Below are 144,179 nucleotides of genomic sequence, written 5' to 3'. Positions count from 1 at the left end.
TGCTATGGATGAGATAAGAGAATAAGTTGAAGACTGACGTCTGATGAAAATCTGATAAAAGCTACACCAAGGAAAAGTATGTAAAAGAATAATTAAGCAACATATGATAACAACAAATTAATAAAGGTGGGAAATATAAAATCATGAACCCCAAAAACCCAATGTTTAAATATTTCCTTATATGCAGACATTTATATTTACAGCAATAAATGTAATTATTGTAAGTAAACAAATGTTATTCTATGTTCCATATTTTCGGTTATACTACCAATTTAATGTTTGTTAAATGGACCTAACATTAGCTAAGAGATAAATTGTTGAGTACGTTTAAAACAGAATAAGTTACAAAGTAGTATTTAAATGTAGGAACATCTCCCACATAGTAATCATCCATGAGTTTGAAATGTAAATAGCATTGCACAGTTACACACCTAGAAAGACAGCACTCGTCAATACCCTAAACACAGAATTCCCCCAGTGAAACATGGTTGTCACACCATGATGTTTATCTAAAGCAGGGACATAGAAGATGTTTAGTTGATGAAAAGACGCATTTAGCTAAACACAGGGCAACCCTTTAAGGAGCTTAACTAGAGATTAGTGTAAAGGTCTCCCCCTCAACTGAAAAAATAGAAAAAGAAAACAACGCCAGCCAAATACAATACCGGTAGTTTGGTTCAAAGGTCTGCAAAGAGGTAGGTAATGTATTAGGGCCGTATGTTTCATTCATTAGATGTTTATCTGTATACAATTTTAAATACCATGTACAGGTTTTCCTCCACTTCAGAATCATGTGTTACTTTTATCAGTCTATTAAATAACATCCCTTTAAAATATATAATAAAATTACATCTTCAGATAAATGGAAATTATTTCTAATGCGTTCATCCAAATAATATTTATTTCTCGACAGAAATAATTCTACAACTTTACTGAAGCACATATTTGTATGTTAGTAACATAAAAACTAGTTGTGCAAACAGGTTTTATTAGTTGTTTTTATCACTTTCTAATCTCTCGCTAATATTAAAGCTTAGTAAATGGCTTCAAAAGTTGATAGGATTCTGGGACAAGTAGCATTTGTAATCATGGCCATGAGCTGACAATAATTTGTGTATATCCTTGTGAGACATGGCTGAACACAGTTCTCTGTCTTGAGCTAATGAGGTCCCTCCAGAGTCGGTGAGATCAGCATTAAGACATTAAGCAGTTGCATTACAATTCTCTCTGAGTTAGCAAACACTGTCTTCTGTCCTCGCGTTTACTTCAAGCACTCCAGTGGTAACTCTCCTCCCTCCCTCTTTTCCTTTTGTCCTTGTTTTTGTACTTTCTCTTCTTTCTTCATTTTTTTCTTTTTTTTAAAGCTCTGTTTAGCCACTTTTGTCACTCCTGTGCCCAGTATTTCTCTCTGAGTTCATTTTATGTCATAAGAGCTAAAAAGGTTTTCCACATTAGGGTCTATTTTCACTCTGAGGATTAATTATACATGAACCTATTTCTAGAGCTTCCCAAAACACCTATCAACCGACTCAGAAACTGAACACGCACCTATTCTGCATGCAACCAATGTTGCTATCTCAAGGCAAACACATATAAAGAGGACATCCTTGTTTTCCTGTTTTCCATGCAAGCAAACAGACCAAAGGCATGATGGTTATGATCCTCCAGGAGCAGAATAATTTGCTGAGAAGGGGAAAGTGGACAATTTGGATGTGTAGATAATTAAATCCTGGCCTGTGAGAGGACTAATGATGAGATTCCTCAGAGCTCCTCGACCTTATAGTTTTTATCTGAGCTATAAAAGCAACACTGACTGAGAATCATGCTGGCAATTTTATTTATCAGTCAGCACTTCACTCCCTGAGAGAACTACTTCTGAGACCAGAAATTCAACTTACAATCTATTACGGCCTAATGCTTGTCCCATAAACCAAGAATTAGAATTATATTTTGTCCTCAAAAAAAAAGATTATGTAATTTCAACTAGTAAAATTAGCTGTAATTCTCATTTGCTTTACCATTGAATGATATGCTCTGGAATATTTATTTATTTTGTTATATTTATTTTTCAAGGCTTCCCAGTGTATTGTTGTAGGCTAAGGTCGCCGACGGTTGAAAAAGCTGTGCAAATGCATGAATTTGCAGCAAACTAAAAAGACTTGCAAGCACAAAAGGGAGAATTGCAATCACAAAAATAAGACTAAAACACATTATAAACTCAAAAAAATCTGCAAACACATACATTACTAATGCGTGGTAAGAAAAGCTGCAAAATAGTGGGTGCTTGTGTCCCACAAGCACCCACTTGTGGGAGACAAGCGCCAACAGATGGGACCTGGTGATGTATGTCTGTAGACCAAACTATTTGCAAAAATATAAGCAGGATGCACTCCAGTGGATGGAAAGAAAAGGTAAGATTAGCGATGATTTAAGGAAAAAATACTTTATCTCTCTGAGCATCCTGGTTATGCCTATAATAAGGGTCGGCCCCTATATTAGTTGATCATTTTCTCCTCCTTGTGGTCTAGAGCAATTCACTATGCAGAGCTAGTTTATAGTTTTTCCTTTTAACTCATTGTTTTTGTTATTTTCAGTGATCTTGCCTTTGCACATGCTTTTGTGTGTTAATTTATGCGTTGCTGCAGGTTTTGTGTTTCCATCTCACGACTTTCTGTGATTACGGAATTTGTCCAGTGCAGCATTTTTCTTTTGCGTGTGTTTTATATGTTAGTCTCTTATTTGTGTCTGTAAATAAACTTTGATTTTTTTGGGCCAAGAATGTAGGATGTTTAAACTTATATACAAACTCTAATAAATACAATCCTACTTCATTTAGAAAAGGTTTTGTGTTTCTTCTTTGCATTCAACTAGGCAGCTTTGAGCCAACCAGGTGATGTTCTCTTCCTCTCCTGAGAAAGGCCCTTGATTCCCAGCTCACCACCTTGAACCTCCTGCTGGGTTAAACTACTGGATTTCAATGTATCACTCCTTCAATAACTCTTTAACATGTTTTGACCCAGTGATAAGGTTAGATATACTCAAATATCATCTTGATTTAGTAAGATTCCTCTTAATTTATAAAAGTGGTTCACATTTTGCAGCACCAGCTTGCATCTGCAGCAGTCTTTCCTTGCTGAGAACACAGAACCAACCACTGGGTTAGACGGTTTGGTGTAAGTTAAACACATAACCCGTTCAGATAATACTAAAATGCTTGTATGTCACAATTTGATCTGTTATTGGTTTTTCTCATCCTACCCTTAACCTGACATCTACACTCTGTCTGATAGTCTCAGGTGCTCACACCTGTTCTGCTGCCCATTTAGCTTTCAGGTTCTCTTTGATCCTCTGCCAGACTGTCTGCAGCCCTAACTCAGAGTTTGAGCCACCTGTTTTCACAGCCCTTCTCATGCCTGTTTGTAATGAAATCTGGACTGCCCCTGACGCCATGGGCGTAGGTTTGCATAGGGACCATAGGGACATGTCCCTACCAAAGTTTTGAACCGTCCTAATTGTCCCGACCAATAATTGGATGTGAGCAACATGTTTATAATTTACAGCAGTGGCTCTTTTCCTCTCGCAGCTCCTCTGCCTGGTCTCTCCTGTCCCTTTCACCTAGCAGCGCATTGAACTGTGCTGCGCTGTTTAACTCCACTCTCATTGGCTGTTCTGCCTTAGGTCCCGCCTTCTCTCTTTCTGATTGGCTGTTTTCTAGTCCGCTGTGCTTGGAGCACAACATTGAAAATTTATTCACACTAGAATGCAGCGGTTACTACAATTAATATTAGACTATGAAACTAGTCCCAATAAAAAAAATGAATATCATGTACACTAAAAAACAAAAACCTTTTTTTTTCTTTTATAAAACGAAATATTCTGAGTCAGCCAGGAGTTCTGAAGACACAAAATGGGCAAATAAAGGCTGTAAGCCATCAACATTTCTGATTCTTAGCCACAGCCACCTAAAAAAGAAAATGTGACGGTTTCCTTTTTACCAATATTTAGTTGCTGTTACTGGTTTCATTTTTTGATGACTCTGAGGAAGTTCAGGTATAATTATTAGCAGGTGTTATTTCTCTTATAGAGGAAAACAACAAGAAATGGCGGCTAAACATCTGCTGTATATCGTTTAAAAAGCATAATTAGGGTTCCAAATAATAATAATAATTTAATTGACTATTTATACTTCTAGAAATAGGATAAAGAGAAGAACAAACAGATGAAGAATATTAACATTGATTTTATCTTACATAGATTTCCACACAGTCTATAAGTAAATTAGTACAAACATTAATGTCTGGTAAAAATGATGGAATCTGACTGTTTATTTTGGATATTATTAAATTACAGATAAGATAGTGTTATATTGTCTTTTATAATTGTTAAAAGTGATTTTATATTTTAATAAACTTAGGCTCATTCTCAGTGTTGTGTTTGTAGATGATGCCACTAAAAAGAAAATATACATAAGGAGCTATTTATACAGTCAGACAGTAGCAATATAGGACAATGATAAAAGGTTGTGTTACATTTAATCCTTTACTATTAAAAATGCACTTATACATTATATGATTATAGGAAACACAGATATCCAGTAATAATGATGCAGGGCAGCTTGTAGGTGAAGCAGCTGCCATTCAGTGCTTCAGGTGATGTCTAAATAAACCAGGTGAAACTAAAATATTTCCACATGAGGAGTTCTGGATGGAGAATTTTGATTATATATATGTATTGTAGTTTTACAATTTTGGTATAATTACTGATCTAAGTGGGTTGCTCTGTTGGAAAAAGACACATTTTACATTTATATTATGTTTTAGAGTCTTTATACTCCAGTTAATGATGAATCAATTATTAAATTAGTTGACGATTATTGAAATAATCAATTAATGCTTCAAACATTGATAAACAGCATCTAATGAGTGTAGTGTTTTTTTTATTTAATTTTTATTAATGTAGCAAAATTATGCTTTTCTCTTTTAACATTGAATTCCTCTTATCAGTACGGATGCTCACATCGAGCATAAAAAAGGGCGTGCATATTGCATAGCACCAATGACACCCGACCAATCGTGTCCCTACCAAAGTTAAAATCAAACCTACGCCCTTGCCTGACGCTGTTTAAAACTTTGAATTCTGACTGCTGGATCTGGATTGGTTCTAATTTGTTTGGACCAAGTGATTGTTCTTTGCCCTGAGAAGAACTTGGAGTTTGTTTGCTTCATGGAAAATTAAGTGATTAGATTACATTGATGAGACACCTTGTGCCAGTGTGTTTGATATTAAGATCTGAAGACTTTCCTACAAACAAACACATAATTGTGTTTAGCTGTTTACATAAAGTAAGCATAAAGATCAGCAGAATGCAACTTTGCTTTAAATAGAAATATCTTCTTGTTCTTCAGATGGCATATTTTAAAGTCATTAACCCGGAAATCTGTAAAATACTGATGGTCATCTTTTAAAAGCTTTTAAACTTTCTCCAGTGTATGAGGACGTGTTGTGTAGAAGATATACAGCATGTATCAGTTGTAAAAGGAAAACTCTAGAAGCCTGTCAGTTGAAGAAAGCTGTTGAAAGAGGTCTGCAGGGACTTCATATGGATAGCATACAGTAGAACAGATTTTCTTTGTGTAGCTTTAAATGAGAACGATCCATTCTGGTCACATTTGAAGCACCACAGAGCTGAGCTAAGTTTTCATTACTCAATTTGTTGGTGGTAAGGTAGAACGTCATGACATCACATCTCTGAACCGTATATATTAATTGTTTTCCGCCACAAGCTTAGAACGTAGGACCCAGAATTTAGGTGAGACAAATAGTGGAACACTTAAAGGTATTTATTTTAAATACAAGAGCGGGCTGTGGGACCATGGTTACAACAGCTAGGGCATCTATGAATAAAGCACTGCTTTAACAGTTCAGTCTAGTGTCCAAAGAATGGGTATGGTTCCGCTGGTCAAAATTAGGCAAAACTAATAAACAGGGGCAGGCAGGCTCAAAGGTCCAAAGACAAAAACGGGTCAGGATTGAAGAGTCAGAACACTAAGTACGCTAGAAAACCCTCTTTACCAAAGGCTCAATAATAATCTGCCACAGGGAGCTTAAATAAGAAACTGGAACAGGTGGATCTGATGAGCAACATGGCAGAGCTAGACAGGTGAAGAAAATGAGCAATCAAGGCAGCCATCAGCCACCCGATATAGACTCTTGCTTTCTTCCAGTGATAACTTATTTTTCTTTTCTTGGCAAAGTGTTTGTCTTCCATTTTAAAGAAATGTCTTTGTTTTTTTTTCTTTTTTAAATTCTCCAAAGAAAAAAAAAACTTCATAGGAATATATATTCAGAGTTTTAGACTTGGGACTTGATTCGTAAGTTACATGTCTTGACTTGACACTTGACTCCAGACTTCAGGATAAAGAATTAAGACGTAATTAAGACTTGCAAAACAATGACTTGGTCCTACCTCTTCTAGCTAGCTCAAGTGGTAAGTCATCCACTCATTCTGCAAATGGGCACAGGACGCCTGGGTTCATATCCAAGCCGGGGGGAATGAGCTGCCAGTGTGGGTCCTTAGGCAAGACCCTTCATGCTAATGCGTGCTTTGGGGAGTTGGTTAGGGCGCCCCAGTGATTAGGGCGTTGCACTTGGAATCCTGAGGTTCTGAATTCAATCCCCATTTCCCTTGGACTGCCACTCTGGGTCCCTAAGCAAAGAGTCTTAACCCCACACTGCTCCCCGGGCACTACACAATGGAAGCCCAGAGTTAATTTCAGTGCTCTGTACTTGTGACAGTGTAATACAAAATAAAACACTGGAGAAAAAAAAGTATTTGTTATAACAGCTGTAACAACATAATTCAAATGAAAAAACACAAATCTAGCTTTCCAGAATTTATTTTACTATAAATTCAACATTCGTATTTTATTCTTTAGCTCCAGAGTTGAGCACAGCCAGCCACCTCTGTCCTGATCTGGAGCAAATTTCTGCCCAGCATCTTGCTCTTATCTCCCACAGCTGCTGTCTAAGCTCCAGAGTGTATCCTCACCTTACCTATGTTGTCCAGGCAATTCTCCCCTGAAGCAGGGTAAACAGTTTTCGGTCCTCCTCATATGGAAGTATTGCGGCATGTGGAAGCAATCCAGCGTAGCTCCTGCATTCCCAGAACTGGGACCATCTCTGAATGATCTTGGGGACTCAGCTATGCTGGCCGGCTTACCATAAGGAATGTAGCACCTGTGACTCATATGATAAAATCTGGGTCCGCCATGCTGAGTTGAAAAAGGCAGACGATAGATCTCCTTCTATTTCATCATATGGTGAACAACAGGAGTAAAGCTTGCCGACACCATGTGAGTTGCTGGCAATATGTCAAGTGAGAGTCAGCACCATATTGTGGCCTCTTTGTTTTTCAATCATTACAAAGCAGCTAGAAAAAAATAAGTAAGGTATAATTTATACGTTTTCAATAAATTTTTTTTTCTACAAATCATATAAGCATTTCCTGGAATAAGCCTTCTTTTATGATTTTGAAATTGCAACAGCTTTGAAGGCACTGCTTTCATATATTTTGCTAACCGTAACTTGGGATTGTCCATTGACTTCCATTCATTTTCAACTCATTTCTATGGCCTAAGACAGACCTTTACCCTAAGCAATACCAAAACCGTCCTAGCCCTAACCCTAACTTAAACTCAATTCACACCTTAAGGTCTGGTTATACTCCCGGCAGCAGTGTTTCACAGTGACCTTGTCACAAAATTTTTTATTTATGCCCAATTTTGAAGCGTGGTCTGCGCTATGCTTGACGCCACAACGCAAGAAAAACAGCATGGATTCAAGTGGAAAAAGTGTCACAACCTTTTTGCGCACCTCGCTCTGCATGCTGGTCCAACCTCACGAGTCATTTTGCGCAATGGCGTTAATACAAATAAAACAAGCCGGTAAGGTCCCAAACTGGAAATACACATAGGGTTGTGTGGATGTAGATTTGACCTATCAGAGGCCTCCTGTCTGCGGTACTGTTTTTGGTCACCTACAATTTTGGAGAGGTAGAGCAGAGTGTCTGCGGGTAGGGCGGGGGGACATTTGCATTTATTGCGACACACATGCAGATGACCTGGTTTCTGAGTATAAATCAGTCTTTAGGCCTAAACCTAACCCCCACGCAAGAATAGAAACTATCCTCATAGGGACGAGTTGTCGGTCCCCAAATTCCCCAAAATGTAGAATATGACCAAATCAGCATAGAATCAATTAAATTAACTCAAAATCAACCATCTTTATAAGCCATCTAAGCCCTTTACATATGGTCCAGAAGTCGGGGCTCCATCTTGATACAACATAATTTACACATTAAATCTAAAACTGCATGATATTATTTTACTGACAAATCCCAGAAAGCTCTTGTACTGGTGAACATTACATTTAACAGAGTTCTAATCCTGTTCACTTGAGAGCCTTCATTTATTTTTTCACTACATTTCCTGTGTAGATAATGGGATTAACAAAAAGAAGCCTTAAGACTGAACCTAACATTAGGTCAGCAAAGTAAAGCCAAGTTTTGTGATTTTGGATTGCATTTAGAACAGACCTTCACAGAGGTTGAAGCTACATTGTAAAATCAGTTATGGCCCAGACACTACCAGTTCTTAGAATGATTTTGTATTTAGTAGAAGCAAGGCTGTGTGATAGGATATTAGCTGATAAGATTAGCATGAATGATGAGAAAACTCAGTTTTTAATATCCGTAGTGCCATTACAAATTAGGATCGAATAAAATGGATGGGTAGAAATTTCTGAAATACTGTGGTCATCTGTCGCAACTGAGATGTGTTCCGTGTAGCAAAAGAGCAAGGTAGAGCATCCATCATTGTTATTAACATTGAAAGGACCTTTCTGAGTTACTTTTTTGTTACAGAAACTTCATGAGGGAATTTATAGGGCATAACCATATATATATTTGTGTTTTGTTCATTATCATTAAAAGCATAAAATCAAAGCAATAAAATCTTAGCAAAGATGACAATGAGATGAAACAAAGTGGGAGATGCAAGGGAAAAGATAAGGTGAATATATTATCTGTCAGAATGATCATAGTGGAGGGTGATACTTGAGAGAAATCTGAACATCTGCAGTAATATTTAAGAATATAAAGTCTATTTCTGTAGATGAATGATGTTGGGGTGTTGTTGATTCAAGCAACAGTTATTGCTTAGGTCCAAACAAAACAAAGGAACTGTCCCAAAATTAGACATTTTCCTTTTTGTACAGTTGAGTTATTTTAATTGATTCCTCAAGCCAATATACGGTGCTTGACACTATCAGTTACCGTAACCAAAACTGGTGAGTTAACACTTTGCTCCTAGTATACAGTCATATATCTTTGTTATTATTCAATGTTTAGTAGAAGCAAAATATGGGCAGAGAACGCTAGCAGGCTACAAACAAAAGCTAACTGAGACGCCCTGTCCGACCCTGCACTGGAGCTCTGCCACTGAACCTCCAGCACAATTTGGCCTGGCCCAGAGTTGCTCTCCAGAGGGCAACGTTTCTCACCTCCTCCGAGCGGGAAGCTAGATGCCTAGTGCGATCCCCAAACAAAAGACACAGGAGGCTGGCTGGCTGACTGTTGACTTTTGCGACAGTGCTGCAATCTAGCACCCCTAGTGGCCAACAGTTACACTGTGAGCTTTTAAACTAATGGAATAACAAGCCATGTCTGATTTAAGTAACAATCTAGAAAAAAGGACTATGACACTTAAAAGTAACAGAAATAACAATGGTGATAATTAACATTTATTATTATGATAATAAATATTTTTAAAAATCCTAGAGTCTGACCAGACCTGCGCTCAACCATCCTTCATGATATCAAGGTCCAACCAGACCCACATTTCAGGTAAGGTATAGGTATAATATTTGTTTTCTAGAAACTCTCATAAACACCCAGTGCTCCAACAGAGGTAACATCACCAGAACCTAGGGATACACAACTACCAGTAACCAGTTAACCTCTACAACACAAGATTACTAATAGTTAGTTAGGTACAATTGTGTAGTTTATGCAATTTCTTTCTGACCTAATTGTGTAAATACAAGAATACCAATCACATCCCCCCATGCATTGGACCCTGCATCATGGACAAGGGTATATAGATATATGTTTTTGGGAAGAATAAGTCTCATAGTCTGATAGTAAATCTTTAGCACATTAAGTGGGATTAAATAGTTCCTTTGACTATCAGCATCATACATAAAAGCTTTAATAAGAACTTTGGGTCCTATGTTGTAAATATTAAAATAATAAATGCATGTGCTGAAGCAGAAACACTGCAATAAGCATAAATATAATACATTTTAATTCAGGTTCCACATCTGTAGTTCAAGGATCAACATTTAAGCAATCTGAAACTGCAATATCACAATAGCCTGCTCATTAAGTTATTTCAGGTTCAGTTAGGGGCAAGTTAAAAAGTATGAAGAATTGAAGGCTTGGATTTATAAAAATGCAAAACAAAACTACAGCTGAAAAATGTGAAAACTGTATGAATGCATAACTTATAGAGATTATTGATGTCAGAGAAATATCCTCAGGGGGCGCATAGATCTGGCTGTAATCACATTTATTTATTTATTGGCTCTGTTTATAAAATATGGTTAAACTGTAATCTTGTATTTTTTGTTTGTTTGTTTGTTTTCTGTCCCTGTAGTCAGTAATAACCTCAAACATCATACCAAAGACAGGACTGCCACATATAAAAGAAAAAACTGCACTTGCCTAAGTTTAAAATATTTATGAATCCATAAAACATTACAATTCAAGATTCAGTTTTAAACATAGTTGCTTATTATTGTTGCTTTTAGAGTTTTTTATTTAAAGTATAAACAAACTATAAAAAAAATGTAGGGAGAAGAGCTGGGAGGGGTATAGTAATGGTTAAGGGAGGGCGTGGCACACAATGGCAATGAGAGGGTGTAGAAAAGGCTGAGGTTAGGAGTTGATGGTAGAGGGCATCCAGTGATATAGAGTCTTGAAGATGAAGCATATTTTCAGGTAGAAAATGACAGGCTGGTTTTTCAGCTCTATGAAAGGTACCGTGTGTAATAATTACTGGGATTTATTGACATAAATCTAATATATTATACATATGTATGTTATTTATAATCACCGATGAACTGAAAGTCTTAGCCAAGAGACAAGTCACCTGGACAACAAAGATAAGGTTAGACTGCGTTCCTGAACTCAGGCACAAGCAGAGGGGAATCACTGTGTGAACAACAGTTGAGAGAGCTACAGGACCAGGACAAGCCAGATAGCTGTGCCACCCTCTGTGGCCAAGGAACCAGAACAGCAGAGGCGGCAAATTGCCGTGGCTAGCTTAGGAAGAGAGATGAGGTGCACAGTGGTAGCTTGGGGAGGTCTGTCAGGAAAAACATTGGTGTCGATGTACTTAAGACAACATCCATTTTATATTGCTTAGTCCTTGTCATGATCGCGGTTGGACCAATGCGTATCTTCGGCAGTCTATGGGCAAGAGGTCAGGTCACCAGTCTGTAGTAGGGTAAAACACACACACATAAAAAGACACACAACCATGCACACATGCTCACATGTAAGGACAATTTAGAAAGAAAAATTAACCTACCAATCATGTTTTTGGACTGTGGGAGGAAGCTGGAGTCCCTGGAGAGAATCCACTCATGCATGAGGAGAACATGCAAACTCCATGCAGAAAAACCCCTGGCCAGAAATCGAAAACAGACTCTTCTTGTTGCAAGACAACAGTGCTAACCAATGCCCCATCGTGGAGCCCTACTTAAGCCAAGAAGAAATATTATTAAAAAATTTATGAGCAAGATAGATAAAGTGGACATCCCAGAAGCAATTTTGTACCATGACAGCCTCCATATTGTTGGACTGGAGAGGCAGTTTGGAGAGCAGTTCACGTAGCTGCCGTCTGCAGATGTTGCGGAAAATTACACATGTAGCTTTAAGCAAATTGTCAAAGCTCTTCTTGTCAAACTAAAAGCTTCTCGAGTGTTTTCCAGTTATATTTTCCCAACAGCAGAGGTAATGTGCAACAACTCTACTTTAAGAAGTTTTAAGTCATCCCTAATTATTATGTTGCAGCTTTCTCGAATAGGTTCTGCCGAGCCAATGTATTCTGAGAATTTCCTTCAGAACTTTGTCCATTCATTTCAATCCTAAGACTGCTTTCAACTTTTTGAAATGTATTATATTTGGAATACAAAAATTTGTGTTTGAATCCTTTTACTTTCCTATAACTTCCTCTCAGTCTTCTGACGCCTTTCGCTTTTGAAAAGCAATGCCTTGATCCTCCTTCTTTTCTTCTGGAAGAAAAAAATGCTGTTAGAGATAATGTGTTCCTGGTCTTCTCTTCATCTTTGCTTTGTTGGGTCACTTTTTACAATTGTTTAGTGTATAAGTGCCTTGAGATGACTTGTGTTGAGAATTGGCTCTATATAAGTAAATTGAATTTAAAATAAAACTGAATTAAATTTAGCTGCTTCACATTAAAAATATCAGGGACTTGTTTCAATAAAATTTGCCTTGCCTTGTATGTTGTTTTTCTATTATGAATATCATTTTAGGTGAACTTTGCTAGCAGTCTCTAGTTCCATCCTTTTCCCTCCCCATGTTTTAAATGTCTCTTTAACAATTCCGATCTGTTCAGTCAATGTCCATGTTACAGAATATCCAGTAATATATTTAAATACTGAGCACATTATTGTCTGTGGTAATTTTTTCTCTAACATTTATAAAATCTCTGTCAATGATATTCAAAATTTGAATACAATATAGTTCTCTCTTGATCTGCATGTCTCATTTATTGTGATCTCTCTTTCTTGGGTAGATGATGACAACTGATGAAACTTACCACTCATGTTCTTGCAAGATGGGTAATTACAAAGAGGAAGCATATCTAAGTTGATGAATCTGTTTGTAGAAGGTGTTGTGGATTTGTTTAAACTTCAGTCATTGGCAGAGTACACCCCAGAGTAGCTTTGTTTGAGATTGTAATAACCCCCAAAATCATTATTCAAATGTTAGAGTGGTACAACTTTATCATCATTTACTTCCTAAACTCCCCATCTATTTAACCCTTTACATATATCTTACTGGATGCTTTCCTGCCTACACTATTATCTTCTGTGACTTTTTCTAGCATTTAAACTCCTGCCTTCCTTTTCTGAGATGCAATCATATATGGGAGACAACTCTAGCAGAGAAAATACACTATTATTATGTTTATCACGTCATCTTAAAGACCTTTCATAAATCTCCACACGCATCAGAACTAATTCCAGATAACTTAAAATCTAAAAAATGAAGTTCTAATATTTTTCTAAATGTTTCCTGATTATAAATGTTTTTTTTCCTGTTTTTTTACTTATTTATTTTTTACAAAAAGGAAGCACGATTGCAGTCTACAGTATGTGTTTCCAACTACAAATTGTTACACACATTCCACAGGAAGTGAGAATATTTCTTTCGCTCTCATAGCTGCAATAACAATATTACATCATTTTGCTTCAGCGGTCCTGATTGGGAGTTCTTTCTGCTTGTTCTCCACATGTCTGGGTAAAACTTTTTTCTTCCACTGGTCTAACAATGATTTTGATGGCCATTGTGTGCGAACAGAAGAGATGATTTGTTTTTAGGTCAGATATTTCCCTCTTATTTTAAATGTGAAAAAACATACAGTGATCTGTTATGGATAGTTTAAGGATCAGCTGACAAAGGCAGAGAAAAAACATTAACAATTGTGTGATACATTTTTCCCCTACTCCTTATCAGTCTGAAAAATTTTGCCTTTGCCATTGTTTAGATTTTTTTGTTTGTTCATTTTTTAGCGGGTGTGGGGTTATCCATAGTGAATGAGGCTTCTTTTGAAGTGTAAATACCTGGAGGTAAAATACATCTTTTTTTTTTTGTTCCTGCCCCCCTTATAAGAAAAACTCTGATCGTGTAAGTCTAGAAATCAATAGTTTTGCTCAATTCTGCAATAAAAGCTTGAAAATGTGGTTAGTACTTTTATTGTTTTAATGACCAGGAATTGCATTTCAACATTTCTGTGTTTTAGACACCTGGTCCCATGTAGTAGAACACCTTTCCAAAATTATTTTTGGCATCTTTGTTAAGCTTATGACCAGAAGAAAGGTATTGACTTTCATAGAAGCAAGCCAAAGGTAACGCTTTAAAGATTTATTATTGATGCTGTACATTAATTGCAGAATCTGAATGGATTCATTTCAAATAAGATTTCATATCAGAGCTAATGTAATTTAAATCTCTAGTCATTGTTTTGACATTAGTTTGTTCTAACTAGTAAATATAGAGTCAGATAACAGATGAAGGTCTTGGACTGTTGGAGGAGGATGAGAAGGTGGCAAGTTGACTGTCAAATAGGTGAGTAAAGAACAACCTTTGTATTATGCCTTTGTATTATATGATACAACAACATTTTAATTATCTGTTAAATTAGTAAGATATTTTTGGATGGAATTTTTGATAAGGTAACAATTGCTTCTGTATTGGCAGTCAAAAACATGTCGCAGCACATGAACATCTGCATGACAGTTCTATCAATTTTGCTCTGGTTGATCGATTTACACTTTTCAAATGGAACATGCTTTACCTGAACTTTATGTGATGTAAATTTTGCCTGTAAACGATTGTTGGTACAAGTGTCCCTTTATAACTTTCTGGATCAGATAAAAACACAGTTTGGCTTCAATTTATTGAAATCAACCCCACTGCTGGTATCCCCTCTCTTGATAATCAGTGTTTTGAATGCAGCCGTAAGCTTTCTTTCCTGCAATAGTAAACACATTAGTAGAGATTTTACCCGTGAGCTGCCTCTGCTCAAATTGATCTTTTGCTGTCTTGGGGAGGGAAATGGAGATAAGAGTGCTGTGCACTGTGTCAGCTCTGAGAAATATGCTCAGAATTGTGGCATCATTTTATTCAAGTGAAACATACAGTAAATTCTGGCTCAATTTACTTCAGACAGCCACTATAAATGAAGAGCAGTTTTTTCCCTCTGATACATATATAGTTCACCTCATGTTGTGCTTCACTGTGGTACTACAACACACTGCATCTGTTTCAATAAGCAATTAACTCCAACTCATTCATCAGCCGCATAAACAACCTGATACATCAGGTTGTATATTTATCATAATTACTACAAAGCAATGTAGCTGTAGTTTATATAGGCTGAACATTTTCAGCTATCAGAATACACATTAGGTCTAAAAAGAATCAGCCCGTTCGTTAAAAGCATCGATGTGTGTATGGGAGACCCCTACAGGGCTCAGACTTCATATATTAGATGACTGATTTTTCTGCAGACCCACATGTCAAGAGAATATGTCTTTTGGGGACCAACAAGAAAATGAGCTGATGCATAAGGTGTGTGCCTTTCTGAAAATGAGGGTACTCAGTCATTCGAAGCTTTCACATGCCCCACTTTTGATTCCTTATTGCCAGCAACAAATTCATCATTCAGTGCCGTTCTTCAGGCTCAAAACAAAATGGGAAACTGAGAAATAAGAGCCCAACAGGACTAGGGCCCTATACTGCAAACGAGATTCAGAAAATCCAGGATATCAAAAGCTGACAAAAGCTAACAATGAAAATCACACTTTTTGGTGTTACAGCACTGATTCTAGATCTGTGGAAGTCTTTGTATAACAGCTAGTGTTGGTGTTATTTATTGACATCCACCTTCCAAATATTAAATAAAGCTCCGTTCAAGCTTCTTTCCAAACTTTAAAAGCACCCTGTAAATTCTACAGTATGGTAAAACAAACAAGGTGTACAAAAAATACTTTAAACATGGAAAAGCCTGTTAAAAAAAACAGGTAAAACAATATTTTCTGACAACCTCCCTTGTTTAAAATACAACATCAAGACAAGCTTTTCTTAGCTTGTCTTGGCCCTTAACAGTCATAGACAGGTTTCAGGTGTTACAGGAGACAATCCCCCCCTTTAATGACAATCGCCCCCTTTAACGACAATCGCCCCCTTTAACGACCGACCTTCAGAATCATAGAGAGGTTTCAGATATTACAGGCTAACAATGGAACCAAACGACCCACTCATCGGTTTCCTTTTGCATGTTTCCAAGCAATACAAGGACTTGTCTATATAAGACTCAAACTCACTGCGGATCCAGACATTAGAATTGAGAAAGCTTCCTGGAGAGGTGGCGAAACGTCTTCAAATCTTCCAAACCATGTCCAGTGGATTGTTTTTTTTAACTTTTACGGAAAGTTTTTCTGTTGTATACAAATGTAAAAAAAAATCTTGATTCTAATATTTCCATCATTTTTTTTTTATTATAGAGAAAATAATAAAGCAATAAGGATTTTTGTCTGTAGTTACAAGGCAGTGCCTTTTAACTTGAGTTGAGCCTTACAATAAACTGGAGCATCCATTTCCTATAAAGATTTTAATCGGCCAATCATATTTTCCTTTGCAATCAGTGATTGTTTTCTTCATCAGCCTGTATTCTTACTGGATGAATTACTGCATTTGAGAAGGAGCTGCTGCAGTTGATAAATGTTTTAGCTCTAGAATCTCTAAATGTCCATCCGAAGAATACAAACTTATTGCATATTGTTAGTGCTGCCCCCTCAAAATGAATAGAGCACAAATCTTTGTTGCTAACAAAGATTAAGTAGTATTTATAATGTCGTTATTCCTGGATTTCAGGTCAACATCTGGAAAAGGGATTTAGCACATGGACAGTGGCATCATCAGGTATCAACCAAGTAGAGAAGACAGTTTGCCAATGATTTTATAACAACAAACCTAGTCAACCTATATAGAGTTGCTTATGATAACACAAGATGTAGACATGCACATGTTTTACAGCCACACTATTCATTCATATTTTAAGCAGTGTTTCTTATCAGGAATATTGTTGATAACAAGATTGACTTCAACAAATCTGTTTTAATCCTAAGTAGTTTTGGGGGGAAAAAACCCCTGCAACGACTGAATGGCCATCATGGAAAAAGAAGGAACACTCTTATCTCCAGACTGAGTTTTTTGGATAATTAATTAGTCACTTGAAGGGATCCATAGATCAGCCACATAACTTTTATCCACAGATGATCACAAAAAAGGTAGCCTGGCCTCCGTTTTACTGACAGGCTTTCTGTCGCACTTTCTACGTCAATTGCGCTCATTGGTCACAGCATTGGGCAATAGGCACAAACATGGTTTGAAAATTAACGGGTTGTTCTCATTGTCAATCTTCCGATGTCTCATTCATCATTTAGTCTGGTTTATCAGGCTACAAAAAGGATATAATAGAGTGAATTCAACAATAGGAATTTAAGTCATTATGAGGTGGTGCATCAAAATCATCATCCAAATGCTTCATAGTTGTTATGGTGCATCATCCTTCATATCATTGGTGTCACAAAGCATGTGCCATATGTAGTAGCATAGATGAATATCAAAAGAACAAAATACTGGATAAAAAGAACAAAATACTGGATAGTAGGCTATTGATTCACTAAAATCCTCACAATATCACATGATGGATGGGTTTACATTTGGGCTGAACTTTAATACTTTAATTACAAACCTGAACCTGCAATAGAGCAGGTCTACATGTATGTCTTCATGAGTTGCCATGGATATAAACACAGGTAAGACATGGACCAGCTCTGTTATCTAAAAGAAAGACCTGGAAAGTAACCAGAAGTCACCTCCATAATTCTATGTTTTTTTACAGGTTCCAGATTCCATCAGATCAGCAAGTTATGTGCAATGATTAAAAAACAGCAATACTACACACCATCAATCTATGATTTATTTTAATCATGTCCTTTGTTCCTTTAATGTAACAGCTTCCCTTTACTTTAAAACCTACTGCAGATTGGTGGATAACAGCCATTCTTAACCCTGTGATCCCTCCCCAACATGCAATCCTTTTACAAAAGAGGTTATATTTTGGAGAGACAAGGTGTTATTTGAAGGGGTGTGTGGAGGAAATCTTTGTCCCCACCTTTGATTGAAGGTAGCATGAATAGATGGGAAAAACTTGAAGTATCTTACTATTGTTTTATTGTTTGAAGAGGAAAATCAATCTGATTTTTTTTTTATTATATTTCAAAAATCACTTGTTAGGACATGCAAAAAATGATAAATCAGCAGACAAAGAGAAAAAATCTTGTGGCTGACATAAAAACAAATGATGAAAACCAATGTATCAGCAAAAATATGGTTGAAAACACCTAGCAAGATCACTTAAGTTACAGGTATGATAATATAGAATAAAAATATATGGATTTAACTGTTTAGTATAGAATACTTCACATATCTTTCCTGGTTTGATGAGAATAAACTATTGCTTGCCTTGGCTTTTAATTGTTATGTAAAGTATGTGGTTACAGTCATGATTTTTATCCATGGAAAAAGGAGAATTTACAAAACAAGCAGGAGAATTGGATAAAAGGAGAGGGAAATACATTCAAGAATAATGCTTGAAAAACAAAGAAAGGTTGAAAGCCAAACAAAGCTGTTATAAAACAACAAAATCAAGTAATAGTAAAAATACTGGATTTTTCCATCAACTAAAACAAAAATGTTCCATTAGAATATGTCCTGATCATCCATCTTACAATCCTATGGTTAATTTCAAGAAAGCAGAAAACTATTTAGGAAAAAAAAATAAAACCATTGAATCTGTATGAAGATTAATCATGAGATGGTAATGGTAATTATGATTATGATAAATAGCAGAAATGGGTGAGATAGATATCGAGCAAAAACCTCTATTTTCTGTCTGCAGGAAAACAATGTTTAACTCCTCATTTATTACAAATACATTCTTTCTAGACAAAAACCGGGAGTGGTAAGGAAAAATGTGTTTCATTGCATTTCCATCAACAGAGCTATTCTTTTTGAAAAAAAAAAAAAAAAAAAAAAAAAAAAAAAAAAAAAAAGAAAACCATTCTCTCCCTGAACGGCAGCCATAGGAAATCCGGTTATAAAATAATAATATGTTGTCTTTTCGTTTTATACTTTGTCCCATTGCTATTAAAACCCTACAATGTATTTGTGATGGGATAGTATGTGATACATCAACACAAAAAGGGCAGGGAATAATTTGTGATTTAGTTTTTTTGAAATAAAAAGATAAAGTTTGCCATCATTTTGTATTCACCCAATTTAGTCATTGCTTTTCAGAACATGTTATTGTTGACGTTAAATACAGCAACACTGAATGAAGAGGTTCTTCGATTACTGCATTTAAAGTTAGCAGAAATTCTCAGATGGCTTTAACTTGGATATTTACTAAGGCAGGGCAAAAATAGGTGTTGAGACCCCCCGGCAGGTCTGCGAGACGCTTGGTGGTGGATCACCAGGTGTTATTCATAATAATCTTGATGTGATCCCTGAGGTATGTAGATGAAATTAGTAAATGTAACATTGAGTTTTTTCTATATATATATATATATATATATATATATATATATATATATATATATATATATATATATATATATATATATATATATATATATATATATATATTTTATTTTTATTTTTTTTCACAGTCTTGGTTTGTTAGTTCCTGTTTTCTTGGTTTTCCATTTGTTGTCCTCTGCTGCCCCCTTGTGTCCTCTTTCCCTTGCTCTGTTTTCTGTTCTGTCTTCACCTGTTTTTCTAAGCCCTCGTTAGCCCTCTCTTTGTCTCTGTCCGCTTTAAAAGCCTCCCTCTTCAGTTCCTGTTTGCTGGATCCTCGTCTAACATCTGTCTGCTTTCCTCGTCTCTCCCTGGCTCCTAGAGTTTTGGTTTTCCCCTGATGTCTCCTTGGTTCTGGTGCGTTTGTTATTTTCTGTCGGATTTTTGATTCCTGCCTCAGTTCCTGTGAACATCATTAAACCCACCTAAATTCACCTCTGCCTACCTGCTTCTGCATTTGGGTCCTCAATCAAACACCAAACCCTGACATATATACATATATACATATATACATATATATATATATATATATATATATATATATATATATATATATATATATATATATATATAGATAGATAGATAGATAGATAGATAGATAGATAGATAGATAGATCAAACACCAAACCCTGACATATATACATATATATATATATATATATATATATATATATATATATATATATATATATACTATAGATAGATAGATGGATAGATGGATAGATGGATGGATAGAGTATACATATATATATTATTGTTACTCATTGTTATTTATTGTTATTTAAGTGACAGTTTCACTATATAATTATAGATACATTTGAAATATATAAAAAAGTGAACTTTTATTCAAAAAAGTATTATTTTAAAAATTATCACTTGAATAAGCAAATATAGTGAAGCAACTATATGTATTTTGAGCGGTTAACAGTCCGTGGCATCATAATATTTTGGGTCCACACGTTGAAAACTTTGTAAGCCTCTGTACTAAGCCTTACTATTAAACCAGTAGTCTTCAATTAAATTGATTCAATTTCATATCTTGCTATATGTTAAGAACTGTTCTGAACCTTATCCATGCTCTCAAGTCTTCTTCTAAAGCATCTTAAAGAGGTGGACCAGTATAGTATTTTCAATGTAACTATAAGCTTTCATTTTGTGGTTAATGTTTTAACTTGTAGCTTTAGTATTTTAACATGTTCTTTCCTTTTGATATACCATCATTTTGTAAAATAGAACAGTCTTCCCTCCTGCAAAATAATAGTGCACCTTCACTTAGGTTGGTGTTCTAATGTATGCAACATTCTAATAATTCCAAGGAGTAGGGAAATGTTTATTCTACAGCAAGAAAAAAAAAAATTGTGCGTGCCTTTTATGAAGTGTATGTAATCAGTTATTTTCAATAGAGTGCAACTAAGTGTCTTGAAGGGAGGACAATGGTGTATGGAAGAAAATGGCTTTGCAGCGCCTATCCCCCGAGATCTCCATCTATTCAAATGAGCTTTCATTTCATGTTACTCACGCATTGTCAAAACAGACAAATTAGTCAAAATGGTTTGCAATAATTATGAAGTGATTAGATGTTGCTGAGGAAATTCTGTCTGCTAAAGCCTTTCTGGATTCTCTTTCAGAACCTGTTTAGTTGTTCGGAGCAGATCTTGCTTTGATTTTAATTATTTGTGAGGGATCAATGTGAGATGAAAAATTAGTTTGGATGTTAAAGCTCTGTTTAGGAATGGGCCATTCACCATTTCTAATGTGCTGCATGAAAAGCCTATTGAAACATTTTTCTTAAAGTAAGTTGCATCAAATGTATATAAAAAAAAGTAAAGGAGTGCTCGTCCTGAACGCGTTTACTTAATAATTTTTTAACCTGAAAGAAATTTTATGTACTAGGCGCAATCGGCAAACATAAATATTGTTGTGTGCCATCAGGTAGCAGCTTATATTGCAAAACCACAATCTTACGCCATAACAGGTATTGTACACATTACATATCGTATAAACTTCTCAGTTGGTATAGCTAAAAGTCTGAGAATAGCATTACTGTCACTCGTATCAGTAGGTAATAAGTAATCAGCAAAGCCATATTCTCAAACATGCATCCACTTCACAGAGATTTTGCAACTTAAGTTTCTGCTCAAGTAAGCATTCGAAGTTCATATTGTATTCTGAGAGCTACTGGTGTCTCATCCCTCTTGGCGTAAATATTCTTTGTGCATGATCACGCTTGATCTTGGACTTTTCCACATTCTTTTGCCACATTCACTTGCCGCTGCTGAGTCGCTCAGCTTCATCACTTCTCCTATAGACATATGTCTAGATTCTTCCTTGTTCACTCATAGTGTGCAAGCACAACATCGTACATCCAGTCATGTGGATACACATAAAGTGCTTCGGTTACTAAAAAATGAAATAAGCCAATGAAGCACAATCATTTAATCAGAAGATGTGTGCAGCCAGAGCGAGATACTGGCATCTGCATGCTGATTGATTTTTTTTAAATGATTTGTAGAAAATAACAAAGGTAAAACAATCAGAGCTGTTATAATACACCTACTTTAGTACGTGAGTTAAGAGATGCCTCAAGACTGCAATCACAAACATGATAATTCTCAGTGGGGTCATAGGAAAAAAATGCTTTCAAGTAAGGCTCTTTTTATTTGTTGTGATAGAAGTATTGATCAGAGCAGGTTTATAGTGATTTTAATTCCCTTGTAGCTCCTCAGCATCACTCCACTTACTCCCAGCATGTCCTTCTTTCATCCCTCTTTGTTTTCTTCTGCATTTAAAAATCGGTGTTTGTTGAAAATCAATTTGCGGGGACCGCACATTAAACCTCGCCTTGTGATCGATCTCTGATAAATACTTTAGGTTCCGTCTCAAGTACAAAATACAATTTTTATATCAGCATAATGACACAGTGCAGAGAAACAAGAAAAAATAAGCCAATACCCCAAAAAAGCACATTCCCACTACACTGTTTCCCAGTTTTTTGGCACTCAGGCAAATAATAGCAGGTTACTGATTCACATAACGATGAGAGACCTAATTTCATGTTTGAATATTTTCTTCCATCCACGGTAATCAGATGTAGAAGGTGCAGCAGATTAATAACCCAACAAGAGGCTTTAAAGGTTAGCCAAGAAGTGGGAGACCTCGATCCTCAAAGCCAGCTGGAACCTTGGAGCCAGATCAAAAGCTTACTGGTTGCAAATGGATAAAACACGGCTTTAGCCAAGCAACATCAGCTCCACAAATATACATAAAAAAAAAAACAGTACGACCTTCTGTGTCTATATTGCATGCCAGTTTGTGCTCTCAGACAATTGAGATCACTTGACTATGCAATAACTTTCCCTGGAGTAATATTTAAAATAAAATAAAAATCTGTTTCATCAGAATGCAAGAGCTCTTTACAGCATGGCTGTGTGTTTATAGATGCATGTGTGTCTGTTGTTTTGGTTGATGTTTGAGCTGCAGGGCTGCTGCCTTGTTTCATCCGTCTGCATTCAAATACTGTTTGATCCACATCCAATGTTGAGAGCTTTACTTTGGACTGCAGGGATGGAGTTTTCCCCCCTCCCCCTGACCCTCAGGGTCATTGATCATACACATAGATTTAAACATAGTCAAGGCTTTAAACATCAGCATTGTTAGTTTAAAAGTCAAGCTTATGACTGCCGCTGAAAAAAGTGGAGTTATTTATTGCTGAAACCAAAGAATCCAGGACAATCTGTTCCTTATATTTTTGGGGTTGTCTCGATCCCCTATTGGTGGATCAGGAATAATCCATACACCTTAATGAGCTTACATATTAAAGATTGACGTGCATGGTATGAACACACACTATGTGGCCCAACCCCCCACCCCAGCTGCTGCTCTTATGGCTAAGGGAGTTGGCAGTTTTCACATTCATGTATATGTCTGGCTGAAGTCAGACACAGAATATTTGATGTGAGCTCAGCTGCAGACATTTCTAAAAATGTCTGGAATTAAACTCAAATTTCCCCCTGAGCAGTCAATATTTCATATGCTTGTGGAGGGAGCCAAGAGGTAAAAAAAAAAAGGAGAGGCAAAGATGATTAATCATCATAACATTGCAAGTTATATTTATACGCAAAATTTCTACAATCTGTTTCCACTGGTGTTTATGAATTAAAGCTTTGATAAAGCACTAAGATCAACTTTAACAGAGAGTGATGATATAACTGAACAATGAGCACAATGTTTTTAAAGAGTATCTTGTGTTCAGTGAGAAAAGTTCTCCATATTTCTACATTTTTGCTTCAACCTTTTAGATATATATTTTTTATTTTCTCTTGAAACTTTTTCATTTATGGCTTTTAGACAAAACATGTAAACAGGTAAAGCTTGTTTCTTGCTATCTGAAGTCATTTTTAGTACAAATTGATGTCATAGATTTAGGAGTTTTTTTTTGTTCCTTCTACATCTGTTTTAGATTAATGCAGTTATTCAACTATTGATTTTCTCTTCTGGAACCCTTTAGAAACTGAAGTTATTTAAAATTTAGAAGGATCAAATTTTATTTTAACTTATTCATTACTATATAAATATGTTATTTTAACATTACCCAATTGATGGCATATTACTGTTTAAATCTATTATTGTATCAGGATAAAAGATGTCTACCCTGGATGATATTCGTATGCTCCAGGGTCCAGGATGAGTGACAATATCATGTAAATGAGTTTTTGACCCACTGCTCTTTGCAGATTGTTTTATTTCACCCACATTAGAGGATTTTTAAACATGTTTAAAGTCATATCACAGCATCTCAGACAGATTTAAGACTGAACTTTTATTTAAGTCCTGGGTCACCAGCCACAGTAACCTTGTGACCTTCAAGAAGTGTAGAATTCTTTAAACTTAGACCCACACACCAACTCCATTATCAAAGGTCAGTTTGTAGCTGATGCTGTTTTCCAGAACACAGTTTTTTAAGCATATAATTTTCAGTTTTAATGATGAGCATTAAAGAATAAAAGAGCAAATCTGTTATCCTATACTGTACATCACCTCAGTTTTAATTAAATGTCTAAAGCATGTTCAATAAGAAAACAAGTTCAGTCCTATCATACAAAATTTGTAATTTCAATGTGAAGAGCTTGGATACATTGCAAAGGCTTAAATCTCGATATAAAATAAAAATAAAAAATAAAAGAGCATTTGGCTGATGGTCAAATATGGTTGTTGTTTTGTTTTTGTGGTTTAGCCTGTTTTGCTGCTTCCACATGTTGAAAATTAATTCCAATTAAATGGACCATTAAAACCAAAACTCTAATTTAGCCTAAAAGGAAAATGCCTGTTTTTGATTTAGTTTTAGTTTTAACACTTTCAGGACAGCAAATTTGTCTATATTCTACATTAGTCTCTGCTCTCTATAATTTTATAAAGTTACCCATTTTCTGTCCACTGGATTAATAATCCAATAAAACCATAAATCAAGTGTCCACCTTTAGATCTCAAAACTGAATTTCCTTGTTAATTACTTTGTGGCTAAGAAATAGGAAAAAAATATAGCTGAAAATTGATTAATCTAAGATATATAACATATAGATGGTGTCCGCTATTTTTGACGCAGTTTGAGATGCTTGTTAAAGCTTTTTAGTTGAAGGAGACAGCTTTTTCTTTTTTTTTGTCTTAACCAAGATTACATTAAGCTGATTAGCGTCCAAAAGTTTGCAGTAAGATTACTTAGAAAGATCTCAATCGTTCTCATTTCACCCCAGCTCGGAAATCACTAGTCTGTCTACCCGTTTAATTTAGGATTTAATTTAGAAGCTGTCTCTTTTCTTATCAAGGCCTCAGTAGATCTCAGTCTACATTTCATCAGGAACAGACAGTATTAATGCCTTTCATCCCTGCTCAGGCTGTCAGATTTAATGACTGAGGCCTGTTAGTAACAGTATCTCATGTCTGTGAACATGAGAAGGTTATATATTTACAGTTCCCCATCGTAAAAGTGTCCTCTAGCTTCGGTCAGCAGGCTCCCAGACCATACTTAAATGTGGCCAAACTCTTTAAAAAGGTTTTTTTTTTTATTAATTCTTTATTTCATATTTTAGTTGTCAGAAGGCAACATTGCCGTAAAATATATTTTTTTTTAAAGCAAATACACTTATTTTTGAGAAAAAACCTTCACTTGCATTTTAGCAACATTTTAATGTCTATAAATATATAACCTAATGTACATCTGTTTTCTCAGATCCTTTTAAGTTTATAATGTTACTTCAGTCCATGATGTTGCTACAAACACAAATACCTCAGCTAATGTCAGATGCAGCTTGACCATATAAATGGTAAATGGTCTAGGGTTTTATAGCGCTTCATTAAGTCTCAGGACCAAAGAGTGTTTTACAATTCATTCATTCATCCATTCATTCATCCACACAGTCACCCACTAATCCTGGCAGTTGACCTGCAGTAGGATGACAGAAGCAAGGCTGCCATACATCTGCACCACTTGGCCCTCTGATCATCATAAGCAGGCAAGGCAGGTGAAGTATATTGCATGGAAAGGACATGGAAAGAGACAGAACATATGATCAGATCAACAACATAACCATTTGTTTTTCCTTTTCACAATCTTGTTTTTACAATTAAAATATTTTCAGTTAAATCAGATTAAAATGGGATTCATTAATAACAATACCTGTAGTGCCTGATTTATGAAGCATCTCAAACCACTAATACACTACCGTTATTTTTGATTAAGCATACTTTTAAAATCAAGATTGTTTACACCACCCTTAGGTATTGGTTTAAAATGAAAAAAAAAAATGTTTGACAGAAGTTGGTACACATGCATTTCCCAAAAGACTTAAAAAATAAAGTTAAAGGAGCATCAGTAAAAAAAATAAAAAAATTGTAAATTTTTTTCATTAGTTTATTTCAGGGGTAACCAGTCAGCGGGATCCGAACAAAGAAAATCATCAACCAGTAAAGGTCCGCAGATATTTTTAATTATAATCTGTTACTTTAAACAGAATTGAACACTGAATTAAAACAAGGCTTTTATGCATCCATGTGATACATTGAATCTTTCATTTTTCAAATTCCAACATTTTAAAATCTAAAGTGTTTTTTGAAGTAGAGAACAAACATTATTCAGTTTGTTTTCTTTTTATGGCTTAATGAGAGCAGTGGGCTTTAGGGTGCCCTGAAAGGCCTAAACCTGGGTTTGATTGGCAAAAAAGCCATTCTCAAGCACATATCAAGGTGCTCATTTGTGAGCCTGAGGCAATATTTATTTTTGATTATGTTCATGGTGAAGAAGCAGCAATAGGTTAAGCCAAACATACTCAAAATGTGCAGGGTCATCTTTGAGTACGCCATTTCACTTTTTTTTCACCAGTTCACCGCAGTTCTTCCAGCAGGGCACACTTTCTCTGCTTTCTTTTTGTCATCATCTTCTCCTTCTTTCCCATCACCCGGCTTGCCAAAGGTTTGCCTGCTGTGTCTAAAAGTAGATAGCAGCAGCAACCCAGACTGACACAGCTCATTGGGTAATTTCTGTAGCTCTGTCCCAGGTGCTATGGAAGGCTTTACCAGGAGAAGTGATGCAAGTGAAGTTAATCGTCAGACAACAAGCGGTAATTTATAAGTGTTTTAAATCAGGTTGGGTCCGGATTAGCCAGCAGGTGGGTCCAGATCCGGACCGTGGTCTGCTAATCTGTGAACTCTGGTCTGTTCTATTTAGAAAATGGATGACAAAAAAAATTGGAATACTGCTCAATAACAAACAGTAGCACCTGTTCTTTTCACGGTTGACAAACATTTCGCAAGTTTCCACTGATATTTGAGCATCCGTCTTTGCTGATAAGGTGCCTTATAGTTTCCATCTTCTTATGCTATGATAATAGATAACAGATAACAATAACATGGCTTGTTTACCACCAGCTTCTCCAAAGTTCAAATAAGGTCACCCTGCTGAGACGGCTCCTCAGGATCTCAGGGCTATCATGGCAGCGATGCCAGGGAGGTATATTGCAAAGACTGGAGAGAGAGAGAGAGAGAGGAGGAACGAAAGATGGTATTCCTTCCTAGTTTCCAGCTGCTCTTATTTGTTGCTGGCTGAAACGAGGCCAACTGTGATAGGAAGCAGGTAATTTAAGCACCTGCTGCGGATTGAAGACCTTTTGTGTCTCTTCAATCATCATCATCTCTTCTCTCCTACTTTGCTGCTCTCTTTTTTTTCCGCCCACAATCTCATGCAACAGTTCCCATGTCATCAGCTAAAAAGACACATACCCTCATTTGTAGCAGAGCAAGAGCAAATAGAAACAGACTCCCAGTGGTTCTACAGTGTTTGCTATACAGATTTCCTGCTTCAGTCTGTGGGGATGAAGGAAATAGGAAATGTTAAAAATGGCAAACCTTCTGCTGATTAAATTTATTCTCCAAAACCTGAATGTGCAGTCTAAAGTACAAAATGTGAAGCTGTGAAAGGCCTAAGTGACTGAAACAGGGAGAGTATGGCAGAGTGCAAACACGTACAGGGTGATATTGAGAATGTGGGTGTATGAAAGCCAGATTAAATGTCACAGGGGTATTAGAGGAAGAAAATGGCAGAAAAGCAAAGAGCATGAAATACTTAGGCCAAAAGTGCCTCTTTTTCATTGTTTTGCCTCTGAGGATTGTCAATCCTTCATGCAAGAGCATGTTAAGTGTGTGTCCGTGTAGGTGATCCTGTGCTTCCTAGCTGCGTGTTGATGCAAATACAGAAAAGCCTCTTTAACCATTAATTGGAAAATCTACATTATTGATTTAATCAGGTTAACATACTTTTAGCTAAACCAGTAAAACAGAATGATACTGTACTATAGACTTCAATTCATAAGCCTCAATAAGCATCAATATGTGCATGTCTGTCACTATGGCGTGAAAGACATGCACAAAATGGGTTGTTGTTTTAAAGCCTTACGTACTTTAATGAAATATTAAAGTGTGTAATTTAGTATTATAATATAGTATAATGAAATATTGCCTTGACAGTAATTGAAATCTAATCGACATAAAATGCAATTTGCAAATACATTTGAGAAATATAATTCACATGTACGTATAATGAAAAGTAATACAGTGTTCAAAATACTAGAGCAAATTATTTGCTCTATTATAAAGGTTGAACCTGATATAACAATAAAATACAATGATTTTGATATTATACATTAATAACGTATCTGTTTAATTTACCATTAGAGTTTATGAAACGGGTGGTGAATCTGAATTTCTGGAATTCTTTCATTAGAAAAATATGTTCTAATAAATTTTTGCTGGATAGACTATTCTAGCGTCTTGACTTTCTGCACTAGTTTTTATGTCCCACCTGCTACATTAAGAACAAGTATTTACTTACAGTAAAGTTTTTTTTTATCCTCTCTCTGTTCCTTCTTCCCTTCCCTTTCCTCCAGCTGTTTCTCTCTGTGTTTCTCTTCACTGCTATGACTGACAGCTTTACCCTAATAGAAGGGTCAAAGGGGTCTCTGTCTTCATTCTGGGAGCTTCAGATACCTGGAACCAGATGAGCTGCACGAAGCAGGCTCAATGCAGCGGGATTACTTCCAACCTATCCAGTTTAACCAGTCCACAACAATGCCAATAAGGGTCACTGGTACCACAAACTCAATCCAACTTTGACATAAATCTGTGAACACACACGTATAAAGGGGCGGGTTTGAGCATGCGTGTAATGGGACAGAACCATATTTCTCCTTTGAGGACAAAATGCTCATCTAACAAAAAACGAAGAGGAAAAAAAATCTCAATGAAAAGTTAAACATGGTGGCGGCATGAAAGAGACTCAAAATAAGGGCAAAAGATTGCTGACTGCATAGATGCGCAAGTTGAGCATCAATGAAATTTAACACAGTCTGCACCCTAATAACTGTACTGAATGTTAATTGCATGCCCAATTGGAGTGCAGGAAACTTTGGAGCAGATTCAGACAAAACACAAAAACAATTTAATGTGGTTTGCTGGACCTTTTAATTTAATAATGTTTGGGCTACAATAAAGCTGGAAGCTGTTGCCTCGATTGCATCATATTAATTCAAGAAGTGATCAGTCTGAGTGAGATCATCCCGAATTCTGAGCTGTGTCAACACTTTGTTTTTACCTTCTCATCCATACTGTTACAACGAACAAAAAACATCTTAAAAGTTATCTGCAAGGTTCCTAACCATTCCTCATCTTATCCACCTGTGACTGTTCCTTTATATTCGTCCCAGCTATCGGGGACAGATCATTGTTTGATGCCGGTTTGTTAGTTTGTTTTGTTAGTTTTGAGTTATTAATGGGTTCATGTTCTCATCCCCAGAGCCCAATGGTTTAAGAGGGTTTTTGTGTTTGTCTTGTCCCCTGATGGTGTCATGGCTCCAAGGTGGAGTACAGTTTTAAGCCTGCAGTGCCACAGGATCTGTGTTTTGTGTTTTTGTTAATAAACGCTTTGAATTCGCTTGCATTGTGTATTCAGTCCATATATATAAATATATATATATATATATATATATATATATATATATATATATATATATATATATATATATATATATATATATATATATATATATATATATATATATATATATATATATATATATATATATATATATATATATATATATATATATATATATATATATATAAAGGCCTGAGTTTTCTAATGTGATGAATATTCACAGAATTCCACAGTATTGACTCACCTGCGATGGCATAAAATACTTCCTTTCTAGATTGTATTCAGGCATTTAGTTCACCATTCCTGACGGAGTACATGATGCAGCCCGTTGCATAATTTCCCGTTGCCAAACATACAGTCTGTAATACAGTGAGGAACACATTCTGTCAGGTCGCATAGCCGACACAGGTTTCCAGGATGTGGTATATATGCCAGTCTGCCTTTGGAAAACCTGTATCACTTATATAATTGTCATAGTGATCTAAACTATCTTTACACAATTTGCGCTCTGATTGTTATAAGGATTTAAAAAAATACGGAATGTAATATGTAAAATAAATATAATACTACTCACTGTGTCAACAACATATTTTGTTTTAACTGGTTTTCACTTTTTGAGTTCTTTTATTTTGATGTTGTTTAGTTTGTTCTTTTTGCTCTCAATTGAATCGTGTCTTCAGTTAAAGGGCACAACATTGTTTCCCAAACAGCTGATTGGCCGCTGTGTGGAGTGTTTTCTAGGATTCAGATCAATTCAGAAAATTAGCCTGCTTTGGAAAAGGTTTGCCGTTCAATGTACGTACATGTAAGCATGGTAACTAGCCTCGCCAAAATGAATCAAACTTTTTTACCAACGAATATTCCAGATTGGTGGATATAAGCAAACAGGATGTGCATTATGCAGATTTAATAAAACAGATAAAATAAAAAAAAGAGAACTTTAATGACTTCAAACATAGGCAGAGACAGAGGAAAAATAATGGGATAATGAAAAAAAAACTGTGATAAGAGGATCTAGAAAAAAATAATATTTAACTTTTAAGGAGAAAAAATAAGGAAAATGAAAATGAATGCAGAAATACTGATCAGAGTATTGTGTGGAGCAGCTACAGCAGAAGGTAAGCAGGAATATTGGAGGAAGAGGAGAGGGGAGAAATGAAGTACAACACAATAAGGCTATCATATAAAAGGGTGAGGGGTCTAACAGAAATCGAGGAAAAATAAATCAATATGAAAGAAAGGAGCAATAATAGACAAAGAAAATAAACACAATGGAATAAAGTGATGTCGCAACATCTGGAACACAAGGGATGAAGTATAGCAATCAACAGGGAAATTATAAAATCAGTGACACAATTCTTCAGTCAGTAACAGTGTCCACACCAAAGAGAGGGAGAGAGAGAAAGATTGGATTTTTCAGTTTCCCACCGGCAAGTCATCGGTCAAGTTGAAAGTCTGTTCAACAGCTGCCTCTAAGGCGGATGGTCCACCTGATAAAAATTGACTTTGCAGTCTAAAAATGAGAGTTTTATAGTATTTTGGGAGCTTCTTCCATTTCCAGACCATCCTTTACATTCATATTTTAGTTCTAGTCAACAATTATAAAAAATAAATGATTAGGTTAATGCACCATCTCTGCCAGACAGCACCCATCTGAGCTTCCTACAGTAAGTGAATCTGTCAGAGTAGGCTGGTGTGCCTGTTTTAAAGCAGGAGGAGGGAAAGGAGAGAGCAAAAGAACACTGCCATGGTGCACACAGCTTGTGTGTGTGTTTTTACAGCCTTTTCCTTAACAGGAAATGTAGTCTTGGTGCTGCTGGGTGTAAGTTGTGTCATTAAAAGTTTCGCAGGCACACTGGATAGCTGTCAGAACCCATGCCAATTAGTGCCACTTTAGGTGTCAGTCTAGTGGGCAGGAGAGACAAAAAGGCGGGTAGGCTGAGACGAGCAACAGGAGAACCCTGCTGACTGAGCCTTCCTGCTTAGCTGAGCATCCTGCAAAGCATTGGCTTGATTTGATGCAAACGGATGAGGAGGCTTTTGTTTCACTTGCAGGGCAATTTCCATTCTCTTTCATCTTTGCCTGTACATCTTGGAGGGGAGAATGCCCAACTCTGTTGGCAGCGTTCCTCTAGTAACAACAACCAACCTTTTCCATATGTCTTTTTTATCTAGGAAATATCAAGTACTTAAATCATAGAGGTACAAAGCATTTTGATCTATTTGTTTAGTGAATGTTGTCAATTCAATTTGAGTTGGACATTTTTGGATTTTTTTGAGCTCCAAGGTTTTTCTGAACACTATTTCACTTATAAAGACAAGGACATCCTGTTTTCAGTTTTACGACAGATTCCACCAGATTTTGAAATAAAAATGCGTTGATTTCAAAGACCCTATGGTGCCATGCCCTTTATCAATAATCTAAGGGCCTTTGAAAGAGAAAAAGACCCCCAGCATAATATATCCACCCCCATGCTTACCAGTGAGTCTAAGGTAATTTTGACATTGTCATATTCTTTGTACCATACCTATTTAGAGAATTGGTTAGTAAAGAAAAAAAAAACTGTAAATTTTATTTACTAGAATAATAAATTAAAATCCATCCAGTTTTCCCCATGGTTGGATGGAGAAATAAAAGATTGTCCTCTATACCTTTAAGGGGAAGTTTTACACATTATCCCTATGTAGACGTGTGTGAAAGGCTGTCATTGAATCTGCTTGTTGTCGGATTAAAACTCAATGTGGTTGACCTGGATTTTATTTAGGAAGTGATTGACCTATGTAAATATATATCGAAACTGCTGTGGCCTTGAGAGTTCTCCCAAGCCTGGATATTGTGTAAGGCAGTGGGAAAACACTAACATGTACTATAAGATATCAAATAGTAATTAACACAAAGTTAATTTCATATGGAAGGACAATTACAACTAAATCATATCGGACTCTTGACCTAAACCTTTGCATAAAACAGCATGGTTTAGCAAATCCTTGGTACAATTGTGACAGTTGCTTGTTAAATGTATTACACTAGCATGTTTATGAGTTTTTAGAATATTACCTTAGATTTGTTTTTCAAGCATAGCATGGTGAATATACCAGAGAATAAATTTCTCAGAGCACAGACGGCCAGAACACTGCAGCATCCAAAGACTGATATTTCTGAATCATACAACCCTTTACGGACAGGGCAGGCAGGTGTTTTGAAACTGACATAAGCGTTACAGAAAGTGAAATGTTAAGCGTCAAGGAGACTACGGTCATTTTTTTCTCCTTTTTTTCTTTAACTTGTCAAGATGCCTTGTTGAACTTGGACTGGAATCTCTCTGGACTTGTCATGTTCACCCTATATATTTGTGATTTTCTCAAGGTACTACAATTTTCTAAACCCCTGCACCTTGGGTTAGTTTTTGCTGCTCGGTGACTTTGAATTGCTTAAAGGGTATGTGCGCATGGGTGGTTGTCACAGTCCTTAATAGGTCAGTTCTTTTACCCCCTACTCATCTCACTGTGTCCCACCCTTTCAGTAGAGTAATACGAAAGAGAGAATAGACAAATTCATCAATGTTCAGTGATGCAAGATTTTTATTTTCCGATTACAAAAACATTGTAATTATAGAATAGACTAGAATAGAATAGAATAGAATAGAATAGAATAGAATAGAATAGAATAGAATAGAATAGAATAGAATAGAATAGTTTCTCAGTAGGGAAATAAAAGGTGTACCAGCGGCAAGGTGAAAAAAAAAGGAATCCTGTAGATTAAGACAGGGCTAAATATGAATTCAAAAAGTAAGAATGACAGGAAACAATGTTGTACAGTTACTGTATTAAAGTACTTAATAAATAGTAATATGGACAGTGCAAATAATTAGTAAACGCACATGTCTATAATGCATAAAAACCTCCATAGACTATTAACATGAAATTAAAAGAATATGCAGATAACAGCAGCGATTTAAACAACATAGAGTTTTTTTGGGAGCAAAGATGATCATAAAGTCTAAAAATGCTAGAGGGAAGGATTTGTAATAATGCTGCTGTGTGCGCCTGGGATGCATTAGTCAACCAATAAAGGAGTTCTCCTGTTTTGCAACCCTTGTTGCAAACGGTGGGAGACTTTTATCCAGCAGTGATCTTATTTTTGCCCCGATACTTCTGTCTCCCAGCAACCACACTGGTTTATGGGGACATGATAAGACAGACCTGGTCCATCTGATTATCTTATCTACCAGGTTCAAAACCCTCCACCCAGCTGCAGCCTCAACAAACTATATTATACATCAGAAGATGAATAATGCCATACCAGTCAAAAGGGCAATTAAATATTTAACAAATGAATTATGTTTTCATATATTGGCTTGAAGTTAGGACATATATCAAAATCTTAAATATATACTAACCTTATTTTAACCTTAAATGTATTATATATTCAGTTTACATAATTTCTTTTTAATTCGTTAATGTTTGGTGTAAAATGTTCTTGTAAAGAGCTCCCACCTGCTTAAGCTTAATGGATTTCAAAAAGGTTTCCCCAAGTTCTGATGTTGAAAATGGGAACTTTCCTGATGAATGGTAATCATATGTAGGCACTACTTGGATCAATTAGGCCTCCTTTTTCCAATTATGCTGAGCCTTCTCGAGGTCCCACCCAGATTATCTATAGGCTGTTAATTTGAGCTCAGCAGTTTGTGATATGATAAAAAACTGACACTAAAAATGTGAGTAGTCTCATTAATTTCACTGCCTCCCAGCTGTCCAGTTTCTATGGAAAGTTTCTTTGTTTATTATATGAAAGCAAACCAAATTAGCTCAAAACATACAGGACTCTATTTTAGTGTGGTCTACCACATCTTTCCCCTAAAACTGTCCTGATACCTTCTCAAAATGAATACATGTGAGGTGTTGTCACATAGTAGCCCAATTGCCCTTTTATAAGTCACCTGATGCACAGCCGTGACTACCTCACAGGGCATAACATTGACAGACTGACTTCTAGCACTACAATACATGAAGCTCTTCAGCTGTTTAAACAAATATCCATTTAAAAACTTGCTTGTCTTTTTTCTGTTTTACTTATTAGCAGTAAGAACTAATATTAGGTTTAACGGTAGAGGTACCTCAATATTAAAATTCAGTATGATTTATATTTACAAAAAGACAAAAGAATATCATATTGAATTTTATAGACATGGCTGGTGACAATTTTTTACTTTTTGCTGTCATAAGCTTTCATGATTCTGCCTTTTAGCTTTCAAAGAACCTAAAAGAACATAAACAGGTAGACTCTGAACAATTCTCACAGCTTTTAAACTAGTTGTGAAATCATGTTGCATTAATGATATACATTAATAAATCCAGGTTGGCTGCAGTGAAGTGCCCTCCACTGAGATGCTCTGGGCTGTGTGCAAAGGTTGTAGCTTGAACAACCTTTATTAAAGTTCTAAATAAGATTGAATTACACATAACTGCAGGATCATTACCACAAATATTGCTAGCAGTAATTAACTGGGGGCTGCTGTGAATTACAATTTTAAAAATGTCCTTCTGCCAAAGAAACTGTTCACCATTTGTCAATTTGAAAGTTATTATGGTGTAAACATGAATAGAAAATGGACAAGATCTTTCATGGAGAAAATTGAGTTATAAATGGGGGAAAAAATAGTCCAAAATGAAAACACTGAAGGGAATTAATTGAAAACCCAGGGAAGAAAACTGACTGTGTGAGATGTGAATATTATTTACTTGAGCTTGACTGAACTCATAAAATATAGAAAAAGGCATTAATATAGTTTCTGAATTTATTCTAAATTCCAGGGGCAAACATCAATAAAAATGGAGAGTCACTCCGGGTGTGGGGTTTCCAGAAAAGATACTACAGACCATACAGAGACAGCTAAAGGCAGCTACATTGACAACACAGGCAAAGACTGGTCCACAAAGACTGGTGTCTTAAGCCCTCTCCTGATTCTGGGAGAAACTCTCCTGGAAGTGGGAGTCAGTCCCTGACTCGGGATATTCCCAGCAGTCCCTGACTTCCTGGAAGGTATGCTGATTTTTCCCAGCTCCTCTTCTTCCATTTCATCCAACTTACTATCAGGTGGTCATTTGAAGATAAGACAACAAGTTTGATCATCGACCTCTGTCCTCTGCACTGATGGACATTCTTATGCTGGAACATGGTGATCATTAAGGACTTTGCAGAGAAGCTCAATAACAGAACAAATTCAGGCTTAAATCTTGGGGTTCCTTAGCCTCGTGAGACCATCCTGATCTCGCGAGCTTTCAAGATTTCACACGCTGATCAGTCTGGAGACTCTCCGTTGAAGAAAATTTGGAGCCATTCACCAAACGAAGGTCCAATCAGCGTTGGCTTTCAGGCGGGTTGAGGTGTGACGCAACGATAAGCGCAACAGTTCATTCTAAAGAACATGGTGGCTTCAGCCGATGAAACTAACGTTGGCGTGGCTATCGAGCAAGTTTTATCGGAATTACAGAGTATTTCTTCACTGAAAGAAGAGCAAAACACTGCTCTGGAGGCTTTTCTCAGAGGAAAATATGTTTTTGCTCCTCTCCCGACTGGTTTTGGCAAGAGTAGCCTGGCTGTTAGTACATCATATGCTTCGTTGATCTGATTGGTTTATTTGTCTATCACCAACATAGGCCAATCAGCTGACCAGTATTTTCACCCCTTCTCCAAAATTACTTCAACTGCAGGTTTCCAGATGGATATGCCGAGCAAATCCATCTGGCGAAGTCAGGTTAGGGGTTCCTTATGGCTGATCACATCCATTCAGGTTTGGGCATAGTAAAATAAATAGAATCCCCAAGTAAAATAATAGAATCCCCAAGATGGGTGCTATCAACCCCTGACAGGAAAGTTAAGAAGGCCTGCTATTCTATACCACTGCTTGGCCTATAGACAAATACAACAGTCAGAGACCTTCCCCTTACCCAAAACACAGGGGTGTGACCGTCTCATTCAGCGGGCTGCCCTCTAAAATGAGAAGCATTAGCCGGGGGACACAAGCAGACAACCAACTAGCGTCCTGCATCTCCAGAATATGACAGAGTCTAGCTGCTCTCCAGAGCTGGGTTGAGATTCCGGCCTGTGGATAGTTTATAGATTATTCAAAACATTTCTGTAATAACTCAGTGATATAGTCTTCATTGCCCTGTAATAGCTATTAATTATGAATTGACAGTACAAGTTGATGTTGCTTAACTTGAAAGTGTTAGGTAATGAGAGGATTTACCTTTAGTAGGTTCAATTTATATTAATTTACAATTAAAAGCTCCTTTGTGTTGGTCACTTAAATTTCAAAGAGAGCCACACAAATTGAATTAATGCTTTTGCAAGAAGCTCTTTTTGAAAAACCATTCTTTACCATGTCATATTTATTTAGTATATAAGTGCAATATAAAACTACTTTGTTAATTTTAAATCCATGCTTAGTCGTTGTTGCAAACTGCGTTATTGACTGCTTCTTCTAAATGGGGATCCTGAATGACAGAAGAAAAATACAAACTCTGTGAACTCACATGTTGTCAGACAGATACAATCTGCTCGGCTATTTATGGAAAATAAATGTGTCTGATTGTCCATGACAAACTGAAATGTGCCCCAGGGGAGGGAGCCTCAATATGAGTAACACATGTGATGTTCACAAGCAAAAAAATCAAACATATTAAGCAAAGCGTCTTTGCTCTCCTGGCCAAAAGACAGGATGTGGTCATACACTCTCGCATACCTTCAAAGCACTGATGTGTAAATGGATGAAAATGGAGGTAAAAGCAAGAAGGGTAGAAAAAGGGCTCCTTGTCAAAAGGAACCACTTTGCAGATGCGCTTTCATCTCATCCACCTCCCAAATTCAATGGTAGTAATAGCCCTATGAGGTGCTACATAACAGCTTCTCCCAGGAGTAATGGCTATGCGGAAGAGGTTTGAACTGTCTTGCAGCATCTCATTGCAGACAAAGGCTGTGGCTAGTAAATGATTCCTTGAAAAGCGTCACTCTTTTTCAGATGCACGTTGACCATAGCGCTTTAGAGAAACCACAGTCCAACTAATATACATACTTAACCCATACTCCTGTCTTCAGAAAGAGCTGCTTCACACCCCCTTGCAACCTCTCAATAATGGACTATGGCCCCTTAAGTGATCTCTAATGGATGCTCTTAGGGGAAGGAAGTACTCATTCATATTCCATGTTTCAACTTGCAGACTTGCAACGCCAACCACTGCTGCAAATGGATCAGAGAAAATGCCATTGCACACAGGCTTTTCACTCTCGAGGGAATTGATGGGGGGGGGGGGGGGGGGGGGGGGTCTAACATTAATCCAGATTAATGTTAGACCCTTCCCCCCTCCCTCGTTGCTACTCAGCATTTAATCAGAAACAAGCAGTGTCCGGTTTAAGTGCATACCATATGTGGTAGTGATGAAGAGAGTAGCTTATGCATCGAAAGAAAAGATGAGTATTATGACATTTACAAATATGTTTCATTAACATTACATGTTCATTCACAGTCCGTCTTCCTGCCAACCTGAGATCACTCATTTGAATGACTCTCAGTAGCTTAAGGCAGCTTGCACTTTTTGAAATTGCTTATGAGTTTTAATTCAATTCAATTTATTTATATAGCGCCAATTCCCAACAAATGTCATCTCAAGGCACTTTACAGAGGCAATTCAATTGAGTCATGCATACAGACAGGTTAAATTATTTCAATCTGAGAAAACCCAGGGGATTACATGACTTTGTAGAACTTGCTCATCCTGTATGAGCATGCAGCAACAGTAGACGTTGGCATCTTATCGTTGACTTTGCAGCAATCCCTCACTCTGGGCATGTAGCAACAGTGGAGAGTAAAAAACTTACCTATAACAGAAATAAACCTTTCGCAGAATCAGGGTCAGGCTGAGCGCCTTCTGTCAAGGAAAACTATTTCCTTTTGTGGGTATATAATATAATATCTAAAATGTATCTAAAATAAAAAACATTTATAAATACAGGTGATTAAATTCTCCTTTATGGTTGTTTTGACCCTATATGTATCCTTTAAAGAGATGTGCGAAATAATTTTCTTTGTTAGATTCTTATTGTTTAACATGGTAAGTGCTGACCAGGTTGTTTTATGTTTTGTATTTTATGTTCTGTTATTTCTATGTTAGTAAAAAAAAACAAAAAAACAATAAAAACTAAACATGCATAAACTCATAAACTTCGCTGTAAATTCAGATCAAATTATTTAACACTGTTAGGCTGTAGTTAAAAAAGGAACTTGTCAAGACTTATGAGACACTGAAATGAGAGACTGATGAAGGAGGAAAAAGAGCAAGCCTCCCTAATTAGCCACCTGCAAACAGGTGCAGTGATCATCCTGCTGTCATTTGCAAATCGTTGGGACATGTTTTGCCCCATTAACTGACAAGCTGAGCAGCAGCTCAAATTTAATGCCTCGTAATAGACAAAAATGGTAGTAGCTGTTAGGCCAAGACATACACCAACGTCACTGGAGTCCCAGAAATCCAAACCACCAGAAAGGGAGACAGAAAGCAAATAAAAAATGTATGCATTTTACAATGACATCTTCTGTGTTCGGCTTATGAAATATTCAAAGATACACACAGAGACAGGAAGATACATGGTGATTCGTCATGGTAGGCATGCCCCATATTTTACAGTATATATGCTGAGCTGTTGAACAGAGCATGACTGATGAGGAAGAAGGGAGGTAGAATCAAGGAATGAATTCCTCAAATAACAAACTATCTGGTATAAATGCTAAACAGCAACATTTAAAGTAAACACAGAAAGTAAATTTCATGCAGTATAGGAAGACTTTTTCATTCATATACTGAGAACCTTCCAAATTAACAATCTCTAAACTCTAATAATAACCCGAAGCTTTGGCCCTTTTACCCATCCTCTGTATTCAACACACTCCCTCTGCCACACCTCATTCTTCACTGCCCTCTGCTCCTTTTCACCTCCTTCATTCTCTCTCCTTTCTCCTCCCTTTCCCCTCAGAGTAAGCTCCCCAACCAGCTAGTTCAAAGACTGAGCCACACCCCATATCTGCGATCAGTCGGGTTTAACCAAACTCCCCTAGCCTGTCAACACACTCCAAGTTCAAAGGAGACAAAGGAAAGAAGGGTTGTGGGAAGAATCAGCCCCCTCCACTTCCAGTCCCATAAATCTTTTAATCATCGCACTGACAGGAACAGTTTTTCTTCTCTCTTGATATGCCAGAAAACTTCAGCACTCTTCTTTCTTGTCTTCTTTTTAACATCCTCCTGTACTTGTTTTTTCCAGTTCCCTGCAGACAACTTTCTGAAGCTGACCATTCTCCTTTTGGACCATCCCCCTTCCTCCTGTTGTCTGAATACTCTAACCTAATGAGTACACTGCAATGTTCTGTGAATTATTTAATTACTGGGAGAAGAACCATCCACATACCCCATCACATGTTATCCTAAAAATAGGCTTTCTTCTGTGGAGAATAAATCATTTGCAGTGATTACAAAAAAAAAAAAAAAAAAAAAAAAAGAAGGGATACCAATTACTCTTCTGTATTGCACTAGAACATCTGATTTGACAGCACTTAAGATGGAGAAGCTGGATATGAGTCCCCTGTGTATGAATATCCTATGAATATTAGTTCTATGTGTATAAACGACATCTCCAAACCACATAGCTTATTATTAAGGAACAGGGTAGCAAAATTAAGCAATAATAATAAATATGACTTTGGGGTTGAAAAACCAAATTAGACTATCAACTAATGAAATTATTTTCAGCATCTAATTAAGGTCAATTCAATTTAAATGGCTTGAAGTCAAACTTTTTGGTGGGGTTTAAAAATGAAAGGGTCCAACACTGAAAAACAACAAAAGGAGCCAATGTCAAAAGGATTGGGCTCATATCATGACAGTAAAATTGTAATTCTGTTTAAAGGCACATAGGTAAATGTAAAACCGCTTTCTAAAACAGTAACAGGCTTAAGAGACATACATCTAAGGAAGAATCAGTGTTCCAGCACATAGTACAGTATGTACAGGCAGAGTACAACTGGCTTTGAACGTAAAAGTCATAAAAACGAGTTTTCAGAATCAAAATTATTATTAATTACAGAGTTTCAGAGAATAAACAAGGTATTTGATTTAGTTTTGCCATCCCTAATGTCATAAACAACAGTTCAAACAACAACAACAACTGGTATATAAAAAGCATGCTTTAAATGGGTAAGGACCGGTTAAAAAACAGAATAATACTAGTATGTGTAAGAGTGGATTTCAGTTTATTTTTCTGTACCTGGATAAATAGAAATAGTACCATAGGTTTTAATAGTGCAAAAGTATCGATTGTTCTAGAAAAGCGTCTGACTACCATGGGTGGGGGTGTTTGTTAAAGTCAAAAGAGATAGCTGGGGCAAAGAAGCTATATCTGTGCTGGTTTGTTTTTCCCATTAGCGGTCTGATGCGCTTCCCTGAAGGAGAAATTGATCAGTCTCTTAGTAAGATATTTGGTGTTAGCAGAGATGCTACTTGTTTTGATTCTAGATTTTTACAGCAAGCTTAGTCCCAATTATCCTCCTTGCAGACCTAATTGTTCATTTCAGCTTGGACATGTCCTGTTTTTTAGATGACCAAAACCACGCAGTGTTGGATGTGTGATAAACAGACTGTGGTGCAGAAGATAACTAGCAGTAGAAGTGACGTCTCTGCTGGACCTAGTTTTTTAAACAATCTATGGCTCCATCAAAATACCTCAAATTGTAAATCTGGACAGCCTTCAGCCAAACAGACGTCATTATGCAACAGAAATGCACACTGATGATGCTTTTCAAATTGGGACTAAAGCCTTAAAGAAAAGAAGTACTAAAAAAAATGCATTGATCAGCTGAATTTTGCCACTATAAAACCCAAAACATATAAAGTTGTGTACATTTGCATTTTGCATGTATTTTTGATAAACTTCATGAGGTGGGCTGTCTATGGATGAAAAATTAGTGGACTTGAAATTTCCCACAATGAACCTTGTAAAGTAGTGATCATCGATTGTCACTAGACGAGCAGATATATCCCAGATTGCTTCGCGAAAGCTCTCCTCGCAAAGCATTGTGGGATTTGTTGTAGCGGTAACAAATTGCAAAGATGGTGCAGGAATCGATGGAGAGGCGGAGTTAAGTTACCAATGTGAAGTGACAAGTAGTGATCATCTGTCCAAATGGTTGGTTAACAGATTTCACTATAAAGTCCCCGATATAGGCCCCACTCTATATAGTGATTGATGGATTTAGGGGTTAAGACAGATGTGGGGACGCAGCCTTTATGACAAGTTTTCAAAGGATTATGGGAAATTGTATAGTTCCCATGCATAATCCTGCTTCCTGTTCTTCCTTCTTACTGCAAGCTCCATTCAGAGTTTATCATGGTTTATCATGACCACTGACGTACTGCTTTGACTTCTATTCTGATTGATTTGCACTATTAAGAAGGTCCTTTCATGTGAGGACCACCTTAGACAGGGTGATTTAGTTGTGAGAAGGTGTTTTTGAGGATGGAATGGGGCAGTGTTTGCGATCTTCTCCTGAAGCCGACCTTTTTTAGGTGGGTTTAGCTTCAGCTGGCTCTGAGTGCACCAGAGGACAATCCTGGTCCTCCTCTTGTCTGTCTGAAGATTTGTTCTGCTGGATCAGATGCATGACTGTGGTGTCATCTGCAAACCTCAGAAGTTGTGAAGATGTGTCAGCTTAACTGTTGTCATTTTTGAGCAGGGAGAAGACCCTTGGGTGTCATGATCTTGGCGCTGATGACTGGTCTGATTACACATTTTATTCACTATGTCTAGCTCCACCCAGTTCTCATTACTGTTCATCTGATCCACCTGCTTCAGCCTCTAATTAATCAGCCTTCAACCACTCACCACATTATTCAAGCCTTTGGTGAGAGTTCTCTAGCCTACAGAAATCTTTTGATTGTTTGGTCCAGGCCTGTTCTCCCTCTGGACATCTGAACCTTCCTGTCCCCATTCTGACCTGTTTGCCTCACCTGTCCTCGGACTCCAGCTAGATTATGTCTGAGTACCGAACCTGGAACTGATTCCTGACACTGTCCTGGAATTTCCTTTGGTACTTTTTTGGGTCTCTGATCTTTTTTGCCCTCTGAATTATCCTGCCTTTCTTTGTTTGCTCGGGTATAATTTCCTGCCTGTCCTCCGACCTCTGGGGCTTTGGTGTCAGGCACTGTCTGAGTGGCGCCCGCCGTGTCTTGTTGGCAGCCGAACGGCTGGAACCAACCTCTTCTTCTGGGAACAAACTGAACTTTAAGACCAGGTTAGTGACTCACAAGTTCATTATCATCCTCTTTCTGTGAAATGTCCAAAGCATTATCGTTAAAAGGCATAATTGACATGGGAAGACACCTAATAAAAGGCTAAATGTTGTTAGTTGGGATTATTAAATTTAGACACACTCACCCTGAAGTATTTATGTGGTGGAACACAGTTAATTAAATCAATCCAACCCAAAATGGTGTTCTATAAAATGTAAATGATTAACAGGCTTGCTGTGGAAAGCTGGAAATGACAGTAGTAAACAGGAGCTACTGGTTGTTTATTTGTACAAGGGGGACAAACAGTTCCTCGTTTTTTTTTGCCATAACTACATTGTTTACATATTGTGCTTCTCTAGGCTGCTGTTGAAACCATCCTGCGCTTGTCTTGAGTTTTGTTACACTGGCTTGCGGTTCCATGCGTGTGGAGAAATCTTGCAGTTGACATCATGTTAGTTGCAGGGGATCAAGGATTGGGACCATAATGTCATCGAGATGAACACTCATGGACTTGCTTCTCTACGTCATGACTGGTTTAAAGACACTATAGTAGGTGATGAAGCACAGTGAAACTGAGCCATGTTTGATCCACAGAATAACTTACAGCTTTCATGTGATACATACGGCCTCCTGTCAATAATAAAATTAAATATTACTAAAGCCTCTATTTTTACAAACCTTCAGAATGACCTAAGTATCTGTTGTTATACTGTATTTAAATAGTTGTTTCCAAGGATGTCATGATGTTATCTATCAGTAGAAAAAGCTATTTGTTTTATCACGGGAAAGAGGTCAAATACAAAGGTTGGGTCAAGCTTTGTCTTTTTTGCCTCTCTAAACACTTGAAAGTGTTTTCTGGTTTGACTCAATGCTGGAAATTAAGAATATGAATCATTATTTTTCTATAAAAAAAATTACAAACACCAATGCCAATACACTAAAAAAGTGGTTATAAAAGATAACACATAGGTTAAAGTATGAGACTCCATCGAAATATTTGTGTTTATCGTAAATTTGAAATGTGACTATTATGTTTATATTTATTCTTAATTAACACTTAAGTGTTTGCGAGGGCTCTGGTAAAAAGCTTTGCTCCAAAATAAATGACCAGCCCATAATGACAAATACAGTCTTCTCAGAAATTAGGTTAAAGATTGCCGTGGGAACTGACATTTGTTGGACCTTGGCGTTATCATTTCAACCATCCACCAGTTATTTTACAGAGACACACATTCCCCTGAAACCAAACACTTCATCTGGCAAGGTGTCAGAAAAGGAGCGAAAAATAAGAAAACAGCTTCATGTGCTGTACGAGACGGTGTGCTTTGATGAAATCCCCAACCCCCCACCCCCTCATTCTGTCCTGCAGTTTCTCCACAATTTCTCAGCTGATGCAGGGGAGGAAATCGTGCCTCACTGAAAATGAAACAGAATAAACAAATTAGATTGGGTGTGTTGACCTCACTTTGTAATCCCCCATGAAATATGCTTTCTGATGCATGCATTAAACTAGACACTCTCCATGCTCTCTGAATAATCTGTCTCATAGTTCATGTGGTGTGTGAAATATCACTGCTGAGTAAAATAAAAATGGAGGAAGGATGCATATTATTCATTTCTTTGGTGTAAAATGTAGCACTAGATCAATTACTAGAAATGGAGAGACTCAAAGGGAATGAAACTAAAATCTAAAAGCAGTATGCAACAATTAAATTAAATACATGTCATGTTCACGGAAGCAATATTTGTTCCTTTTTTGAGCGATTCAGCCTTGGATTCCTATGGATAAACTTTTTTCATGGTAAATAATCGCTGTGTCCCCCTCCGCCAAAAAAATATCCACTATGGGTTTAATCTTCAAACAAGGAGCACTGAATTGGATTGGCAAAAATGTGCTTGCAATGAGTGGAGATAACCAAATTTCTTGTGCTACAGGCAGCTTGAGAGGTGCCATAAAAAAGAAGTTCTCAATTATGAGGTTGGAGGGAAACTTTATAGTAATTATCTAAAAGATAGAGGCAATTATAATGATGACTAATATTTATAGTGGATTTTAAACCGTTATCTGCAAGCGCTAACAATAAAAGAAAAAAATTGCCCGAAAACATTAAATTAAAATAACATTTTTATCTGGATGACAAAACATCAATTATAAAACGTTGAAAAGCTCCCTCCCTCATCTCTCAGCAAAGGAGCCACTGTCAGATTTACAGCAAGATTAAGGTCTGAAAAGCTGGATTTACCTCCACCAACTCCATCAAACATCCAAAATATTGCACACCAACATATATATAATAATTCACTAAAACATAACTTTACTTCCTATAGATCCTGTCAAAGAACACCGATGGAGGAAAAAATATCCCACCTTCAACAAGTTAGAGATGCAGATTTCGGGTGTTCACTGACTCTCTTAATTCACTTTAACTTTGCCCTGGTCCTTTCATTCCTGCAGGGGATCCACATAAAAACAATAAAAGAGTGGAATAGAAATATTTTCTCTGCTTGACACCCATTGTTGCAAATATTCAGCAAACCCTTTGTATTACATACACAGCCAAGATTGCATGTGCAGTCACTGTATATATATATATATATATATATATATATATATATATATATATATATATATATATATATATATATATATATATATATATATATATATATATATCAGAGATGGCAAAAGTACTCACTTTCCGTACTTGAGTAAAGGTACAGATAGTTGTGTTAAAAAATACTCTGGTAAAAGTGGAAGTACTGATTAAACTTCTTTACTCAAGTAAAAGTAACAAAGTACAGGCTTGTAAATTTACTTAAAGTATAAAAGTAAAAGTAGAAACCACTTTTTTCATGCCGTTGCCTACATTTTTAATGGATGTCTGCCAATAGGACTAGATCTCCGTTGTGTTCATTTTCAATCATCTCGTCGTCCATACTACTATGCTAACGCCACCGCCACCAAGCTGCAATGATTTGTCATGAATGAAACCCGCCGAATCTGTCGATTCATCTTGTAGTGGTGCGTCAAATGCAACGTAGATCCCCATCCAATTAGATTGAATTTGATATTGACGACGTGAAAAATAATAACGGTAACTCCATTGAAATGATTCAAAACTAAAGTAACGAGCCAATTTTTAAAAATGTAAGGAGTAGAAAGTACAGAGATTTGTGTAAAAAGGAGTAGAAGTAAAAAGTCGCCATTAAAATAAGTAGTAAAGTAAAGTAAAAATATCAGAAAAATCTACTTGAGTACAGTAACGAAGTATCTGTACTTCGCTACTTCCCATCTCTGATATATATATATATATATATATATATATATATATATATATATATATATATATATATATATATATATATATATATATATAAAATTAATACATGAATGTACAGACAGAACAGCTGACTAAACAGAGCATTTATAGCAGCATTTATAGTGGCCGATCCCAAGTGCATTTTATACGAATCATAGAACAGAATCTTCAAATGAAAAGTTAGGTTATCGCAAGTAAACATTAGAAAAAATAAACATGTCTGACAACATTTTACGGCAGGTGAGATACTGGTTATTCATGACTATACCACATGATAACAGAAATGACTCCTTAAAACGTAGTATTTGTTATCAAAGCTTTGTGTAAGCAAGGTTCTCTATTGTATTTTAACCTTGAGGACAGTATGAATTTTTTATATTGTAAAATTCATTTGTTTGTCATTGAGAACATATTGCTTCATAAACATATTCAGCAAAATAACTCCTTAAATACCTGAGGCTTATCGTCTTCCTTCTGATTTTTTTTTCTTTCTATTTTTCTGCAGAGCAAACAGCCCAGACAATTTCTCCTGCAGTTACTCCACTCATACGGTAGCTGCCAGCTAAGGCTATGAAAAAGTCTTTGAGTTGACAAGGTCTCTGTGGGTTTTTTCTCTTTCTTTTAGTTGTTGGTTGTTAACTCTCACTTGACATCTGCAGTTTTTTTCTCTGAGGACATTTAAAATCTCTTTCTGAAGTTTTGTGTTTTACTCGTTCTACAATCATTACTGCTTTTAACGCTTGACAAACACCACTGAAATGAAAGTGAGCAGTTGAAGCTAGTATAGGGTGTATTAATAAAATCCATTTCACAGCTTTTTTGTTTTCTTTTAACAAGCCTCTCTAATTAGCTTCAGTTCTCCTCATTGTAAAAAAAACAATCTGACACTCATGACTTTATTGTCTTGATTAATGTCCTAGTGAAATTAGACCATCCATATCTTTTCTTTGAGCCAACAAACTGTGACAGATGAGACAAACAAATCAGTTATAATGATTTTTTTAATCTAAAAGAAAACAGATGTTTCATTTTGAAAAAAAAAAAAAAAACAAGACCCTGTCAAGCTATCAATATATTAGCTGCTGGTTGTATCTATCATTGTCTTTCCAGGTTCCTGACTCAGATACACATTGCAGAGCCTACATACAAAGAAAGCACTCCCACACAGTGACAGCATCAACAAATGAAGAATGCAACATTGTTTTTATAAAAGAGATGACAGAAAGTGACACCCGACGCAAAAGACATACTAAAGGAATAAACTCTGCATGCAGATGTAGCAAACAAACAGTTGGATGGGAGTTCTATTTCTATTACCAAGTTTAGAACAAAGCAAACTGATGATAAGGATTGTCAGATCCTTGAATGCTTTCCTTAGAAAAAGTATTCTTTTAAATTATATTTTCTCCTTTTTTGACCTTAATACAGAGCTCTTGCTAAACTAATTATAGCCTTTGAACTTTTATTTTTTTTAAATCCAACCAGAAAAAGCAGGGGGTGTCACTTTAAGAGTTCATGTTTTGCATGCTTATCCAAGGCTTGATTTAAACTCATTACCAAAAGCTCTCCAGATGCTATTCTTAGGCTAATCTGAAGGCAACAAAAAACTGTGGAAGTCTTGTAGCTACGTAGTCTTCTACTTCACATGTTATTAAACATGACTTATCACATTGCTGACAATTTAAGTCGCTTCCACTCTGAAATAATACCACCACCGATTCTCTGTAAAATGTATTAGCGAAACAATTCCACAACTGACAGGTTGCTTTCTATCACCATATTAATATAATGAGCTCCTGATAGTGTTCTGCTATTTACAAAAATGCTTGTAGAAAGAGTCTGCAGGCCTAAGTTATGGATTTTATAAATCTTCGGCCATTGATGTGACTGGAAGAGTGAATTAAATGATTTGTCAGGGTGATTTAATACGTTTTCCTATCAGCACATTTTGATGTTCATTAGCCTACATAAAACTCCAGTTAAGCACATTTAGGATGTTTTAATTAAACTTTACAAGCTGTGAAATAGTTTGAGATGTAAGAATACTTTTGTTAGGTACATTTTATAAAGAACTTATCTCCCAACTCTTTCTAGAAATGTCAATGGCATGTGTTCATAGAATCAATAACCATTTTCATACTGCTTGTTCAACGGGTTTATATCATTTGTGCTGCAGTCTATTCTAATGTACAGGGGTGGAGTGAAGGGTCAAGTTACAACACATTTGAACTACAAAGCTGAATCGATTCACTCTAAGTGGCATCCGTGGATCCTACTATCTAATTCTGCTAAAAAATGATCCAATGCTACTCAGACACTCATATTTAAAATTAAATTCAAACATTCACTGCCTTATATATAACATGAAACATGTCCCTCCTGACAATGTAATGGTTCCTCTAATTAAAATAGTTATATCAATATCAAAACCTCTCTTGGACCTATTTTAATCTGTGATGAGAGAGGGAGTAAACTGCTAATTAAATTAAAAGAAAGAGAGACATTGCTTTTTGTTGTTGTTTGCATTGTTTTTCTACTCTGATCATGTCAGAAATGTATTTTATTGTGGTATAAGTAATGATATCACTATGAAAAATACATTTGTTTTGGTATCTTTTTAACCTCCATAATATAGTTTTAAAAGGAAAAAAAAATCTGTACTACTACGTTTAGTGTGTTGCAGATAATATGGGAGAGCCTTTTCCAATTAAGTGTGTCTGCTTTTTATCACTTTGACAGTGCTTTAGCTGGTGCCTCCGGCTTTAAACTTCATCTCAGCGAGGCCATTAAAATGTGCTGTCAATTTCCTGTCTGGCCTCTTTGGTTTTCTTCTTAGAGAATATCTTGGCTTCAAGCTATGCTGCAAATAAATGTGATCCTTTTCCTAATAAGACACATTTTGGGTCATGGTCCCCTACAGAGTACAAGTGAAAGACTGCAGTGTGGTTTTTAATTATTGTCAGATATACGACTGGCAGACACAAAGCATATCTGTTTGTAAAACTGTATTCATATATTTATCAAAATATATTTAACTGAACCAATTCTTTAGTTAAATAACAAACAAAAAGGCGTGATTGTAGTAAAAGGAAAAATTTAAATTTGAGGCAGAACATGCCATTTAAAGGGCCATTATTTCAGTCTGACGCATGATTGACTAATGGCGGAAAAAGTGTACATTAGTCCATTGTGACATGATATATTACTTCAGACTTTTGCTGTGTTTCAAGATGGAAAGTTGGAAACTACATGAAATGGTTCAGGATGAAAAGTGTTTTTAAAGCTTTGGTGTTTAAAAAGTGACCATGAGACTGGTCCAAAATTAGCAGGGTGTGGCTGCTAATGTAGTTTGCAGAAAAAAAGAATCAAATATCTGTATTTACCTCTGCTTACACTAAACTCAATAAAGCTAGAGCTCTATAACCAACTTGAAAAGAAAAGATAAACAAAATAATTCATATATATTATAGTGGAAAAAATATAATATCACAAAGCACGGTTCTTTGTTTTATATGCAAAGGACTTTTTAAGCGCCATTACACCATTAAGTCATAGTTATGCACTACTTTATCCTGGCTATCAAACAAAATATGTGGAAATAGAAAATACGTTTGAATACATTTTAAGAATAAGAAAATAAGAAGCAACAACAGCCTTTATGTCATCATGTCATTGTAAAGTTTTTTGTTTTGACATGCTTAAAATGCACACTTATATGCATACAGAATTATTATATTTGCAAGATATTGGAAAAAAAAAAGCATGTGCGGAGAGAGACAGAGTGAGCAAAACTTACAGTATGACATTTCAATAACCCCAAGCCCCTTTATGTTAATGCAGAAACAGTTAAACGACACAGGGAGTTGAGGTCATTCATTTGTAGTTCCTTAACAAGATCCTAGTTAATTTGCTTCTTTTGGTGTATATAAGGTTATTGAGTTTTATCTTTATCCACCCTGAGGACGTAGTCATGCCGTCTGTGAGCAACATAGTCAAATCCTGATCCTCTTGATGAGTCAGTCCTTCCCTTTCTTACTTGACACTCCAGATGGCTTGTTACGTATAGCCATCTGGAAAGTCCTCCGTAGACACCTGTTAAAAAGGACAGGCTCTTAAAAAAAACAGCAACTGATGGGAAAAAGCATCTATCATCAGCTATTGCTGAATTTTTAAAAAGCATGGAATCAAAGATGAGAAAGGTTATAAAAATAAGCTGATAGAAGAAAATGCAACCTTATGTACATGCACACCTTCAAAGAAATATGTTATTTTATGCGACCTTTGGTCTAATTCCAATTTTTTTTTTCTTGTCAAACACATAATGTCAGTTATAGTAAAACTGATTAACTAAAATACCATTCAGCTCTCTTAGTGGGATTTTCATGATATTTTCAGATTTACTCCTTTTCAATGGGATCATTTTTATTCAAAATCCCCCAATATCTATGACAGGGATGAAGATGTTATCTCTCAGCATCATATAAAGTTGTTGTTATATTTTGCCTGTTAATTATGAATATATTATTTGCTAGAACAGGAAGTTGTAGTTAATTAATTGGTCATTCAAAATTTAGGGTTAAACCAATTAATTACTATTAGTTAAATGATTATAACTGTAATTTGCTTACTCATCAGGATTCTTGGTCTTCTACATCCAAGGTTAGACTCCTATTTAAAATTCAGTCGCCCTCACCAATTTAGTAATTAGACTATGGTGATCAGCAGAGTTATTAATCACCAACCAGAGAAGGGTGAGTCTGACCTGAGTGATAAATTGTTTGCTGCAAAATAAATACAAACTACCACAGGATAAAATATTGATGTCCTTCTAATAATCCAGGATTATAGCAAATCTAACATTTATGTAAACACTATGCAAAAAAAGAGTCTAAAAATCAATTTTTTGCATCAATGCATTCAGTGATGTCAGTTCTGAATGCTTTTTAGGCAGTTGACAGCAGAAGGTGTATGTGAATAACAATAAAGGCAGAGATCTTAAATACAATTAAAAAGGTATTTCATTCAGCTCACAGTGTATTATGACAATGGGTCACAAATGCATTAAACAATACACTATTGCAGCAAGATGGTGTGGAAGCATATGTGAGATAAAATACTTTGAGTGTGCCTTTCTCTCTTCCTAATAGGGGTGATTGTTTAGAAGTCTTGTAACAGCCTGTATGCTGGAGTTAAGTCATAGAGTTAAGATTGGGAATGACAGAAAGCAGTTGACTCCCTACTCTAGAAAAGGGTGAAGGGAGGGTCATGAGAGATAAGAATGAGTTCACTTAGCCTCCTTCATGCCGTGAATGGGAGACCTGTTCTGATTGTTTATCTGGCTAAAATTTATGTCCTTGATGAATTGAAGTGTTTTTTGGGGGGATTAACCAAATGTTCGTGTGTGAGAACGTTCTTTATGTAGGGGTGGGATAGTTCCAAGGGAGAGTGAGTGTATTGGGAGTTGCTGTATAAAAGTTTGTACTGAGCTTTGCCCACTCAGAGCCTATCTCTCCATCTGAGGATGTTAAATGAATTTGAACTTTTTTTCTTGCAAGAAATGCCTCTGTCTCAGCTTTCCAACTCCACAATGGTTCAGCTGAAATAACACTCAGAGCTCAGTTAGAAAAACCACAAATTAGCTGCGTCTACCATATTGTCAAAGAAGGTGGAGTTATCTGTGCTGGGGAGCACACTGAATCGTAAAACTTGTAAAATACCCACTCCTATCATATGACCAAAAGGAATTGGTGGGTCTAGAAATACAGGGACACAAAATGCGTTGTAAAAACTCATAAAATGTCCACCCCTACACCACGTGACCACAATGAGGCGTCTCAAACCTCACAATGGTATCATTTCACCTTTAGCACATTAACTTCATGACAAAAGAGATATAGAAAGGACAAACTAAAGAAATAATCCAACTGCAACGATTCACTCGCTCATCCACACACACTCTTCAGGAAACCGGTGTGCCGCTTAAAACTCTTTTCATGTTAACCATCAGCTTTAAAATCAAGAGTCTCAAAAACATGCATGCAAAACCTAACTAACTATGCTCGCCTATTCTAGAGCAACTTAATTGAGCATCAGATGAGAATAAATGGATTAAGGTTTTACTGTGTGTTGACTCTGGATGGGATAAGGGTGCAGCGCTGGATCACAGCTATGGTGGTCCCATATCTGTTGCAGTGGCAGGATAGTTTGGTTGAACAAGGGCAAAAACTAAAATTTTCTCATCTGCTTCAAAGCAGATAAGGATTTCTATAGGTTCACTGCAATGAAGGTCTGGATTGCAGGAAGGTTGGTTGGGTTCATCTGCAAACACAGCCACCTCAAAAGATCTTCACCTGAATGCAGCTTGTCTTCCTTGCAGGGGGGCAGCCATGGGGTAAAAGAGGACGTTCAGTCGAGTGGGTTTGGTTATAAAGGAGAGTGTCATTTGAGGGCTGGGTTGCTTGCATCACAGTTCTTCAGCAGCTGGTTGTGTCACATGCATGATGTCTGGGTCTGCTAACATCATTGCCATTTTAGCTTGTTGCATCTTTCTAGAAGGAGCGTGCAGCATTTCAGTCACTTGGTCTGCTCACGTCTGCACATTTCTTAGTCATGTAGTGATCAGTCTATAATCAGGTGTTCCAGCGGTGTTTGTATCACAACAAAGTGTAGGCATACTTCCTATTTAAAAAAATAAATGTTATCAGCTTAAGATTTTTGGGATGTCATCACAGGGTCCAGAACTGAAGCTGAGAGAAAAACATTAGAGTCACCCTAGAGAGGATCTTAAAAGAGCTCCCTAACTTTTTCAGGGCAGATTTGGCAAATTCATGTAGATGTGAAATTCTGATAAAAATGCTGACATCTTGTCAAGAAGACAGGGAACTCAGTATAAGGTACTTTAAGGGTGTTCTTAGTCTGCTACAATTTTCTTATTTTTTCTTTTCCAACAAAAACCTCTAATTTTCACAGGGATGTTTAACTTTTTAGAGTCTGTCTACCAGTTGGTGTACAGAATGTTTCTTTCTTTGACAACTTGCCCTCATTTAAATCAGTTTTAATGGGAGATTCCTGTATGTGAGAAAGAACGATCTCAACCTTGAGTTTGCTTATTAGGGTCTTTTTAGAAGAAGAGGGATTCCTACCCAGCTAATTAAAAGCAACCTGTCACCACCGTTGCCATCTTTTATCTTTTTATGGACCAAGGTCAGCATTAGTGGCAGCTTTCAGGCCTGGCAGTGTTATTGGTGTCACTTCACTTGCCTTAATTTAATGGAAAGGAACATCAAGCAGCATATGTGGGGTTGAAAAGCTAAATGCAGCATATGTTTTGATTTTATAATGCATTAATTTAGGCAGTTCAGAACTGCAATTATATTTTGAAAATGTGATATTAACAAAGGTGTTTAGATGTAAATTCAATTCCACTTTAAATCAAGAATCCTTTTTTCCCTTCTAATTTTGACCATGTATTTGTGAACCAGCTCAAGTAAATCTAAGATTAATCTTTTTTTGTACTTGTGAGGCGCAATTAGTGACAGTGGATGCCCCCCTACTGACCTACCTAAGGAGAGTGTGGGCAGATGCAGCAATGTGGTCTGACACCCAGTGTGGTCAGCAACAATAGAGCTCTGCAGGTGATCCTCCTATCTCCTTTTCCTCCAAAGACTTTCCACCTTTAGACATTTTTTGATGACTCTGCAGAACCATCCGCAGCTTAGTGTCACATGGTGTATGTGCCTTTGGTGGCCAATACCACCCTGTATGCTGTTGCATGCTGAGTGGGCAGACTGAGGAGGGTGAAGACAAAACTAATCATAAAAGAGTGGAACTGCACTCTCCAATGACTGTGTCAGAAAGGAGGGTTGGTGTTGTTTTTTTCTTATTAATATCTTTTAATATCAAGTATCTAACAATTGAACAAATTCAACATAGATCAAATGTACTATTTTCGGTTAAATGCACCATTAGTGTGGGCCTTCATTAAAACTACTTGACAAAGTAAAACAAAGAGGCATCCCGTCGATAGATGCACCATAACTGTCAGGGTTCTGGGAGAAAGTCTCTTTCTGCACTGCAGCTTCCCTTTACCTTACTAAAAGAGAACTAGGTTGTGATTCTACTATATTCACTAATATGGTGGATTATGTGTGCCTTGCTAGATCTCAGTAACAAATATAATCTTACAGAATTTGCTAGGGAAATGATGGTTTATCTAGATTATATTGTTTTGTATTACAAATATTTCAGAAAATCAATATCACATCCACCTGGTCCTTTAACTGCTCCCGGAAGATAGATTATCTGTCAAGGCAAAGAAGAGTGAGTCTCACAAGCCATCCGTAAACTTTTTTATAGGTTTAATCCTCAAGGGTAGGAAATTCAGTTAGATCTTGACAAGTCCAAAGTCATCCCTAAATGGCCTGTTCCTGACACCCTTAAAGATTTACTATGGTTCCTGGGCTTTGTCAATTTCTTCCAGAGATTTGCACAAAATTACAGTCAAACAGCCACCCTTTGACTGCTCTCACATCAACTAAAACTCTATACATTTTGTAGAATGAAACTAACACGCCTTCCACTCTCTCAGGAAGATGTTTTCTCAGGCTACCATCCCTATTCACCCTGATCAAACAGTTCTTGCTTTAGGTTGACGCTTCTGATACAGTATGGGGGTGGGTGCAGTCTTATCTCAACATTCAGACTCAGCTGGAAAGCTTTATCCTCATACTTCATAGTTTTGCTCATAGCTTATCACCTTCTGAAAGTTAATTACGATGTGAGACATCTGGAACCATTGGCTCTCAGATTGGCTCTTGAAGAGTGGTGTAGTGGTCTGGACTGGTTAAAAGAATCTTGTTTATGTTCAATACACTAAGTGCTTTAACTTCCAGCAGTCATTTCGGTCCTATTTTTTCTCTTGATTCAGCTTGTCAATTTCCTATCATCCTTCCTCCAAGAACACGTTTTTCACAACAGTTCTCACTCGCTGACTCCAAGGAGGAACTAGCTACCCCCCCTAATAATTCTCATTATTACTGATGTTCTTCCTAAAGCCTGCCATCTTATTTCCCCTCAATAAACTATCGTTGACTTGTCAAATTGCAAAGTAACTGGTTACAAATGTCTTCTAAGCCTGTGGCATTCCCCAGGACATCTATTCATGTAACAGACCCCAGTACATCTCTTTGGTTTAAAAAAAAGCTGTTCAGTAATTGATGCAAAGGGTTTACTAACATCTGGATATAACCCTCACCTAACCTTGCCTGAACCAAGAACTCAAATTCACCTCAACAAGCCCATCTAACTGGAGCAAGGTCCTGCCAATTTTCACATCTCCACTGCTACAGCTCTGTTTAAAGTCTCACTTTGCTACCACTTATATCTTGGCCCTTCAAGCATATCAAGGCCCCCCAAAGCAAAGTTTAACAGAATACGATACACAGATATTAAAAAACACCTCTAACATGGTATTCCCCCAGCCAGAAGTTTTGTCTGTCCGCCGTGATATCCCATGATAAATTCAGTCTCCAAGAAACTTGCTCCTCATTACAGGTGCTGGTCATAAAATTAGAATATCATGAAAAAGTAGATTGATTTCAGTAATTCCATTTAAAAAGTGAAACTTGTATATTATATTCATACATTACATACAAACTCATATATTTCAGATGTTTATTTTGTTTAATTTTGATGATTACAAATGACAACAAATGAAAATCTCAAATTCATCATATCAGAAAATTAGAATATTGTGAAAAGGTTCAAAATTGATGGCCCCTGGTGCCACACTCTAATCAGCTAATTAACTCAAACCACCTGCAAAAGCCTTTAAATGGTCTTTCAGTCTAGTTCTATAGGCTACACAATCATGGGGAAGACTGCTGACTTGACAGTTGTCCAAAAGACGACCATCGACACCTTGCACAAGGAGGGCAAGACACAAAAGGTCATCGCTAAAGAGGCTGGCTGTTCACAGAGCTCAGTGTCCAAGCACATTAATAGAGAGGCGAAGGGAAGGAAAAGATGTGGTCGAAAAAAGTGTATAAGCAAGAGAGATAACCGCACCCTGGAGAGGATTGTGAAACAAAACCCCTTCAAAAATGTGGGGGAGATTCACAAAGAGTGGACTGCAGCTGGAGTGAGTGCTTCAAGAACCACAACACACAGACGTATGAAAGACATGGGTTTCTGCTGTCGCATTCCTTGTGTCAAGTCACTCTTGAACCACAGACAGCGTCAGAAGCGTCTTGCCTGGGCTAAAGAGAAACAGGACTGGACTGCTGGTGAGTGGTCCAAAGTCATGTTCTCTGATGAAAGTAAATTTTGCATTTCCTTTGGAAATCAAGGTCCCAGAGTCTGGAGGAAAAGAAGAGAGGCACTTCATCCACGTTGCTTGAAGTCCAGTGTAAAGTTTCCACAGTCAGTGATGGTTTGGGGTGCCATGTCATCTGCTGGTGTTGGTCCATTGTGTTTTCTGAGGTCCAGGGTCAACGCAGCCACATACCAGGAAGTTTTAGAGCACTTCATGCTTCCTGCAGCTGACCAACTTTTTGGAGATGCAGATTTCATTTTCCAACAGGACTTGGCACCTGCACACAGTGCCAAAGCTACCAGTACCTGGTTGAAGGACCATGGTATCCCTGTTCTTAATTGGCCAGCAAACTCTCCTGACCTTAACCCCATAGAAAATCTATGGGGTATTGTGAAGAAGAAGATGCAATACACCAGACCCAACAATTCAGAAGAGCTAAAAGCCACTATTAGAGCAACCTGGGCTATCATAACACCTGAGCAGTGCCACAGACTGATCGACTCCATGCCACGCCGCATTGCTGCAGTAATACAGGCCAAAGGAGGCCCAACTAAATACTGAGTGCTGTACATGCTCATACTTTTCATGTTCATACTTTTCAGTTGGCCAACATTTCTATAAATCCTTTGTTTTTATTGGTCTTCAGTAATATTCTAATTTTCTGATATGATGAATTTGAGATTTTCATTTGTTGTCATTTGTAATCATCAAAATTAAACAAAATAAACATCTGAAATATATGAGTTTGTATGTAATGTATGAATATAATATACAAGTTTCACTTTTTAAATGGAATTACTGAAATCAATCTACTTTTTCATGATATTCTAATTTTATGACCAGCACCTGTACATTAATCAAAATGAGATTGAGTCACTCATCATCCCGACAAATTCCCATCCTCGTTTACCTTCTCACTTCATATCTATACTACTTTTGATGTGTACCAGATTAAATCTGTCTAGACCAGTACTTTTTGCCCAGTTTTACAAGAACCCACCACTTATACTGATTTCTGTCTTGGAGGTTCATCATCTCATCTCCAGTAAGCATAATCTCCTTTTACTCTCAAAATCCATCATCCATACACCTAATCCCACTAGTCTCCTTAGATGTGCAGTTGACCTCAGTTATCTGTCTCCGGTCCTACAACCTTATAAATCCTTGATAAAATAATCTTACATTTTCCAAATTTATGTCAAAGGGCTAGTTAATTTAAAATCTTAACAAAATAAAAAACATTATTCAGCATTTATCAAGGAAAACTATTTGGTCTCTCTAGCACACCTAAAATAGGGAATAATTTAATATCAGACAGTAAGAAGAAAAATGTTAGGCACCTTTTATATAGAAATTTTAATACTTTTTTTCAGTCAATTTATTTATTGAATTATTTTCCTCACTGCTTATGTTAATTTGGAAAAAAAATCTGTAAAAAACAACAACCTCTATAGACTTACCACTAAAATGCCAAGTCAGTGCCTGTAGGAATATATAACTATTGAATATTAAACTCTATTCAAACACTTTGTATTTATGTGGTTACTGTCATGGTTTTAATTGTGTTTGGCCCACTGTCATAATGGGCTTTAAAGATCTGACCCACATGCAGAGAACCACTCAGAGACCAAGGGTAAAAGTTAACAGGTTTATTGAGGGTTAGGAAAACACAGATGGGGAGAGATATTCTGCTGGGTAATACTGTTGGAGCTCAGCGGACTGGTGAACTGGAACCGGAAACTCTGAAGGGGAGATCACAATGATCAGTTCAGGGGCCGTAGGAAAAAAGACAGAAGCTAGTATATAGCTTGAGAGGCACTCACGTTTTGGGGGGCTCTTGGTTATTCCTTGGAATCCAATTTGTGGGGTTAAATCCAGAGAAGAATTAACTTGTTTGAGAGCGGACAGGCAGACTAACGTTGGACTCAGAGGAGTAAAGGAGCGGACTGTCACTTGTTTTCCAGAAGTTGACTTGAACGGATCATGTCAGGTTTCCCCTTGCTCAGTGTGACTCAGTTAATCCTTCCGGGGAGAGAAGGTCCAGGCTTATCCAGTGATACAGGAAGTCTTCCTGCCGAAAAACAAAGACAAAGCAAGTTTAGACTCAGAGAGACTAGGCTAAGGTTAGACTCTGCTAATCTCAGTTTGGCTAGAGTACCCAATACTAGCAAAGACTCTGGCGTCGAGGTAGTGACGGCCCGCTGCTCAAATACTCCTCTGGTAAAGACCCAACGAGCCGCAGGTGTGCAAGGAGGCTCAACGAGAACAGGGCACCATCTGGTGGTGGAGAGATGAAAACACAAAAACAAACTCGAAAACCTAACACCCACATGCATACACAGTCAGAGAACAAGAAGCAGTAAAAGAGGTTTATTAGGCCATACAGAGATCTGATTGCTCACTATGCGAGCTGCAGGCAAGGTTCGGAACGTCAGAGTTAGGAGCACTGCGGGAAGAAAGAGCAAATTGGTTAACACTAGAAGAGTAAGGGAGATCTGCACTGATGCCACCTCACTTACCGCTACGTACAGATAGCCTATCCGGGAAGGGTGACTGGAAGAAGGGGTTCTGCGACTCTCTGCTTTCCGATGGGAGGAAAAGGTTGAGCGACAGGTGTGCTAGCGGATGGGACATAGACGGGAGCCAGAGCAGCACCACAGCTGAGACAGGCACAAGTAGCAGCTCAAGGAACCAGAGTGAATCCAGGAAAGGGGGTTTCCTGTCCTGCTTGGTACCAACAAGGGAGCTTGAGGGGAACGCCAGAACAGAATCTGAGCAGCAGGGATTCAGGAACCAGTCTTCAGCGCACGGGGACACGACAGTCGAGTACTCCAGAGCATGACGAACTGAAAGAGACAAAGTTAGAACTAGGAATCCGAAACATCAAACTCACAGGTAACAAGAACTGTCAACAGGACAGTGGCCTAGGCGTACCACAACAGTCTAACACTCTGGAGCCCTTCAGCTGATTGAAAGCTCCTTTTAAGCTCCAGCCAGAGCAGCCCCAACGAGCCGCAGGTGTGGGCCACGCCCACCTGTCAACAACAGCCACCTGTGGAAGAGAATCAGCGGAGCAAAGTGCACAGAATCCTGGCAGTTACAAAAGAAAATGCCCAAGTAAAAAAACATTTTAACTGATTATTGATTTGTCTGCACTTATCTCATTAAGCAATCATATTAATATATGTTATAGACTTAGTCACTACTGTCACCTTTTTGCCACTCTAAAGAACGGTTTCACAAAACAGACCAAACCAGATAAGGGCTGTCATCACTGTCCTCCTCCCAGTGACGCCGGTGCTACAGCTCCCTGGCTTTGGTGCACTGGCTCTCACTACAGCGGTTAATCTGACTGCTCCATGTGACGCCTGTTGCCCTCATTTCTGCTGTCTGTCTCACCCATAATGGCGGTGACATGTCAAGTGTTGCAGACATTCTCTCAGCCAGACTGGCAGAAGCAGTGGTAGCACCAAGCATTAGTAATTTTATCAAGCGTAATGCACTGGTAATTTGATACATTTTTACCATTGAGTGAAGCTTACACATTTGTTTCATCCATTTAATGCTAATTATCATAGTTGCATCATTTTACATTTTGTTCATAGTAACTGTCAAAGTGCGTAAATGTGTGTAAAAGGGGGTGAAGTGGCTAACTCACATGGCCAGTCAATATAATTATATCTGCTGTCCACCTTCTCATGTTTAACAGGCTGTAGAGATGTTTTTAACACTTTCTCTCCTCCTGTAGGGTTTCCTTTGCTTCAGCACTGCACAGACAGGAGGTGAAAAAGCTTTTTGATATATTATTATTACAAATTACGCCCTTATACATCCATATCAAATGCTTTAGCCCTTCTTAGATTCTGATTCTGCTCCATCCCTACTTAACTTGCTGTGCCGATGTAACTGATGGCCCATTACTATGTAGTGCTTGCATAGCTGGTGCCATCTGCATTGCTCCATCCCGTAGAGAGCAAGAGAACATGAGCAATCAGATGGCGAGGGAGCTGCAAAATCCTCCCCTCGTAATCTCAAGCCAAGAACCAAAGCTGAAATCAATTCAGACCGATGGGACATTTGGGATTAACTAAGCACAAAGGACTGTTTTTCTTCCCCTGTCCTTCAGCCATATTTGCTTTGTGTGTGCCAGGCACTGAAGCGCTATGTGCCAGATCAGTATTCACAGGCCAATGGAGGCACAGCTCAGCAGTTTACCCCTGTGAATTCAGCAAGTCCTCCCTGATGTTTTCAAGGAGTTCTGCCACACTAAAGAGAAGTCCCAGCGGGTCACAGAGGGTGGTGTTTGTAGTTCCTCTGCAGCAAGAGACATACTCTCTCTGATATATGAGTAGCTGTGCTTGCAGCCAATAAGTTATAGATATGGTGGAAACTAGCTATCTAAATACAGCTTACTGCAGCCTTATTTTTTGTATCATTTATTGACCCTAATTGTGATAAATGATTTATTCAGGTCAGTTAGGAATGAAAATAACTGGAAGCACACATATGGATGTTGTTTTTTAAAATACCTGATATGTTGCTTCCCTGTGTGGTATCATAGAAATATCAAACCTAGAAACCAAGAAAATCTTAATTTCCATTAGTAGGTTCATCCTTGGGTGAAATATTTAGATTGCTTGCTTTCATTTGATACTTATTTAATACACTGATATTTATTTAATACATTGAAAACAGGGGTTGAGGTTGGGACCTCAAAAAAGATGTCCTTGTGCACAAATTGATTACTATCAGTTTCAATTGACTGTAAAACGTCAGAGCAAATCTAATCAAGTCACAAATCGAGACTCTGCATCACACTGCAACGTCATGCTTGCATTACTTGGCGAGTTTTCAAATCTCTTTAAATATAATTCAAATGTGTTCTACTGCAATTTGCACCATATTTATTTATTTTTGCACTGCTCTGAACCTTTCACATCAATGTCTTTTGCACCAGGTCTCTCCTTGTGATCTCTTTTGATAACTGCTGCACTTTATAAATACAAATATTCCTTTTACTGCTAAGCTGCTCATATCTTTTAAAAAAAAAAGCTGTGTGCATCGAATTAAGCAATCGCAATCAAGTTTTTCTAAGTCTAAGCAGGTATTCTTCTGTGCAGCTGAAGAATTTTTTTTGGTATTTTTCAAAAAAGGGTCATATTCTCTCAATTTTCAGTCCATAACTATGTAAAATTGTTTATTTAATCCTGTTAAGTATCTGTTATGTTGATCTGTGTTGAAAATCTGCTTAAAATAATTTAACATACTACTCGTTTAGAATAATAACAACAGCTGTTTGGTGTATTGTTATTCCATCCTGATAGAAATAACTGTTTAACAGGCTTCATAAAATAGGAAGCCAAAGTTGAAACATAACCTTCAACAACAGTGATAGTGGTAATTTAAAAATTCTAAAATAGGTTGTTTTATTCAATATAAAATGGTGAAATGCTATGTAGAAAACCTAAGCATTTGGATTAAAATGTCATCACCAATGAGCAGCAGACTGATTTTGCACAAGCAGTAAAAGCATGTCTCTCCAGATATAATTCAACTGACGATCATCTTAAGGTGTAATCATGTGCTTTGTTTTTCAGAAAAATTTGTCATCACATGCTCATACAAATTAGACAGGGAAGGAACTTCTTTTTTTTTTTACTAATGGAATGCTCTTTTGTTAACATTTGGGTTCTTATGTTTTTTTGTGTGTGCCTTTATTGTCAAATTAAGCAGGGGATAAATTATGTTCTGTTGATTTGATGGCACTGTAGATTTATGGCAAATATAAGTCCTCCAATTGCTTTGATAGTATCTTTATAATCCTAAGATGGGAAAACCTTTTTAACAAGGTGACTTTGTCATTGCAGGGTTGAATATGATTGAATTTTCCAGTTATCAATCTAATAAATGTTGCCCTTCGCTGTCAACTGGCAGCTATCTACTGCAATAAGCCTTTAGTAATGGCTGTTAATAGGGATGGCATTAGTTTTATCTTCTAATTAAAGTGTCTATTATTTATATTTTTGAATCCTATAAATCATTCCTTTTGTTTAACATGTTTCTTGGTTACTTTCATATTTATAATTTACTGCAAAAATAATGTTTAAAAAAAATTGAAACCCCCAAGGATAGAGTTAACAACTATTAAAATTGTAAATGAGTGTGGCTATTTTTCTTATGAGCCATTCTGATGAATATGAGGTAGTTGAAAAATAGGTCAGGCCCCTCTCAATATTTCTAGCCATATTTTTCCATAAATTTCAGCTTAGTGTGTTCAATTATACAGAGATGTGTTTGTATGTCAGTAAAAAAAAACACTTATCGTCAGAGGTGATTTTTTTTTTTTGCAGCCTTTTGGCACTTTAAAAATTATCTGCTGAGGATTGTAAACTGGTTTAACAGAACATACACAGATTATTTTCATTAAAGAGCAGTTTATCAATAGTAATAATAAAAAAAAATAACATTTTAAAAAAGGTAATTCCTCATTTACACTCTGTCTGATTTGTTTTGAATTTAAGATGTGTAAATCAATTTATAATATATATTTTTTTGAATTAGTATACATTGATAATAGTATAGTTAGTGTGTGTACCTTTATTGTTTTCCCTTTTATAAGTAGTTAGAGCTATGTTTTTATTAATTCAGAGAATGTTTTGTGACCAAGAGTCTTTGCATGTTCCTACTTTATAAACAACTCAACCCTTAACAAATAAACCAGATTTTGCATGCAAATAACTACTGCTTGACAATAGATCTGACTAGCTTTTTACTATTATAGATCAACAAGAATAACCTTTTTCATGGCATTTGTTTAAAAAAAAGCAGTTTTAATAATTTTACCCATAGCAATAATTTATATCTTTGTATTTGGCAGAATTGCCTTTAAATGGTTTGAGTTGGATCAGCTGTCTGTGAACCACTGATTGAACTGCTAATTGAGTAAAGTTCTTTGGCAGCTTTGCTATCTCACACCTTCTCAGCTCTGCTCTCCTTCAGGACTGAATTAAGAGCCATGTGATGATCACTTTAAACAAATTATCTGGCTGTCTTTAAACCATTTTGTTACTCCCTTATTAACGAAATTGACTATTTGGAAGACCCATTTGTACGCAAGCTTGAATTTCCTGGCTGATGTCTTTGTATGTTGGTTCAATATTTCCATGTAATGCTATTTCCTTGTGATGGTGGCAGTCAACCCTGTGGCAAACCACGACTCCCATTATGTTGCTGTCATTTCCGTCCTCAGTGGTCAGAGACCTGCTAGCTACGTCCATTTTCTCTTGAATGTAACATAGGGCAAACACTTCAAATTTGGTTTCCTCTGCACAGTGTAGAGAACTACAAAAGATGGACCTTGTGCATCTGTGCATTTGTAAACAATCTGTCTTTTTGCTCATTTTGGAAATGAGGCTTCTTCTTCTTTGAGTGGATATTTATCTCATCCAATGATTTACTTCCCTGTAGATGAAGAATGACATTCAAATGTCATACTCAGAAAATATCTTCACGAGATATTCTTTGCTATGTATATTTAATATCCACATTTCTCAACAGAAACTGTAGGAAATTTTATGAACCAGTATTATATTGTATCTTTTTAACAGACATAGCTAGTGTTTAACATTGAACCAATTATATAAACAAGCAGTCCTGTTGCTTTGTTTTCGTTTGTTTGTATTCATCGCATAATCTTTAACTTTTCAAACATATATATATATATATATATATATATATATATATATATATATATATATATATATATATATATATATATATATATATATATATATATATATATATATATATATATATATATATATATATATATATTAGACAATAGATCATATAAAGGGAATCTTTTTTAAATTAGTAAAAAAATGGCTTCATGAATTTTGTTTTTTAATTTAATTTAGATGAAGAACTAGAAGAGAAAAATATACAAATACAAGGATGTAAATCTAATCAAATTGATTTGCAGTTAATCACTTAGAGACTTTATGTTGTGCATAAATAAAAACCTATTTTTACTGCATCTCTTTTCCTTTTAAAAGCTAGCCTTCTATGCATAAACTATATGCAGGTCTGTTGGGCTTTGTCATGGAAATCTTATGTAAATGTTAATCTCTTTTTTGTTCCCCTAATGGGGAAATTCACTCTCTGCATTTAACCCATCCCCTTGGGGAGCAGTGGGCTGCCATTGTGCGGCACCTAAGGAGTAGTGTGGGATTAAGAGTCTTGCACAGGAACCCAGAGTGAAACTAAGGGAATCGAACCAGGTACTTAAAACCTTCTCAGAGAACAAGCGCACTGCTCTAACCACTAGACCAACACTCCCCTAAAAAAGCATGCATATACAGTACATATGCCACTTTAATGTTTTGCATCCTTAGATTATCAAACTAAAAAACACAGTCGTAAACGACACAAGCCTGAGCAAGGTCGTGTTTTTGGTAAGCTTTTAATCTTGATCAAATACTCTGCTTTGACACATCTTGGCATTTCCATTTTTTTATCCTTAAGTCTCTGTCACAATTTTCAAGCTTAGACCCCTTTTCCTTTTTGAGAATGTCATTTAAGTATATATCTGTTCAGTAAGAGGATGAAATTAAAGGGTTTTTTTCTTTGCATGCCCACTTGATGAACTTTCATACAATTTCCTGTGCACTTGCCTGTGGCTAGCTGAGTGCTCCTTTCAGCCTCAGGACTAATGATGCCTTTTCTTTCTTCTCCATTTTTGAACACTTTAAGAGGCTGGGCATTTCAGCTTCTCTAATAGGGTTTTGTGCTTTCAAAAGCAAACGACTCCTTGTGGAATACAAACCACAATAACTTACATCCCCTTTTTTTGAAAATTACTAAAAACCTGACTTATAAGGTGCAGATTTTCAAGTGAGCCTTCGGCTTTGAATATTAAATGCAATAGGAGGCAATATTTTCTTTGAGCTTGACTAGAAGCCATTTTAAATAGAAAGTCTTTAAAAGAGGAACATTGAGGGGAATTTGGGGTGCAGGTCAGGAGCTCTCTGAATGAATTCTTAAACACTTGTAACCATAACTATACACTTCATTATCAATTCCACATTTTAATTTCATTCTAAAGATACAAAAAATATGTATCCCTGTGCTTCATAAAACAAAAGGAATGATATACACCAAAATATTCTTCTAATGTATTCATCAATTGTCCTTTCTTTAGATTAAACAGAGATTTGACAGAGCTTGTGTTCTAAGATGTGCAGGAGCAGCTGAAACATTTGGACAGTAAATGTCTCCTAATGTTGCAGAAGCAGAGTAGCACTTTCCATCTAGAAGCTCGGGTTCAGGGAGAGGGAGGAAGTTATCCACTTAGTCTGTCTCAGTGCTTCTAAAACATTATTTGAAATTCGATTCTGGGGTTAGTGTGACAAATTGGGGCTGCATGAAATGTAGCATTAGATATTAAACAGATTTCACACAGTCCTTCACAAGACAAAAACAACTATGAAGGACAAGTTAGTCTGAAAGATAAGGAGATGAAGAAAAAATCTTAAAGTAAACAAATGAGTCTTCATCAGTGTTTTTCTACACGTGAACAATAAAATCAATACCAGTCTTAAAGGAAATCATTATTTTCCATCTTTTAAATATGATTTTGTAAAGGAACATCTTCCACTTGTTTCACTTGCAGATAGTTCTTGTGCAAAAAGGGATGATCAAAGGTTTTATAATAAATGCTTCCCTTCCTTTTTTGTGTGGTAGAGAGAATTCTATTTTTCCAAATCAATTTTAACTTATGGATCAGTGATTTTGAGCAGTTTCTTTTTTGTTATAAAAAAAAATGTAACAACAACATCTTGAATTTTTTAAAAGACCTGCCTCTCAACGTAAAAGGAAAAAAAAGGACAACCCTGTACCCGCTCCCAAGAAGGTACAGGATTGCTAAAAAAACCTATTAAAAAACCTATTAAACATGGGTTTAATGGGTTGTACAGAACCTATTAAAGCCGTGTGAGAGCATGCACGACCCCATCTCTCCTCATGCCCGCTCTGATTAAAAGTTGCTGTTCTCATAGCTCACACAACCTTACTGTGTCCGAATGTCCGCCCTAACCCCTAAATCCCTCTATCACTATATAGAGCAGGTACTATATATTGGACTTTATAGGGAACTCAGTTAACTGACCGTTTGGACAGATGTTCACTACTTTTTGCTCCCCATTGGTCTCAGAACTCCTCCACTGCGTGGTGCCTGCGCCATCCTTATTGTTAGTCGCCGTTGTTGGGCAGCCTATGGCGACAGCGGCCCGCTGTGACAGCAAATCCCATAATGCTTTGCGAGGCAAGCTCTCCGCACCAGGCATTCCAGGATTTATTTGCCTCCTCTGAGGCCTTTTTTCTCTTCTCATACCCATGGCCATTTTCAAAGAACCAAGGTGAGAAAGGTGAGCTTTAATCACTGTCTGAAACCATAGGTCAACTCAGATATATGCCTGCAAGTGCGAATGCACAGAAAAAGATAGCTAGCGGAATGAGCACAAAGGATGCCTTACGTAAACATATCAGCAGAATGATTGACAATTAGGAGGACCACTTATTTAGATGATCCACTCGGAAACAAAAGATCATTCTCTGCACCTTTACCCTTGCTACCATCTGACCAGAACACCGCCTTTTGCATGCATGCCCTACATGGATTGCGGTTACATATGAACCAGATTTCTTTCCTGCTGTTGATTGTATGAATGTATTATATATTAGTATGAATGTATCCTGACCCTGCTTTTATTTTTTTTTCCTGAACTGTCTGTTTCATTTAGTGAAGTTTAGAAAAAGGAGTCTGAATTTGAAGGTACACAATGTTTATATTTTTTTTTTTATAAAAAAGGAGGACTCTTATATAAGTTTGCTTTAACTTCCGGATTATAAAACACCCTCTGTTGGTCTATCCCACAAAACAATGTTATGATAAGAATATGCAGTTTGGAAAATTTTAAAGTATAATTTTAATACAACAATATGTTCTTACTGACAATTGTTGATTATATATATATATTTTTTATAGATGGAAAATATGAATATAAAGAATTCTTAGTTGTTTTTATTAGTGATAAAAAAATAGTCTCAACTACTTCAAAGGATCCTTTGTAGTCAGAATTGGTAAGACACCCATTTACTTGACAATGTACTATACAACAAAACAAACAAATCAGATGTGGCTTGGCTACATGTTTTCAAATCTAATGGAAGCTACTTTTTAGAGAAAATAACAGCGATGGGTGATGCAAAATAGTTTAGGGGGGCTAATGTAAAGATCAGACACAGGATTTGGGTGAAAAGCAGGAGGTGAAACAGGGGTGCCAAGCCTGAGTGGAGTTACAGACATAAAAAAGAAAGCTCTTCCCAATACTGTGGGTGCATATTAACTCTGCTGTCAGACTGGGTCAAATGCAAATGTGAGAAATAAATGTACCTCTTCACTGAAGGCTTGAAGGAAAGGTACTGCTACATTTTTAAAGCTATTAGAAAGTTTTAGGGTGAGGAAAGAAGGAATTGGGGCATAAAAAAGATGACTCACAAGTTGGTAACTCTGAAGTAAGGAACTATTATCCTGAACCAGGTGTCCTTTAGATCATATTATTGTATTAGTTTTTTTGTACTTTCAGACCGTCCTAATAAGCTACTCAGGCATTGTTAATCAAAAAGGCAAATGTCCGTTAAAGGGCAATGGGTTACTTTATTAGCTGACTGGGAATTGTAGCAGTGAATTTAAATAAGGAACACCATGACTTGCCAGTAAGACAGAACTCTTGGAAGCATGTGCAGTAGAATGGTATATATGAGAAGTAGTATATAGATAGATAGATAGATAGATAGATAGATAGATAGATAGATAGATAGATAGATAGATAGATAGATAGATAGATAGATAGATAGATAGATAGATAGATAGATAGATAGATAGATAGATAGATAGATAGATAGATAGATAGATAGATAGATAGATAGATAGATAGATAGATAGATAGATAGATAGATAGATAGATAGATAGATAGATAGATAGATAGATAGATAGATAGATAGATGGACACAATAGAAGGAAGAAACACAGTTGCTGTGTAAATTTGTGTGGGAAAATAAGGAAACAGGACGAAAGAACAGGTGATGGATACTGAAACACAGTGTGTAGGAATGAATCGAAAAAGCCATCCTGGAGTAAACGATTGGAGAGGTGCTCCCCTGTTGTATGCACCAGATGGTGTTCATTGATTATTCATTGCATGCGATGGATGTCACTGTCACCACACACGGCTCTGCACCGCATTCTGCTCTCTGCCTCGTTGCACCTGGGGGCAGCTAGAGATGGGGATGGGGTGGTTGCGGGTAGAGCTGTATGGAGCTGCTTAAGTATTTTAATGTTGCAGGGTTTGGTCTGAAACTGATTTATAGATTTTCTACATGTAACAAATACTAACAGAAATTGCTAGGTTGGGTCTTTATTCCATGTGCTGGATTTAATCAACCAGGACAGAGATTGGAGGGTTTTAACCAGACACTAGGTTATATATACAGACCTAGTTAATGGTGTTACAGAATAGACCAAAATTAGCCTTAACATTCTTTATATAGTATGATATGGAGGTGAAGAGAAATAAAGAGGGATTAGAGATGTTCCCTGAACGAATGCAAAAATACAAGTTACTTGCATGTTTTTACAAACAATCAACAGTAGCACAGTAGTGGAGTTGTACATATCGCTTTTTATATTAGAAATGAAAATGAAATCATTTTCTCTTGTACTTGTCTCTTACTCGTCACACTCATGGTCTTCTGCAGCATTCAGAACGGGGCTGCTGGGGCAGCAGTCTGGAAGACCAAGATGCTCTTAGGCCAGCCGAGAGACATCCCTACAGTGGTGTCCTCGGTCATCCCCTGGGTCTTGCTCAGGTGGGACGTGCCTGGAAGATCTCCCGTGGGAGGTGTCCAGCAGGCATCAGTAAAAGATTTCCAATCTACCACAGCTGACTCCTCACAATGTGGAGGAGAAGCAGGTCTACTCTGAGCATCTCTAGAGGAGAGCCCAGCCACCCTGTGGAGAAAGCTCAGTTCAGCTTCTTCTATCAGGATCTCATTCCTTCGGTCATGATCTAGACTTAATGACCACAGGTGAGGGTATGAACATAAAACAATGGTAAATTGAGAACTTTGCGTTTACACTCACATCTCTCTGCATCACAACAGGCAGGTACAGCAGCCACACCAATCTGTCTATTGACAGGACCCCCAAATTACTTCAACTTCTCCACTTAAGGTAAAACCTCTTCTCCAACCTGAAGGGGACAAGCTACTGTTTTTTGGCCAAGAGCCAAAGTCAGTGACTCAGTGCGCATTCAGTTGGGTTAACTTAGGTAATACACTTTAAACCAATATGTCTGTATCATTTAAATGAATTGTTTCGTATGATGAACCAATGCCTTGAGGTGAACTGATGCTTTTTAAATTAAATAAATTAAATCCGCTAAAAAATAAAGTCACCTTCATTTCCAGGAATTATTTAAATAAACCACTTGAATGATTTGAGCATCACTGAAAAGAATGGAGTAAAAATATTTGCACTAATGCAAAACGTACTATGCGCAAACACATTATCCTTTAGCAACAGCGACAAACAGACAGAGAGAGAGATGGATGGACGGTTGGACAGACAGACAGATTTGTTTTTGTAATGGAATACAATTGTATTTTTCAATTTGTGTTAATTTTGTGTTAGTTATACTGAGAGAAAATTCCTGTGTACTAATTCCAGGGTTTTAAAACAGAACATCGCCTTTTCCTGTGTTTTTTAAACACTGTATCAAAACATGAGCAGCAAAGGTTTGGTGGAAAAAAAAATATATTTTTGACTTTGTGTCTCAGTTTTAAAATTTTAAAAGCTTGACATTAGCTTGACCATAAAGAAGCCCAATAAAGTATCAGCAGAAATCTAGCAGGGAGGGTAAAGGAACACAAATTATCAAAAAAAATTAACAAAAGGTGTGAACTTTAAAAACATTGATAACAGATCTGATCATATTGACATAAATGTATATGGCAAACTTAAATTGCAAAATACCAGCAGAATATGACACAACCTGTTTGGAGCTTCTAAATAACAACCAATCATGAAAAATATGAAACGAAATTATAAATTATACCAATTAGGCTGATATGACTAACTGCTGATGAGGGGACTACAAGATTTCTAAGATGGTGAATTCTGGTGATGTCTGAAACATGTGGACCACATTACTTGTCATAATAGAATAATTGACTTCAGTCAAAAACCTGAAGAGTGTCAATGTTAGTTAAACTTCACCTCTTCCATCTTACGCTGAGTAAATACTGGCTAAGTGGTAGCTTTGAATATGAAGCAGACAAGCAGGGAGGCTGTCAATAACTCAATATCAAGTGCATCAATGGAAGATAAGTTATGCATAGTTCTTGCTCAGTTGCCATGGAAACCAGTTTTCAGTTTACACTACACTGTTGGTCCATAGATTTTACGTTTAAACATCTTTAAAAAGATGTTTGGTTAGGGCAAAGCTGATGGCTGCATTTTCCAGTTTTTTTTTTCTATTTTTTCCTTTAAACCTTTACAGCAGATTGCAGGAGAAAGCAGCTTGGTCTCCCTCGTCTGCCAAACTTTTTACTTGTACACATGCAATATTAATGTGTGAAGATAAAGTGCAATATAATGAAAAACCTTTGCACAAGATTATAGTCAGCTGGGAAAGCTGAATTTTCTCAGTGATCAAGAGATGATGGAGATACCAAGTTTTGACAAAAGTCAAGCCTTCTTTATTTTATTTTTTTTTTACCAAAAATAAATTATCTAATTTACTCCATTTTTAAACTCTTAATTCACACAAGGAAACCGGGGTCCTGACAGAATGTATTTCTTACATCTTAACATAGTTATGAAAGCAAATTTGTCTCAGTTATCTAATTAAGATGGAATAATAGAAATGCATTTTCATTTTCTAAATAATTTACCTAATTTTCATTGTAATTATTTTTCAATGCAAATCTCTGCAAATCTTCGGGCTGGACTGTTTCATAATTCACCCTGTACTGGCGTAACAAATTTAACCAAACTAATTAAACCCAATAAGAGTTTACACACAATTGTGATCGTACAAATTTTCACTTAGTAAATGCAAAAGAGGTCAAATGTCGATCAGTTGTCAATCCAAATTGGCCTGTACGCATAAAAAAAAACTTGTTTTTGTTTTTTTGGATGCTGTACATAATTTAATGCATTAATTTATCAAGTATCTTGTGTGGTCTTAGAAAACAAAACAAAAATTCATTTAATAGATCTCACACTTCTCAGTTACTGGACTTAAATACAAAATGAGGCACAACCATGTTAAAAGACTTCAATCACTAACTCCTGGTTGACTCTCAATTGACCAAGCTGCTTCACTCTGTCTTTCAGGGATGAAATTCACTATTACCCTGTCACTCCCAATTTACATTTGTGGTGACTGAAAAAGAGGCCGTGAGGGAAAAGCTATTGCGAGAAGTCCGTGACAGAGACAAGTAACACAATTATGATTGTCAGGAAGATGAAAAAGAGCAGTGAGGGGTGTGGACAGATGCATTCAGCGTAACACTCACATTGCAGTACAGGGACTGTACATGCAATTCAACCGGGAGGGTTCAGAACATAATTATGCATTGGTGGTGCATAGGGGCAAACTGCCTGGAGGTATTGATCCGGGTCCATCTAATTCTGTTTTTGCTTCTATTGTTGGAGACTCTGGGCTGTCAGGTGAAACAAAGTAATCAGGCCTAGCTTTGCAAGACTCCTCCTTCGCAGGTTCTCAGTAGAAATGTTAGCCTCAGTGTTGCTTTGTTGTCCATATTAAAGGTATATGGTAAATAACATTTCAATAAAGTAGACATTTCCATTTATTTATGCCTCATAATTTTATTTGAAGTTTACCCATCTTGCAAGGTATTTTTTTATTGGTGCAACTTTATTCTGTGCTTATGTTATTTCATTTCTAATCCATTTCATTTGATTAAGTCATGCAGGTCCTTCTAAAAACAAAAAATTATATGCAAAAAAGCACAATGCTGTTTTCAGCAGTGTATTCAGGTGGGTGGATTTTGTTGCAAAGGACCTATGGAGATGTGCAACAATCATACACAACTGGTATTTTTAATAATGCATCCAGAAATTACCACAGATAACTTGCTGAGAATGTAGTATATTAGGTGTCAATGTTTTTATGATGTTGAATAAACAGATCTGAATCATTTCAAGAAAGCATGATAGCAGATAAAGCCGGGGTTTTTTGGATTTCATTTTATTTCAATCAACATGATAAACTTATTTTACCATGTTTATTGTTTCTGTGCAGCCAACCTGCTCCAGACCAGGCTAACGGAAAGACTTAGAGAATCCTAGTGTTGTATATTTTAACTCAGCCTCACACCAATCATAAATCAATGAGTTTTGATTCATTTTTTTTTTTATTTGTGCTTTGGTCTCTTTATCAGCCTAAAGTCAAGCATCAAGTATTTTATTAAGTTTATATTATTGCTTTAGCCTATACTATTAATATCTTTGGGGGCGGCAGTGGCATCTGACTTAAAAAGGTTCTATATACAATTTGAGGGCATAGTTATTGTTTAGCAGTGTATGCAATTTTGCCTGTTTGAATATGAATTTCTGAATAACTATAACCCAAGGTTATGGTTACCTACTTTATTAATTCAGTCAAGGATAAGTTGTTGGTCAACTGATGATTTGCTCAATTACCAGGTGTTAATAACTGGCTTACCTGATGGACATTTCAATCAGCTGTTAAAATCCAGTCTGTCTTCACCACTAGTAAATGTCAATAACTTGGATTATAATTTTAAGCAGAGTTTTTAACCACAATGGCAATATTGTCTCTGTCTATTCAATTTGTTAACTTACTCAAAGGGAAGCTGATTTTTAGAGACTAGCGGACACTGTTATAAAGTGTTGGCCTAGTGGTTAGAGCAATGCTAAACTGAACATATGTCACATCTCTTAATCACATAAAACACATCAGCAAAAGAGATTCAAAGAGATACTTTTGAATAAAAGAATCATCATTTAACTACAAACTCTCTTCACCCAGGCAAGAATACACATTTGCCGTTTCTCAATATGTGTACAGTAGTTGTGCGTTCTCATGTGCTCCTGTATTCGAAAACCATCATCAGCCTCAGCCCTATTACTGTTCCAAATCACAAGAACAATAAGACAGAGAATGGACAAAGTCCCCGGATGTTGTTCTTGCCCCTCCCTCTTTACTGAGTTTGCATCAGAGCAGCCTTGTCTTAACGCAGCAGCAGCAGCTTTCAGGGGAGCGCTCACAGAGCTCAGAGTATTCAGTGAAAAGTAAATTTTTTCTGTGGCTATTGTTCAATAAAAGTATGTTTTGAGAACCTTTAAGGCGAGAACATTATACCTTTAAGCATCACTATAAGGCCCATTTACTGATTTAGTGAATAATTTAAAAAAACGTAAGATGTTGAGAGAACCGCGGCAACCAGCGGACCTCCAAGGCTAACTGCAGCCAGGGCTAATTTTAGCCGGTCTGCAGTAGCCCTCTCTCAGCATAGCCGTGTGTGAAGTACTGCTGGCTCTGCTGTGATTTTTTTTTTTTGGCTAAATGTTAAATTGATTTGTGTTCATCTGACTGTCATATCATATATATAGATATCTATATCTATCTATCTATCTATCTATCTATCTATCTATCTATCTATATATATATATATATATATATATATATATATATATATATATATATATATATATATATATATATATATATATATATATATATATATATATATATATATATAGATTATATATATTATTCCCCCAATAAATGTAAAAAAAAATTATTATTATCTAGAGGCTATTAATAACATTTACAATGCAGCTCCAGACAAGCTCCACGTGTGGTCAAGTCACCAGTATGCTCCTGTCACAATTAACCCAGATTTTTTCTGCGTGCTCCCGTTCTTTCCTTAAGTCCATACTTTCCTGTTTTCTTTCAATAACATACTTGGTGAGGACACAAATCCATATTTGCATTCTTGTGAATTGAGACATGGCCATTAAATACTAAATTGAAAAGATACTTTACTGTTTGGTTGCCACAGTAGTGGGAGGAATCTACAGTCTGGATCTGCACTTCAGGTACCAGTGAAGATCTCACTGCTGAGGCGGATCTTCTCTTCAGTCAATTAAAGCCAAGTCTCATTAAGCCTGTAAGAGAACTGTCAGATTGCAGCAGCTTACCAGCAGAGAGGGGCAGAACAGCAACTCGGAAATCAGAACTGGCTCAGCAGCGTGCAGAAAGGGACTTTATATGAAAAGTTCTGACCAAGACAGAATAGGGTGCCATTTCAGTCACTTGATGGGCATAGAGTGCAGTCTCCTCATCCGTTAAAACAATGGCCAGTACCAGCAACAGATAATGCTGGGTTTTTAAGCTCAAGGCTTCTTTGTCAGCAAAGTTGGACCGGAGTTCCACAATATGAACTATCACATGGAACCTGATGGCTAGATGGAATTAAAGTCTGTTGGAAAAGGATGTACACTTCATGTGGCCAGGACCCCCTGCATTGGTGGTGAGTGTTGGCCTAGTGGGTTAGAGCAGTGCGCTTGTGCTCTGACAAGGTTGCAAGTATCCAATTTGATCCCCACGTCTCAAATCTGGGTTCCTGAGCGAAAACCCTTAACACCCAGTGATGTAATGACTTAAGCCGAGGCTTCAAGGCGTGTGTCGAATAATGGAGGGGCCGTTTCCCCAAAGCGTGTGTCAAGGCGTGATTCATTTAGAGGAGAACTTTGAGAGAACCTGCTATAAAGATACACTGAAAAGTAACTTTTATATTGCCAATGTCATTTTTATTGAAAAGAAAATTATCAGAAGAAATGTGGCTGCTGGTGGATCATCTGTTTACGTGATGATGGAGGGACTAAGACAGTGATTTAATGTACACATCCCGCTAAACATCTTCTAGTGTTTAATTATGTTAACCCACGACTAAGGCGTTTTCCTGTTGTCTGTTCTGGTTGGTAAATGTAACCTCTCAGCCCTGTTTGCCTCTGTGGTGTTTACAGACACACAATAGGCTTAATAAATACTCGATTAATCCGTGTTTAATTCTTCTTGAAAACTAAAAACAAAACACAACAAAATAATAAAAAACTTGCAGACAGCACCCAGCTGGGCGGCATCATTAATGATGTGATTCCACTCCGACAATGAGGAAGTATAACTAAGTAGTTGTATCTAGCAAATAGCTATCTTAATTCACTTAATAATCTATCATTAATTTCAAATATTCAGTTAAGAAACCTTTCTGAATTAAAAAAGAGGGGGGGGAACTGTTTTAAGGTATTGGACGTCTTCATCCTCTGTCCTCTTACTTTTTGTTCCTTTTTGAAACCCAGTCATGGCCATTTTTATGCTGCTTATTTACTCATTTTCTTGCTTAATTGTTTCTTTCGTTATCACTATGTCAAATGATACACACGTGGCATTTAAGCCCCTGTACGAGCAAAGTGCCGTTGACAGGTGGGGAGACGTGATTCGATGCAGGACCAAACAATTTATTTATTTATTTTTTATTTTTTAATGGCACTAGTGGCTAGTTTTTCTGACAGTAGGCTGACAGGAAAGGGGGTATGAGAGAGGTAAGCAATCAGCAGTACACAATTTTTCATTGTTTACTGCTGAAAAATGAGGGGGGAACATGAAGATTATTTATTTCACTGCTGGATCTTCTTTTAATATTTGAAAAATTGCGTGGGACAAATCTTTTCTTCTTCTTTAGGGCCCCCCTTGGTCAAGGGCCCTTAGAATTGTCCAAACTTTTCCCCCCAATACCGCTCCCCTGGCCTCACTACTCAGTCAAGATGTGGGAGTTCATAGGAGAGCTGATGTCAGTTGGACAGAATCTAGTAGGTTAAAACTATTTTGGTTAGATAAAACAATGTAATGATCAAATTCTGATTAAGCAACTGGTTACAGTTGTAACATCAGTGTTAACTAGTATTGCCTTCAAAGAAATGGTCACCTCTTCGAGTGGCATCAGCTGTAAGACTGGTTCACTCCAATACAAATATAGATTGGGTAAAAACACTGCCAAATTAGATTGGTTTGTTTAGCCGAAGATTGGTTGAACACATAACTTCCAACCCGATTAAAACCAAAAACTGTGGAAAAAGTATTATTTGCACAAACACTTTCACTGTCTGCTTGAGCTTATTTCACTAAAATGGCAGAAAAACAGAGTGCCTTGAATAATTGCTCTGTTCTAAGAGATTTTACACACAAAAAAAACTTACAAAAGATTGATTATACACCCCAATCATTTACAATTTCAAACTTAAATGGGAAAAAAAGAAAAACAATTGCAAAAAATCAGAGATTGTATTGCTAACTGTAGTTATGCACTCCACGGTGGTGACATGTTCACACAAAGCTTCATGAACTGTGAGGATTGTGCAATTTGGCCATTAATGGCTCATGAGGCTTCATCTCACCATCACTATTAATCCAACTCTGCTCCCTGTGCGCCACACAATGGCAGCCCACTGCTCCCCGAGGGGATGGGTTAAATGCAGAGATAAATTTCTCCAAAGTGAGATCAATAAAGTTCAATTATTATTATTATTTATTATTATTATTATTATTATTATTATTATTATTATTATTATTATTATTATTATTATTATTATTATTATTATTATTATTATTATTATTATTTGTTAACAGGAAATGCCTTCATAGTATCAGTTTTAAGCAAGAGGGATTTGTGTTAGGCTTGTCAAGTCTATAAACTTTTAATTTGCATTGAATTACCTGTTCACATCTTATTGCTTAAGACGAGCTATGATGCTAACCACATCAAGGCAAGATGACCTGGCTCAGTCCATGATTCCAGAACCTCTCCCTCCATGGATCCTTTCTAAAATAGGCCTCCCTTTGTTTAGATTAAGGGTCAGAAATTCTGCTTAAATAAGTACGAGAATATAGTCAGCACTTAAAGCTGCAGTCTGTAACATTGAGAAGAGAGCAGACTTCGACTGAAAATTTGAAGAAAAACAGCTTTCACGCCACTCCCCCACCCTCTCTGCTTCTGCATGGGAATCAGCGCGTGTGAGCTGTGATTGACACTCCATCAGACGCTCCTCTGGCTGTGATTGGTTGTTTTGACTCGTCCCAAATTATTCTTTCCAGATTGAAATACAGGCAGTAGGCGGTACCAATTGAAGCAGTTTTTTTCACAGGTTACATATCACATGTACTGCTGTCTGGGCATAGGGACAGTTTTAGCCAATATGACAAAAAAGTGATTTTTAAAAACTTACAGACTTCAGCTTTAATCCAGATACAACCAGTCGCAAAATTTTGTTATATAATTTTGACTTGTTACCGGATTTTCTTTGGTTTAGACATATTGGTTCTATATGGATATTGATAAGACGTTTAACAAAACTGAGTAGTAATAAATTAAATCCACTGCCTGACAAAGTTTTTATACTAGATGCCTCTTATGATATTAAAGTCAAAGGCTTATATCATTATACCACAGTTGGACTTAGTGACCAGAAAAAAAGTAATAAATCTATCAGCTGCCAGATGTTACAAAATGGAGTACCACTGTTAGTTTATATGTTCACAATTCTTCATTGCAGTAAATTTACGAGTAACTCCTTAAATTAGGACTTTTTCAGTTAAGAGAACATGTTAGGAAATGAAGGCATTTAGTTGATCTGCCATTGCTTACTGGATCAAGTAAACTCTCAAAAAAAGTTGTGGACCTGCATTTAGCTAAATACCGAAACCAGACCTGAGTTAGCCACAACTGTTGCTACTGGCCAAGTCAGGATGCAATGATCATGCAATGTCAAGCCTGGCTTTATCACTTATCATATTTGTACTCTCGAGACCAGCCCATCATCAACTGCATGTTGATGCAGAAACACATACAGAAATGTAGGATGGACTGGCAGAAATAAATAGCATTGAAGAAAAAAATCAAGTAAAACATACTAAGGAGGAATGAAACAGACACAAATAATATTGCATACACAACAATAAGTGCATTTAAAAAGAGATGTTGAAAATTATATGGGTTATACATAACCAACTTTGTAATACAAAAGTGAATAAATAAAGATCCTCGATCATTTATGTTTATGTTGCTGTGCTTATTTTTATGTCTCAGTTAGTTCTCCATAATTTATACCCAAATACTTATCTAAAAAAGGGGTTAGAATGTGTTCCAGCAGTTTTCATTACCCTTTATGGCTGTAGGGATTCTCAAGCCACTTAAAACAATATGTTGTTTCAAATATGATTCTTTATTTCATAAGGAAGACTAATTCCATCACTCTTATTGTGAAGACCATGTTATTTAAAATAACTGTGGTAAAGATGTGACTGTCTAATGATCTGGAGCATGTTGCTCTTAGCTTCCCTCTGACGATTGGCCGATGTCCCTGAGAAGAACACTGGCACAGCTCTTAAACTAGAACAAGCGTGTGAAATCTCTTGTGTACACAGATGGCACACATTTTGGCTGCACAGCTCGTTAGCATTACATACCCATGGATAAATCTGCACAGATATAGAAGTGCACATTAAACGTGCACACACACAAGACTTGAACCTTGGCAGAGGACCACCCATATTCCTCGACAAAATGCTTTACAGTATGTAGCACATGTGTCATCACAACTTGTGGCCACTTAAGTGTGACAAGAACTGTCCAATTACTTTTGGATAGCAGTTACACTTTCTATCAGAGGTTCACATTCATAAAAATTTATTCTGCATTACTTAAACCTTATTGTTCATTTTTATTAAAGGAATAGATATGCAGCTGTAACATACCAACGGCTCCCTTGGTACACCGTTTTGTATTTAAATGACTTATGGAGTAAGTTAGTAACACACAAAGTAGATTTAAGCATGAAAAAAAATAAACAATGATGAAAATGGACACCTGACAGGTCATACAGTGAGGTAGGGACCTACCTTTAAAGTCCATTCTGTGTTACTCTAGAGGCCGGTGATCCGTCAAGATTGACCAGCTTGCACCATCTGCCAGAAGCACTCCAATAGTTTCTATCCATTTTCCGTCACGCTAACAGTCATTTTTTGGACTGTGGGAGGAAGCAGGAGTACCTAGAGAGAGAGCCCACGCGTGCTCAGGGAGAACATGCAAACTCCCTGAGCATCACTAAGAAGCCCACCTCAGTAGTTTATTTTTTAGATATTGTTTTTGTCTTTCTTCTTCAGAAATTACATAAAAATAAAAAAAATATAACCATTAGAAATGGTTTTCTCCTTATTCTCACTGATTAGCAGTGATAGACATGATAACTCCATGGTGGAACAATCCAATACCGTCCAGCCAGTTGTCCTCCAAAACATATCCAAGAAAAGAAAAGAAACATTACTGACTTGCCAGCTACCTTTAGGGTTGATCTGTTTCAAGGTAACGGTATCTTTTCTGAAACAGTCCTGGATCATCCTTCCTTTTTATTTTTCATCGTAGGGTCATCTACCACTTTTTCACCAAAACAACTACTGTCTTAAATACATTTGCAGAATGTCTAGAGTGGTGCAGAATACAAGTATTTATTTACTGAGAAAATAGGAAAATGTTTTTTTAGTATAGTATCGCTGTGATAGCTCTAAGAAATATGAAAATCCATTTTTATATTCTCGAGGCCCAAGAATAAAAAAGACAAGGGGTTGTACTATTCTGTCAAAGTTTTGAGTGTCGGTGCTAACTCAAGAAATAACAGGAGCTCAGAATATTATGCTTTATACTATCTAAGCTTTTAACTATTAATATTGCTGCAGGAACTCCACACTCTACATATGTCAGTCTTTCATCATGCATTCACACACAGTTGTGTCAGAATTTGTAGAAGGTGGTTCTACTATTGAGTACATCAGGTGGTTTCTGAAAGTTACAAGGTTCTTTTAAAACTACTCTGAAAATTAGACAGAAATCTACAAATATAATTTGTATGTTTGAATGTTTAAGTATTTTCAAAAGTGAAAATTACTTCAATACTTTAACTTGAGTACATGTTTAAACGAGTAACTTTTACTTGTAGAGTAAAATTTGGCTATGAGTATAAAAATTGTCACTCAAGTACTACTGTTGAATACTTTGTCCACCATTGGAAATATCCATGTGGTTGTGTAGTAGTGTGAAGACATTTGTAATAAAAAATTTTGAATTTTATTTAGAGTTCCTATGATATATTCACAGTCTAGTGTACAAGATGTGTTTACATGCAGTGTGGAAGTGACGGTGGTGGAAACCCCTCTTATCAGACAGGCTTCTACTAATGCACTAAGGCACTTCTAATGTGACACATTACCTGCACCAGTGAATTGTTTTTCACTGTCCAACCATAAAGAGTGGCATATTGTAAATTAGTACTTTGATATAAGTACTCTCACAATAATAAGAGACATCATGGAGACTCATCAGCCTTTCTAAAGGAAGAAGTAGAACAAGAATGATTTGAAAATGATAGTCGGAGGTGGCTAAAGGATTTTGCGAGATCCGGTTGCACTGGCTCAATATTCATGTTGTAGTGATGCTACGATAATAAATGTTCCACAACAATGAAATATATTTATATTTCAAGTTTGAAGGGGAAAATATTAATTATGCATTAAAATATATCCCTACAATTTGTGCTTTATTTCTCTTGTGGCTATACTTTGGGGTTTTTTTTTTCCTTCTTTTGTTTTGTTTTAAAAGTCAGTTTCGTTCTCTCCCTGTGACAAGTTATAAATGCCACACTTCTAAATGCAGCATTCACTGCTCCTTTGAAATTTCCCAGATGACTTGGTATTATACTCTACATGATGAAAGGGCAGTGCAGGTCGGGCAGCTGCTCTGTATGTGGCTATTATTCACAGCACTGTATGTGTGTATCTGAGAGCTGCACATTTCGGAAAATGCAAATTAAGAAGACAATTTGTGAGTGAGCAGGTGTTTAAACTGCTGACAAGGACACAACTGTAAATGTAAGTGCCAGATTGAGAATCACAAAGGGGACATCTGACTGTATTTTGCTTTGCCTTTTTATTGTACTATAATTAAAATGAATTGTCTTTATCGTTTTTGTTTTCTTCTCTCAGACCTCAACTTTATGGTCCCACTGATTTATTATTAGCTGTTATTTCAATCCACACTAGGCCTGTAATAGGCCTCAAGCTCCAATGAAAATTGAGACATTATTTCTGCTTTCTACTTGCGCCTTGTGAGATTAATCTGGGGAGAAAATATTTAAAATGAAATCATATGAAAAGAATTGTTGAAAAAGTCTCAGGATGTGTCTTTTTGTATTTAGTTTAAATGAGCTTACAAGGTGAAGGGAAATTCTCAGGCCAGATACTGTTTAGCCCCCTTTAATCTTAAGAGTTGATTAAATTTAACAAATTTAAATAAAACTAAACCCATACAACTATTTTTTCAAAAGTCGAACCTCTTTACCGTAATCTCTTTTTTCACTCAAAATAGCATCATAAAATTGTTTTTAGAGTGAATTTGTCAAGTTAAAATACTGCAATGTATAGCACTCAGGTTTTGTTGTAGAGCCTTCAAAGTGGTTATTTGCAAAAAAGTAAAATATTACAAATTTGAAAATAACTCTACCTGAAAATGTAGATGTCCTGTTGATTCTGTATTTACTCTAGATACGTGTAGCAAATGGAACATGCCTAAAAAATCTGTTTGATTAAAAAAGAGTGACAAAACCATAAACTGACTTGGGTCAGTCAAAGAGGCCAGTCAAAGACAGTATGAATGAGAGAAGCAGTGTTAGTGCTGGAGGAGCTACAGGAATCTGATTATGTATTCAAAACTTACATCAAAAAGTAGCCATAAAGAAGCTCATACTGCACTAAAAGAAATACATCAGCATTGTTTCACCTTTTGACATTTAAGAGACAAATCAAAAAGTCAAGAAAATGCTTTGGTCCAGTGCAATCAACATAAAAAAATACCCTACCCCTGGCAGAAAGCTATTCTGATTGTAAAACACTGTTGGTGGCATCATGTGGGGATATAAGAAGCAAATCTCGAAACAGCAGAAAGGAAGATGGATGAAGCTTAATATAGAAAACACTGAAGAATATATTTTACAAAATACTTTTTTCTAAAGACTTGATCTAGTCGCTGGAAAATGTATATATTAATAAAAAAGAAAAAGAAAAAAAAATTGATCAAAACATTCATGGGTCTCTAATCTATTGATCTAATGCCCTAATTAGCTCACAGTTAAGTTTGCATTGCCTGGCTAATTTACTAATAATTTGATTCAGGATTGTTAAAGAAGGCACAAGAAAAAGAAATACAGGGCACCGTCCACTAAGGACTAGAATAAAACTCACCTCATGTTAGAATGTCTCAGTCAAACCTAAATAAGTATCTAATGGAAAACCCAGTGATACCTGAAAATTCATGACTAGATAATATAAATTTACCGAAAACCTGAAATATCTCTTTATATATTCAAAGCTACAGTATTTAACCCATCCAGGGAGTTAAAATAACTGACTTGGTTAAAGGTCTTAGCTTTAAAGACTCTAACAATAGATTGTGCTAAATAGATGCAACTAAACTCTTATAAAGCTGATTGTGATGTCTGTGTGATTGTTTCTAGGTCCAAATTGCAGACACAAACTTAAGGGTAGCATGTTGAAAATAGAATATTTTAAGAATAAAAGCATGAAATTCAGGTATGGAAATGGAATAATGAAGACATATGCACTGTAACCAAAGAAACAAGCTGTGAGATATTAAAACCAGGGAGCTAATATATGGGAGAAGTAAGTAGGAAAAGAATGGTCAGCAAGTTCACCAAGTTAGGTGAGATTGAGGAACAGGTGAGACTAATAAAGAGAGAGAAAATGAACGAGAGCGAACAGAGAAGAAGTTGGTAAGAAGTCTAACAGAATAGTAATACAGAATATGCACTGAACAGAAGAGTGAACTAAGAATCTAATCCATAAATGAATATATAATGGCAGCAACGATAAAAGATAAACAGCAGGGAAGAGAAAGAGACATATTATGAAACCCAGAAAGCTACCACAATAAAATGTATTGATAGGTGATAGCCACTCTGGAGTTATCCCATTTTCATCTTGTATTTTATTTGACTAAAAGTCTTGATTTTGAAAAGAGGGAAAAAGAAAAATGTGAACAACCCTTTATGTTTGTTGAGCAGGTCAGACCTCTCTGCTTTTTTTCTTCTCAGAATGAATGCTACTGTGATAGTAGTAAAAGGGCAAGGTATGTGAACGTTAATTATCCTTCTTCACTTTCAAGAATTCCTAAGCGAATATGAAATAATTGCAATAGAGGGCCAACATGCACAATGATGAAACAAAGTGTAACTGTCAAATTCAAGGGTGTATGAGTTTGTGATGCGGATGGCAAGAACTGAAGGATACAGACAACTCTGATATATTTCCTAATGCACAATTCATCACTTGAAGATGCAAATATATTCAGGTATTGAGTGACAGCTCATAGCGTCATTCACAGTAAGATCCTCCAAGGAACATGTTGCTTCTGCGTGCAACTTTATTTTTTTTTCCATCTCCAAAATTTTTAGTCCTATTGTTCTGGAGAACAAAGCAGTTTGTGTCAAGCAAGCACTCGGAGTGAAAATAGAAGCAATCATTTATTCATCGATTGCAACATCAGAGGACTGAGAGGTAGTGGAGGAGTGGGAGCAACAAAGAACGGGAAAGACTGACTGGCTGAACGGTGACAGAAAAGAAGAAAACTAGTACTTGATTTGATGGAGAGCGAATCAAAGATGGTATACTTGTTGAGTGAGCAGAAAAGGAATAGTTTCAAAGAGTAGATGTAAAAAGTGAAAGAAAGCCCTTGTGGGCTGTTTGTGGTGAAACGCTATCAAACCCATAGGAAAGAGAAGTGTTTAGAGACAAAGAACATTTAGCCTGTTTTCAAATATACAGGTAAAGATAATGCTTGAAAAATAAAACATTTCTCCATATCACTAAAAATGAGCTTGCCCATGGACTAAGGCAGGGACAAGAAAGATTTACAATACTCTATTCTGTTCTAGAATCTGATTCTTGGACTAAGAAATAAAGCTACAAAACTATTTTGGAATTTGAAATATGACCAAGCTTATGTAATGCTAATAAAAACATAATGTCTAGCAGTACAGTACATTATTTTATTCTTCTAGAACTGTCTTTAGGGTGGGGGAGTGCTCGTCCATTAATTTCCATTCATATTGCATTCATTTTCATAACCCTAACCATTACCAACACCAACCTAACCCTAAACCTAATATAAACTTAATTCGCCCCTCGGTCATGGCCACATAAAACACGCACCATCCTGCAAACTATCGCCACACAACGGCAGCCCTTAAACAGCTTAACCTGACATATCACAGCTTCCAAAAACATACAATTCAATCATAGACATGATCCCTTCTAGATATCAAACCCCCCACCCCATCACAGAGGAATGAGGGACCTACCCGCTCCAGCCAGTGAACAATACCTCCTTAACGACCGACTCTTAACAATCATAGACAGGTTTCAGGTATTACAGGAGACAATCCCCCCCTTAAAGGGATAGTTCGGTATTTTTGACATGAATCTGTATGGCATCCCCATCACCAGTGTCATGCAATCACACTGACTTACCCCTGGCAGCGTCCTGTGAGCAGAGTTCTCGTCCAGTTTTGGTCAAGCCGAAAGTAGTCCGGCAGGTTTGCTAGACCAAGCGAAATAAAACGTTTCTCTTCCCAAAACATTATGTGTTCAAAAGAGTGATATTTTTGCATCCCAAAAACGTAGTGGAAAAAGTCACACGTCGTTATCAATTGGTCCTATTTTCTCTCTGTTCGTATCAGTGCGCGCCGTCATTCAGACAGCGAGCTCAACAACAGCCAGATGCATGTCTGACATGCATCTGGCTGTTGTCAGGTTAGTAGGCCCTAGCTGTCTGAATGACGGCGCGCACTGATACGAACAGAGAGAAAATAGGACCAAGTGATAACGACGTGTGACTTTTTCCACTACAACGTTTTTGGGATGCAAAAATATCACTCTTTTGAACACATAATGTTTTGGGAAGAGAAACGTTTTATTTCGCTGGGTCTAGCAAACCTGCCGGACTACTTTTGGCTTGACCAAAACTGGACGAGAACTCTGCTCACAGGAACTATCCCTTTAACGGCAATAATTAGAAATATTAGAATTATTATTTTTGTAACTTTGTATCATCCAATCGGTCCTTACTGATCTTTTAGATCAGTTTACAGAGATCATATTTTATCAAGTGTTAAATACTGATAAGATCATCATAGTGGGTGATTTTAACATCTATGCTGACATTAAATCTGATAGCTTAAATGCAGCCTTTAATGATTTCTTGATGCTATTGGCTTTGTTCAAAATGTGACTAGTCCCACACATTCTCATCTTTATACTTTGGATTTTGTGCTAACATATGGCTTTGAATGTGAAAGAATATCAGTATTTCTTTGCTAAGTCATTTGACATGGGTCAACAAAGGTCAATTGTTTCCAGGTTTAAACCTGTTTTTCAGCCACTGGCCAAGAGTTAAAATTATGCAGTGACTCTTAGGGATGCCCTTTTAAGAGTTTTACAGATAATAAAGATGTCAACTACAAATAAGTTTCTAAAAACTTGGTAATCCAAAAATAGAAAAGTGTGTTAATATTAATAAAAACCAAATATGCTGTCAAAGACATGCCAAAACTTTTAAAAACTACAACCCAATGGCTAGATTTGTTTGTTTTATTGACACGAATCATTAACCATCTCATTTCAGATACAACACATGTCCAGCAAAGCGCAAAAAGAGTGAAAAGCTGTTGCCTTAAGCAAGGGTATACATACATTTAACAAACATTATCCTCCACTAACAGTGGGGGTGTTACATGACATGTGATGGAACACCCTTTTAATGTATATCCCTCCCCACTTCAAGTTCATGATGTGGGATGAGGATAGGGGACCAATGTTCCCTTGCCAACAGGACAATATTTCATACATTCTGTTATTAATATATATTTTTTAGCTTCTTACATAGATTAATGAGCTAGCTAGATTCCTCCTACACAGTCCAATAAAATAAAAACAAGTAGGCAAAATTAGTATTGACGGTTAAAGTGGTACAAGAACATTCAAAATGGAGGCTAAGAAAAGGAAACAAATGGAACATAGTGGTTCAACAGGAAGAAATAGGGAAAACTAAAAAGTTTTGTAAATCCTTGAATTAGTTCCTTCCTCCAACTCCTTTCTTGATTTACAGTATAATACAGCAAAACACATTCAGCAGAGCAGAGTGGCATTATAGAAAACAATCATGCAAAGAAAGCCTTTTCAACAAATAATCACTAATGCTGAAAAATCTGATTAAAAAAAAGAACAGAAACAGTGCGATCAACAGTCAGTGCCTTCAGGTCTTTTAGTAGATGATATTGTTTTACTACAGACTTTAGATTTGCTACTGTATTTCGATAAAAATGATATGACAGATCACCTCCTTTTGGCTATACAGTCCTCTGACTAGAGCCTCCGACTTTTATTTATGGGCCCAGGGCAGGGTGGGATTTCGTACAGTTTATAAACAACAGTCTTTGTTCAGGTTTCCCAACCCTCCTTACTGGCCACCAAAAAGTTCATCTGGAAGGAGTTCTGCAGAAAAAACAGGAGCCTCTGGAATGACCTTGGGTTGATATTTGCTTTATATAAAAAAGGCGTGATAATTTCTCTTTAACTGGCATCTGTTCTCAATGTTTTCAGTCTAATATATTCTAATTTTACATTCTTTTTTCTAGACAACAAATGATTAAAGAGTTTCATTCCAAAATAAAAAAAAACCTCTAAGGATAACTATCAAAATAAAGTACACCATAAAGTCAAAACTAATTTTAAGACATTTATTTACAAAATATTTAAATATTTCTTAGATTTTTTTCTTTTGTTTTGCGCTAAATAATATTGCAGATTTTAAGGTATGACATAATTTTGGAATGAAACACAGTAAAAGATTTGTATTCACATACACATTCTATCCATTTTACATTCATGGATATGGTCCTTCAATTCTTTGCCTTAACAAGATGTTCTTGTTGTGGTCTTTTGTTTTGGAAAATTAATAGAATCAATGTTTTTGTTTTTTCACAGACAACATTTGTCGATATTTATTGAATCCTCACCTATTACAGTTCCTCTGAGCGGATAACGTGAAACAGTGTCACATTATAGAGCACCTGGTGGCCATTGTTCCAAGCATACAGGGCTCTGTCACGAGGGTTGTAGTCTAGCATGGAGATATGCGAGTACTTATTTTGTAAGGGAATGTCAATATACTCATAAGTGGAAGAGTTGGTGGAGTAGGCATAATATACCTTGGTCCCTCCAGAGTATCCGTTTGTAACATAGAGTGTTCCACAGATCATAAAAGACTCTCCAGCGCTCCGTTTGGGATGGTTGGTGGTCCAACTTTTGATGATCTGCAGGGTGTTGGGGTTCAGCTTGCTAATGACAATATTGCCTGCATTCTGGTTGGTGGCATAGACAGCCCACAGGCCTCCTTCATCAACCATCAGGTCAATGTCTGAATGGCCTCCCCAGGCATAGTGATAAGCGTTGTTGAAGCCGGCATAGTCGAGCTGCCGAGACTTGCTAATAGAGGAGGTGCGAAAATCAAACTTGATGATGACGTGGCTCTGGAATTTGTTGAAGTAGATGGAGCCGTTGTAGACGACCTGACCTGTTCCTGACCAAGGGTGCGGCAGTCGGTGGGACGTGAAGTTGTCTGACGTCATGAAGTCATGCATAGACTTGTACTCCCGAACAAAGCGGTTATTATGGTATCCATCCATGTACCAAACCTGAGCACAAGGGAAAGAAAAAAAAGAATCAGGATAAATTCTATTCATGCTTTAGAATGTTATGTCTTGTTCAGTAGAATTAATTAAGTTACAATGAACAAGCCTCCTAATTAAGTTAGCAATGGGATTTTTTTTTTCATTGAGCAGACAAAGCTTATGAATTAAACAGTCCTGATGACAGTCTTGGGGTTGTAACTATCAGGCCCTGCAGAGATAATGTGAACCATCCTGTTTCTGCTGCTTACTACCTGTTGGTGCCTTTGGTGGTAGACATTCCTGAGCCACTATTACCTTCTCATTCTCAGTGGAACTGTTATGGCTAAGGCTCCTTTACACCCATTATCCCTGCTGCTGTGACTGATCCAAAAATTCCAGTCACATAAGATGAGCAGGTCCCCTTGGGACAGGATTAAGCACATTGAAAAAGCAGGAGATAAAATAAAAGCATAGGGAAGCTGCCAACTTCTACCTCATAAACTTAATTCTACTATTTCCCCCTTTGTCCTACCATTTCTGTTTTGTTCTGAATTCTATTGTTTTAATCTTTAAGAAGCTTTCTTTATATCTTCACACTATGAAAAACCTCCTGTGTATATTTGTCATATGATTCCAATATAAACATCTTGCTCTAGTCCGAGGTATTGAATCAACACTTATTTGGATTTTCTGAAACACAACTATGTTTTTAAACACAGACTTTAGGGAAAGAGATTTCAAGACAAAAGGTCCACTTTCTTAATCCATTCGGAAAAACATTCTAATCAGTCTGGCCAGATGAATCCCTCATCAATTAATCTTTTGCCTCACAGTTACAACGATTATCCTAAACTTTCGATTTTTGTCAGGCTTGAGCTTTGGTGGTTCCTGAGATGTTTCTGTTCGTCATAAACATTTTTCTCTCATTTCAGAGTGACATCAAGGTCAGAGCTTTAACACATGTTGGTGTTTTAAAAAAGTTATAACCCCAAATTTAAGTCAAAACAGGTTTGGGATGTGTAAAGCAAATAACATAAAGCTTTGCACCAGAACCTGCATCTTATTCATAGTTTTCAATCCCTTGACTGGCTTCGTACCATGGTTGGCAAAACCATTGCTTGACCTTGGCAGGTAACGGTTCAATATTTGGTATCATGCAATAATTACCAGGATAATTATCTCCTAAGCTTATCAAACCAAGACTACTCTGATCATCTATTCCAAAGAAAAAAGAAAATGTGTAGAGACAAACTACAAACAAAGTTTTCTGAGACACAAGATTCATATTATTATTACTGTCATATTATTATTTGACTATCATATTATTTACTGTCCTGAAATAGAGATCTTTTTCAGAGCTCCAGTTTGATTACACATATCTGTAGAAAATCCTTCTAACGAAGCCTCCAGAATAAACGTTTCCAGAAGTAGGAAATATTTTATCTGGATTTGTTAGCCTAAACAAAGACAAACAGGTAAATATAATGTGTTTGGACAATTAAGCAGTATTGCTTTGGCTTATTAATTAATCATTGTCAGGTAAACCATTCTTCCACATAAAATAAGACATCAGTGACAGTCTGGGTTGCAGTGGAGAAGCAGCTTAGAACTACAGTTTTCAACATCTCTTTCTTCTCCATTGCTATTTTCAAAAAAACAGACTTTATACTAACAAAATCCCTACAAATATTAAAAAAAACAGAAAAAAACAAAACGATTATTTTTCTTCCTAACATACTCAGATAATGATTGACTCTGTAATGTCATCAGTTCACGTATCCGTCTCTGTTCTAATAGCATAAACTAAAAGCTTGCACCTGGCTGATTAGTACATCTGATAGCACAGCAACTATTCAAGCAAAACTCAAACTGAGTCAAAAAGTACAGCATATAAGAGTGCTTCAATGTTTTCCAATAACTCTGAAATCATGTAAAAAAAAAAATAGGATTTTGACATTTTAACAATCCTTAAAAGCTTTGTTCATGCCAGGACAGCAACATAATTCAATACAATTCAATTATTCAGTTCTGCTTACTAGAGCAAATAAATGTCCAGCCAGAATTATTTCACTTTTATAGCATCTTTGGCTACAAAAGTGGTTTGTTGCCACCTCCTGGGGGACATTCAAGTAAAAAAACCTACAGTTGTTTTCGTTTTTACAGGACATTCAGTCATTTCTATTATAAACAAAAAGAATAACTCTAGGGCATCATTATAAGTGAAAACTGACTGGCATGAATGTGATTATAAATATATGAATACTTTTAAAGGGGAATGTATCTCTTAGCCAAAGGAGACCTGCTATGCAAAGTGAAAGATGATCCAGCTTAACCTAACAGTGGAAGAGTAAACCATCCACCTAGCAAAGAGAAGCTGCAGCTTCTGAGTTACAATTTTTTATCTTTTTTGTCAATGATCAGATATAAAACAGATATTTAATTCTAATGTAATCCTCTGCTTGTCAAAGCTTTTAGAACCCCGGCTAATTAGTGAATTCCTAAACTGACATATTTAAGTCAAAACTCAATAGGTGCCAAAAACTGGAGGATTAAAGTTCAGTTCAGATGATTGTAGAAAGCTATTTTCATTCTAGAACATATTTAACAATTATTAAAAAAGCGGATTCATTTTGAATTTTAACACATTTGCAGCTTTCAACAGTGACAGCAGAACTAATAAAGGCTTAGCTTGATCATATTTAGATTTTTTTTTTTTAAATACTCAAAAAATTAAATTTTTGGTATAATACAGTAATCAGAATCAAGGCAAGGTTGAAATCAGTTGAAATTCCAATTGCTCCATATTTTTTGGTCAGACTGCTCCGTTGATTTAAGGCTATTTGATGAGATTCCAAAGAAAGTGTTTTCTTGAAAAACTGCTATTTTGTCTCAGCTGTATCCATGTACTGAATGAAAGGGGAAAGAAGACAGAACTTGTAAGAAACCTGTCTCACAATACAAAATAAAAAACGACCGCTAAACAGCAGTTATGCAAATAAAATGAAAAAAAAGGTCAATAACTGATAGATGACGTTATTGCTTTCATAAAAAGCAGAAATAAACATTTCTTTTTTATTAAATCTGATAAATTAAAACATTAAATAATGTTTTTAGAAACTTGTATTCTCTAAATCCATGTTGTGAAATAAGATAAGTGTAACTCAATGGTATGTAGTTTATGTAACAACTTGTATATGGTGCCCAGTCAGGTTAAATTACAAAAAATATGACTAGCTTGTTTTTATGTGTGACTCATAGGAGATATTCTAGCACATTTCAGTAGCAAGACAATTCAACATTCTGTAGATGGAAAAAGAAGAAATGAAAAGTACAGTACAATGGCAAAAAGGCCAAATAAATAATTAATTTAAAGTTAACCAAAGATGTTCAGATAGCACAGCCAAAGAGCATGCTAAACAAACTTTTTTTTTAAATCTGGATTTAAAGCAACTTAGGGTTTCAGTGCTTCTGTTTTCTGGGTATTTTTTCCAGGTTTTTTGGCATTGCCTGTGTTCAGAAGAAATATAGGTAAAACTTTTTACATTTTTCAAGGGTCTTTTTGTTGTCCTCACCCCACTTTATAACTGTTTTGCCACTATGGTCAGGGCTTCCACTTTCCTGGGTGACATTTTGAGATGTTGCTTTCCTCATATTTCCTCTACACACAGTAATGCTATCTATTTTGTGAAGTGTAGCAGTCTCTATTGGAAAAAATAAAAACACCAAAACAACATTGGGCCCCTACCCCTATACTTTATCTGTGGACTCGTTAGCTTTTTTCTTACGAGGAGGTGGTTCTAGCATGATCACAAACAAACTTAATACCAGAATATAGAATATATACCCGATACGTGATACCATTTTCAATTTGCAGAACAGAACTCTTTTAATTTTATTATTTAGGTCAAAAGGACAGACAAGTCTCTTGTATGGAAGCAGAGAACGGAGGTACTCAAATTTTTTTCTTTTTTTCCTTTGACTTCTTGAGATAAGTGCTCCTTTTTCCTTTGATAATAACGAAAACTGACGAGCTAAACGTGGATCTTTGATGACTAAAACATGACGAGCCATACGTTTAAGTTTTCGTCAACAAGACGAGACTAAATAAAAATGAACGGGTCGTCGGTCAGACCTTTAAACTGCATCATTGTGCTGTAATCTGCTAAGCGGTATCACCCATTCAGCTGCGTCCTGTTTCATCCTGCTGCACAATGTTCCATATCATGCAGGAGCACAGATGGATCATGGCAGCAGCAGTGGCAGGATCTGAGAAAATAACCCGGAATGGTCCGGTACTGTCCGTTCAACTTGGACAAACTGTTCTGACCTTCCATCTGTGCTTGTGCAGAAATGCGTTTCTGCATGCAGAGCTCAGAGTCTGCGCTTCATGCTGCTCTTTAATGGTTTGCTCTCAGCAGTATGGCTCTTCCATCGCTACTTAATAAACTATGTTGCTGATCATCCTCTGCCAAGTGTTAAAAATCCCCTGGTCTAAATTTCAAGATTTGATTTTATCCACCTCACAAAAGGTGATGCTAAACCTTCTTTCATTTCTACCAAAAGGAATCCCTAGGTTATATCCAAATACAATATTTCATTAAATTCCGTTTATTTCTGGATGAGCCCAATGAAAAGGTACATAGATATTTGAATATCTCACTGTTCTTGTTTCTATCTATTTAAATATTATCTAAATGTTTCCTTGAATTGTCATTGAAACATTTTCTCTCTTTCCTTTAAATATTTCAACATAGTTAGCGTATTCATTCAACTTAGGTCTGGATTGCCATGGCATTACAAGGCAATTATGTAGGTTCTCTCTGTATTTTTTATATCAAAACCCTGTGAATTTAAATCTACCATGACCCCTGAGCAGCAGCAACCGAGGGGAAAATTCTCAGAAATAAAGCCACAATTGCCAAAGTAGAAATAAGAATGATTTTTTTTATTTGCTTTTTTGGAGCAATGAAGATTTCATTGATCTGTGTGTAATGCATAATTCATGGTAGATCGTGAAATGTTTGCTTTGGGATGGAAACCATGTGTCTAAAATCATTTATTTATTGTACATTTTGTTAGGTTATCTGTCTGCTATATTAAACAATATGATGTGTTGAACTACATCTGCTATTTTCAAAACTCTTGTGAGACACCTTCTTATAAAGGGCATTAATTCATAAAGATTTTTTATTTTAATTCTATGAATCAAAGTTTTCCGCCCAACAGCAGTGATGAATTGCACTGCAGCATTCTATACCCAGCTATTGTAGTATCTAGTCAAAAGATGTCAGTCTGGTAAAGAATCTGGTTGTTATTCGAAATTGTAAAGGTTAACTTTTTTTTGCAACATAAAACTGACTAAAACTAGACTAAAACCTTTTTAAGTTTTAGTCAACTAAAACCGACTAAAACTATCACATATCGCAATGACTAAAATGTGACTAAAACAAATAACAGTTTTCGTCCTGAAGACTAAGACTAAATCTAAGATGGCTGTCAAAAACAACACTGCTTGACATAATGACGTAACTATCTCGTTATCAGGGTTAAACCCTTAATTGCTTTCTCAAAATAACACAATAATTATCTAGTTTTCACGAAAAAACTGTGATTAATTTCTTGAGATAACAAGATGATTAACCTGTTTGAGCAATGAATGCAGCTGGCCAAGAGCCTTGGATTCTGCCTGCGGTGTCCGTAGAAGTGAAGTTGTGGTACCACGTGTAAATAATATGTTTTTTAGATTCCTTTTTATTTTCACTCATTTTCAGGTCATGGTGGATGATTGTATTGCATGGAATACAGTAGAAAAAAAATTGCCATTTTTTTATTCAAAATCTTTAATCTGGACTTATTTTGGGGGTTAATGTATCTTATACCTGTTACAGGTGTAACACCGGGGCTGTTCAGGAAATATCTGGGGCTAAGGCACCGGAGGCATCGTTCTAATTGCTTATGAATCAGAATTGGAAGCAAATCATCAAACCAAAAACATCCTCTAGTTACCTAAAATTTAAACACAGGATTATTTACGGAGTTAAACATAGGGTGCCATGAATTATACTTATAAATCCTCTCTCGCTGTTGTGGTATTGAAGAATGTTATCAGTTTTATCAATCATCTCGTTATGATGAGAAAACTGCTTTCTAATGAGAAAATTATCATCTCGTTATCACAAGAAAACTGCTTTCATTATCTTTACATAATGAGAAAATGAACTTGTTTTGTTGAGAAAACCACCATGAAAAAGTATCGGAGAGACATGGCCGCTGTTTGAAGTTATTTAACAATTCTTAAATTATGAAAATGTTTGCAATTTGTCACCCCAATTAACTCATATTGTATGTAGAATTGTATTTTTGAAAAAGTAAAACAGCTATGTTAAAATCAAATGTACACTGCTCAAAAAAATTAAAGGAACACTTTGAAACACATCAGATTTCAACAGGGGAAAAAAATCATGCTGTTTATTTATACTGACATGGACTGGGTGATGTGTTAGGAAGAAAAGGATGCCACATCATTTGATGGAAATGAAAAGTATCAACCTACAGAGGGCTGAATTCAAAGACACCACAAAAATTACAGTGAAAAGATGATGCGGCAGACTAGTCCATTTTGCTGAAATTTAATTGCAGCAACTCAAAATGGTATTCAGTCATTTGTATGACCCCCACATGCATGTATGCATGCCTGACAACGTCGGGGCATGCTCCTAATGAGACGACAGATGGGGTCCTGAGGTATCTCCTCCCAGATATGGACCAGGGCATCACTGAGCTGCTGGACAGTCTGAGGTTCAACCTGGCAGTGTCGAATGGATCGAAACATAGTGTCCCAGAGGTGTTCTATTGGATTTAGGTCAGGCGAGCATGGGGGTCCAATCAATGGTATCATTTCCTTAATCCTCCAGGAACTGCCTGCATACTCTCGCCACATGAGGCCGGGCATTGTAGTGCACCAGGAGGAGCCAAGGACCCACTGCTACAGCATAGGGTCTGACAATGGGTGCAAGGATTTCTTCCTGATACCTAATGGAAGTCAGGGTGCCGTTCTTTAGCCTCTATATGTCTGTGCGTCCCTCCATGGATATGCTTGCCGAGACCATCACTGACCCACCACCAAACCGGTCAGGCTGAACAATTTTACAGGCAGCATAACGTACTCCACAGCTTCTCCAGACCCTTTCACGTCCGTAACATGTGCTCAGGGTGAACCTCCTCTCATCTGTGAAAAGCACCAGGCGCCAGTGGCGGACTTGCCTATTGCGGTGTTCTGTGGCAAATGCCAATCAAGCTCCACAGTGCTGGGAAGTGAGCACAGGGCCCACTAGAGGACGTCGGGCCCTCAGCCCTGCCTCCTGAAGTCTTTTTCTGATTGTTTGATCAGAGACATTCACACCAGTGGCCTGCTGGAGGTAATTTTGTAGGGCTCTGGCAGTCCTCCTCCTGCTCCTCCTTGCACAAAGGAGCAGATACCAGTCCTGCTGATGGATTGTAGACCTTTTACTGCCCTGGCCAGCTTTCCTGGAGTAACTGCCTGTCTCCTGGAATCCCCTCCATGCTCTTGAGTATGTGCTGGGAGACACAGCAAACCTTCTGGCAATGGCACGTATTGATGTGCCATCCTGGAGGAGTTGGACTGCCTGTGCAACCTCTGTAGGGTCCTGGTAGCACCTCATGCTAACAGTAGTGACAGTGACCCTAGCCAAGATGAGGAGGGGGAAAAAATGTGAGTGGCCTCCACCTGTAAAACCATTCCTGTTTTGATGGTTGTCTCGTTGTTGCCCCTCTAGTGCATCTGTTGTTAATTTCATTAACACTAAAGCAGCTGAAACTGATTAACAATCCCCTATGCTACTTACCTGACCAAATCAATATCCCAGAAGTTTAATTAAATTGATGCTATGCAAAGATTACAATAACTATACAATGATTACAAAGTGTTCCTTTAATATTTTGGAGTAGTGTATTTCCTGAATAGATGAAAGTAAATTAGGAAAATTAAATAAAGAAAAAAAAAAAACTCCTGAAACATTAACTCTCCCATTATTTTGCCATTTATCAAATGGAACTAATGACTGGTAATCTTAGCCTGAAACATTAAAAGTCATACCCAGAGTCAGTCTGGTAGAAATAAAAAAAAAATATTTTTATGAACCGCATGTGAATATATTTGCTCTAATGTTATGCATTACTCAGCTCTGACATAGCCTGGCATAGTGGAAAAATTGCAAATCTTCTTTTGGAAAGTAAGTAAGCAACTTCTAAACAGAGCATGCACGAGGAGAAATGGGCCTGTGCATGCTCTCGCATACATATGTTTTATAGGCGTTCCCTCTCGGGAGCGGGTACAGGGTTGTGCATGTGTATTTTTATTTTTTTTAAGTGGAAAGGGCAGATGTCAAAAATCATCAACGATACCTTTAACATTGATTTTCTCAGGTGTTCAAATACCTATTTGCAGATGTATCATACAAATAAATACTTAAAAAATCGTAAATTATGATTTCTGGATTTCTTTTTTTTTAGATTATGGCTCTCACAGTGGACATGCACCTAAGATGACAATTTCAAACCCCTCCACGATTTCTAAGTGGGAGAACTTGCAAAGCACTGTGTTCAAATATCTATTTTTCCCACTGTATATATACACTATATTGCCAAAAGTATTTGCTCACCTGCCTTGACTCACATATGAGCTTAAGTGACATCCCGTTCCTAATCCATAGGGTTCAATATGACGTCGGTCCACCCTTTGCAGCTAGAACAGCTTCAACTCTTCTGGGAAGGCTGTCCACAAGGTTTAGGAGTGTGTTTATGGGAATTTTTGACCATTCTTCCAGAAGCGCATTTGTGAGGTCGCACACTGATGTTGGACGAGAAGGCCTGGCTCTCAGTCTCCGCTCTAATTCATCCCAAAGGTGTTCTATCGGGTTGAGGTCAGGACTCTGTGCAGGCCAGTCAAGTTCATCCACACCAGACTCTGTCATCCATGTCTTTATGGACCTTGCTTTGTGCACTGGTGCACAGTCATGTTGGAAGAGGAAGGGGCCAGCTCCAAACTATTCCCACAAAGTTGGGAGCATGGAATTGTCCAAAATGTCTTGGTATGCTGAAGCATTCAGAGTTCCTTTCACTGGAACTAAGGGGCCAAGCCCAGCTCCTGAAAAACAACCCCACACCATAATCCCCCCTCCACCAAACTTTACACTTGGCACAATGCAGTCAGACAAGTACCGTTCTCCTGGCAACCGCCAAACCCAGACCCGTCCATCAGATTGCCAGATGGAGAAGCGCGATTCGTCACTCCAGAGAACGCGTCTCCACTGCTCTAGAGTCCAGTGGCGGCGTGCTTTACACCACCGCATCCGACGCTTTGCATTGCACTTGGTGATGTATGGCTTGGATGCAGCTGCTCGCCCATGGAAACCCATTCCATGAAGCTCTCTGCGCACTGTTCTTGAGCTACATGAAGTTTGGAGGTCTGTAGTGATTGACTCTGCAGAAAGTTGGCGACCTCTTCGCACCATGCGCGTCAGCATCCGCTGACCCCGCTCCGTCAGTTTACGTGGCCTACCACTTCGTGGCTGAGTTGCTGTCGTTCCCAAACACTTCCATTTTCTTATAATACAGCTGACAGTTGACTGTGGAATATTTAGGAGCGAGGAAATTTCACGACTGGATTTGTTGCACAGGTGGCATCCTATCACAGTTCCACGCTGGAATTCACTGAGCTCCTGAGAGCGACCCATTCTTTCACAAATGTTTGTAAAAACAGTCTGCATGCCTAGGTGCTTGAATTTATACACCTGTGGCCATGGAAGTGATTGGAACACCTGATTCCAATAATTTGGATGGGTGAGCAAATACTTTTGGCAATATAGTGTATCTTACCTGATCAGGGATTCAAAAATTATTGTCCAAGCCTTTTCTAGCTCCCTCCTCATACTTCTATGAATTTGTAGCACCAAATCTTTGATATGTCTAAATCATTTTATAAAAAATAGCACTAATATGTGCAGTACTTACCCGGGTATCTCCTTCAGGTGCCAGTGGGTCTGTCATCCAGGAGCCAAATCTTGATCCAGACGTCTTGATGGTGATTGGATCACTGATGCCCGTCAGTTTGCCGCAGGCTGCAAGTAAAGAAGTGAAATGGGAACATCTGCAGCAATGGCCCCCTCCTCGGGGTCTTTCAGTTTATTTAAATTAGGGTGGAGTTGAGTCACATTTGATTTCAAACCAATACATTTTTGCCATAAGGGTGAGGATGAGGGTTCCCACTTGCATGATATTCTCTACAAGAAGTACTTTCTATTCTGCTCACATATGCTAATGCATGTTTTACTCTCAGAATGTGAATGTGTGAAGAAGCGAGGGAAATGAAAAATAGGAAAGGGAGAGGCTCTGTACTTTTCCTCCTGTGCGAACCAAAAGGCGTTATGGTGTTAATTAGTGTTGATTGAGGTGTTAATGGAAATCTGACAAAAATAACACTGGTCTTGTGTCCCTCATGACTAAAAACAGATTAATTCTCTCCATCTGCTGAGTAGAGGCAGAGGTAAAAAGGATTCATGCATATATCCATTAGGCCACTGAGATCATAGCAAAATGTTTCTGAATTCTGAGACAAGTTAACTTAAAGTGTGGCTCTATGACAGCTGCTCTTTTGTGGGTTTCATTTCCCTCTCTCTCTCTCTATCTGCGAAGTGTTTCATCCATTAGGCCATCATCTCCTGTGTTTGAAAAAGTAAAATGCCTTGGTGCTTTGTAGTCATACAATCCAGGATTCATTTTTGCTTCCTCTGCTTATCTTACACTCTGCAACCTCCCTTGCTATCACATTCCAACCTCTTATGTAATGGGACTCATGGCTTTGTGCTCAAGCGTCGGTGTGGCTCAATCTGCAGCATATGTAAAGCCCAAGAGAATGTGTGGGCATCGCACCTCATCTGCAGCTGGGATACAAATGCATGCTCACATGACCATAGATCTACCATTTCTACTTAAGGGCTGAGTCCCTTACATAACCTTTAGGGGGATTAGAGACTAATACATTGGCCATCGATTTATTTATTTATTTTCTATAATCGTGAGTCTATCATTAGAAGTCCACTACTGTAGTGGGCTGAAGGATCTGCTTTCTGGAGATACACAGAGGACCTAATCCCCTTTTGCCCTGAATTTGCTTGGCTTGAATCAGAGGGCAAAGTCAAGTGGAAAACCTAATGAGAGTTGCTGCTGATGCCACAAAAGCACCATCACCCCATCAATCAGAATGCTTTGCAGTCGTAGTACTTACACCTCTTAAAAGTTTGCACATTTTTGCTATAGGAGGAACAGAAATGTGTTGTGGCTTCCATGTGAGAGACCAAAACACAGTAGTGTCTAACTGTAATGTAGAATTAATATATTATACGCAAATTATAGCATATGGTTGACTTAAAGCCTAAAAAGTTAATGATAAAACCAAATTTAATTGAAATTACAGCTCTTTTTTGGGAATCATCTATACAAGCAAGAGGGCAAAAGAGGTGAACTGCTTTTGCTTCTTTTTCTTTCTAAACCCCAGCTCTGTTAGATAGGATATGTAAACATCAGTTTTTGTCAGTCTGAGTCTAAATTTGCTCACAAAAGAAAAGTGCCCTCCCCAAAATGGCATTTTAATTCCAACCTGAAAAAATACAACAGAGAACAAACAAAAAAAAAAAAAAAAACCCACTGACTTAGGAAAATAGACTTAGATAGATCTTAAACCAACACTAAGTAACATTTCAACCTTCAAAAAACATTTTCCTAAATGTTTTGGTTATACTTCAACTTGCAACTAGTTGAATGACACCTCTGTCATGGCCAGAGAGGGGCTGTATCGCCTTAACTGGCACTAAGCAACTTTGAGGAGGGTGACAGTAACCCTGCCACACAGCAGAACTACAAATGTGCAGACTACTTTACGGCATACATCACTTCCCCCTTTCACCATTTGTTATACAGACAGAAGTCGACCTCTAAATTTCCCTGAGAGATTGTATACTCTTGCAAATTTTGCAGGGTTGATATTTAGGCAAAGCAGCAACTACCTCCTGGGATCTATACATGTGTTTAGAGCAAAATTATCGAACATATTATATTTATCTGTTTTAAGGCTTTAAGCACATGACTCGCTGACGGGGAGGTTTAGGGGTCGAAAAGCGGGGGTCGGCAGCAGTGGTGCAGTAATACGGTACAGAACCAGGGTTAAATATTTATTATTTTTTTAACATAGCTATGACATTATTTCACCACAATTAGTTTCATTATCTCTTTGCAATTGTAGCTGTAGCACTGCTGCGCTTAAGTGAGCCACTTTAGGCTCACATCCATATTAGCGGATGTTTAGTTGCCATATTTCGGCCTTAACTGGCCAAAATCCGTTTAGGTAAAGCCAGCCACATTTGCAGAGCTGTATGTGGGAAACTTTAGGTATACATCTGTTTTTTGTGGGCCAGATGAATGCTTACAGTGCCTGGTTATTGCCTGAAGTGGCCCATGTCTGTAAGCTATCTGGGAAAGGAGAGGGAGATGGTGAAGGAGAAGATTGTTGCTCAAGTTAATGCGTTTTTGCTATTAAAAGCACTCTCCTCTCTGTTGTTCCATGTGTAGTTCTCTAAAATAGTCAAAATAGTATTCCTAATTGAAACTATAATTATAGATTTTTGAAATGCATTTTTGACAGAAGAAACTGAATATTAGAAAGTATGGAGACAAAATTGTACTTACCTAGAAATATTGACACATTTGAAGTGTCTGTTTTGACATGTATCAGCTTGACTTAATATGTATTTATGATATCTGAAATACATTTATTCCTAGTCAAAATAATACAAATGCTGACCAGTAGCAATAGGAATATGGAGATCTGAAATTATTTTTAGACATCCAGAATGTTTATTCTAGAAGTGAAGAATGTCCTTTTGTTTGAAATGTTGATTTTGACAGGGGAAACAATTTCTTTTAGATATCAGACATACATATTCATTCAAACTAATACATATCAAAATGGCTTGCCATAGACTGTTGTAACCATGATAACATCATTGGGAAAACTGTTTTATGATTTGAATGGTAGTGGATTAATGTATCTATGTAGGTGTAATTGTCTGGCCGCAGGTGAAGATGAAGTATAAAAACATCCTAATAGGTAGGACCTGTACATCATCTCATGGGGTTCCTCCTCATGATGATTCCGTTTTCCATTACACAGTAAATACAAACTGGCTGTTTGCAGCCTCTTCGGATGTTATCATCCCATTAAATGGCCATTACTAGTGGTTATCAGTCTGATAGAATGGCTTCAGATTGTGCCTTCAACCTACTAGTAGGCTCAGCAGGTTAACAATTTATTCATTCTAATCCTAACCCTAGAGTTATTCATTTTTCCCTTGAAATAATTAATCTATTAATGGGAAATTTGAAAATTATTTCAGTAGTTCTTCTTGTATGGTATAAAATAAAAATATCTGCATGTTGATCACATTAAACAAACCAAAACAAAAAAATGTTATATCCTCTCAACTAAGCTGTTTTTAATCACTGCATTAGATCTTTGTGACTTCATGTGGAATTCATTCAAGTTAAGCTTTAAAATGCTGTTTTAAAAAAAATAGGTACATTTGAAATAAAGTAGATAAAGGTATAAAGTGAGTAAATAGTGAAGAAACCTTAAGGTTTTAGCCACAGCTGTTTTCAATGATAAGCTGCATATTATCAGCCATAAGAAACCTACTAGAGGGTAGGGGAACCACAGTCTGAAGCCATTCTATGGGACTGGTCCTGTTTGACTGTGCAGATGTTTTCTATAATGCTGTTATCACACAACAATGTGACTAAATTAGGAAATAAAATAACAGCATTGGCGGAGGGTAACGACCAGGTTAGCTCTGGGGAGAATTTTACTGCTGTAACAGAAACAAAAGTTGAGTAAACTCCTTTTGAAACATAAAACTCAGGGCTTACCTGATTTCAGGTTTAAAAAACATAGTTTTCAGTAAACCTGCTTTGTGAAACGGACCCCGACTGAGTAGGAGTTCAGGATTTTATTACACTATAGTCTTTAGCACACTGGTTCTCATTAGAAATGTCTTAACAATACAGCTTTTGTCCACAGTTTGGAGCTGAAATCGATCAAAACTGAAAGGTCTGCACTTCACTCAGCAAATGCATTTTTGTACCTGCTAATCTCCCACAATTCTCCTATATAAATTAGTTATGTGCCCATGTTGACCCAAATTCATTAGTTTAGAAATTACAGATATGACTGACCTTAATGGATTACATGTGTCTGCATACAAGTCCTCAGAATGCCTTTCTTCAGTTACCAATCCGTCCACAACCATAGACAGAGTGGAGACTTGGGGTCAAGATAGCTGATTCTCTACATTTTCAAATGGACTACAAAACACGATCTAGATACTTTATGAGAATGTGATCGCTGTTGGAGAGATTATGGAAAACATACAACTTGATTTTTGGTCACCTTTGGCCTAAAGCTCCATACGTGGTCTTCGCTCATGTGGTGAGGGCAATCATGGCTGATTTGAGGGATTAAACCTGAAGCTAAACAGGAGTTTGTTGATGATGATTTGAAGCCAGCCCGGACATCAGTCACCAAGAATGCACATACTGTAACACACCTGATCATAATGGTTTGGAATCGTACATGCCAGTCTTAGATTTCCAAGTTTAAGTCCCAATGATTCCAAGAAAGCTCTGAAGAAGGCACTGTGGTTAAATGAGCCTAAAAACCAAAGTTTTTCCAGCTTCAGCTAAATCTCACGTGTATGAAGGAAAATAATTTCCTGTCATTCCTGTCATGGAAGGAGGTGCGGAAACATGTTTTGAGTCTGTTTTGCTGTGAAAGTAAATCCTCTTTGTTGAAGGACCAATGGACATGTTATCCACTGCTGGGTTCAGAATGAGAGGACAAAAGACGGGTCACAGGTGAGTCTCCCTGCATGGTAATAACCCAAGAGGCCCTTCTAAGACAACAATAGGGGTGGCTAAAGAACAAGCAAGTAAAGGTTATTGAGAGACCTCTGCACAATGGAAAATCCATAAAGCAGGACAGAAACTCGAGTTATCGAGAGACAGCCATGAAAACAAAGTGGTTTAAAGAGTATCTGGAAAGAGGAGGGGGTATCATTGTTGGATGAAAAGATCGTGTTCACCTAAGAAAAAGCCTTGCCACCCAGTTTTAACTAGAGCTTGGATTAAAGATGGAATAATCTATTGAGTCAAAGGTATGCAACAAATTTTAAGTTTTTTCAAAATTTTCTATCTCTATAATGAAATGAAATTACAATCAGTTAGAAACTGATTTGTTCATCAGAATTACCCTTATTTTTTTTGTCTGTGATATAAAATTAATATGATATGTATTATAAAGTTTTCAACATAAATGTTTTTGACAAAAAGATACATTAAAAACAGTTTAATTGATGATGTAAAGAAAGAAAAAAAGATTATTTTTAGATTTTAAACAAAAACTGATATGCAGGCTTTAAATCATCAACTGTTGAATAATCTTGTTTGAATTTGATGTTACAGTGTAGGTGCAGACATATTGAGATTTTTGTTATTTACCTTCCAAATAAAGAGAATAGAGAGAATGAGCTGTCTTAGAGCAGGCAGCCGAGGTATTTGTGCCCCATCCATCAGTGTTTTTAGTGTGTAGAGGATCCACTTGCCTGAGGCTCTGTGTGCATCCACATTGCAGGGGCACAGTGACTAGAGAGATTTATTTATTTGATTATTGCCCAGCAAGCTGGCATGTCCACATGATCGATGGCCATTGTGTCCCGACAGCCGTGGGGCCGTTAGTCTCTCTGGCACAAAACAGCTTGAAGGACAGCTCAGCAGAGACTCTATTCACTCTCATTCACTTTTCCTGCTTTTTCACTTACTCCATTCCATTACCACCCCTCCAACAGCCCTTCCTGTCTATCAGAGCTACATTTTTTGCTTCTCCCCTGCCTTTTTTTCCTCCCTGTTGTTGAAATGCAAATAAGGCTGCTGACCTTGGGCAGTTTAATCTCTGTATAGCAGTATGGAACTGTAGTGTATTTTTTTGTACACTATGCATGAGAGCTTTAGCGAGCATGGAAAGATGAAACAGAGAGCCATCCTCTGTTCTGCCTAAGCCAGTGTTTCGCTGTGTGACCTCGCCTCTCTCTCCTCTGATCTCGCACACACTGTCGTTCCATCCCAAAGGTCCCAGCTCCCCTCTCTTCAGCTGCCTAACCACAGACATGAGGAGTGGCGTGTTCAGCGAACTGGGAGCTGAAACACAGAAAGGTTTCTGGCCCCACACTGGAGCTTCGTGGGTTGGAGTTGGCTTGTAAAATAAATGTGTAGGTATAGGTTTCCTTTTTTTATCTTTTGTTTCCACACATTACTGATATAGCACAGTCAACAAATATCCTTCCAAGACAAGCAGAATTTGATATTTGAGCCTTTCGGAGGAGTAATTACTAGTGATTTTTGGATCATTGCCATGCCTTTTAACCTCTGTGTAGACGAACTAGAGAATCCAAACCATTGGCTGAATGGTTTCCTGTTAAAAAGTTCAGTTAAAAGGCAAAAATCTTGGGTCAGTACATTATGAGAAGTCCGCCAGATCCTAACGCAGCAAAGGTGGGAAGCCATTTATGTTAAGAGAGAAAAAGACAAACTTTAAGTCGTAGGGAGGTCATATTTAAATGTCAAATCATTCTGGCTTAAACATGAATATAAATGTACTTTTTATCAGACGATATTGTCCCAAAAGTCAGAAAATTTCTATTAAAAACAAAATTCAGTCTTAAAATCTGCTTTTTTTCGTTATCTTATGCAGGCCAGTTAGTTATACGTCAGCTTGTACACCTAAAGCTGTGTACAAGCTGACATATATATTTATATATATATATATATATATATATATATATATATATATATATATATATATATATATATATATATATATATATATATATATGACATATATCAACGGTTATCTGTCAATCAAATTTTTTCTGTCATAGCATCTTTATTCATATTTTACAGCTTATATACGCAAACCTGTCTAAACCCTAATCACTATCCAGGGGACCAAAACATTTCACCTGGTCAGCCCGGCCAACATTGACCCTAACGTCTCCCTTTTCAGAAGCATAGGCCAGTATGTGGTATTGCAGGCCAACAGTGACCTCAACAACTCCCCATTACTGAGGGGTGGACCTGTTTTTTGTGGTTCAATTTGCATGTTTTCTTAGCCAACACAAAGCTTTGTTGGGCTACTCTTTGCTTTTGATGACATTTTTAATTGAGAAAGTTTCCTGGATGGGAAGCGAAACATCTTCAAACTTGGAAACAAGGTCCAGTGGTTTGTTTTTATTAAACGTTTTTAATATTTTTGGAATAACGGTAGGTAAAAAGCGACTAATTTGTACTCAGTGTCTTTTTGATAAATTGTAAACACAGAAATTCATCCCATGGGTGTGACAACTGAGCTCATTTGTGACCTCCTGGATGAATTGTCGATATGCTTTTACGAATAATATTGGTTGGCCAACCACATCTAGGACAGTCATTACTCTTAAATGGTTTCACGATTTGAGGATAATGTCTCTCGGTGTAGTTTAGAGGAATCCTGGAGCCTAAAAAATGAATTTGGAACCTTCTCTGCACTGATTGATGTCAAAGACTGATTTTTAACAGGCATGACATCAATCTCAAGCACAATCTGCCGCTTTCTGAGATATTTTCATCTACTTGATATTGACGCACTGATTCGATTTAAGCAAGTTATTGATTCCTCAGGTCTGATCGTAATAAGGTCTGGGGTGGCTCGTGAAAGTGAACGAAAAATGTAATTAATCTTAGTTTCCATTTAATTTAACTCGAAGGGGAAATTACATTTTAACATAGTGCCATTCTGATTTGGAAAGCTTGTTTCCTTTGATAAAGGGATTCCTCAATTGAAAACTGCCTTATATATTTCAAAAATAAATTCTTTTGGAAACATTTATCTATTGCTTTCTGCTCATATAAAACAACAAAAGAAGAGGCAAGTGAGCTGAAATGAGTTAACAGAGATCATTGTAGCTGAAACACTTTTTTTCTGAATTTCCCTCCGTCATCTTGCACTGTGAATTATTCAAACAGGGACACAATATACCCGCGATGTGCCGAGTGTCTCCACTCTTGTAATATGTCTTAGTCACCATGTGGGTGTGCATCTATTAGCACCGTGCGCTGTGTCAGAAGTGTGAAGAGACTGAGGAAGGGGCTAAAAACGAAGAAAAGACTGAGATCACAACTTATGAGGTGAATACACGTGAGCAGTGCAGCTGTCTTTATGTGCATGTTCTTGTGTGCTGCTTTGAGATGGGGCGTGATTAATAATACTGTCATGATAATATTTCTTTGTTAAAGAACCCATATTAGGAAGGCTGAGATGAGGGACTATTTTAATAGCAGGATGTCACATTATTTTTCCTAAAATGTAAAAAAAAAAAGGAAGGCAATGCTCACGCACTGGGAGAGATATAAGGAAACATTAAAAATGCATTTGTCTTCTATTTCTGTTGCATAATCCTTCAAGTTTACTTAGTTTTCCCTTTTTGCACAGACTGTCTAGATCTTCCAGAATCCATTTATTTTCTCCTGCCTTCACTTCTTCAAAAGTTTTTTTGTGAAGATTATTGGTCTTTAGATTGAGACCTCTATGAAAGTTGAATTAGTGGCTGGTTTATCATTTCTCAATTGATTTGCCTTTAGTTTTTGACTTCTTATCCCACCCCTTTAATGACCCATATTGTGTACTAGTAGACTAGCAGTATCTTCTGGTATTTGAAAGCATCTCTGAGGATTCTTACCAAGCTTTATAGGCTATTTGAGTAAGACAGCATCACATATCCTCCACCGTGCTTAGAGGTTGACAAAAGGTTTCTAAATGATTTGATTTTTTTCTTTAATTTTAAAACCCTCAAGGTTGTTTCTTAAAACAAACACAATATTGATGTGATCTAATGGTTGTTGTCAGGACAGTATACAATGAGATGCTACTCAGTCCTTAAGTTCTCAGACAGTGAGCATTAAAGATTGTTTATGTCCCTTTTCTTCATGTTTTTGGAAAAAGCAGAAACCTAAATATGGATCCTTTTACAAGCAAACTGCAGGAGAAGATTGTGTATTATATATTATTTTTCTTTATCAAAAAGGGGTTGTCAGGGGTACCAACAACTGTTCCAATAATGTTTCTACTAAAGCATTTAATGTTTTTAACTTATCTTTTTTTGCATTTTTTTCCATCAAAAGCTGTATATTTCTGATTTCTTCTGTGTGAGCTAACACAATAAGCACAATTTTATTTTTTTTAACTATTATTATGTGCTATTTTATAATAAAGAATGGAAACAAGCAGAACCCTAATATTTAAATCATTGGTATATGTTATCAGGGTGCTAAGAAATATAAGCTGAGCTGCAAAACCATGCAGCACTTACAAGAGTTATGTTTTTTTTGTTGATATAAAACTGTCTTTTGGGGAATTTTGGGGTAGTGAGGTGTCGGGTGGGACTTAAGGAATCAAGCCACCAAAAATATTCCCTTGCATCCTTCATAATGTGTATAATGGAAAATAATTTCTGGGCTAATTTAAAAATTAGCCCAGAAATTATTAAACGTCAGTATGTGTGCATGCACATATTTGAAGCAAAGTGTGTGCCAACAACTTTCTGTGCCTACCTAATTTTTGCATGCATGCTCGCAGTCTCTCCTCAAGATTTGACACTCTGTTGTGGAGCTCCTCGTAGTCATAGGCCCCCATCTCTTCTTGTAGCTCGCTTAGAACTGACGTCAGATTTCGGACCTCCTCCTTAAATTGCAATACCAATTTGGCATCGGCTTTGTACTCCTCCAACACTGGTATCAACGGCCTAAGCTCCTCCATTTTCGCCTTTATGGCCTGAAAGGATTAGAATAAGCTCGGTTGAGTGTCAGGCCCAACAAAGGGAGACCCGTTGTCCAGAAAAGAAAGGAAAGAAAAGTAACAAAACAAAACACCTGTCTGAGCCTGGCTACTCTATCTCTGCCCTGCTTCTTTACTACTTGTGTCCGTGTTTGTTGTTTGTGTGTCACGTGTACAGCCGTCTTTGTTTTTATGATTTGTCTGTGCTGGTGTGTGTCTGATCGAAACACCTGAAGGATAGTTTCCACCCTCTCGGACGAGCAGAACAGGGGGGGCCTCCTGTCCCCAAAGTGGCAAACAGCCGTTTATAAAAAAGCAAGCCCTCAGTACACGGACAACAATTGGGAAAGCTCTTTATTGGTCATCAACGTTCAAAATGCAACATCGTATTAAGGGTTACATGCTTTACATGTCACACACAACAAAGTGTCTCGAATTTATACGACTAGAGCTTTACGTTAAGAGTTGCTGATTAACCAAATATGCATAGACAAAAGCCAAAATAAAAATGACTAACACCAATTAATAATAATAATAATAATAATAATAATAATAATAATAATAATAATAATAATAAAAATAATGTATTCACGCCAGCAAAAAGCTTTTAAGATGGAAAACGTTGACAGCAGTAACATGCAGGAATAGATCAGTAGTGGGTTGGTTTGGGAGAAGGGTGAGAGGGTCTCTTAATCTTAATGATGCTAAGGGTAAATTAACTGTTTGATGCCCAAACACTCTCAGTACTGTGGCGCAGTTCAGGGGGGGGAATCTGGAATTGACCTGCCTCTTCTTCCCTGTGGCTCTCTTTACATGTCTTAAAGTTAGCCCTGCAAGCAAGAAAATGAAAGACTGTTGACAGGGGCTAGAGCTTTCTAACCTGACTCAAGAGACACACAAAGGCACACACATATTTAGTTGAACGCACTTGATGTGTTACAGTAAATTCCGCGCATGCACTGAACATGGCCAAATGAGGTATTTACAATGCATGCATAAGTGACAGAAAGAGACACAAGGAGATGTAGAAGACAGACTATATGAAAACAGAAGCTACTTTAGATACAATGCTAAAGCTAAAGATGCTGAAGAACTCTATGTTTTATGGATGTGCACATAACTACATTTATTTCAAATTTCTAACATATATCTGTTTTTGAAACTTATTTTTAAATAAAGAAAGTAGTTGTTGAGATGTTCTGTTACATTTAAGGAGAACTCGGCGGACATTACTCAACTCTATTGACCTAGAAGAAGCTAATGCTAAACGAGCTTTAAGAACTATATTAGAAATGCTAATTTAGATAAATTAGTAGTAGTTGACTCATTATATTGAAACTGCTTTTAAGTTTCCTTATTGGACTGCATGTTATACTTCCTGCATCAAAATTTAAAATACTTAAAATTGGTTTATCCTGAACTACATACTTCTACTGCAAATGTAAGAAACACACAGAAGAGTATTTTAAATGTATTTTTGGATTATATTGATACCACCAATTAAGAATAACAATTAGATTAAAATGAATGTTTTACTGTTAGTATGCATCAGAAAGTTTTAATGTGTAACACTTTTAATGTGTGAGTACGTTTTAGGGAAATCCATAATTATAGCCAACACGGAGTTGAGTGCATATTAGGCTGAGCATTCAACGTACAGAATCACCATTTCCGTACTGGATCCTTCTGTGTTCATCATAGATCTTTACAATCACATTTAAAATTTTATTTGTAAAGTAACAAAACTTTAGATTTACTTTTCTCCAATGAATCTCAAAACGTGATTTTTTTAATTATTCTTGTGATTTAAGGCTGCACAATATTAAACATTTATAATGAGGTTGTAATTGCGATAACCACCTGTGTAATAAGCGTAGCGCACAAAAATGCTAACATTGATAACAGACTTCCTCAGATGTTTGCATTTACCCATTATAAGTGTTTTGTCAATCACATTGTTGACATATTTGATAAATCAAATGAAGCCCCTCACATATTTGGCTAATCAGATGGAAATCTGTATTCTACTATAAAATAGACGACGTTCTTCAAAATCAGGAACTCTGTGAAACACATTCAGCACTTACAGCAACCATGAGACTGATCTCATGTGTGAAATTAAATACAACCACAAGAAGTTGTAGCAAGAGTTGAAAACTGTTGGAGCTAGCAAAATGAAGGTTGCAAACATAGCTACAGGCTCCCACACACTTGGCCTAAACTCTACATACTGTGAGGGCGACATATTACTCTATTCTCCACGCTTTTTGTGAGTGGGATGCAGAAGGGTAGTGGTTATAGCAAGAATGATGAGCTAGTTAATCATCTGGTGTCATTACTTCTCCACCAGGTACCCAAAGCACACCTGTCAGTGCTGCACACAGCAGCTGTAACACCATGCGGCCTCCTGCCTGCCTGCTCTGGGAAGCTCGGTATAAAGGCTCAGTATCACATATAAAACAATTCGTTGTAAAGACTTCTTACTGCTGAAAAGTTAATAATGTAGTGCAGCAGTCAGACAATTGTCTGGGTATCAGAGTCTTGCAAATGAGAAAACCTCAAAGCAGTTCAAATAATTAAAGGAGACCATGAATATGGTGAACTGACAGGTTCATCAGTCTGATAAACAAAATGGACAGGAGATGCCACATCCCGTCATGGAATCACTTATCCCATATCCCCATTCCACAGATGTAAAAAACATGCCCTTTTAAGTACTTGTTGTTATTATTTCTTTATTTTTCTGCTAGGAATCCATAGCAGAAAGACATTAACACTGCATACATAATGGATTCCAAGCATTTCACAGGCAAAAGATCTATTTAATACAATCTGGAATAAGACTGTTATAAAAAATGTAGGAAAAGTAATAACTTTATGGATCCACCGTAACTAATTATTCATATATTGCAGGTAATATCATTATTGCAATATTATGCACTGTTATTGCATAACGCAGGTTTTCGTAATATTGTGCAGCCTTATTGTGAACCTAATATAGTGCATCATATTGTGTCATCTACAGTAGTGAGCTGGATTTATTGCTACACCCTTAATATGAAATATTTGAAAGTTATTACTTATTTGTTTGGTCTGACCATGCTGTGCTTAGCAGCTCAAACTGTTAATTTGATAATATGCATTTTCTTCTACAGACAACTTCTTGTTGCTGCATGTTTTTAAAGGCAAGCTGACTTAAGAGGCGTTTATCTCCAAGCGCTTACCTTGGTATATTCAACCAAATGCATTTCGATGAGCGTCTATTGATTTAAATGTCATGGATTTAACCGCAAAGCCAAACAGAAGTGCAGCGCTGTTTGGTTTTAGGCCAATTTAACAGGGAGAGCTCAATGATTTAAAGGTGGTGAGTTGACTAAATTGAAATGTAGCAAAAAGGCAGAGATATAAGAGGACCTCATGCATAAAGTATCAGAATGTGACCAAATACAATCGGCAGCATCGATTTCAGAGACAGACTTAAGTGCAAAACAATTTACTCAAAACAATTGTTTTATTTGCAGATATATTCCATCTATTTATTCGGTATAATTATACAGCTATATGGTATGTCGTTTGTAAGCTACTTTTATGCCGAGACAATAAATATTTAAATATTTACATATTTAATGAGGCATATTTGAATGTGCACTATTATGAAGGTAATGATTCTATGCTCTTTCTACTTAGAGACAACACAGAATGGGTTAAGCTGTTAACACAGAGTAACAATGCATCTATGAGGGTATGATGTTAGGATGGATCGCTGCAAAAGTGGCTCCATACCTTGTATTGCTTAGCGATGTTCTGCTTGTGGTTCTCCTCCACCTGCCTGAACTTCGTCTCCAGGCCACGGAGCTGGGACTCCATCTTCTCTACATACTGAAGGTCCCTCTGGGTGCGCTGATCCAGCACCTGGATGGACTGCGTCATGTTTTGGACCTGGGGATCCGGTAAAAACACATTGTTTTTAGGTGTATACTGTTGAGAAAAAAGCAACAGGCTTTCAATATGTTGCTTTTGGCTTAGCATTTGTTTTGTGGTGATTCACAAACTGACATCAGGCCAACAAGTTGGGGGCCTTAGAAGTGAAGAAGGCACGCTGTTCCAACATTTTTCTCTTCAAAAATGTTTCACTTGACACACTCACTAACCTAAGAGGGATCTCTTAATGTCGGCTCATGTAAATCAGCAAATCTCCATTATTTCTGATTAGCTTATCTGCTAAGGATGGTGTCTTAGCTCCGAGCCTTGGTGTTAAGCTGTGTTGCATCATTAGATATGTTGTTCTGGGTGAACGCAGCACAATTTAAGTTCAGCGTTCAACTGCCTCCCATGATAACATGGGTTCCCAGGGAGCTCATTAGACGGATGATTTCTATTCTTGTCCCGTATTGAGTGTGGCGACTGGGACACCATCTCTTTGTGTGTGTGAGAGAAAGGGTAAAATGGTTACCCTGGGTACTGTGAGACATTGATTGCTGTTGCCAGGTATTTAACCAAGCAATTACCTTCTCCAGCAGCTGCCGCAGTTGTTTGGTGCGGGCATCCCGCGAGCACATGGACTGCTGGGGTGCCACCACGGTGCAGACACACCTTCCTTCACTATCCTGGGCAGAACTGTACACCTGCCACGACTCCTCTGGGTTTGCTGGCAAAACCTTCATACAAAATAGGGGATAAAAAAGAGAAAAATGCTTAATAGCAGCAAACTGCATAGAAAATAATTGTATTAAGGGTATAGTAATATTAAGTTTGTTTGTTCTGTGAAATAGTCTAAGTAATCAAGGTTGGGATCCTGCAATAATAAACTGGTGGCAAGATTAGTTGCCACCAGTTTATTATCTTATGATTTTCAAACTATACAGATATTATAAAACATTTCTGCTTGAAATCTATTGACCTACAGTAGATTGTTACCATGGAAACTATACACCGACTTGTCCACAGACAACGTTTACCAAGAAAGTTACAATAATTGTCCAAGAAAGCCTTTTGTTGCTTGGGATTTAAGAAACGTTTCCAGGTGCTGAACCTCAATAAAACATTTTATTGAAGAAATGCCAAAGCTACTACTGTTATTTAGAGTCAGCTTGAGGGTCAAGCCAGCTGCAACTGCTCGGGGTTCCCTGATGCCCGTGTGGCCCCAAGAGAACAAGGATTTACAAACGAGCCACTTGTATGCATATGAAGAAAGACATTCATCAGCTGAAAACTAAATTAACAGAATCAATTAATTTATTTAATGTTTTGCTTCCAGATGGAGTCCAGATGGATTTCTATTTCATCCACAGGGTAACTGTAAATTGGACAGTGGTCAAGGAAGTTTTTTTGTGTTGTTTTTTTCTGACCAGAAATCAGGATCAGATTGTTTTTTTCTAAAGATCTGTTCTCACCGAGGATTGGCAGTTTTTCTCTTCCTATTCAGTTCTCCTTTCAAACCTATGAAGTTTAACCATTTTCAGACCATAAATCGGTCAGGTTGAGATTTTTTTTTTTTATAAGGAGCATTTTTTAATGTATTAAAATCTGATACCGCTTCCTAAAGAATCTGCAGACATTCTTTTTTTGCACTTTTATGAATTTAAAAATTATGTTGAAAATGTTGACAGTGAGGGGAAAAAAAGAGGCCTTATTCATTGTGCTGCTGATTGTCACGGCTCTACAACTGGAGGCTTATGATGTCATTCGGTTTTTTTGTTTTTTTTAATCATCACATGGGACATGACTAATCCATTTACTATCCTGTTGGTGGGATAAGAGAAAAGAGGTGGCTTTTTTAAGACATTCATGGCTGGGTGTCAGACTGTGTGCCAGCTGCTTTTTAATCCAACTAGAGAGGTGTTGTTATACAGAGAAATGAGGATAAAACAGAGTAGTTCCTCACTACAAGACAAAAGATTAAAGATTCAGGGGTCAAGTTTTTCCTGGCCCTGAATGATAAAATAAAAAAAAATAATAATAAGACTGCAACACACAAAAAAAAAGAAAAAAATGAAAATAAAAAATGGTATAGCCATTAGATTCAAAATATATGCTCAGGACATCTGCCTATTTTGAAGGAATTCAATAGTGCATTGTTGTGCATACACTGCTTAGGAGCATCTTGTAAATTCTTACTTTTAAAATATATTTAAGATAAAGAAACGTTTTTTGTTTCAAGATTTGAGTTGTTGATCCCCATCTGACCTGATTGAGGGAAAGATGCAACACCAAAATAATATTTTTAAAGGATTTCCAAATCTCTACATGCACAGGCATCATAAAGACAGTTGGAGGGGTGGGTGAGGGGCAATGGACGGCGCTAGAAATCTGCTGCTTCCAGGCATTCTTGATCATCAGAATTTTTGAACTGAATGTTGATTTTGAGAGAGGAAAGGATGAATGTCAATGAGTTAAACCTCAATTAATTGATGCCTATTTATGTTCCTGTCATCTTTTGATCCTTTTGAAAATGTCTCCCTCTTCTAAATATAACCCACATCTCTGCTTTTGAAGACAACCAGATAAATATATGGTTTTGAAATTATAATAGCCATACTAACCCTTATGTGGGACCCATTTTGACGTTGCATTAAACTTTCTAAACCCCTCATTTTTAATTAAAAATAAAAAAATATGTAATCATGCCTATTTTTGTATCTCCTGCCAAAAATCTACAAAATAGTTTTTAACTATCTGGCAAGATGATAAACCATGGAGATGGTATCTGATAAAGCCTTGGCTTTGAGCGCCTCCTTTCATTCATGCCGAATGAAGTCTCCTACTGATCTAAAAGAGGGACATAGGCGCGCGCTTTATTTTTCTTTTGCATGCGTTTTCTCATGATTTCTTCAATTCTTACTTAATTGGGGGGGAAATCTGGGGGGTAATTAGCAACTTTACATTTTTACGCAGCAGCTCAAAATGTGGAGAATGAATCTGTAATGTCCAAATCATTGGAAAGTCCTTGCGCAAGATAAGATTTCATTTTGAAATTATTAACCAATCATTTTTTCCCCCTGTTATTGTTTATCAATTCTCCCGTGGTATCAGTTTTGGGGAAAGGATAGAACTTACTCCCGTGCTCCGGTCTGGGTACCCTCCCTGCGCCGCTGTCAGCCTGGTAGTATTAAGCCCCACCAAAGAGGGGAGGGTCTGCGACATCCAGTTGGTAATCATCGCCATGGTGCTCAGCACAACCCCGATCTTCAGCAACGGCACCGTCATCTTTGCGCTCCGGTCTGAGACAAAACCTTAAACCTCCTTCATTCTACAGACTCCGTGGAGATACAGGGGAGGCGAGTCGCGGTGCCCAGAGCATCTTGATGACCCGACCGGTTCTCCGGTTCGGCTTGGCCATTCGTGGACATCTCCAAAAGGATGCGCGGCTTGGACGCACACGTCTGGGACAGAGACAAGAGCGTAAAACTGGATCCTGGAGATGATGACGGGTGTAAAAGCCCGAAAGCAGCAGATGGATAGATCCTCTTTGGTGATCGTCCCGCACAATGCTGCTCTCCAGCTCCGGTTTGCCCTTACTATCTGGATCCGCCTCCTTCCTGGGTGCGCTCTGTGATCAACTACTCGCTCGGGCGTCTCCAAGTGGATGTGAGGAGCAGAGAGGAGGTGCTACAGATCTCCAAAGCGCCAAACGCAATGATGTCACACAGGATGGGCTCTGTTCATTATAACAGCCAATCTAGCACCGCAGCTATAAGCTGCCCAACACAAGCTTTTACAACAATGAGGTCAGTCGACAGTGATGCTGAGGGGATGCTGTGATCCTGGCACTTATTCTTTTCTCTCAGAGTCTTTTTCTAAAAGCTGGACATTTGCTGTAGGTTTAAATATATTATAGCTGCAAAAGCAAGGGTTGCAACATAAAGGGAGCGCGGATGCAACAGCAATGAAATGACGCGATGGAGATACTGTCTGATGAGGCAATGAGGCAGTGGTGCGCACTGGCTTTTTGATGTTGATAAATTTCCTCTTTCCCAACAATTATGAAATACCTGCTTTTCATTTGTTTGACTCTGGCGCCATCGTGTAGCTGAATTTGGTGTTGCAAGTATAAAAAAATCTCGGGAGAGTGTGTGTATGTGTGTATATATACAGGCATTTTAGCAATTAGATGAGAACTTGAATGATATATCACCTACTGTAAATAAAGGTAAAAAAAAAAAAGTTAAGCCAAGAAAAAAAGGTAAAAAGCTAATTGAAAAGTTAAAAAGTAAAGTTAAAAAGTTAATAAGCCTCTAATGTTATGTTGTACCCAAAAATATGTGTTTCTTTCACTCTCTGTGTTCTTCATGAATTTCTTATAGAAGCGCTTTTGTTATTTTTCTTAACATATTTGGGCAACTTGGCGTTTCTTGTTATTAAATTGACAATCATTTTTGCCATCAAAATATCCATGTTTTTTGAATGTTACAAAGGTAATAAGGTCTTATCCTGGATTCCAATTACATACTACAAAAATGATCTAAAAATTTGTGAAAATGTCTTAAAATAAGTGTATTTACCTTCAATTTGAGTAGGTAAACGAGAACATCTCCTATTGAAGGAGCATTGTTATCCTTAAAATCAGATTATTTGATATTATGCAGTTGAAATAGGAGACTGCATTTTTTTTCCTTATTCTAAATGTACATTTTATTATTCCATTTGCAAAGGGTCTCACTTATCTGCTCAATTCAAGAAAAAATACACCTTTTTTAAGAAAAGTTACTTACAGTACTTAGATTTCAGTTTTTTGCAGTGCACTCTTTACTTGAAATTTAGATATTTAAAGTCTTTCACTGAGTGCCATATAAAGGGTTAAGAGCTCAAATAAAGGAGTTAAATTCTGCAATAGTTGTAGTGATGAGCTAAAACAAGCTATTTTTGAGTTCAAATATATTTAAGGGTGAATTGAAGTGGGAAAACATATTTGACAGAATGAAATCTTATAAAAATGTGTGTTTTTGTGTGGCTAAGTGTTCAACAATGTGTTTACTTGAGGTAGGATGTGCATTAATGTGCTGGATTCCAAACAGAATGGCTGGCACAACATTTTCTTTAAGCTTCTGCTTGTAAATGGCCATGAACTGATTTTGTTGTTGCTTTGAACCAGGGAATATTTATTATAAATTGACCAAATAAACCCTGAATTAACAGGTGGTGTAAAGCAGAGGCTCTCAAATTCAGGATCTTTATGGTTAAATGTCTCGTTTTAAAGTTTATTTGTTTCATTCATGTTAGAAAAGATTCAAATAGTACTTAAAAATATATAAAACAAATGTTTTATTAGCTGTTGATGTCTTTTGTGTGCCCACTTACTAAGAAGAGATGTGTACAGGGGATTTATTATGCAAGATCACAAGTCTCTTCCGATGCTATGTGGATCAAAACCAACAAAGTTTGGTTGAATCCTATTCCTAGTGTTTTCCTTACCAATACAGTTTCCCTAACTTTAAACTCCAGTAAGTGGTTAAAATGTCTTACTTTAAAAGAAGATGCTCCTTCAATATCATTAGCTCTTGCTGACTCAAACTGTGAAAATACATCACTTCAGATGAATAATCACTCACTTATTAATAATCATCGATAATTTAGTGATTAATTGCCTGCTGCACAGACTCTAAAACATGCAGTTTGCTTAAAGAACAACCCTCAGTGCAGTCAGTAAAAAAAAACATATATATGTAAATATTATATTAAAACTGACCCCCCCCCCCCCCCCCCAAAAAAAAAAAAAAAAAACAACAACAACAACAAAAGACATAGTAGCTTGTCATTTAAGCACATTACAGGGCTTCTTTTTTTTTTAGATTACATTTAGCCTTTTTTATGTTGACAAATTCCCTTTTCAAATCCTAAAAGCAACATGAAAGTGACACACTGTGTACCTTTTTTTGATTGCGATTATTTTCACCTAAGAGGGAACTAGTTCTCTGCTAAAATTATTTTAACCAGAAAAGGCTAAGGTCTTGACATTTTGATGTAAAAATCTTTATTTTAATCTGCAGATTCACCCTTTGCTAAAAGATAGATTGTAACTTAATTCAGGGAATGCATGTTTGTGATTGCTTATGCAAGCACATCTCCTGCCACTTGGTCTCCATCTGTCTCTGTTGCTGATAAATGTATGTTGCAGGCACTAAAAAGCCATTCCTCATTTTCTTCTTCATCATCGAGAAATATTTAGGACGTCCTCCCTTAGAAATGTAAGATTACTGGCTTGGAAGGACAGATAATCATGGAAGAAGCAGTGGAGGTCACCTAAATACAGACTCGACTGGAAACACAATTGTGAAGCCATCTACAAGAAGGGACAAGGCAGATTGTACTTCTTAAGGAGGCTTCAGTGTTTTCAGCAAGATACTACAAATCTTCTATGTCTGTTAAGGAGAGTGTGATTTCTGCTTCTATCGACTTGCTAGGGTAACAACATTAAAGTAAATTACTTAAGAAGCTCAACAAGCTAATAAAGAATTAACTTTTCTTGAACCTCTGGAAATGATTTTACAAAAAAAAAAAAAACAAAGAACATAATGGCGAACAGTGAGCATCCTTTTTAGAGGACTGTTAGACACATCAGTGTCTTCAGTCAAAAGCTCCTCCCCTTTATGTGCAAAAACAGACCCTTTTAGGAGATCCTTCCTGCCTACAGCTATAAACATCTAAAAAAAAAATATATATATATATACGTCAATAAAGTATTTTATATTGAACTGAACTGTAAATGGCTGAACAGAATTCAGCCATGTAATAGATCAACAGGATACAAGTTCAAATACAAATCTGATTACATAGGTGAACAATCTGTATAATGCCTTTCTCTGCAAGAAAGGATAAGTAAAATCTCTGTGCATGTCTATTATTTTCACATCTAGTATTCTCCTCCACCTGCGGCTTCTCTCATTTACTGTAGATGACCTTTAAGGTGGGATTTCACAGTGACAGTAGTTTCATTGACAGCTATTCACCCACCACTGTGCTTTGCTGTCCACTTAGATTGTATAACGAGATGAAGGTTAGCGTAGGACAGCGGGAGCTTCTAATGATGTATTCTCACGACTGGACTAAGGGCAATGTGAGCCCCATGGGTTTCGGTCTGGTGCCCTGGTTGCGCAAGATTTGTTTTTGGATATTAATTAAAATAGTTTTTTTTTTCATGTGTTTTTTTTTTGTGTGTGTTTTAAAAAAAACAAAAAAAGAAAGAAAAAGGACAAGGAAGGAAGACATTTATATTGATTATCAGATACCCATTATTTTTTTCTAAAATGATCCTTCTTGTAGCCTGTACCCTAAACCTTATTTCAAAATAGCCACAGCATCGAGCTAAGGTACTCAGGATTTAATCATGATGACAGAAAACAATTAATAATCATTGACCCTCTTCTGAATGGATCAATCAGACTGTTTGTCAAGATAAATTGGCGGATATGCCTTGTAGCATTGACTGATCATTTATCCTCAGGAGCTTTATATTAATGAAGAACAGCAATCCATTGAACTGATATTCAGGGTGTTTGTCTGACATTAATATTAATAAATAGTTATTATAATGCAGGATATAAATTTTTAAATAAGTGGTAGGTAAAAGGTACAGATCTCCTAGAAAAAACACCAAAACAAACTGCCATATTTAACAAAACACTTCCAGAACAGCCTACCACTGCTTTAGAATTCAGCATTAAAGCTTCATGAGGCTAGCACCTCTGCCTGGGCTCTTTGTGCTGCTGTGTTTGTTTGTACCCTGTAGGACAACCACAATGTCATATACAGAATTCGGAGTTTTACCTTTTCACAAACAGGTACAAAACGTGAAAACAAAATAAGCTAGAAAAAAAAAATCCCATATTGCAGAGTAGAAACGGACTGTAAAAGGCATTGTACCTCCACCTACTCCTCTTCTGCTTCCTTCCTTCTCTCCACCCTTTGCCTGAGCTGAGCATAATGAATCATAATCATGGCTGCCAATCACACCACACATAATGAAATTTACTCTGAACTGATGTAATGCCAGACTAAGTATTACTGTTTAAACCCTTTTTTTATTTTATGTTTTTTCGAACAAGTTTTAAAACTCCAGAAAAAAAAAACTATCTACATACATATGCAACCAAATCTTTAAAATTTGAGCTAATTTTTAAATAACCATGTTGCACAGTGTCAAAAAAGTGGCTTTAAACTGCACCACCTGCTCCATCTTGTGTTGCCAAGGTACCCATTGGTGGATCAGGCAGTATAGGTGAGGAACAGATGCTGCTCTGAATGCTTACTTCTGCTCCAAGAAAGAACGTGGGGTTTATAAAGCCAAATTCGGGGAGCAGTATTTGAACAACTGAGAGTAGAATCAATGCAAGATGGTGCTGCTAATTGGAGGCCTTACTGCTCCTGCTGCCAGACATCAAGAAGAAGACGTTCCAATTTAAACTGTGGGAAAGTTTTGGAGCATGGCACTTAAAGCAGTCCTTAGGAGGGCATCATTGTTCAGCATCAGAGGTCGATGCAGTGCAGTACTGCTGTGGTGGCTTTTTCCTGATAAGTAATTCAGGAGTAAGACTTGCAGTGATTATGTGTATAGAAAGAGCTCTGATTGTTTCCGTACTCGGTTTCAGTCAGAGTTGAGGTGGGAAGATGTTTAGTTTTCTCCTCCTACACAGAAATGGACACTATGTTTTCATGAAAGGAAAGCAATAATGCTTCTGGCTGTCAGGGTATTCTGTCATTTTGTTTCTCTGGTGCTAGAATAATATCCACCTCCTCCCAGGTCATCAAAGTAAGAGTGTCAGTGTGTTGTGGGCCCTGACCTGCACATAAATCAGGCACAACACCAAGAGGACAACACAACGCACAATTCTGGCCTCTACTGCTGGAGCTACCAAGAGGAACAAACACAGCCCATAAAAATGTACAACCCACCTCACTGCTATTTCCTAGCAAGACAAACCAAATAGGATTATTTTTCAAATATGAATCAAAGAGTAAGCAATGCTGCTAATTTGTGTCAAGCTTTAATAAATAGCAACACGTACAGCTGGTGATATTGTTTTATATCTTCCAATTTTGGTCACATCATACTCAAAGTTTCCAGGTATGCATCACATTGATTCATCCCTAAAGGAGGGACAATTTATACTGTTTTTCACAGCTGTTAAAGGAAAATAACACCCTATGCTCTTTTTAACTCTGGTGTATGAAAATATGTTATATTTTATGGAAGTTATGAAGAAATAGTCTGAGTGTGTATCTTAAGTAAAATGGATTGTGTAATAAACAGTGGAGAAGTTTGGTATGGGAATTACGGCTAGCCACCTGGAATGCACTCCCATCATCCGTTGGCACTGCTGCTCCGAAAAAAAAAAAAAAAAAAACTTTTTAAAATCCCTTTTTTGTGTGCACTTTAAGGACTGTAAGTTTCTACACTGAATTATTCATTTATAATTACATATTTATTTTGTCTGCAAAAGAAACACAGGATGAGAATTTACTTATTTTGTTTTTGGCAAAAAAAAAGATAAATTTAAGATGAAGACATCCATGTAAATTGATATTCACAGACTGGTCAAAACCTCGACTGAATTAATTAAAACAGTGTTAAAATATTAGCCCCTTACTTACACTACCCAGACAAAATCAATACAAAAAGCTATTTGTGTTTTTGTATAATATAATTAACAACTCTTCTCAGTTCATTTCAAAATATTTAAATACATAAAGAATTAATGGAAGTGCTTTTTAAAGAAAACTACTAAGTTTACACTGTGTGAGCACTGACTTTCTTTTTTCATGTGGGAGCATGAAGTAAATGGAAGCTGTTTAAGAGGTTGGGATCAAACAGTCAATTTAATTTGATGTTATCTGATGTATTTTAATCAAACTTTTGCAAAGCCATCAAATATTTTTTTACCCCCTTAGCCCCATTCCACCTCCTGAATTGCTGTCTATGCTCTTAAGTTTCAGTTTGACATCCCAGAATAATCAGGGGTTTCCAAATTAGGGGGTTCATCCAACCGCTTCTTTTTCAGTATCTGCAGCTGCATTATGCAGCTTTTCTGTAAAAACCTGTTGACAGACCAAAACACAACCCTGAATTAAGCTACCCCCATGCTCGTGACATTTCCATTGAAACCTGTTGGACCCCCCCACCCCCCACTTCCCACCCCCACCACACTGTGTCAATACTGTTCCTGCACACTGCTTGTCAGAGCCAGCAGGGTTTTTGCAGCAAACTACTTTACATCAACAATATTGAGTTTGTGCCTTGTGGCGTGCCATTGGGAGGGAAATAATTTATTGATACTGGCTTGTTCAACATTTGATATTATTTTCTCTCTAATTTATCAGCTACAGATGGATCCAAAATGCAGTTTTAAATATGACTTTGTGTTAAAGCAAGCATAATTACAGAAAATAATGACAAAAAAAAAACTTCACTCCAGAGTAGGGGCCTCTGTGATAAATATACTCACTCCCCTCACTGTCTTGCAATGGAGTCTCATGTTACAGATTTTTACTGCATGTAAAATGTATCTTTAATAAACAACCCAGCCTTTTATTGAGCCACTTTTGAGCTTGTTGTTGAACTAATTGTTCCTTTCACTCATATGCACCAGCAAAGTCACACTGTGGTCAGTGGGCATGCTCAAAACCCACCTCCCCACCCCACCTCCAATGTGAGACACTGCATTTGATTGTTTAGCCCTGATTTATAACTGTAAGGAGCAGCATTCCATCATTATCAATTGATAATCTATGTTTTAGAGGAAGCTTCAAGCATCATATCTGATACCATAATAGTGGAAATGATAAATGATAAATCGCAGCTTTCTCTAACAAGGACCGATCTGGCATTTATCTGTCAGCGGTGGAGATAGTGAAAGCACAACGCATTCACACCATGTAATCCTAGGCTGTTAATCTACCCAAGAAGGGGAGAGGGCTTATTCTCAGGGTCTAATTAACATCCAATTAACCTTTTATATCTAAAACAAAACAAACAGGTGGAAAATGGCGTTAAAATGCAAACCTACTTGGGTGAGTTCTGTGCCCATGAAGATGAGGAGAATCAGAGTCAGGAGCTTGCTCGCAGGCTGCATCTCTTGCCTCCGGTGTGCGCGCGCCTGGACCAGCGGTCTCACATGCAGTTCGGTTCCCTCCTTTCGCTTCCCTCCTGCTCAGTGTTCCTTCTCTCTTCAACCACCTCTCGGTTCTGTTTCTGTGCTGTGAGTCACTCGGCTCTCCTTTTATTTTATTTTGAGACGATCGCGATTACAATTTGATCCCCCGCAGCAAATAAAGGCAGGTCTTTCTCACGGAATCGTCTCCGTGCATATTCATTTCATATCGGGAGCCTTTATCTTTCTCCGGAGCCTCTCCCTTGTCGGGTCGCGGATTCTGTTGTTTCTAGCGGCAGCGAGCGTCTCTGATAGGCATGGGAGCAGAAGGACGCGTTCAGTGCTCTGCATGCACCGGTTCCAAACCTTCAGTCAGGATATTGCCAAAAGTTTACCTCTCTGCCTCAAGCCGCTGTATAAGGTCTCGGTGAGGAGGGGAGGGGGGATGAGAGAGACGGAGCTGTCCGTGGTGCTGAAAACGGAAGTTGCATCGCAGAGTGAGCGAGATTTAAACAGGCAGGCAGAGGACAGGCGGCTCTCATGGATGGGCCTATGTGATGACGAAAAAAACATTCATATAAAGGATGAAAAATAAAGAAGGCTTGGACAAAACAGGCAGAAGTATACTAAAACACCAAGGGCTATTAAATGCTACGAACCAAGAGCAGGTTTAGACTGTAAAGGTCTTAAAAAGAACTTTTTTTAAGTTAAGGTGAGCACTTTTCTATTTGTGGAATGCGAGGACACAAGGGATATACAAGTTTTTGTTTGTTTAATTTTAGTTTTTATTAGGTTTCTTTTAATTTATAAGTTTCATACCATTTTAAATATGCAGTTTTTTTGTTTGTTTGTTTAAACTATATAATTTTAGGTATCCTTTCCCATGGTCCAATTTCTACTGTTAGTCCTGGTGTAATTTAATCAGGTTTCACAGCTGTCTTTCATGAACACATTTTCTCAGGTCTTGTTAACAATTTTTTGACAAGAGCTGAGACATTATGAAACATTCAATTAATTTTCAAAAGGCATTAAACAGCTACTTTGTCCATATACTTCAGGTCATTATCAAACTGAAAGAGTGATTACTGTATGTATTGAAATTTAATGGCTCAATGTTTTGTTCAAAATGATGCCATCTATTTTGTGAAATGTACCAATGCCCTCTTTAGCAATCTTAACCAAAGCATAATGTAACCACTCATGTTCATCATGGTCAGTGTTGTGGTTTTTAGGCTTGCATGCTTCTGACATTTTCTTACAAATATAAAACGGTAATTGCACTTCAATTTATGTTCACTTGAAAACATAATATATGTGAAAGAAGGTAAATGGGTAATGTCCATCTGTAAATTATATTTGAGTGACTTTTAAACCAACATCAACATTAACAGTTATGTAATAGTCTACTTTTCAGAATTTCTTATTAATTGTTAAGTAATCTGTGCATTTAAGCTTCAGACTTTGAACAAGTTTGTAATAAATCTCTGAATATTAATCAGTTATTATTTAAGCAATTAAAAAGATGTAGCTAATTATGACAAAACCTAAAGTCACAGGGCCCAGACACTGGTGCTGGAGTAAGCCACAGGGTGAGTTGAACTGAGAATATTCTGAGAATGATGGAGGCGGAGGTGGGTGAAACTTCGCTTTTGGGCAGGAGAGAAGATAGGCCAGGAGTAAAAATGAAGGGAATCTTGAAAGATGATAGGCTTTGGAGAAGGTGTTGTCCTGACACTGATTGGTTGAAGTTGAATGAGGGACATCGCCATTGGTTCAGGTGAAGCTGATAAGAGATTGAGTTTTCACTTAAAGGAATAGTACACCCAAAACATGATTAGCCTTAATTTTCTACTCACCTCCATGCTGAACAACACTCTGGAGTACTTTTTTGATATCTCAAATGCATCTGGAGATCTGGGAGGCTTCTTGCTGTCTGCTGACATTCAAATAATGGAGGTCTATTGTGCCCGAGACAGAAATGTCCATAAAAGTCCACAAAAACGTGTCAATATTCCTCCATACTGCTCGTCCAATGTATTCCAAGTGTCCTGAGTGGGTAGCATCCAGAATTTACTCGAAACGAAGTCATTTAGAATGTTTTTAGAGCATAAACAGTAGTGTATAGGATTTCCTGAAAGCGCGCACATGCGCGTTCACGAGCCTACGGAAGCCGGCAGACCAAACCAGCGCATTCAGCTCGGCAAAGAACTCATGCTCTTCCTCAACACTGAAGTCCTCAGACATTTTTCTTTCGTTGTTTCTTTCTTTGCACAGGTAAACAGCACATTTCTTCTGCTACGCTTGCATTATTGGCAGAGCAGACGCGAATGCGCACTTTCATCTGGTTTGGTCTGCCGGCTTCCGTAGCGTCATGAACGCGCCGGCGCGCGCTTTCAGGAAATACCATACACTACTGTTTATGCTCTAAAAACATTCTAAATGACTTCGTTTCTAGTAAATTCTGGATGCTACCCACTCAGGACACTTGGAATACATTGGACGAGCAGTATGGAGGAATATTGACACGTTTTTGTGGACTTTTATGGACCTTTCTGTCTCGGGCACCGTAGACCTCCATTATTTGAATGTCAGCAGACAGCAAGAAGCCTCCGAGATCTCCAGATGCATTTGAGATATCAAAAAAGTACTCCGGAGTGTTGTTCAGCATGGGGGTGAGTAGAAAATGAAGGCTAATCATGTTTTGGGTGTACTATTCCTTTAAGCTTTATTTGAACAAAAACAACAGTTTGACTTTTAATATATTAATCAAATTATTAAAAAAATTTTCTCTTTGATTCATAACATTTATATTTAGAAGAACTTTAAACCATTTAAAATGTTTTGCTTTATCATAAAAACAAAGTTTAGGATCTTTATTTCATATTTTAGGCCAAGGGCTTTTGGGGGCTTTCACCTTCTATTTGGCCTCTAAGCAACAGCTGTGTTTGCTGATTCCCTCTGCCGCAGTTCATACTCAATAAATGAGGTCTGTGTTTATTAAGGGTTTTCCACTACTAAGTGGATCTTTGGTCGATACAGATTCAAGGTGAAAGAAATTATTGAAAGAAATTAGACAAACAAATTTAACCCAGATAGAACTATCTATCACCAAAAAGAGGAAACAGCAAAGAGAGGCAAATTTATCACTTAATTTATTTAACTATTTGGATTATTTGGCAAAAAATAAACATGTGATTTTTAACATTTTGGTTGCATTAGGCAGTAAAGAAGGCATTGCAGTAGAGAGCGTCAGTGTTATTCGCCCTATTTTGTCGTTATCTGCCCTGATAGCTGACCTTATTTATTAATTTCATTTACCTGCCTAACTGTGCCTGGTTCCTAGTTATCGCTCATCTTATCCACCTGCGTCTGTTCTTTTATATTAGGCTCAGCCCAGCAATCAAGGGCCAGATCATTATTTGTTTTATATGTTGTATATTTGTTCAGTTAGTTTGAGTTGCTGGTGAAGATTCTCAGTCATCCAGGTCATAGTCATTTAAAAAAAGATTTAAAAAGAAAAAAATAACCCACTGGAATTTGTTTCCAAGTATTTTTACTTTTTTTAAAAAGTGGTTTGAGTTATTAGTTTTTTTTTCCCCCATCTCCGGAGGCCAGTCATTTAAGTGCCATCACTTAAAAGACAGACAAATAAAATGCAGTACAAAAACCAGTGCAAACATTTCTTATCGATGTTAAGAAAGAAAATATACATAAAACAAGAAATAGTTTCTGGATTTTGGTTTAGTTACACAATGTCTTCGAGGGAAAACAATGGTTTTCAGTCCGTTAGTTCTTGACCTGATGCCCCTGTAGCACTGGCCATGGTGAAGCAGATTTGAATCAGGAGAAAACTAACCCGAAATTAGAGTGGCCAATAATTCTCTGAGCAGTTTTGACCACAACCTGCAACTAACATACCACACTGAGACAGAGTGTAATATAAGGACTATAATATAAGGATAGAAGGACTCCAGTAGCTTGCTCTTCAACTTATTTCACCTGAGAACCCTGTGGTGTTAGAGGGCCAGGACAGATCTTCAGAGATCACAATGCCCAGGTCTTTAAAGGTACAGACCTTCTCCATACAGACACCTTTAATGCTCAAGGGGGTGAGGTCAGTTTTCTTCTTCTGAAAGTCGATATTACTTCTTTGCATGTTTAGTTACGGGAATGTAGCCTAGTGGTTAGGGCATTGTGCTTGGATCCCAGAAGGTTGAGAGTTCAAACCCCACTTCCACAGACTGCCACTCTGGCTCCCCGAGCAAGACATTTAACCCCACACAATGGCAACCCACTGCTCCCCAAGGGGATGGGTTAAATGCAGATAGTTCATTTCGTTGCTTTGTACTTGTGACAGTATAATGACAGTAAAGATTAATTCTATTCTAGTTCAAGATTGTTTGATTAGCGCCAAGCTGTCAGATTCAGGACCTCCTTCCTGTGTGTGTTTTGTCACCTCCAGAAATCAACCCCAACACAGTTCTGTCATCAGCTAATTTAATGATGTTTACGTGATGGGTACAGTCATATATATAGAGTGAATAGAGGAGCGTGCCCAGCACACAGTCCTGGGAAGCCAGTGCTAAGTATGTAGCAACGTGTCAATTCACTAGCAGGGACATGACCAAAACAATTATGAGTTTGAAGGTTTGTTGTCAGAAGGAATGGAGGGATCAAGGGAAGAAGGGGTAAAGGGATGACGAAGGATGGCTGTCATCCGGGGAGAAATTGGAAGGCTTGAAGATTTCAGTGTTGGGGTATAAATCTTTGGGAAAATTCTGCTACGCTCATTTTTCCAAGCCCGTGTAGAACTTCCCAAAAGGAAACTGCAACAAAGAAGAACAAATTGTGTTTATGAGGTAGATTGAATTTAAAGGATGATGATGATGATGGGATGTAGGGAAAAGGAAGCGCAGGAATGGGATGAAAGGGATGAAATATACTGAGAGGAAAGGGAAAGCAGAGTATATATAGGCTATATTTCTCAGAAACGCTCTCTGTTGCTCCTTATTAAGAAATAAACAAGCTAACAATCTTTTTTTTTATTATTATTTTTTTCCCTTACTAAATAATTATTTTTTCTAATTTTTTAGACCGATACATTATATATGTTTCAGATTTTGTTTGTGGCAAGACTCAGAAAATATCTTAGAATTTTCTACTAAAATGTTTAATCCTCTCAGTTCTTTGCACTCAGTGGATTTAGGCTTCCTGGTAAGGAGAGAATGACAAAAAAAAGTTTGTCTAAGTCTAAGACTTAGTGTATCTACATTTCCCTTTTACTAATTACAATTTTTAAAGAAATAAATGTGCTTGGTGCATAGTATTTGTTATGCTGAGTTGGATATTATTTGTATTTCTTCACCACATTTACATCCCAGGATTTTGAAACCAGTAAAACATTGTTCTGCTTTTTGTTGAAGTATTGCAAAATCTGTATGCAAACAGGGAAATGTTTCACATTTTCCTCCAAATGTGCTGATCTTAATTTTATTGACAGTTCCTCACAGAAGCTTCGGCATAATTTATCCCTTTTTGTGTCCTTTTCACTTTGAGAAGAACTTCATAACCACCATTTGTCCCTACAAGCCTATGTTAATCAGGAAATCTGTTTTTTAACATAAATGTCATTATCAACGTGGCTGATAATGACTTTTCACTATTCCACATAGAACATTTCATTACCATTCCAGGCAGAGTGCTTATATGGCTTAAGATTATGGAAGAAACTATTTTGTCAAGCACAACACTTTTGGTTTTGCTCCCATTTTTTATGAGATGAACTCCAAGATCTAACACTTTTTCCACATACACAATATCACTATTTCGCTCAAATATTGTTCACAAACCAGTCTAAATCTGTGAAAGTGAACAATTCTCCTTGGCAGAGATAATCCATCTCACCTCACAGGCGTGCCATATCAAGTTGCTGATCAGACCCCATGATTAGTGCACATATGAGCCTTAGACTGTCCACGATGAAAGGCCACTCTGAAAGGCCCAGTTTTATCACACAGCACAATGCCACAGATGTTGCAAGATTTGAGGGAGCATGCAATTGGCATGCTGACAGCGGGAATGTCAACCAGAGCTGTTGAGGATGGACTGAACTGTTTAACCAGAGGGTCAGAGATTGGGCCGTGCCCTGCCCCCCCCCACCCCAGCCACTGTGGTCCGCAGACCCACAGCTCCGCGTTTCTGTTATCTTTTGTTAATAAAGGTTTTGAACTTTCCCACTGTCTGTCTCACCTTGAATACTGGTCCATCTGCCTCCTGTTCATGACAGATTTACACTTAATATGATATCATGTTTGATGTTTAAAGCTTCTAGAATCACCTGAAATTAGATAAACTGGAACAGATAACAAGCTTTGGTGACCATAAAATAGCAGTTCCTGCATTAACTGCACTTTGTAACTCAAAACTCATGGAGGCATAGTAAAAACAATAAAAAGCCAATTCTTTAGACTGGCAATCACAACACCATGAAAAACAATCCTACTCTGGAACTTTAAAGGTTTACTCTAAATAAGTAGATTTAAAGGGTCTGACATTTACATATAACAGAGCATAGAATTAAAGCAGAATTATTGGGAGAAAAAGAAAATTGATAGCAACAATTTCAGATTTTCTTAATCACACAAACTGATAGGACCGGATTAAGCATTTAATATCATTTAAAAATCATATTTCTACGGTTGTTTCCTACATTAAATTCCAAAAGAGGTCTCCTACACTATGATATATTCCTAAAAGATTATTTAAGCATATCAGGAAAAACTAAATATATAAAGAGATAACCATTACTATTCATATATTGTGATCAAATTGTGTTTTAAATTGTGATTAAGTTGAAAATAAATAAGTTTTCAATCATTAAGAAAAATTCTAAAGCATTTAAAAAAACAAATGATTGTGGACTTTTTTTTGTCAATATGCAAGAATGAGAAAAAGGAATCATTTAATAAAGATAATTATTGTTAAGAGTTTGCCATAACCATATGGAGAAACAACAACATGTGGTGGAATGTGTTCTGATCAGGCTAGAACAAACTGAACTGTCTTGTAAACATACTATCTGCTATGTTTACTCACATACATACTCTTACTGTATTTGCTTTATAGTATTTTTGGTCTATGAAAAAAAAAAGTGATTGATACATGACAAAATGAGAAAAGAAATTATAGTTGTATTAATACATTTGCATTGAGCTATATTTTCTAGATAAATATTCAGCATACAACAACCTGCCTTTCTCAGCATTCGTTTCACGTATTATCTTATTTCTCAGGATAACCAACAGAAGTAATATGAATTTCCAAACATGATTTTTTTCTCCACAAACAGTTGAGGTAACTGAATTTAAAATCACTCGCAGAAGATTTGACTGCTGGGCAGCTTAATGCTTTGTCTGAGTAATGAGATTGGAGTACTCCACACGTAAACAGGAACATTTGTTTGGTGGCAGGAGCCCTCCCCTGCATGTCTGTGCACTGCACAGCCCACACACGGGACAGCAGGTGACGGATATCACTAGTACACGGGCCAACATTTAACTTTAAAGAACAAAGCCACAGCAGTAACCACAGAGCCAAGCAGACCCTTGAATTCTGCTTGATGAAATGTTCTCATATTGCAAGCTGTGAAAAATAATCACTGCGTTTGATTGGCTTTCAGGCTACAGTTCTTCCATCTAAGGGGAAAACGCACAGCTTCAGTTATGCTTTTTAATTAACACACTCGTTCACTGGTGTATTTTTATCTTAAAGGTTTGGTAGAGAAAAAAAATCAAAAACCAATCAGAGGAACTAATTAGTCTATATGAGGAGAGCTCTGACTTCGTGGGTGTTAACAAAAAGCTGATCATGATAAGAGCATTGGTGAGCTAGTGATGAATGGAAAAACAATCAAAGATACTCAATGCCAATTGGGGATAGAGATGATGATACAGAACAAACGGATGGTGGAGTAAATATGATAATAGCATAACATCCTACCTTAACAAAGATTTTGAAGATATTTAGTAATATTTATTTTATTTTATAGGACTGAGAATGTAAAATATCGAAGTGTCTTATTTTTATCCATCCATCCATCCATCCATCCATCCATCCATCCATCCATCCATCCATCCATCTTCTAACAGGCTTAATCCCAAGTGGGGTCACGAGGGGTGCTGGATCCTATCTCTAGCTGTCAATGGGCGAGAGGTGGGAAACACCCTGGATGGGTCGCCTATCCATCGCAGGGCTTGTTTTTATACAGATACAGTATATTTCTTATGTCTTGCAGGTCCACAGCCTGTAACATCATTAATGATCTCTCAAACCCCCACCATGGACTGTTCTCCCTGCTGCCCTCTAGGAAGAGGCTTCGTAGCATTCAATGCAAGTCCAGCAGATTCTGCAATAGTTTCTTCCCCACTGCCATCAGACTGCTGAACTGTCAAAAAAAAAAAAAAAATCTCTAAATCATGTTACAGACTACATCACACTGATAAAACAAAATCAAAAATATTGCATATTTCCACCATATATATTAATTCTCTAAGCTTCCATATCAATGCGTTTTTTTACACCATGTTTTTTTTTTCTCCCACACTGTTTACATTTCATCATTGGTGCACTTTAGGGAAATAGAAATGTGCATTTACTGTCTGGAAAGCTGTACTAAATGACATTTCTGTTCGTATATACTCTGTGTATACATAATGACAGTAAAAGGTGTCTAAGTGTGTCTAAGTGTCTAAGGCAGGCGTCTCAAAATGGATCCAGAAAGGGCCGTGTGGCTGCAGGTTTTCTTTCCAACCAAGCAATAGCACACCAGACTCCAGTCATCTCATCAAGTAAGTCCAGTCTTAACATGATTCTGGAACCAGTTTGAGATGCCTGATCTAAGGTGTGTCGTGAGCTAACATTTGGGTACAGATGGGAGACCAGAGTCCCTGTTGTCTGTTAATTTTACTGGTTGTCAGATTTGCAGTTGGTCATTGACACCCTTAATAAATGTGCAGACATATTTGCCATGATAAAAGTCAGCCATGATCTATTTATTTTGACTATGAAAGATTGATCATTTTAATTTCATTAAATCACAGGGAGAGCATGTTGCCGATCTTAATTATCAGGTTGACATATACAGTATTTTCTTTAACAACTCTTGTTAGTCCTAGAGGTAATCAAGGATTCCTCTGTTTTCCTTTTAATCATGCTGCAAATGTTTTGTTTTGTAAGATGCGTTTAATGGATGCACTAGGACGCTTCATTAGTGATGTAACCTGAGGTCACTGGGTGCTTTGGGTCTATGAGCACCAAGGCACCTGACCTAGTTGAGGTTCATCGCAGCCCAGCTGGCATCCCAGGAGCAACCGCCCATGAATCAGCTCTTTATTCACACCCACCTTTTGGAGTTCTCAGCTGCTTCACATACAGTTGAAATTTCCCTCTTCTAAGCTGCTCCTGTTACTTCCTTCAAACCCTCCACAGCCCAAATCTACTGGCTCGCAACTAGCCCTACAGCCTCATTCCTGGACCCTCTCTATCAGCTCCTGTTACTTTGCTTATTTTCTTTCATGAGCCTCTTCCATCTGCTCTTCCCAGAACACAATGAGCTCAAGCACACTTAGTCGTTTTGTTGCCTCAGAGATAAGGATTATATCTGGCTGGAGTGAGGTTACAATAGGCTGAGGAAACAACAGCCACTTATTCAGTCCAAATCTGAGTTCAGGAGAACTGCTCCAGTTATAAATTTAATATATACAACATGTCATTGATTTCTTAAAGTTGACATCTTTGTTTAAAATGATAATACTATTAATATTTATTTGTCGTTTATTACATATATACATGAAAGACTCAGTATTTAAGGATATGGTAGATTTTATATTAGAAAACGAATAATAACCAGTGTTTGATTGCTGTGCTAACATAGCTACAGTCTGATGCTCTGAGCCTGATATTCTCTGTGTATTTGAGTTAAGTTGGTGCACTTATGCATTTCAGCTTTTAGTGCTGTAATCATCTAGTCGACAGACTTACTCAAAGAATCATGGTGTAAACTTAGATTGTGGTTTAAATTTTTAATAACCACATTAACTCCATAAAAAAAAAATCACAATAATATTTACTTTTTGATTTTATTGATGATGTAACTGTAATTTGTCACTGCATATCTAGAGGGAATATTGATATCACGACTTCGTCTCTTCCAGGATCCCCACTGATCTGTCCATACAGTCTCCACAGCTCCAGTTTGGCTTTGAATTTAGACACTTTATCTGGCAATCTAAGACAGCTGTCATTCTTCCCTGAAGCAACAGACTGAGTTCATTGAGAAGCTTGAATATGACACACAAGTAGGGCAGTTTTGTGACCCAGTCTTTATCAGGAAGTGTGCATCTAGAGGAGTTTTATTTTTGCAAAAAAAATCTGTGGAGGCTCATGCAGTTTTAACATTCTTTTCTATGACACCTCTCTTCAAATAGCCCTTTTAAACTGCTTTTCAACCATTTTAGTTTTAATAGATTTGGGATTTAACAAAGTGCCAACCGAAACTCATTAACCCTCTACTACAGATGTGTATTACAATCTGCAACAATTAGTCAATTCTTAAACAACTCAGTATAGGAGAAATCTTTGAAATTTTAGCCTTTCTTAAATGTAACATTAAATGGTGCTCCTTACCAATGGTAACGTAAATAGCTCCTTAGCAATATTAAAGCATTTTTTAGATTTCTTTAAAGGTGCAATATGCAATAATTCTTTGTTTTACATTAAACTAAACATCATCTAGTTCATCATAGAACAGGATCTCTATGGAGCCTTATCAATGGTTAGGGTTACAGCAGCCACACTTTCAGAGAGAGTTCCTCTGTATACCTCTTCATCATTTGCTCAAAATGATGACAGGAATTTTTGAAAGGCTGCCTGCATACACTTTTTTTTTTTTTTTTTTACCTGTGTCATAGTGAATGATTAAATTAGAATCTGCAAGTTCAGCCACTCATCTGGATCCAGTTGCATTTATTTAGGCACTCTTCAGGACATAGGTCAGTGGATTATTTTCTATAACCACAATAAATTTAGGAGCATAACACAGGTAATCCCTGAATTTCTCAGTGATGAGCCACTTTAGTCCTAGAAACTCTAGGTTCCCTGAATGAAAATGGTAGTTTCTTTCAGGGGTGGTTAGCATTCTGCAGCCATAGTCTATCAAACGTAACTTATCCTCTTGGTTTTGATATAGGACAGCGCCAAGACCTTTATCAGAAGAACCCACATGCAGGATGAACTGCTTTGCAAAATTTAAACACAGAGTGCTGAGGGTTCTACAGAATAATCTAATAACCTCTCCAGAGTCTGCTGATGTTTATCCACTCAATTAGCCTGTGTGATTGAGCGCCTCGCTTGGTTATGTAACGTTTATCCTTCCCGTTCTTTGGCTAATTGTGATTTATGTTTGAGTAATATTTAGCAAGTTGTATAATGGTACTACTAACTATGACTTGTAAGAAGTTGTGTATGTACTGTCTCTATTAATTTTGCAGGCCCATTATGACACGTACTCTGTAACTTACCAACAGTTTTGGGTTTCTTTCCATGCCATCACAGCGACAGTATCTGCTGTATGAATTTTGCTGCCCTGACCAGACATGATCCTTCTCACACAGTAGTCCTCCTGCTTGAACAGTTCACATTTTAGAGTCGGAGAATGCTGGACCTGTTTGAATCCATACCTTCCAGCATCCTTATTTTCACGACCTTTGAAGGACCCAGTTCAGGTAGACTGAGTCCTTTGGATGATGCAGCCACCGAAATAGAACAATGTGTTGAGTTAAAAGATGAATGTTGTCTATTGACATCTACGCCTATTGACGTCCATTTCCATAGTTGATCCATCAATTATTAATCTCGTTGAGACCTCCTTAAAAAAAAAATAAAACACACTCTTTTGTATAGGAATTAATTCACTATACAAAGGTATTTAGAAAATTGACATTCACATTTAATTTTTTATGTCAAATGAAATATAAGAGATAAATAAATAAAAATATATTTATCAAACAGTTTCTTTCTATGTATTTTCACATTTCCATGCTTTTTCTTATTTTTTTTTTTGTTCTTGTATAAAAAACACGAAAGCCTAAATACAAATTTTTCCCAAATACCAGAGTGAACTTATCACCAATACCAATCTTATTTGCAGTTTTTAACATCTTACTGGCTTAGATGAGTGTTCTACATATATTCAGACACTGTAATGCCTTGATACTGGTCTCATAGTGCTACATCATCAGCAGACTCGCCAGAGCTAATTAGCTTTAAACAGATCACTCAATTTGAAGTTGAAACACTTTTAAAACAGCAAAGTGTATATTAGCAGACATTTTCAACAGGGAAACAAACAGTAATATTCAGTAATTATCTGAAAATGGTTAACATGAATTAAAGAAGCTCAGGACAACACTTCCATTCAGCCAAATGCAGCGAAAATGAGGCATTATAAGCTAACAGCTCCCCATCATTCTTAAGCAGGCATCACTAATCAACCATAGATGTCACCTTAGCAGGTGGCTCACCAATCAAATAACTTCTTACCTAAGGAACAGTTTTAAGGTGTACGCTTTTTAAAGAAAGTATTCAAATAAACCCTTTTTTTACCTTCACTTTTACATTTTATGTCTTACTTTAATCTAACTATTGTTTTATCATTACTCTTATAACCATGAATTTGTATTTTATGTCACTCCAATTGTCTTTATTCATTCAAGTTCCAGTGTTCGATGTGTCACACATGCACCATTTATTCAATGCAAATTATGCTTTGCTATCACCAAATTCTTTCATTGGCAACAATGAGATTATTTTGGGACAAATAATCTACTAAAACAATGCACAATAATATCCATAAAAACAGAATCCACCAGTTCCAGTTTTCATTTAAAATATAAAAAAAGCTGACTTAGGAGTGAGTTAGTCGTTAAAGAAAGATAAAGGTGTGAGTAAAACAAAGATTAAAAACCTGCCGAAACTGTCAGTGAGTTGATCTTGCATTTCTGTTTGTGAGCTTTCCCTGTCTTTTTCTTGAAAGAAATAGTCTGGTTTCTGCTCCAAATATTGGCTCAACCTGCCAAAGATCACTCTGAAGATTTCAGGCTGTCTCCACCGGCAGCTGGCCTTTGGATGTCTGGAAGTCCCTCTGGGATCTGAATAAGTAGTTTAAAATGCAGCTGATCCTCTTCCTCCATGATGTGGATGCAAGTAAAGCATCCAACATATCTAGCAGGAACTTTACTAAAATCTTGATTAATGTAATAAACAGGGTAATGCAAGAACAAAAATATGGTACCTGATCCTTTAAAGGGTAATAATTTCTCTCTCTTTATTTCAGGGTATGCTTTTTTAAAGACATTTCATCAAAGATACACTATGCATCTTTAAATGTCTCTCACTTTTTGTCTTGGGAAATATTTTGGCAGCTTTCATATCAACAGCTATATTGTGGAAGTATTTTTAAGTGTGAAAGTCAAATGTGCAAAGAGGAACAGATGATGTCATTATCAGGATCCCAGGAGCCCACTGCTTTATTGCATATCACTTTTGAATACTCATCGTATACAACAATATAAGTAACCTCATTGTGATTGAAATGTATTTAATTTTTGTTCTTTCATTTTGTTCTACCATCCCAAATTGAGCAGCATCCACCATTTGGATACCACTAGCAATCATTTCAGAAGTGTCCCTGGTTACTAACCTGGCATAAGCCAGATTATTCCATGTAGTTCAACTTGAATTCTTAACAGTATTCTTCTAGAGAGACTCCTGTGGAAAGTGTTCACAAAAGGGAAGGACTTTCAGTACAATTCTTCAAGCTCATTGGGTAATTCACCAAGGGGCATCTGCCTCCCATGTTGAGCTTTTAGCCAATCACAGCAGTAGCAGCTATGATGTGTCACATTCTTGATTTGTCTCATGACTATCGATGTTAACTTAATTAAAACTCTAACCCAATTTGGTCGAGAAGAGCTTGCAAATTCCAGCTAAAACCAGTATAGCCATGTTTGTTGCTTTAGCCTGCTGCTTCTGGTTGACATTATACATGTGACTGCATTTCATTGGTTTGAAACATTTCTGTACTTGAGGCTAATGGTTTGTTTATATTTGACATGTCTCTTAGTTTGCACAGCCTGATAGTCATGTTTGGCTTCCAGGACCCCTCCGTGCAGCGTCACTGCAGACAGAACTTCTGCACCACCCACCTAAGAAAAATTAGTAACTAAGCAGACAGATCTGTCCAGAAAAATATGGTGAGAGAGCAACTGATGAGGGTTTACAATTGTAAACATTTAAAGACATCCCATGATTTAGACCATAAATGCCACAACTAACAACAGGTTGTGAAAAAACCCTGGAAAGAAATGACTGTCAATCTTAGACAGCATGATTAGGCTTTCAAAAAGCTGTAGACCTCTGTGTTTTCTACTTCCTTTTCCTGTAGTGAGGAAGCCTACTTGGAGAAGACCTGAATAGGGGGAAAAGCTTTACGGGGTATACAAGCTGCAATTGCTTTGACATGTGACTCATATTCAGAGGTCAGGAATTCAGAAATCTCACAACAATTTAGCTTTCTTGCAAGGTAACCTAGTTACTCCTTCAAAGTAAAATAGCAAAAAAATTCTAATTAAGTTTAAGTGATTAAAAAAGTTTATTTTTGCCAGTCTTATGCAGTTCTGTATGGAAGTTGGAAAAGGCAACATGTATTATGAGAACTTTTAGTTTGTGTCGTAAGAGAAAATGTGTGTTCTCTCTATAATAAGCTGATATTGCTTAGGCCTTTTATTACTTCACCTTACTTTGGTTTCACAGTGATAAATAAGAGTTAAAGATATATTCTAGTTTATTATGCCCCAATGAGGCTCTTTTTCATTTAGTGAGCTAGGGACCCAACCTTCCTAAGTTTGTGACCTTGATAGCATCTGCGCTAACAGGGGAGAGCTCCATAAAAGCATGATTTAACAGCCCCTTGTGTGTTAATCTTAAGTTAGCATTAATGCATTGGATAATCACTCTATCAGCATTCAGCCTTTGGACCTTGGGAGGATAAAGGACCACATGACTCATTGTTGTACAGAGAATGGAAAAGTAGAGTTTGGGGGGTTGAGAGAGAGAGGCAGGAGAGTTTAAAAACAAAGATGAAAGGATTTAGCTGTCAAATCAACATTTATTGTGGATATCTGTTTGCTGGGTAAATCATTAATATTAATTTTTGATCATCTAGAACTAATCAGATACCACCAAGTTTCTTCAAAAAGAATGATTGAGAATGAAAATTTAATTGTAAGTAAGCTGGATTAAGGAATAATAATGGATAAGTTAAAACCCTAGCATGAAGGAGAAAAATAGACACATTAACTTTGGTCCCCCCAAAAAAGGTAAATCCAATACTCTTTTGTAGATATTTTGTGGTAAGTAGATATTATTGATTGGTTGTAGGCTTGAACTGTCTAATAAACATCTCTAACAGACCTTAAGAAAGCAAATTAATAACTGAATTCTATACCTAATCCGTTTTTTGATGAACCAATAATTATGGTATAGGTGGTTTCAGCTGAACAAAAGCAACTAAAACATATATATATTTTTTTAGTAAATAAATATGATTAAGAAATAGCTTTTCTTCTTTCAAGTTTTTATATGATTTTCCAACTTTTAACATTAACACTTCAACTTCAGTAGTCATATAACTTACAACCTAACATATTTAAAAATCAAAACAGAAGCCTGTACGAAAGATGTACAAAACTGTCATGATCATGGCACTGATGACTGGATTGTTGGCTTACTTCATCCACCTGCCAAGCTCCACCCAGTTTTTTATTATTATTCATTAGATTCACCTGTTCCAGTCCCTATTTAAACTGCTTGGTCCCAGCCATCAGTGCTGGATTATACGAGCTATGGCTAAGTGTGGTAGCTCACCCAGTGTGTTATTCTCACTGCCCCCACCATTTTCCCATATTAAACTATTATAAATATATTCTCTTTCCATTTTTTAAGCTCAGAAGGAGAAGGGTCATTCCAGACACTCAGATTACCTGTGCTGCTGTAAGTACCACTACTTTAACAACCACATGCTCAGATTTCCTTACTCACAGAATCACAGATTTATCTCCCAACAAACATAACCTCTGTGACTTTGGTATGGTCATACCAATCCATGTACTAATGAGATGTAATACTTGCACCCAAACATGGTAGATTTTATTGCATTCCCAGACAGCGTGTACAAACGTTCCCATAGCTGATAGACATTTCCAGCAGTTATCTTTTGTTATAATTCCCATTCTTTGAAGTTTACAGGGGGTTAGATACCATCAATGTATTCATTTATACTGAACAAATTTCCCTTTGGCCTCCTTTAGAAATTTACTAAGAATCTAATCATATTTTATCCCAGTACAATAAAGTGCTTTTATTTTATTGCACTGAGAGATTTGTTACCACATTTAAAGGTTTCTATACACTAAGCACTAAGGTGCTCACAATGTAAGGAATCAAAAATGCAGTTTCTATTGTCTGTTTTTAGTTTTATTGAGTTTTATAAGATGTTACTATTATATAACTTTACATATAAATACCTTTACAGCATTTTAAATGTTAATTTACCCAACTGCTACATATGTCAGAATTAAATGTATTTGCCAGTCCGCAAACACATCAGACACTGCATTAGGTTTTTCAGAGAACAAACTATAAGTTGGCTGATGTATCCTATTTGCATTAGACCTTGCAGAAAGAAAGTAAATGTTGACATTAAAAAATGATTGAGCAGTGTAATGTTAAATGTAGCTCTAGGTATAAAGTGATATCTGAAGCCTTGCACCACAAAAACATTTCATCTGATGATTGCTCGGCATTATTGTATTGAAGCTGAGCTGCATTAGATTCTATTTACACCATGAACTGCACACCACACAGCAGAAAAAGGCTTTTCCACTCTTGCTGCTCTCAGACTGCAGGGAGAAAATGCCCCATAACCAAGCTCCTAAAGCCACTCAGTGTGCAGTTTCGATCGTATTGGAAGGAAGTAATAATATAGTGATATTGAACTCCAATCACCACATTTATACTAAAGATTTATGATGTTTGAATCAACATCCATGAATTACAGTAGATTTATATTATCTGTCCTGCCTCATTAACCTTTATCAGTAATTTAGGATTGTTTTATACAGCCTATGTTGAGCCATTTTCTTAAGTTAAGCTTTCCAGAATCTATGGCTGAACATTAAATCAAAATACTCTATTTTCCCATAAGGGAAAACAAATGTCATCATTTAGAATTATTTCAATGAGCTGTTGTAGTTGTTAGTTGATGTATAGGCAAGAATGATCTCATGTAGGAGTATGTCTTACTCAGGGTGTTATGCAAAGGATGCCTAAGGTTGCCCATAATGTTCTTCATTTTATAAACAATTCTTCTTTGCAAAATCCTCTCCCGGGGTCCTAGAGGGTTTCTAGAACAGAGCTGATGGTCTTTGTTAACTTGTTAAGCTTCTGCAGGTCAACAGATGTTGGCTGAAGAGATCACACTCTTCACTACAGCATCTATGTAGGTAGGACCTACAGTAGGCTTTCATCAGAAGTAAAACTTCAGGGTTGTGTCTCTAGTCAAGTCTCTTTTTCAGGTGTAAACTGAGGTGTTTTAACCTGGGGTGAATCACACAGAAAACAGCTCTAATTAGAAAGATTTTATGGACAGGAAAAAAAACAAGTTCTTTGGAAACAGATTAGAAACAAAAAACAACAACAAAAATAGGAATACAATAAGAATTCTGGACCAGTCAGTGTTTGGCACAAAAGCAAATTTTGGCTGTACTGTAGGTGAATTTTTTTCATGTTCTGGTTAATACTTAATAGATCAGTCGAGGGCAAATTAAGAAATAAGAACTAATGGTTTTAAGGTTTTTGCTGCTTTCTGGGAGCATTTTTTCTTTATATACATTTTTCATATTTTTCCAAATTACTCTTTTATCAATACTTTTATGTCTTCATAAGAGAATCTGGAACAATCCATTTTGCAAGGATTTGGATAGTGGAACATCAGTAGCGTTAAAATGGTACCTTAGGTTAAAAGCATAACCTAGCTCCCAGACAAACTTTTCATGCCCAAATGCCATCAAAGTGGTCAGAACCAAGAGACCCCCATTGGGCAGGGCTAAGAGTGGGTACAAGTGATGGTGGGAGTTAAGCAGAGGGGCTGCCTAATTTGACACATGGAAGCATGAGGATTGTTGTCCAAAATCTTCATTTTGGACAACAATCATTTTAGATCATTTGAGGTGAAGGATTGTTCAGCCCTCAGCACATTTTTTCAGAGAAAAAATTACCTTCCTTTGTTTATTCAAACGTTAATTTTCACATTTTTAAACACAACTCCTTTTTAAGAATGTAATGTAATATAATGTGTAAAAATGTAAAGTCTTTTATTGTCCCACAATGGGGAAATTTCCTCTGCAGTGGGCTGCCATTGTGTGGCACCTGGGCAGCAGTGTGGGGTAAAGGCTTTTGCCCTGGAACCCACAGTGGCAGTTCTGGGGATCAAAGCTGCTTGCAACCTTCTCAGAGCACAAGCGCACTGCTCTAACCACTAGGCTAACACTCTCCATTTTGCCTCAATTAACAATTGTATCTTTATATACAATTAACAGCTATGTGCCAATCTCTCAAATATTTGCTAGTAAACAATTTACAATGTATAATTATTTTTTCCAAAATAAGTGATTGAACTGATTATCACACTTTACTGCAGGTGAACCCGATACTCAGTCTGACAGAGTTAAATTCAAAGGGTTTATGGCAGATGAAGAAGGCAACAGTTGCGGTCTTGCTAGGGGAATCCTGGTTGAGCGTGCTGGTTTGCAGGGATGAGCTGAGAACCAGGAGATGTAGGCGTTGACCAAAGCAACAGGCCGTATGGACCACCAGAACCACCAGAACGGGCAAGCATGAGACTCATGGAGACTAGGAGAGTTTAGCTGGCAGAGCACTCATAAGCAAGTAAAGCTAAGGCAAAACACATGGGAAAAGAGTGAGGCGCTCTGACAGAGATGAATAGACAGAGGCAGGTATAAGTAGGCTGATGAACAGGTGAGCTGAGTAACATATTAGTGGGAACAGGTGTAGATAATCTAAAGTGGGGTGATGGCTGGAGACAGACTGAGCTGGTAGGAAAACTGCTGAACTGAGTCTTCATAAATCCACAACCAAACTAAACAGAACCATTACTATGACATTGATTGGTTATGTTTTATACACAGTTGTATATTCATCACTCTCCTAAATGGAGAGTAAAGACAATTGAGGATGACTCTAATAACGTTGTAAAAGAGCCCAAACTGTTGCAATTCAGTGTCATTGTTCTCCTCCATAGAAACATCCTCTCTTTTCCCCATTTATTCTGGGGAAGAAAGTGTAGAATTCCTTTACCTCTTGGCTCAGTTGTAAAACTATCATTGTTTCTCTGTCCATGTTTATGTTGCCATCACCGCTTCCTCATTTTTAGCATCCGTGTTCCCCTAGAAATGGTTCATTTTAGATACATTTTTATCCAAGCAGTATGTTGTCCATTGTTTATTGTTGTTTTTAGTTTAGGTTTTTAGTCTAGTGTTGAACTGTTGGCCTGAAAATCTGGAAAGATCTCTACCTACTGATGTTTTTGGGATTGTGTCTTTTGCTGCAGTTTGTATCCCTCCTCCATGGTAACCAGAGCTTGAATAAACACATGTGGAACCTCTAGGATGCTTATGAGGGACAAGGGAAAGATGCAGTTTTATAAACTGAGATTTTTTTGTGACAGTGTTATATTGCGCTCCCCTCATATTATATTGAATAAAATAACCTCGAATAAGCTCTTTGACATGACCTGTCACTTGCCTTACCCAGTTATAAACCATTTTGCAGTACGTGTTGCGGCTTCCTTTTGCTTTTATGAAGTTTCCATCAGGTTTTTGAATTAAAATCCTTTTTCTCTTCTGTTTCAATAGCATTGTGTGCAGCTTGGTCATGATGCTGGGCACTGGCACACAGCTCTGTGACAATGTCTATAGCTCTGCTTTCTTTTCAGTTTAATTCCAATTTGACCCAGTCAAACGTGGGAGATGTTTGTGGGACAGTG

General features: G+C 37.1%; 1 protein-coding gene and 1 long non-coding RNA gene across 3 annotated transcripts; both read right to left on the bottom strand.

Annotated features, from left to right (window-relative positions):
* Positions 1-59,120: 59,120 nt before the first annotated feature.
* LOC119796447 lies at positions 59,121-60,261 on the bottom strand. The gene is made up of 4 exons (XR_005282469.1): positions 59,898-60,261; positions 59,483-59,809; positions 59,348-59,409; positions 59,121-59,240 (listed from the first exon to the last, which is right to left on the bottom strand). It is a non-coding gene; the product is annotated as an uncharacterized LOC119796447 (long non-coding RNA).
* A 26,571-nt stretch (positions 60,262-86,832) lies between these two features.
* olfm1b (olfactomedin 1b) lies at positions 86,833-124,485 on the bottom strand. 2 transcript variants are annotated; one of them, XM_038305005.1, is made up of 6 exons: positions 123,917-124,485; positions 113,426-113,575; positions 112,701-112,856; positions 108,695-108,914; positions 98,960-99,066; positions 86,833-88,951 (listed from the first exon to the last, which is right to left on the bottom strand). In XM_038305005.1, exons 1-6 carry the CDS (start codon positions 123,980-123,982, stop codon positions 88,277-88,279), a joined length of 1,374 nt encoding a protein of 457 aa, XP_038160933.1. In that variant the 5' UTR covers positions 123,983-124,485; the 3' UTR covers positions 86,833-88,276. The 2 variants fall into 2 exon arrangements, with proteins under 2 accessions (XP_038160933.1, XP_038160932.1); XM_038305004.1 differs by lacking the exon at positions 123,917-124,485 and adding an exon at positions 115,974-116,520.
* Positions 124,486-144,179: the final 19,694 nt, after the last annotated feature.

This window comes from Cyprinodon tularosa, unplaced genomic scaffold, assembly GCF_016077235.1.
Source record: "Cyprinodon tularosa strain WSP-4 unplaced genomic scaffold, ASM1607723v1 ctg55, whole genome shotgun sequence".
Lineage (NCBI taxonomy): Eukaryota > Metazoa > Chordata > Actinopteri > Cyprinodontiformes > Cyprinodontidae > Cyprinodon > Cyprinodon tularosa.
The sequence above is the reverse complement of the archived record's forward strand: the minus strand, read 5'-3'. Positions and strand labels throughout refer to the sequence as shown.

Bases quoted from the DNA above. Each gene is read 5' to 3' on its own strand.
- olfm1b (XM_038305004.1), bottom strand. From the start codon at position 116,123: ATGACGGTGCCGTTGCTGAAGATCGGGGTTGTGCTGAGCACCATGGCG. The intron at 112,857-113,425 runs GTAATTGCTTGG...CCGGATCCCCAG, and splicing joins TGCGGCAGCTGCTGGAGAAG to GTCCAAAACATGACGCAGTC. The intron at 99,067-108,694 runs GTAGGCACAGAA...CTTTACTTGCAG, and splicing joins AGCATGCATGCAAAAATTAG to CCTGCGGCAAACTGACGGGC.